General features: G+C 39.9%; 3 protein-coding genes and 1 long non-coding RNA gene across 4 annotated transcripts; all 4 read right to left on the reverse strand.

Moving 5' to 3' along the window:
* Nucleotides 1-24,057: 24,057 nt before the first annotated feature.
* ndufv1 (NADH:ubiquinone oxidoreductase core subunit V1) lies at nucleotides 24,058-30,012 on the reverse strand. The gene is made up of 11 exons (XM_021571552.3): nucleotides 29,874-30,012; nucleotides 29,055-29,173; nucleotides 28,860-28,942; nucleotides 28,487-28,657; nucleotides 28,064-28,247; nucleotides 27,453-27,642; nucleotides 27,047-27,259; nucleotides 26,532-26,698; nucleotides 26,187-26,268; nucleotides 25,900-26,045; nucleotides 24,058-24,337 (listed from the first exon to the last, which is right to left on the reverse strand). The coding sequence occupies exons 2-11, from the start codon at nucleotides 29,163-29,165 to the stop codon at nucleotides 24,260-24,262; spliced, it is 1,425 nt and encodes a 474-aa protein (XP_021427227.1). The 5' UTR covers nucleotides 29,166-29,173; nucleotides 29,874-30,012; the 3' UTR covers nucleotides 24,058-24,259.
* A 5,923-nt stretch (nucleotides 30,013-35,935) lies between these two features.
* Nucleotides 35,936-54,863, reverse strand: hcn3 (hyperpolarization activated cyclic nucleotide gated potassium channel 3). Its single transcript, XM_021571553.3, has 8 exons — nucleotides 53,727-54,863; nucleotides 44,073-44,277; nucleotides 42,878-43,102; nucleotides 42,050-42,211; nucleotides 41,588-41,806; nucleotides 41,110-41,256; nucleotides 39,188-39,428; nucleotides 35,936-38,836 (listed from the first exon to the last, which is right to left on the reverse strand). The coding sequence occupies exons 1-8, from the start codon at nucleotides 54,251-54,253 to the stop codon at nucleotides 38,634-38,636; spliced, it is 1,929 nt and encodes a 642-aa protein (XP_021427228.1). The 5' UTR covers nucleotides 54,254-54,863; the 3' UTR covers nucleotides 35,936-38,633.
* A 6,848-nt stretch (nucleotides 54,864-61,711) lies between these two features.
* Nucleotides 61,712-91,575, reverse strand: LOC110496794 (IgGFc-binding protein). The gene is made up of 17 exons (XM_090206649.1): nucleotides 91,530-91,575; nucleotides 82,500-83,753; nucleotides 82,108-82,370; nucleotides 81,479-81,823; nucleotides 80,716-81,283; nucleotides 80,294-80,493; nucleotides 79,656-80,033; nucleotides 79,251-79,528; nucleotides 66,080-66,509; nucleotides 65,267-65,990; nucleotides 64,875-65,137; nucleotides 64,246-64,590; nucleotides 63,483-64,050; nucleotides 63,061-63,260; nucleotides 62,423-62,800; nucleotides 62,018-62,295; nucleotides 61,712-61,890 (listed from the first exon to the last, which is right to left on the reverse strand). Exons 1-17 carry the CDS (start codon nucleotides 91,570-91,572, stop codon nucleotides 61,878-61,880), a joined length of 6,528 nt encoding a protein of 2,175 aa, XP_090062775.1. The 5' UTR covers nucleotides 91,573-91,575; the 3' UTR covers nucleotides 61,712-61,877.
* Nucleotides 91,576-114,597: 23,022 nt separating this feature from the next.
* LOC149975498 (uncharacterized) lies at nucleotides 114,598-118,944 on the reverse strand. The gene is made up of 2 exons (XR_016488453.1): nucleotides 117,882-118,944; nucleotides 114,598-115,708 (listed from the first exon to the last, which is right to left on the reverse strand). It is a non-coding gene; the product is annotated as an uncharacterized LOC149975498 (long non-coding RNA).
* Between the last annotated feature and the right edge of the window lie 2,952 nt (nucleotides 118,945-121,896).

Here is a 121,896-nt window from a genome sequence, read left to right on the forward strand (position 1 = left end):
AAAAATCGGAAAAAAAATCGGAAAAAAATCTGGAAAAAATCTGAAAAAAAACGAAGAAATCGGGAAAAAAATCGGAAAAAATCCGAAAAAAATCGGAAAAAATCGGAAAAAATCGGAAAAAAATCGGAAAAAATCGGAAAAAATTTGAAAAAAAATCGGGAAAAAAATCGGAAAAAATCGGCAAAAAAATCGGAAAAAAAATCGGAAAAAATCGGAAAAGAAATCGGGAAAAAAATCGGGAAAAATCGGGAAAAAAATCGGGAAAAATCGGGAAAATTTCGGAAAAAAATCGGGAAAAATCGGGAAAAAATCGGGAAAAAATCGGAAAAAATCGGAAAAAATCGGAAAAAAATCGGAAAAAATTCGGAAAAAAAATCGGAAAAAATTGGAAAAAATCGGAATAAATCGGGAAAAATCGGAAAAAAATCGGAAAAATTCGGAAAAAAAATCGGGAAAAAAAATCGGAAATAATCGGAAAAAAATCGGGGAAAATCGGAAAAAAATCGGAAGAAAAAATCGGAAAAAAATTGAAAAAAATCGGGAAAGATCGGACAAAAATCGGAAAAAAATCGGAAAAAAATCGGAAAAAAAATCTGGAAAAAATCGGAAAAAAAACGAAAAAACCGGAAAAAAAATCGGGAAAAAATCGGAAAAAAATCGGAAAAAATCGGAAAAAATCGGAAAAAATCGGAAAAAAAATCGGAAAAAATTCGGAAAAAAATTCGGAAAAAATTCGGAAAAAAATTCGGAAAAAAAATCGGAAAAAAAATCGGAAAAAAAAATCGGAAAAAAAATCGGAAAAAATCTGAAAAAAACCCGAAAAAATCGGGAAAAAAATCCGAAAAAATCGGAAAAAAATCGGAAAAAATCGGAAAAAATCGGAAAAAAAATCGGAAAAAATCGGAAAAAATTTGAAAAAAAATCGGGAAAAATCGGAAAAAATCGGGAAAAAATCGGGAAAAATCGGAAAAAAAATCGGAAAATAATCGGAAAAAAATCGGAAAAAAAATCGGGAAAAAAATCAGAAAAAAATCGGGAAAAATCGGAAACAAAATCGGAAAAAAATCGGAAAACATCGGAAAAAAATTCGGAAAAAAATCGGGAAAAATAGGAAAAAAAAATCGGAAGAAAAAATCGGAAAAAAAATCGGAAAAATCGGAAAAAATCGGGAAAAATAGGAAAAAAAAATCGGAAAAAATCGGAAAAAATCGGAAAAAAATTCGGAAAAAATCGGAATAAAAATTCGGAAAAAAAATTCGGTAAAAATCGGGAAAAAATCTGAAAAAAATCCGAAAAAATCCGAAAAAAATCGGAAAAAATCGGAAAAATCGGAAAAAATCGGAAAAAATCGGAAAAAAATTCGGGAAAAAATCGGGAAAAATAGGAAAAAAAAATCGGAAAAAATCGGAAAAAATCGGAAAAAAATTCGGAAAAAATCGGAAAAAAAATTCGGAAAAAAAATTCGGTAAAAATCGGGAAAAAATCTGAAAAAAATCCGAAAAAATCCGAAAAAAATCCGAAAAAATCGGAAAAAATCGGGAAAAAAATCGGAAAAAATCGGAATAAAATTCAGAAAATAATCGGGAAAAATCGGAAAAAAAATCGGAAAAAAAATCGGAAAACATCGGAAAAAATCGGAAAAAATCGGAAAAAAATTGAAAAAAAATCGGGAACAATCGGAAAAAATCGGGAAAAAATCGGGAAAAATCGGAAAAAAAATCGGAAAATAATCGGAAAAAAATCGGAAAAAAAATCGGGAAAAAAATCAGAAAAAAATCGGGAAAAATCGGAAACAAAATCGGAAAAAAATCGGAAAACATCGGAAAAAAATTCGGAAAAAAATCGGGAAAAATAGGAAAAAAAAATCGGAAGAAAAAATCGGAAAAAAAATCGGAAAAATCGGAAAAAATCGGAAAAAATCGGAAAAAAATTCGGGAAAAAAATCGGGAAAAATAGGAAAAAAAAATCGGAAAAAATCGGAAAAAATCGGAAAAAAATTCGGAAAAAAACGGAAAAAAAATTCGGAAAAAAAATTCGGTAAAAATCGGGAAAAAATCTGAAAAAAATCCGAAAAAATCCGAAAAAAATCGGAAAAAATCGGAAAAATCGGAAAAAATCGGAAAAAATCGGAAAAAAATTCGGGAAAAAATCGGGAAAAATAGGAAAAAAAAATCGGAAAAAATCGGAAAAAATCGGAAAAAAAATCGGAAAAAATCGGAAAAAAAATTCGGTAAAAATCGGGAAAAAATCTGAAAAAAATCCGAAAAAATCCGAAAAAAATCGGAAAAAATCGGAAAAAATCGGGAAAAAAATCGGAAAAAATCGGAAAAAAATTCAGAAAATAATCGGGAAAAATCGGAAAAAAAATCGGAAAAAAAATCGGAAAACATCGGAAAAAATCGGAAAAAATCGGAAAAAAAATCGGGAAAAATCGGAAAAAAAATCGGAAAAAAATTGAAAAAAATCGGGAAAGATCGGAAAAAAATCGGAAAAAAATTGGAAAAAATCGGAAAAAATCGGAATAAATCGGGAAAAATCGGAAAAAAATCGGAAAAATTCGGAAAAAAAATCGGGAAAAAAATTCGGAAATAATCGGAAAAAAATCGGGGAAAATCGGAAAAAAATCGGAAGAAAAAATCGGAAAAAAATTGAAAAAAATCGGGAAAGATCGGAAAAAAATTGGAAAAAATTGGAAAAAATCGGAAAAAATCGGAAAAAAATCGGAAAAAAATCGGAAAAATTCGGAAAAAAATCGGGAAAAATAGGGAAAAAAATTCGGAAAAAATCGGAAAAAAAATCTGGAAAAAATCGGAAAAAAATCGGAAAAAAAATCGGAAAAAAAATCTGGAAAAAATCGGAAAAAAAACGAAAAAATCGGAAAAAAAATCGGGAAAAAATCGGAAAAAAATCTATAAAAAAATCGGAAAAAATCGGAAAAAATCGGAAAAAAAATCGGAAAAAATTCGGAAAACAATTCGGAAAAAAATCGGAAAAAATCGGAAAAAACGGAAAAAATCGGAATAAAATCGGAAAAAAATTCGGAAAAAAAATCGAAAAAAAAATCGGAAAAAAAATCAGAAAAAAAATCGGAAAAAATCGGAAAAAAAATCGAAAAAAATCGGGAAAAATCGGGAAAAAAATCGGGAAAAATCGGGAAAATTTCGGAAAAAAATCGGGAAAAATCGGGAAAAAATCGGGAAAAAATCGGAAAAAATCGGAAAAAATCGGGAAAAATCGGGAAAAAATCGGGAAAAAATCGGAATAAAATCGGAAAAAAAATCGGAAAAAAAATCGGAAAAAAAATCGGAAAAAAAATCAGAAAAAAAATCGGAAAAAATCTGAAAAAAAATCGAAAAAAATCGGGAAAAATCGGGAAAAAAATCGGGAAAAATCGGGAAAATTTCGGAAAAAAATCGGGAAAAATCGGGAAAAAATCGGGAAAAAATCGGAAAAAATCGGAAAAAATCGGAAAAAATCGGAAACAAATCGGAAAAAATCGGAAAAAATCGGAAAAAAATCGGAAAAAAAATCGGAAAAAAATCGGAAAAAAATCGGAAAAAATCGGAATAAATCGGGAAAAATCGGAAAAAAATCGGAAAAATTCGGAAAAAAAATCGGGAAAAAAATTCGGAAATAATCGGAAAAAAATCGGGGAAAATCGGAAAAAAATCCGAAGAAAAAATCGGAAAAAAATTGAAAAAAATCGGGAAAGATCGGAAAAAAATCGGAAAAAATTGGAAAAAATCTGAAAAAATCGGAAAAAATCGGAAAAAAATCGGAAAAATTCGGAAAAAAATCGGGAAAAATAGGGAAAATAATTCGGAAAAAATCGAAAAAAATCGGACAAAAATCGGAAAAAAATCGGAAAAAAAATCGGGAAAAAAATCTGGAAAAAATCGGAAAAAAAACGAAAAAATCGGAAAAAAAATCGGGAAAAAATCGGAAAAAAATCTATAAAAAAATCGGAAAAAATCGGAAAAAATCGGAAAAAATCGGAAAAAAAATCGGAAAAAATTCGGAAAAAAATCGGAAAAAATCGGAAAAAAACGGAAAAAATCGGAATAAAATCGGAAAAAAAATCGGAAAAAAATTCGGGAAAAAATCGGGAAAAATAGGAAAAAAAAATCGGAAAAAATCGGAAAAAATCGGAAAAAAATTCGGAAAAATTCGGAAAAAAAATTCGGAAAAAAAATTCGGTAAAAATCGGGAAAAAATCTGAAAAAAATCCGAAAAAAAACGGAAAAAATCGGAATAAAATCGGAAAAAAATTCGGAAAAAAAATCGGAAAAAAAATCGGAAAAAAAATCAGAAAAAAAATCTGAAAAAATCTGAAAAAAAATCGAAAAAAATCGGGAAAAATCGGGAAAAAAATCGGGAAAAATCGGGAAAATTTCGGAAAAAAATCGGGAAAAATCGGGAAAAAATCGGGAAAAAATCTGAAAAAATCGGAAAAAATCGAAAAAAATCGGAAAAAATTCGGAAAAAAAATCGGAAAAAAATCGGAAAAAATCGGAAAAAATCGGAATAAATCGGGAAAAATCGGAAAAAAATCGGAAAAATTCGGAAAAAAAATCGGGAAAAAAATTCGGAAATAATCGGAAAAAAATCGGGGAAAATCGGAAAAAAATCCGAAGAAAAAATCGGAAAAAAATTGAAAAAAATCGGGAAAGATCGGAAAAAAATCGGAAAAAATTGGAAAAAATCTGAAAAAATCGGAAAAAATCGGAAAAAAATCGGAAAAATTCGGAAAAAAATCGGGAAAAATAGGGAAAAAAATTCGGAAAAAATCGAAAAAAATCGGACAAAAATCGGAAAAAAATCGGAAAAAAAATCGGGAAAAAAATCTGGAAAAAATCGGAAAAAAAACGAAAAAATCGGAAAAAAAATCGGGAAAAAATCGGAAAAAAATCTATAAAAAAATCGGAAAAAAAATCGGAAAAAAATTCGGGAAAAAATCGGGAAAAATCGGAAAAAAAATCTGGAAAAAATCGGAAAAAAAACGAAAAAAACGGAAAAAAAATCGGGAAAAAATCGGAAAAAAATCTATAAAAAAATCGGAAAAAATCGGAAAAAATTTGAAAAAAAATCGGGAAAAATCGGAAAAAATCGGGAAAAAATCGGGAAAAATCGGAAAAAAAATCGGAAAATAATCGGAAAAAAATCGGAAAAAAAATCGGGAAAAAAATCAGAAAAAAATCGGGAAAAATCGGAAAAAAATCGGAAAAAATCGGAAAACATCGGAAAAAAATTCGGAAAAAAATCGCGAAAAATAGGAAAAAAAATTCGGAAAAAAAATCGGAAAAAATCTGAAAAAATCGGGAAAAATCGGAAAAAAATCGGAAAAATTCGGAAAAAAATTCGGAAAAAAAATTCGGATATAATCGGAAAAAAATCGGAAAAAAAACGAAAAAATCGGAAAAAAAATCGGGAAAAAATCGGAAAAAAATCTATAAAAAAATCGGAAAAAATCGGAAAAAATCGGAAAAAAAATCGGAAAAAATTCGGAAAACAATTCGGAAAAAAATCGGAAAAAATCGGAAAAAACGGAAAAAATCGGAATAAAATCGGAAAAAAATTCGGAAAAAAAATCGGAAAAAAAATCGGAAAAAAAATCAGAAAAAAAATCGGAAAAAATCGGAAAAAAAATCGAAAAAAATCGGGAAAAATCGGGAAAAAAATCGGGAAAAATCGGGAAAATTTCGGAAAAAAATCGGGGAAAATCGGGAAAAAATCGGGAAAAAATCGGAAAAAATCGGAAAAAATCGGGAAAAATCGGGAAAAAATCGGGAAAAAATCGGAATAAAATCGGAAAAAAAATCGGAAAAAAAATCGGAAAAAAAATCGGAAAAAAAATCAGAAAAAAAATCGGAAAAAATCTGAAAAAAAATCGAAAAAAATCGGGAAAAATCGGGAAAAAAATCGGGAAAAATCGGGAAAATTTCGGAAAAAAATCGGGAAAAATCGGGAAAAAATCGGGAAAAAATCGGAAAAAATCGGAAAAAATCGGAAAAAATCGGAAACAAATCGGAAAAAATCGGAAAAAATCGGAAAAAAATCGGAAAAAAAATCGGAAAAAAATCGGAAAAAAATCGGAAAAAATCGGAATAAATCGGGAAAAATCGGAAAAAAATCGGAAAAATTCGGAAAAAAAATCGGGAAAAAAATTCGGAAATAATCGGAAAAAAATCGGGGAAAATCGGAAAAAAATCCGAAGAAAAAATCGGAAAAAAATTGAAAAAAATCGGGAAAGATCGGAAAAAAATCGGAAAAAATTGGAAAAAATCTGAAAAAATCGGAAAAAATCGGAAAAAAATCGGAAAAATTCGGAAAAAAATCGGGAAAAATAGGGAAAATAATTCGGAAAAAATCGAAAAAAATCGGACAAAAATCGGAAAAAAATCGGAAAAAAAATCGGGAAAAAAATCTGGAAAAAATCGGAAAAAAAACGAAAAAATCGGAAAAAAAATCGGGAAAAAATCGGAAAAAAATCTATAAAAAAATCGGAAAAAATCGGAAAAAATCGGAAAAAATCGGAAAAAAAATCGGAAAAAATTCGGAAAAAAATCGGAAAAAATCGGAAAAAAACGGAAAAAATCGGAATAAAATCGGAAAAAAAATCGGAAAAAAATTCGGGAAAAAATCGGGAAAAATAGGAAAAAAAAATCGGAAAAAATCGGAAAAAATCGGAAAAAAATTCGGAAAAATTCGGAAAAAAAATTCGGAAAAAAAATTCGGTAAAAATCGGGAAAAAATCTGAAAAAAATCCGAAAAAAACGGAAAAAATCGGAATAAAATCGGAAAAAAATTCGGAAAAAAAATCGGAAAAAAAATCGGAAAAAAAATCAGAAAAAAAATCTGAAAAAATCTGAAAAAAAATCGAAAAAAATCGGGAAAAATCGGGAAAAAAATCGGGAAAAATCGGGAAAATTTCGGAAAAAAATCGGGAAAAATCGGGAAAAAATCGGGAAAAAATCTGAAAAAATCGGAAAAAATCGAAAAAAATCGGAAAAAATTCGGAAAAAAAATCGGAAAAAAATCGGAAAAAATCGGAAAAAATCGGAATAAATCGGGAAAAATCGGAAAAAAATCGGAAAAATTCGGAAAAAAAATCGGGAAAAAAATTCGGAAATAATCGGAAAAAAATCGGGGAAAATCGGAAAAAAATCCGAAGAAAAAATCGGAAAAAAATTGAAAAAAATCGGGAAAGATCGGAAAAAAATCGGAAAAAATTGGAAAAAATCTGAAAAAATCGGAAAAAATCGGAAAAAAATCGGAAAAATTCGGAAAAAAATCGGGAAAAATAGGGAAAAAAATTCGGAAAAAATCGAAAAAAATCGGACAAAAATCGGAAAAAAATCGGAAAAAAAATCGGGAAAAAAATCTGGAAAAAATCGGAAAAAAAACGAAAAAATCGGAAAAAAAATCGGGAAAAAATCGGAAAAAAATCTATAAAAAAATCGGAAAAAATCGGAAAAAATCGGAAAAAATCGGAAAAAAAATCGGAAAAAATTCGGAAAAAAATCGGAAAAAATCGGAAAAAAACGGAAAAAATCGGAATAAATCGGAAAAAAAATCGGAAAAAAATTCGGGAAAAAATCGGGAAAAATAGGAAAAAAAAATCGGAAAAAATCGGAAAAAATCGGAAAAAAATTCGGAAAAAATCGGAAAAAAAAATCGGGAAAAAAATTCGGTAAAAATCGGGAAAAAATCTGAAAAAAATCCGAAAAAATCCGAAAAAAATCGGAAAAAATCGGAAAAAATCGGGAAAAAAATCGGAAAAAATCGGAAAAAAATTCAGAAAAAAATCGGGAAAAATCGGAATAAAAATCGGAAAAAAATTCGGAAATAATCGGAAAAAAATCGGGAAAAATCGGGAAAAATCGGAAAAAAAATCGGAAGAAAAAATCGGAAAAAAAATCGGAAAAAAATCGGAAAAATCGGAAAAAATCGGAAACAATCGGAAAAAAATTCGGGAAAAAATCGGGAAAAATAGGAAAAAAAAATCGGAAAAAATCGGAAAAAATCGGAAAAAAATTCGGAAAAAATCGGAAAAAAAATTCGGAAAAAAAATTCGGTAAAAATCGGGAAAAAATCTGAAAAAAATCCGAAAAAATCCGAAAAAAATCGGAAAAAATCGGAAAAAATCGGGAAAAAAATCGGAAAAAAAATCGGAAAACATCGGAAAAAATCGGAAAAAATCGGAAAAAAAATCGGGAAAAATCGGAAAAAAAATCGGAAAAAAATTGAAAAAAATCGGGAAAGATCGGAAAAAAATCGGAAAAAAATTGGAAAAAATCGGAAAAAATCGGAATAAATCGGGAAAAATCGGAAAAAAATCGGAAAAATTCGGAAAAAAAATCGGGAAAAAAATTCGGAAATAATCGGAAAAAAATCGGGGAAAATCGGAAAAAAATCGGAAGAAAAAATCGGAAAAAAATTGAAAAAAATCGGGAAAGATCGGAAAAAAATCAGAAAAAATTGGAAAAAATCGGAAAAAATCGGAAAAAAATCGGAAAAAAATCGGAAAAATTCGGAAAAAAATCGGGAAAAATAGGGAAAAAAATTCGGAAAAAATCGGAAAAAAAATCTGGAAAAAATCGGAAAAAAATCGGAAAAAAAATCGGAAAAAAAATCTGGAAAAAATCGGAAAAAAAACGAAAAAATCGGAAAAAAAATCGGGAAAAAATCGGAAAAAAATCTATAAAAAAATCGGAAAAAATCGGAAAAAATCGGAAAAAAAATCGGAAAAAATTCGGAAAACAATTCGGAAAAAAATCGGAAAAAATCGGAAAAAAACGGAAAAAATCGGAATAAAATCGGAAAAAAATTCGGAAAAAAAATCGGAAAAAAAATCTGAAAAAAAATCAGAAAAAAAATCGGAAAAAATCTGAAAAAAAATCGAAAAAAATCGGGAAAAATCGGGAAAAAAATCGGGAAAAATCGGGAAAATTTCGGAAAAAAATCGGGAAAAATCGGGAAAAAATCGGGAAAAAATCGGAAAAAATCGGAAAAAATCGGAAAAAATCTGAAAAAATTCGGAAAAAAAATCGGAAAAAAATCGGAAAAAATCTGAAAAAATTCGGAAAAAAAATCGGAAAAAAATCGGAAAAAATCGGAAAAAATCGGAATAAATCGGGAAAAATTCGGAAAAAAAATCGGGAAAAAAATTCGGAAAAAATCGAAAAAAATCGGACAAAAATCGGAAAAAAATCGGAAAAAAAATCGGGAAAAAATCGGAAAAAAATCTATAAAAAATCGGAAAAAATCGGAAAAAATCGGAAAAAAATCGGAAAAAATTCGGAAAAAATCGGAAAAAAACGGAAAAAATCGGAATAAAATCGGAAAAAAATCCGGAAAAAAAATCGGAAAAAAAATCGGAAAAAAAATCGGAAAAAAAATCGGAAAAAATCTGAAAAAAAATCGAAAAAAATCGGAAAAAAAATCGGAAAAAAATCTGGAAAAAATCTGAAAAAAACCGAAGAAATCGGGAAAAAAATCCGAAAAAATCCGAAAAAAATCGGAAAAAATCCGAAAAAATCGGAAAAAAATCGGAAAAAATCGGAAAAAATTTGAAAAAAAATCGGGAAAAAAATCGGAAAAAATCGGCAAAAAAATCGTAAAAAAAATCGGAATAAATCGGGAAAAATCGGAAAAAAATCGGAAATAATCGGAAAAAAATCGGGGAAAATCGGAAAAAAATCCGAAGAAAAAATCGGAAAAAAATTGAAAAAAATCGGGAAAGATCGGAAAAAAATCGGGAAAAATAGGGAAAAAAATTCGGAAAAAATCGAAAAAAATCGGACAAAAATCGGAAAAAAATCGGAAAAAAAATCGGAAAAAAAATCTGGAAAAAATCGGAAAAAAAACGAAAAAATCGGAAAAAAAATCGGGAAAAAATCGGAAAAAAATCTATAAAAAAATCAAAAAAAATCGGAAAAAATCGGAAAAAAAAACGGAAAAAATCGGAAAAGAAATCGGGAAAAAAATCAAAAAAAATCGGAAAAAATCGGAAAAAAAAACGGAAAAAATCGGAAAAGAAATCGGGAAAAAAATCGGGAAAAATCGGGAAAAAAATCGGGAAAAATCGGGAAAATTTCGGAAAAAAATCGGGAAAAATCGGGAAAAAATCGGGAAAAAATCGGAAAAAATCGGAAAAAATCGGAAAAAAATCGGAAAAAAATCGGAAAAAAAATCGGAAAAAAATCGGAAAAAATTGGAAAAAATCGGAATAAATCGGGAAAAATCGGAAAAAAATCGGAAAAAATCGGAAAAAAAATCGGGAAAAAAATTCGGAAATAATCGGAAAAAAATCGGGGAAAATCGGAAAAAAATCGGAAGAAAAATCGGAAAAAAATTGACAAAAAATCGGGAAAGATCGGAAAAAAATCGGAAAAAATCGGAAAAAATCGGAAAAAATCGGAAAAAAATCGGAAAAATTCGGAAAAAAATCGGGAAAAATAGGGAAAAAAATTCGGAAAAAATCGAAAAAAATCGGACAAAAATCGGAAAAAAATCGGAAAAAAAATCGGAAAAAAAATCTGGAAAAAATCGGAAAAAAAATCGGAAAAAATTCGGAAAAAATCGGAAAAAATCGGAAAAAAATCGGAAAAATTCGGAAAAAAATCGGGAAAAATAGGGAAAAAAATTCGGAAAAAATCGAAAAAAATCGGACAAAAATCGGAAAAAAATCGGAAAAAAAATCGGAAAAAAAATCTGGAAAAAATCGGAAAAAAAATCGGAAAAAATTCGGAAAAAAATTCGGAAAAAAATCGGAAAAAATCGGAAAAAAACGGAAAAAATCGGAATAAAATCGGAAAAAAATCCGGAAAAAAAATCGGAAAAAAAATCGGAAAAAAAATCGGAAAAAAAATCGGAAAAAATCTGAAAAAAAATCGAAAAAAATCGGAAAAAAAATCGGAAAAAAATCTGGAAAAAATGTGAAAAAAACCGAAGAAATCGGGAAAAAAATCGGAAAAAATCCGAAAAAAATCGGAAAAAATCGGAAAAAATCGGAAAAAAATCGGGAAAAAAATTCGGAAATAATCGGAAAAAAATCGGGGAAAATCGGAAAAAAATCGGAAGAAAAAATCGGAAAAAAATTGAAAAAAATCGGGAAAGATCGGAAAAAAATCGGAAAAAATTGGAAAAAATCGGAAAAAATCGGAAAAAATCGGAAAAAAATCGGAAAAATTCGGAAAAAAATCGGGAAAAATAGGGAAAAAAATTCGGAAAAAATCGAAAAAAATCGGACAAAAATCGGAAAAAAATCGGAAAAAAATCGGAAAAAAAATCTGGAAAAAATCGGAAAAAAAACGAAAAAAACGGAAAAAAAATCGGGAAAAAATCGGAAAAAAATCTATAAAAAAATCGGAAAAAATCGGAAAAAATTTGAAAAAAAATCGGGAAAAATCGGAAAAAATCGGGAAAAAATCGGGAAAAATCGGAAAAAAAATCGGAAAATAATCGGAAAAAAATCGGAAAAAAAATCGGGAAAAAAATCAGAAAAAAATCGGGAAAAATCGGAAAAAAATCGGAAAAAAATCGGAAAACATCGGAAAAAAATTCGGAAAAAAATCGCGAAAAATAGGAAAAAAAAATCGGAAAAAAAATCGGAAAAAATCTGAAAAAATCGGGAAAAATCGGAAAAAAATCGGAAAAATTCGGAAAAAAATTCGGAAAAAAAATTCGGATATAATCGGAAAAAAATCGGGAAAAATCGGAAAAAAAATCGGAAGAAAAAATCGGAAAAAAAATCGGAAAAAAATCGGAAAAATCGGAAAAAATCGGAAAAAATCGGAAAAAAATTCGGAAAAAAATCGGGAAAAATAGGAAAAAAAAATCGGAAAAAATCGGAAAAAATCGGAAAAAAATTCGGAAAAAATCGGAAAAAAAATTCGGAAAAAAAATTCGGTAAAAATCGGGAAAAAATCTGAAAAAAATCCGAAAAAATCCGAAAAAAATCGGAAAAAATCGGAAAAAATCGGGAAAAAAATCGGAAAAAATCGGAAAAAAATTCAGAAAATAATCGGGAAAAATCGGAAAAAAAATCGGAAAAAAAATCGGAAAACATCGGAAAAAATCGGAAAAAATCGGAAAAAAAATCGGGAAAAATCGGAAAAAAAATCGGAAAAAAATTGAAAAAAATCGGGAAAGATCGGAAAAAAATCGGAAAAAAATTGGAAAAAATCGGAAAAAATCGGAATAAATCGGGAAAAATCGGAAAAAAATCGGAAAAATTCGGAAAAAAAATCGGGAAAAAAATTCGGAAATAATCGGAAAAAAATCGGGGAAAATCGGAAAAAAATCGGAAAAAATCGGAAAAAATCGGAAAAAAAATCGGAAAAAATTTGAAAAAAAATCGGGAAAAAAATCGGAAAAAAACGGAAAAAATTGGAAAAAAAATCGGGAAAAAAATCCGAAAAAATCTGAAAAAAATCCGAAAAAATCCGAAAAAAAATCGGAAAAAATCGGAAAAAATCGGGGAAAAATCGGGAAAAAATCGGGAAAAAATCGGAAAAAAATCTGGAAAAAATAAAAAAAAATCGGAAAAAATCGGAAAAAATTGGAAAAAAATCGGGAAAAAAATCGGAAAAAATCGGAAAAAATTGGAAAAAAAATCGGGAAAAAAATCCGAAAAAATCTGAAAAAAATCGAAATAAATCGGGAAAAAAATCGGCAAAATCGGGAAAAAATCGGGAAAAATCGGAAAAAAAATCGGAAAAAAAATCGGAAAAAAATCCGATTTTTCCGATTTGTTTCCAAATTTTTTCGGATTTTTTTTCGGATTTTTTCCCGATTTTTTCAGATTTTTTCGGATTTTTTCCGATTTTTTTCGATTTTTTTCCCCGATTTTTTCGGATTTTTTTAGGATTTTTTCCAATTTTTTTCCGATTTTTTTCCCCGTTTTTTTCCGATTTTTTCTAATTTTTTCCGATTTTTTTCCGATTTTTTCGGATTTTTTCGGATTTTTTTTCCCGATTTTTTCCGATGTTGTCCGATTTTTTTTCCCGTTTTTTTCCGATTTTTTTCCGATTTTTTCCGATTTTTTTCCGATTTTTTTTTCGATTTTTTTCGGATTTTTTCCGATTTTTTCCGAATTTTTTTCCCGATTTTTCCCGATTCTTTTTTTCCGATTTTTCCCGATTTTTTTTCCGATTTTTCCTATTTGTTTCCAATTTTTTTCGGATTTTTTTCGGATTTTTTTCCCGATTTTTTCCGATTGTTTACGGATTTTTTCAGATTTTTTCAGATTTTTTCCGATTTTTTTCCGAATTTTTTCGAATTTTTTTTCCAATTTTTTCCGATTTTTTTCGGATTTTTTTTCAGATTTTTTCCGATTTTTTTCGGATTTTTTTTTCCGATTTTTTTTCGGATTTTATTCCAATTTTTTTCGGATTTTTTTTCGGATTTTTTCCCGATTTTTTCCGATTTTTTTCGGATTTTTACCGATTTTTTTTGATTTTTTTTCCCGATTTTTTCGGATTTTTTTTTCGGATTTTTTCCGATTTTTTTCCGATTTTTTTTTCGTTTTTTTTCCGATTTTTTTTTCGATTTTTCCGATTTGTTTCCAATTTTTTTCGGATTTTTTTCGGATTTTTTTCCCGAAAAATTCGGAAAAAAAATCGGGAAAAAAATTCGGAAATAATCGGAAAAAAATCGGGGAAAATCGGAAAAAAATCGGAAAAAATCGGAAAAAATCGGAAAAAAAATCGGAAAAAATCGGAAAAAATTTGAAAAAAAATCGGGAAAAAAATCGGAAAAAAACGGAAAAAATTGGAAAAAAAATCGGGAAAAAAATCCGAAAAAATCTGAAAAAAATCCGAAAAAATCCGAAAAAATATCGGAAAAAATCGGAAAAAATCGGGGAAAAATCGGGAAAAAATCGGGAAAAAATCGGAAAAAAATCTGGAAAAAATAAAAAAAAATCGGAAAAAATCGGAAAAAATTGGAAAAAAATCGGGAAAAAAATCGGAAAAAATCGGAAAAAATTGGAAAAAAATCGGGGAAAAAATCCGAAAAAATCTGAAAAAAATCGAAATAAATCGGGAAAAAAATCGGCAAAATCGGGAAAAAATCGGGAAAAATCGGAAAAAAAATCGGAAAAAAAATCGGAAAAAAATCCGATTTTTCCGATTTGTTTCCAAATTTTTTCGGATTTTTTTTCGGATTTTTTCCCGATTTTTTCAGATTTTTTCGGATTTTTTCCGATTTTTTTCGATTTTTTTCCCCGATTTTTTCGGATTTTTTTAGGATTTTTTCCAATTTTTTTCCGATTTTTTTCCCCGTTTTTTTCAGATTTTTTTCTAATTTTTTCCGATTTTTTTCCGATTTTTTCGGATTTTTTCGGATTTTTTTTCCCGATTTTTTCCGATGTTGTCCGATTTTTTTTCCCGTTTTTTTCCGATTTTTTTCCGATTTTTTCCGATTTTTTTCCGATTTTTTTTTCGATTTTTTTCGGATTTTTTCCGATTTTTTCCGAATTTTTTTCCCGATTTTTCCCGATTCTTTTTTTCCGATTTTTCCCGATTTTTTTTCCGATTTTTCCTATTTGTTTCCAATTTTTTTCGGATTTTTTTCGGATTTTTTTCCCGATTTTTTCCGATTGTTTACGGATTTTTTCAGATTTTTTCAGATTTTTTCCGATTTTTTTCCGAATTTTTTCGAATTTTTTTTCCAATTTTTTCCGATTTTTTTCGGATTTTTTTTCAGATTTTTTCCGATTTTTTTCGGATTTTTTTTTCCGATTTTTTTTCGGATTTTATTCCAATTTTTTTCGGATTTTTTTTCGGATTTTTTCCCGATTTTTTCCGATTTTTTTCGGATTTTTACCGATTTTTTTTGATTTTTTTTCCCGATTTTTTCGGATTTTTTTTCGGATTTTTTCCGATTTTTTTCCGATTTTTTTTTCGTTTTTTTTCCGATTTTTTTTTCGATTTTTCCGATTTGTTTCCAATTTTTTTCGGATTTTTTTCGGATTTTTTTCCCGATTTTTTCCGATTTTTTTCCGATTTCTTTTCCGATTTTTTCCGATTTTTTTCGAATTTTTTTCCGATTTTTTTCGGATTTTTTTTCCCGATTTTGTCCGATTTTTTCCGATTTCTTTCCGATTTTTTTCGGATTTTTTTCCGATTTTTTTCCGATTTTTTTTCCGTTTTTTTTTCGATTTTTTTCCGATTTTTTCGGATTTTTTCCGAATTTTTTTTCCGATTTTTCCCGATTCTTTTTTTCCGATTTTTTTCCGATTTTTTTTCTGTTTTTTTCAGATTTTTTCCGATTTTTTCCGATTTTTTCCGATTTTTTTCCGATTTTTTTTCCGTTTTTTTCCGATTTTTTCCGATTTTTTTCCGATTTTTTTCGAATTTTTTTTCCGATTTTTTCCAATTTTTTCCATTTTTTTTCGGATTTTTTCCCGATTTTTTCCGATTTTTTTCGGATTTTTTTCCCGATTTTTTCCGATTTTTTCCCAATTTTTTCCGATTTTTTCGGATTTTTTTCCCGATTTTTTCCGATTTTTTCCCAATTTTTTCCGATTTTTTCGGATATTTTTCCCGATTTTTTCCGATTTTTTTCGGATTTTCTCCGATTTTTTTCGATTTTTTTTCCCGATTTTTTCGGATTTTTTTCGGATTTTTTCCGATTTTTTTCCGATTTTTTTCCGATTTTTTTCGGATTTTTTCCGATTTTTTCGGATTTTTTTCGGATTTTTTCCGATTTTTTTCGATTTTTTTTCCCGATTTTTTAGGATTTTTTTAGGATTTTTTCCAATTTTTTTCCGATTTTTTTCCCCGTTTTTTTCCGATTTTTTTCTAATTTTTTCCGATTTTTTTCCGATTTTTTCGGATTTTTTCTGATTTTTTTCCCCGATTTTTTCCGATGTTGTCCGATTTTTTTTCCCGTTTTTTCCGATTTTTTTCCGATTTTTTCCGATTTTTTTCGGATTTTTTTTCGATTTTTTTCGGATTTTTTTTCGGATTTTTTCCAATTTTTTTCGGATTTTTTTTTCGATTTTTTCCCGAAAAAAAAATGCCATCCGAGGACACCCCCGGACAGGGCCAAACAGGAAGGATAAACCCCACCCACTTTGCCAAAGCACAGCCCCCACACCACTAGAGGGATATCTTCAACCACCAACTTACCATCCTGAGACAAGGCTGAGTATAGCCCACAAAGATCTCCGCCATGGCACAACCCAAGGGGGGGGCGCCAACCCAGACAGGATGACCACATCAGTGAATCAACCCACTCAGGTGACGCACCCCTTCCAGGGACGGCATTAGAGAGCCCCAGAAAGCCAGTGACCCAGCCCCTGTAATAGGGTTAGAGGCAGAGAATCCCAGTGGAAAGAGGGGAACCGGCCAGGCAGAGACAGCAAGGGCGGTTCGTTGCTCCAGAGCCTTTCCGTTCACCTTCCCACTCCTTGGCCAGACTACACTCAATCATATGACCCACTGAAGAGATGAGTCTTCAGTAGAGACTTAAAGGTTGAGACCGAGTTTGCGTCTCTGACATGTTTAGGCAGACCGTTCCATAAAAATTGAGCTCTATAGGAGAAAGCCCTGCCTCCAGCTGTTTGCTTAGAAATTATAGCGACAATTAGGAGGCCTGCGTCTTGTGACCGTAGCGTACGTGTAGGTATGTACGGCAGGACCAAATCAGAGAGATAGGTAGGAGCAAGCCCATGTAATGCTTTGTAGGTTAGCAGTAAAAACCTCGAAAGCCCTTGCTTTGACAGGAAGCCAGTGTAGGGAGGCTAGCACTGGAGTAATATGATCAATTTTTTTGGTTCTAGTCAGGATTCTAGCAGCCGTATTTAGCACTAACTGAAGTTTATTTAGTGCTTTATCCGGGTAGACGGAAAGTAGAGCATTGCAGTAGTCTAACCTAGAAGTGACAAAAGCATTGATTAATTTCTCTGCATCAATTTTGGACAGAAAGTTTCTGATTTTTGCAATGTTACGTAGATGGAAAAAAGCTGTCCTTGAAATGGTCTTGATATGTTCTTCAAAAGAGAGATCAGGGTCCAGAGTAACGCTGAGGTCCTTCACAGTTTTATTTGAGATGACTGTACAACCATTAAGATTAATTGTCAGATTCAACAGAAGATCTCTTGTTTCTTGGGACCTAGAACAAGCATCTCTGTTTTGTCCGAATTTAAAAGTAGAACGTTTGCAGCCATCCACTTCCTTATGTCTGAAACACATGCTTCTAGCAAGGGCAATTTTGGGACTTCACCATGTTTCATTGAAATGTACAGCTGTGTGTCATCCGCATAGCAGTGAAAGTTAACATTATGTTTTCGAATAACATCCCCAAAAGGTAAAATATATAGTGAAAACAGTAGTGGTCCTAAAACGGAACCTTGAGGAACACCGACATTTACAGTTGATTTGTCAGAGGACAAATCATTCACAGAGACAAACTGATATCTTTCCGACAGATAAGATCTAAGCAGGCCAGAACTTGTCCGTGTAGACCAATTAGGCTTTCCAATCTCTCCAAAAGAATGTGGTGATCGATGGTATCAAAAGCAGCACTAAGGTGTAGGAGCACAAGGACAGATGCAGAGCCTCGGTCCGATGCCATTAAAATGTAATTTACCACCTTCACAAGTGCAGTCTCAGTGCTATGATGGGGTCTAAAACCAGACTGAAGCATTTCGTATACATTGTTTGTCTTCAGGAAGGCAGTGAGTTGCTGCGCAACAGCCTTTTCTAAAATTTTTGAGAGGAATGGAAGATTCGATATAGGCCGATAGTTTTTTATTTTTTCTGGGTCAAGGTTTGGTTTTTTCAAGAGAGGCTTTATTACTGCCACTTTTAGTGAGTTTGGTACACATCCGGTGGATAGAGAGCCATTTATTATGTTCAACATAGGAGGGCCAAGCACAGGAAGCAGCTCTTTCAGTAGATTAGTTGGAATAGGGTCCAGTATGCAGCTTGAAGGTTTAGAGTAACTAACCTCCAGATGAGCTTCAATATCTACAACTCTCCTTCCGTGGTCTCCAACTGCTCTTAAATGTAAGTAAAACTAAATGCATTCAATTGATCACTGCCTGCACCTGCCCACCCGTCCTACTCTGGACGGTTCTGATTTAGAATACGTGGACAACTACAAATACCTAGGTGTCTGGTTAGACTGTAAACTCTCCTTCCAGACTCACATTAAGCATCTCCAATCCAAAATTAAACCTAGAATCGGCTTCCTTTATCGCAACAAAGCATCCTTCACTCATGCTGCCAAACATACCCTCGTAAGACTGACCATCCTACTTTGGCAATGTCATTTATAAACACTCTACTCAACAAATTGGATGCAGTCTATCACAGTACCATCCGTTTTGTCACCAAAGCCCCATACACTGCCCACCACTGCGACCTGTACGCTCTCGTGTTGGTTGGCCCTCGCTTCATACTCGTCGCCAAACCCACTGGCTACAGGTTATCTACAAGTCTCTGCAAGGTAAAGCCCCACCTTATCTCAGCTCACTGGTCACCATAGCAGCACCCACTCGTAGCACGCGTTCCAGCAGGTATATCTCACTGGTCACCCCCAAAGCCAATTCCTCCTTTGGTCGCGTTTCCTTCCAGTTCTCTGCTGCCAATGACTGGAAAGAATTGCAAAAATCACTGAAGCTGGAGACTCATATCTCCCTCACTAGCTTTAAGCACCAGCTGTTAGAGCAGCTCACAGATCACTCCACCTGGACATAGCCCATATGTAAACAGCCCATCTATCTACCTCATTCCCATACTGTATTTATTTATCTTGCACCTTTGCACCCCAATATCTCTACTTGCACATTCATCTTCTGCGCATCTACCATTCCAGTGTTTAATTGCTATATTGTAATTACCTCGCCACCATGGCCTATTTATTTCCTTAACTCCCTTATCTTACCTAATTTGCAGTCAGTGTATATAGACTTTTGTTTTCTTTTGTTTCTACTGTATTCTTGACTGTATGTTTTGTTTATTCCATGTGTAACTCTGTGTTGTTGTATGTGCCAAATTGCTACGCTTTATCTTGGCTAGGTTGCAGTTGCAAATGAGAACTTGTTCTCAAATAGCCTAACTGGTTAAATAAAAGTGAAATATATATATTTTTTAAAGCCTGCCACCATTGTTCCTGTTCCCAAGAAAGCTAAGGTAACTGAACTAACTATATTACTCACTTCTGTCATCATGAAGTACTTTGAGAGACTAGTCAAGGATCATATCACCTACACCCTACCTGTCACCCTAGACCCACTTCAATTTGCTTACTGACCCAATAGGTCCACAGACGATGCAATCGCCATCACACTGCACGCTGCCCTAACCCATCTGGACAAGAGGAATACCTACATTAGAATGCTGCTAATGGACTATAGCTCAGCATTCAACACCATAGTACCCTCCAAGCTCATCATTAAGCTCGAGGCCTCGGGGTTCTGGACTTCCTGATGGGCTGCCCCCAGGTGGTGAACGACATCTCCACTACCCTGATCCTCAACGCAAGGGTGCATTCTCAGCCCCCTCCTGTACTCCCTGTTCACCCACGAGTTTGTGGCCATGCACGCCTTCCAACTCAATCATCAAGGTTGCAGACGACACTACAGTGGTAGGCTTGATTACCAACGACGACGAGACAGCCTACAGGGAGGAGGTGAGGGCCTTCGGAGTGTGGTGTCAGGAAAAAAAACTCTCACTCAATGTCAGCAAAACAAAAGAGATGATCGTGGACTTCAGGAAACAGCAAAGGCAGCACCCCCCTATCCACATCGATGGGACAGCAGTGGAGAAGGTGGAAAGTTTTAAGTTCCTCAGTGTACATACAGTGCCTTGCGAAAGTATTCGGCCCCCTTGAACTTTGCGACCTTTTGCCACATTTCAGGCTTCAAACATTAAGATATAAAACTGTATTTTTTTGTGAAGAATCAACAACAAGTGGGACACAATCATGAAGTGGAACGACATTTATTGGATATTTCAAACTTTTTTAACAAATCAAAAACTGAAAAATTGGGCGTGCAAAATTATTCAGCCCCCTTAAGTTAATACTTTGTAGCGCCACCTTTTGCTGCGATTACAGCTGTAAGTCGCTTGGGGTATGTCTCGATCAGTTTTGCACATCGAGAGACTGAATTTTTTTCCCATTCCTCCTTGCAAAACAGCTCGAGCTCAGTGAGGTTGGATGGAGAGCATTTGTGAACAGCAGTTTTCAGTTCTTTCCACAGATTCTCGATTGGATTCAGGTGTGGACTTTGACTTGGCCATTCTAACACCTGGATATGTTTATTTTTTAACCATTCCATTGTAGATTTTGCTTTATGTTTTGGATCATTGTCTTGTTGGAAGACAAATCTCCGTCCCAGTCTCAGGTCTTTTGCAGACTCCATCAGGTTTTCTTCCAGAATGGTCCTGTATTTGGCTCCCTCCATCTTCCCATCAATTTTAACCATCTTCCCTGTCCCTGCTGAAGAAAAGCAGGCCCAAACCATGATGCTGCCACCACCATGTTTGACAGTGGGGATGGTGTGTTCAGCTGTGTTGCTTTTACGCTAAACATAACGTTTTGCATTGTTGCCAAAAAGTTCAATTTTGGTTTCATCTGACCAGAGCACCTTCTTCCACATGTTTGGTGTGTCTCCCAGGTGGCTTGTGGCAAACTTTAAACTACACTTTTTATGGATATCTTTAAGAAATGGCTTTCTTCTTGCCACTCTTCCATAAAGGCCAGATTTGTGCAATATACGACTGATTGTTGTCCTATGGACAGAGTCTCCCACCTCAGCTGTAGATCTCTGCAGTTCATCCAGAGTGATCATGGGCCTCTTGGCTGCATCTCTGATCAGTCTTCTCCTTGTATGAGCTGAAAGTTTAGAGGGACGGCCAGGTCTTGGTAGATTTGCAGTGGTCTGATACTCCTTCCATTTCAATATTATCGCTTGCACAGTGCTCCTTGGGATGTTTAAAGCTTGGGAAATCTTTTTGTATCCAAATCCGGCTTTAAACTTCTTCACAACAGTATCTCGGACCTGCCTGGAGTGTTCCTTGTTCTTCATGATGCTCTCTGCGCTTTTAACGGACCTCTGAGACTATCACAGTGCAGGTGCATTTATACGGAGACTTGATTACACACAGGTGGATTGTATTTATCATCATTAGTCATTTAGGTCAACATTGGATCATTCAGAGATCCTCACTGAACTTCTGGAGAGAGTTTGCTGCACTGAAGGTAAAGGGGCTGAATAATTTTGCACGCCCAATTTTTCAGTTTTTGATTTGTTAAAATAGTTTGAAATATCCAATAAATGTTGTTTGACTTTCATGATTGTGTCCCACTTGTTGTTGATTCTTCACAAAAAAATACAGTTTTATATCTTTATGTTTGAAGCCTGAAATGTGGCAAAAGGTCGCAAAGTTCAAGGGGGCCGAATACTTTCGCAAGGCACTGTATCACTGACAAACTGAAATGGTCCACACACACAGACAGTATGGGGAAGAAGGCACAACAGCACCTCTTCAACCTCAGGAGGCGGAAAAACGTGGCTTGCCACCAAAAACCTTCACTACCTTTTACACAATTGAGAGCATTCTGTCCGCCCACAACCGCAGGGCTCTCCAGAGGGTGGTGTGGTCTGCACAACGCATCGCTGGGGGCAAACTACCTGCTCTCCAGGACACCTACAACACCCAATGTCACAGGAAGGCAAAAAAGATCATCAAGGACAATAACCACCTGAGCCACTACCTGTTCACCCAGTTTCCATCCAGAAGGTGAAGTCAGTACAGGTGCATCAAGGCTGGGACAGAGATTGAAAAACAGCTTCAATCTCAAGGTCACCAGATTGTTAAACAGCCACCACTAGCACAGAGAGGCCTAACCTACCTACACAGACTTGATATCATTGGCCACTTAAATAAATGGAATACTAGTAACTTTAATAATGCCACTTATTTTATTTTTTTTTTACATATCTCGCATTACTTATCTCATATGTATATACTGTATCCTTCACTATCTATTACATCTTGCCGTTCTGTCACTGCTCATCCATATATTTTATACTTATTCTTATCCCTTTTCTTTACTAGATTGTGTGTATTTGGTTTTGTTGTGGAATTGTTAGATATTATCTCTTAGATACTGCTGCACTGTCAGCTCTAGAAGCATAAGCATTTCTCTACACTCGCAATAACATCTGCTGTGACCAATAAAATTTGATTTGATTTCCACCGGTCCAATGTGCATTGCTCATGTTTCTTGGCCCAAGCAAGTATTTTCTTCTTATTGGTGTCCTTTAGTAGTGATTTCTTCACAGCAATTCGACCACGAAGGACTGATTCACTATCTCCTCTGAACAGTTGATGTTGAGATGTCTGTTACTTGATCTCTTTGAAGCATTTATTTGGGCTGCAATCCGAGATCGCAAAAGCAGGTTGCCCAGCCCAGCAGAGATAGAATCTTCGGCAAAATCATTCACAAGGAGATTCCTGCAAAAAAATATTATCCTTTGCAGCAGAGGTAACTCTGGGTCTTCCTTTCCTGTGGCGGTCCTCATAAGAGGACGCTTGGTTTTTGCAGCTGCACTTGAAGAAACTTTAAAAGTTCTTGAAATTTTCCGCATTGACTGACCTTCATGTCTTAAAGTAATGATGGACTGTCAATTCTCTTTGCTTATTTGAGCTGTTCTTGCCATAATATGGACTTGTTATTTTACCAAATAGAGCCATCTTCTGTATACCACCCCTACCTTGTCACAAAACAACTGATTGGCTCAAACGCATTAAGGAAAGAAATTCCACAAATTAACTTTTAACAAGACAAACCTGTTGAAATGAAGCTGGTTAAGAGAATGCCAAGAGTGTGCAAAGCTGTCATCAAGGCAAAGGGTGGCTACTTTGAAGAATCTCAAATATATTTTGATTCAAGACTTTTTTGGTTACAACATGTCATATGTGTTATTTCATAGTTTCGATGTCTTCACTATTATTCCACACTGTAGAAAATAGTAAACAAAGAAAAACCCTGGAAGGAGTAGATCTGTCCAAACCTTTGACTGGTACTGTAGGTAGCTAGCAATATAGCTTCTTTGCAAAAAAGACTTAGCCTAGTATTCATGGCACACTATAAATATCTGACTGCTACTAGGAAAGTATTCTGTACAAGACTAAATAGACAAATAAGACATTAGTTAATATGGAACAGTAAATTAAAATGTTCAATATATCTTTCGTTTTGGATCAAGGTAGCTAGTAACGACTGCCGGAGTATGCAGGGATTTGTAGTCTTGCACGATGTCTACTTCTAATGCTAAACAGCATTTTCGAATCAGAGGAAAGCCGAATATATTTATGTCACCTTGCCCGAGAGATTTACACGATTATCAAAAGGTCACATTAGGGCAAGCCTACAGAAAACACAACCCTTATTTTAAGTGTTTCTAAAATGTAATGGTGAAAAAAAAACTATTGTAACCATTTTCCTGTTTGACCGCTAGGTTTTATGGGTATTATGAATCATACTGTGGCATTGTAAGTGCTTAATAGACCATGCGGTCCTAACAGTGTCGTACCTCCGTTTCGCGGGTCCAGCAAAGTCAACGGGGCAGAGAAACATTTGCAGTTTTATAGCTGAACTCATGCTATTTTACACATTTGCCATGAGGCTGAGAGAACATGTTGCATTTTTAAAACACATTTTCTGTAATATTTTTTATTTTTTTAATGCTTATGAAATGTTCATATACTATCTGAAGAGCCCAATCAAAAATTATATAAAACATTTTTTTTTTTAAATTGGGGGTGGGTCCTAATTCAGTCAGATCACATGCCAGACTGTTCTTGGTCTGTTTCACTCTGACATGGTGGACTGGATTCATCTATTTCTGCTGTGAGAAATTTAAATAACCTCATAAGGCAATTGCAGGATACTGATATTCATACAGTAGTTCATTTGTATCATCAACAGCTGCAATTGCATGTACCATGCTCCTCAACAATGTTCCTTCTGTTAAACGACAGGAGAGACAAACACAGATTCATCAAAATGAAGAAACAAATACCAATTCCAAGATTGAATTTTGTAAGTCTTAAATGAACAATACATATACAGCACAACTGTTAAATTGTTTAACTATTTTAGTTACATACAGCTTTATTGGCGACTTCAGACAAAGGCAAAAACGGGAAGGCAATTATTCACAATGAATGAGGCAATGCATTTCTATTTAAATAATTTGTGAATGAAGGGTAGAGGAAGGGAACGAAGGAGTGATTTAAGCTCTGGCTTGGTCCTTCTGCTGGAACTCTGCAATTCGGGTCTCCATGATAGGCCTGAAGTGTCTGATTAATCCCTATAGAGAGAAAGAAGAGAATGAGGCAGTGAGTTAAGAAAAGGGCAAGTCAGCCAACTACACTATTACCAAATCAAATACAATCTGTTTAAATAGCAGTCTCTATGGACAGATGCAGGCAGTCCATAGAACCCTGTATTACGTACCACCAATACACAATAATTGCTCATTCTATAGGACTGACCCGAACCATACTGTGCTGGCTTGGATATTTTCACTATGAGGCATTATTGTGTAACCAGGCCAGCCCAGTATAGTTTAGTTTGGCACTATAATGTGAATCAGGCATTTCACTGAAATAATAAACGTTTTGTTTTAGAAATGATAGTTTCCGGATACGACCATATCAATGACCAAAGGCTCGTACTTCTGTGTGTTATTGATGTTATAATTAAGTCTGATTTGATAGAGCAGTCTGACTGAGCGGTGGTAGGCAGCAGCAGGCTCGTAAGCATTCATTCAAACAGCACTTTTGTGCGTTTGCCAGCAGCTCTTTGCAATAATCTCGGGAGTTGATAGGCTTGAAGTCATAAACAGCGCAATGCTTGAAGAATTGCGAAGAGCTGCTGGCAAACGCACGAAAATGCTGTTTGAATGAATGCTTACGAGCCTGCTGCTGCCTACCACCGCTCAGTCAGACTGCTCTATCAAATCATAGACTTAATTATAACATAATAACACACAGAAATACGAGCCTTTGATCATTAATATGGTCGTATCCGGAAACAAAACATTTATTCTGGTGTAACCGATGTGAAATGGCTAGCTAGTTAGCGGGGTGCGCGCTAATAGCGTTTCAAACGTCACTCGCTCTGAGACTTGGAGACTTTGTTTTTGCATTATTTCAACCACATTGAACATGTTTCATTATTTATTTGAGGCTAAATTGATATTATTGATGTATTATATTAAGTTAAAATAAGTGTTCATTCAGTATTGTTGTAATTGTCATGATTACAAATAAATAAAACAATATCATCCAATTAATCGGTATCAGCTTTTTTTGGTCCTCCAATAATCGGTATCAGCGTTGAAAAATCATAAATCAGTCGATCTCTAGCCCAGATAACACAGTAGTGGCTTCGGGACACGTCTCTGAATGTCCTTGAGTGGCCCAGCCACAGCCAGGACTTGAACCCGATCGAACATCTCTGGAGAGACCTGAAAATAGCTGTGCAGCAATACTCCCCATCCAACCTTACAGAGCTTGAGAGGATCTGCAGAGAATAGGAGAAACTCCCCAAATACAGGTGTGCCAAGCTTGTAGTGTCATACCCAAGAAGACTTGAGTCTGTAATCGCTGCCAAAGGTGCTTCAACAAAGTACTGAGTAAAGGGTCTGAATACTTCTGTAAATGTGATTTCAGTTTTTTTTTTTTATACATTTGCAAAAATTTCAAAACCTGTTATTGCTTTCATTATGGGGTATTGTGTGTAGATTGAGGGGAGGGGGGAGGGACTATTTAATTCATTTTAGAATAAGGCTGTAACATGACAACGTGAAAAAAGGGGTCTGAATATTTTCTGAATGCACTTTGTATACAGTATCTCATGTATTTTTACCTGTACGGGCCACGCGGCTCCATCACCCAGGGCACAGATGGTGTGCCCCTCAATCTGCTTGCTGATTTCCCAGATCATGTCGATCTCAGCCGCCCGCGCATCACCCTTCACAAAGCGCCACATCATCTTGTTCATCCAGTCCACTCCTTCACAGAGGGAAAGAGAGATGGAGAAAATAAGTAAGATAAATATGGGAATAGGGTAGAAAGAGAGACAAACATACTTGTAGTAGTCTTTAAAAGGCACAACGTATGGATCAAAATAGTTAAGTAAGTAGCTTTCCTTACCCTCTCTGCAGGGGGTGCACTGGCCACAGCTCTCATGTTTGTAGAACTCAATCAAGCGGGCGATGGCTCTGATGACGTCAGTCTGCAATGAGAGTACATCTCTCAACAACATATCTCAATGTGTCAGATCTAATTTCAATTACCCTATATGTAAGAATCACTTTCTCATCAGTGTTATACTGATACTTATACATACAGGGCCAGTTTCCCGGACACAGATTAACCCTAGACCTGTCCAAAATATCCTTTTCAATGGAGATTTTCTATTGAAAGTGTTTCTTATTCCAGGACTAGGCTTGATCACTGTCTGGGAAACCAGCCCATACAGTGTGGATGAGAGTTTACAGATTTGTCCATGACGATGAGAGCGGCAGTGCCAAGGCCAGTCTGAGCCTGGACCAGGCCGTCAAAGTCCATCAGCACGGTGTCACACACTGAACGGGGGATGAGGGGTGTGGAAGAGCCTCCAGGGATCACACACAACAGATTGTCCCAGCCACCGCGCACACCACCTGGGAGAGAGAGAGACATTCACTTTGGTCAGTTGAATTGAGGCTGCACGTGTGTTAATGAGCAAGTACGATATATATACTATACCTTAATACTGAGAAAGGTCTGTTGTGGCATTAGTGTTTACTAGGAAACCTGATTGAGGGCTTTGATACAAAACCACCTGATAATGTTAAAATCCTCTGGATTGCTTTATTACTAATTTAAGACAACATACAGTACATATAATGGATATCTTTGAACTGACATGTTTGCTAACTGTAGCAACAATGGTGAGGTGGTTATTATAAATTGGGAAGAGAGATGCAGCTCAGTTTTAAATGCTTGCGTGGTGTACGGTAAGGACGTACCTGCGTGTCTCTCGATGAGGTCCTTGAGAGGAATAGACATCTCCTCCTCCACTGTGCAGGGGGTGTTGACATGACCTGAGATGTTGAAGAGCTTTGTGCCTGAATTCCTCTCTCTGCCAAAGCCTAGGAACCATGTGCCACCACGGCGACAAATAGTGGGCGCCACGGCTACCGTTTCAACGTTGGCGACAGTTGTTGGGCAACCAAACACACCTTGGAGGGAACAAGGAGAAGAGAAAAATTAAAGGATATTTGGATGTTATTGATGCAGAGGGTGTTCTGTTGAACCTCTAAATTGACCTATTATCATCAAAAAGATATCATTGCCATGCCATGATTAGTTCCATATTCTGGTATTACTACATCATGGGGGGACTCCATCTTCCTCTCCACCTCAGAAACTCACCAACGTCAGCAGGGAATGGGGGCTTCAGGCGGGGCTTCCCCTGCTTGCCCTCAAGGGACTCGATGAGTGCCGTCTCCTCTCCACAGATGTAGGCACCAGCCCCACGCATCACAAACACGTCAAAGTCGTAGCCAGAGCCGCAGGAGTTCTTCCCAATCAGACCAGCTGCATAGGCCTCGTTGATGGCCACCTGAGGTCAAAACCAGGATCAAATCAAATGTATTTATAAAGCCCTTCTTACATCAGCTGATATCTCAAAGTGCTGTACAGAAACCCAGCCTAAAACCCAAACAGCAAGCAATGCAGGTGTAGAAACATGGTGGCTAGGAAAAACTCCCTAGAAAGGCCAGAACCTAGGAAGAAACCGAGAGAGGCCAGTCCTCTTCTGGCTGTGCCGGGTGGAGATGGCCAAGATCAAAGAAGACATCATTCAAAATCTAAATCAATTACCTTAAAAGGAACCATATATGTGTTGAACGTACTAGGAACATTGGAAAAGGTGAAAAAGTGTGCCACATCTAAGAAGAGTAAGCATAACTGTTTAGAGATCAACCTGTAAACCATTGTAGTTATGAATTTGTTTTCCCTTTTCATGCAGTCCACGCTCTCACCTGCAGGTTGGAGGACTCATTGTAGAACTCTCCCCTGATGTAAATGTAGGCAGCGCGGGCTCCCATGGCCCTCCCGGCCACCAGGCAGCCCTCCACCAGCTTGTGGGGGTCGTTACGCATGATCTCCCTGTCCTTACAGGTGCCAGGCTCTCCTTCATCAGCATTCACCACCAGGTACTTTGGTCTAAGGATCAGATGAAGGGGGGATAGGAGTTTTAGATTCCTTTCTCAGGTCAAAGTTGGCAGTGTCAAATGGGGGTGTAGGGTAAAGTTGCACCTGGATTCTGATTTTGGGTAAGCTTAGCATTCTCCCCACTAATGGTTAAGATTAGTATTGGGGGAGGGAAAGCTGATCCTAGATCAGTACCTAGGGGAAACATCACAACGGAGCATCACATGAGCAACATAGGCAGTACCACTGACCTGCCATCACTGGGCTTGTTCATGAAGCCCCACTTCATGCCGGTGGGGAACCCTGCTCCACCTCTCCCCCGCAGCCCTGAAACTTTGATCTCGTTGAGGATCCAGTCCACTCCCTTCAGCAGGATCTCCTTGGTCTTGTACCAGTCACCACGACTTTGAGCTCCCTTTAGCCTGGAGCGACATAGGGAGAGAGAAATAATATGACACCTAATTCCTAAGAATACTATACGATTGATTGATTAAGTAATATGCATGAATGTTATATAATTGTACAGATGAAAAATTATGGTCCAAGCTCTCATACGCCAAAGGCCAGCATTTCTGACATTGTGTAGAGTGTTAATTGTGTATAGAGAACAGTTCGTAATGGTACCTCCAGTCATGTCGGCCATACAGGTTGGTGAAAATTCTATCCTGGTCAGCCAGGGGTCCAAATGTTGTCTTCTTTGGTGGTGCCTAAAGAGATTGCAAAACATTAGGCCTAATAGTCTAAACACAATACAGAATATTTGCTACCAATAGTCTGGAACTGTCAAATTTGCACTTTACACAGCTTGTGGAAGGATACCTCAACAGTTGTGCTGTTAAATCGTGTGATGGACGTCACTCTGCCTTGACAGACAGCAACTGGGCCCCGAGCCGCAGCACAGACCAAAGCCAACCGGGACAGGGACAGCATCCTGATACCTGGTTGCAGGACAGGAAGCAGTCAAGTCGATAGTTCAAATCATTTCAAATGTAGCCACAATACAATTATATTCATTGGTCAACATCCAGGGCAGGCTTCAGTTCCATCCCCATTACAAAAGCTCAAGCAACAACATTACAAAACCCAATGGCAATGTGACACGACCCAAATACAACACAAAAACATTAGGCGCCGTTACATGAATAGCATCAATGTCCATCATAAAATCCATGCCAAGGAAGCATACCGATTGCTTATGTCAGGCAACTCTTTTCGTCGCCACTGAACAAAGAATACTGTTGTCATTGTCAACTCAATACATTAACTTAGCTAGCTAATCAGATGTGTTAGTTAGATAAGGATGCATAGCACTGAAATTGTAACATTTCACAGGCCAAATGTTCAAAGGTGTGTAAGGAGACATCGTCAAATATCTAGCTAAAAGCCAAACACATTTCCCCTGGCACAGCAGTACCAGGACCTGCAAACGTCCCACCATGACCTCCACTTTGTGATAGCTAACGTTACAGTAGCTAGCTAGCATGCTAAACAGGCTACGACAATCGACTTCTGATGCATAAAACTGCTCCAAGTCTCATAATAATCGTATTATTTTTGTTACGTTTTGCATGATATATTAATGTAGCTATGAAAACAACAAAATCCCCAATGTTTTTGTTGCAAAAGTGGTCTTCGTACCTTGGTGTTGAATCCCGAACCTGTGTTACAAAATTACGTTCTTCTTCTTCTATGAGGTTTCTATGAGGCATCCAATTTGTTGCATTACTGCCACCTACTAGACTGGAGTACAACTCCCTAATTTACACTTCGCTTGATAGATAAAATGTAACAAATAAATACCATACCCTCTAACACTACGCTCACAAATTTCAAAATTATATCAAATACAATTTACACCACCCTACTGCACTAATTAAATGCATGTATTCCTACCTCATCATCCTGAATTTAAATTTAATTTGTTTTCAATTTAATCAGGCAAGTCGGTTAGGAATAAATTATTTTTTACAATTACAGCCTAGGAACAGTGGGTTAACTGCCTTGTTCAGGGGTAGAACAACATATTTTTACCTTGTCAGTTCAGGGATTTGATCAAGCAACTTTTCCATGCCATGAAAAGTGTGTTGGCCCAACACTCTAACCACTAGCCTACCTGCAGCCCCAAGGAAAGGATGGGACATCACCACTTAACACACACCCTGTAACTCTTGATGTCAAATCTCGTACACCCAAATACCTCTCTGCAACTACCATCACAACTTAAATGTTCTGTGACTTACATTCCATCACTGCAGTACAATTGATAACCATAACTATAAATGCTAAAAATCCAATCTTACTGAAACACATTCACTTGATGGCCTATCCCTCTGTACTGGTACAGATCTACTACTCACACCACTCCTCTCAGGATCCCTCCCCCTTGACCCATCTTCCTCTACTGTCTTCACTGCCTCAGCATATGACAACTTCTGCTCTACTCTGACCCTGGAAACCTCAACCTGTCTCTCTCGCACGGGACATTTCTGAACCCCAGCCCCATGGGCACCCCTACAATTAACACATTCCACTACTTTCCCCAATGCTACACATTCCTTTGTCTCATGCCCTTCTGCACACTTCTCACACCTAGGAACGTCCCTCCTACACACTGCTGCCACATCCCCATAAGCTTGACACCTGTAACAACGTAATGTATTTGGTACAAAAGCTCATACATGATAATACTGCACTTCTCCTGACATACATCTTGTTCTTGCCTTCTCAAGGTACGCCATTTAACAGGCTGTCACAATCTCCATACAATCAGCACAAACCCCTTGGGATGTGGCGCTCAACAGTGCATCCCACTCATAAAGCAGCTTCGTCTTGATGTGCTTCTTTACCTCCCTACAAAATAATGAGCAGAAGCAGCAGCAGCAGCAGATTCTTCTTCTGTAATAGCTTGGCGGTCCGCAAACAATCGTTTAAGTGCATGCCGCCACCTACGATCACTCATGATCTGTACGATCACTCAGGATCTGTCCAATTCTGTACTACCATGAAAAAAATGTTTAAAAAAAAAAAATCCCTACTAACTTCTACCACACCATACCACCCCCCACATTTACAACACGTAACCTTCACATTGCTCCCACATTCACCGTAATCATGTTCGCCTCCAACACTTGGCACATATTTTCCTTCCTTTACATTGAACAGCTACATTTCCCATTCTTTAGCTTTTTATTATTCTTTAAGGTTTCATGGCAGTCTACACCTATTGGTGTACTGCTACCACCTACTCTATGGGAGGTGAACGAAATATAAAAATAAACATCTTATACAATACAAAAATCAAATAAATCCAAAACATCCCCACCCCACTCCTTCAGTGATAATACAAATCACATCCCTACACATTCCCAGGTGCCTGTATGGACACAACATTCATCGACGGGATTCCTTGTAATGCCTCTGCTGTAAAATCCCTGAGTCCCAAAAAACCTTCAGCTGCACTAACAATGATGCCTATTTTCTCCGATTTCATCGTTGTTTGCGCTGTGCACTTTATAACCAATGCAATAAATAATACAAAGTCCACCCTTTTATGTCAGGATCCTGTTGGCGAGTGATATTTAGTGATGTCTCTAATCCAACTACCATTGTTTCTTCAATGTTACTCCCTTCTTCCACTCTTCTCACCACCTCCAGATAGGCGACATGCCCTTATTCTTGCCACCTCGGTCTCCATCACCCTAACAGAGCACTTCATGAATTCTGGCGCATGCTCGCCACCACAATTGTAGCATTTCGCCTCATGAGCGGAAGCTAATACCTCTCGCCCGGAAACAGTCTGCCTCGGAAATGGTCCGGGTGCCGCAATTGCAAGGTATTTGAAACTTTTCTAACATCCAAAAATGAGTTACCTCAGGTTCATTCAGCCGTTCCTATAGGGAAAATGAATGAGGAAAGAACAGGGTTTTGGGATGAATGCAGAAAATTCACTTTAGCGGTATTAGCGGACCAGCACTTGTGATCCTTAAACCCCACCCACACAAAATGTATGATAGGAAGATGACATGTTGGGCCTATGGGATTGGGTGATCAGCACTAACCAGACTATTGATGGTTGTAGGAATGCATGGGAAATGGCAGATGTCAAGATTGAGTCTGATGCATCTACCAGTGAGAGGAGTGAAGAGAATGAGAATTCTGGATGGACGACTGTCGCTAAACGTCGGAGTAAGATAGCCAAAGTGTCAGTTGAAATGCAGTTTAGTAAGCAGGCTCACGCTCCAACTTCTCAGTTTGTAGTGGGAGTAGGGTTTAGGGATAAGGAGATGTATGTTGGGAATCCGTTCTATGTTTACAAAATGGTGAAGAATGCATTGTGTGCTGTGGAGTCTGTGAGAGTGACCAGAGGTGGAATTGTATTGCTCTGTTGTGCATCGGAAAGCAAAATCAGCGAGCATTGAACCTCAGGAGTAAGGTATGGTGGCCATGCATGGACAAGGCTGCAAAGAGACACTTCAAGTCATGCCATGGTTGTCAGATTGTACCACGACCAGATGTGCCAAAACCGCTGAGACCCACAGCGCTACCTGATGGGCCGTGGCAGGACGTTGCCACTAACCTATTGGGTCCACTACCAACAGTACACTCAATACTAGTAGTTGTAGACTACTACAGCAGATATTATGAATATAATATCATGCAACTATCACAGAAAAGGTGATTGGAGACTATTTTCAGTCGTCATGGTCTACCACTAACAATCCGGTCTGATTGTGGCCCACAGTACATATAATCGCAGTTCCAGAACTTCAGCCAGGAAAATAGGATACAGCAGGTAAAAACAATGCAAAAATGGGCACAGGCAATGGTGAAGTGGAGTGGCAAAATGGATTCCCTCATGAAATGGATTCGCATTGCACAAGCTGAGGGGCTGGACTGAAAGCGGGAGCTACGCAAGTACGTGACAGTATATGGATCCATTGATCACTCTACCACGGGCAGGAGCCCAGCTGAGCTCCTTTTCAAAAGGAAAATGAGGGGAAAGCTCCCAGATATAGCTACACCACGGAGTTACCTGGACACACGGGAGTATGATGCCGAGCAGAAAGGAAAATCCAAAATCTATGCAGACAACCGTCGCAGAACCAAACACTCTGATGTGGACGTCAGAGATCAGGTTCTCCTACAACAGGACAAAACAGACAAGTTCACAACAACTTTCAACAAGATACCACACACGGTGATCAATAAAGAGGGAAACAATGTGGTTGTTCAATCTCAAACTGGAGCCAGGTATTTAAGGAATACAACATTCGTGAAGAGGTATATAATTGAGGAGCCGGATCCACAATCTAAGGACAACTAATCTGAGACAGTACATAGAATCCAAACCAGAGACCATCTGTGAGGGACCACTACAAAGACCAGACACCCATGCCAGTCAGGCCTCACAGACAAATTCAACTGCCACAGAAGTTAACAGACTTTGTCATTAAATAATTATCCTGATGCAAAGACTCTGAATATTTTAGTTATGTTTTGAAAAAGAAAATGTGAAAAATGTTTTGTCACAAAAGAAAGGGAAGTCCATTAGGAGACAGAAATAATAAGACATTGAACAGATTTCAGTTGTTTATTGATAAGATAAAGGTTGCTATACAGATAAAGAATAAGTGCTGTTGTGTATGTCAGGGTGACATTGACGTTCATATCCATGTAAAGGAGGGATGTCGTGTATTGACATGACATACTGAGATAGGACGTCACCACGTCAGTAAAGGAATGTAAATTACACAGATAGTGATGGAGTAAAGACATGAAGTTTACCTCTGAGTCTGGTTAATTTCATTCAGTATAATATCTTAACTTAATACGAGTTGTAAGTATTAGATTGAACACACACCACTGTTATACTGTGCCATTATTTGCCTGTTTATGCCCCGCCTGTTAGCTTGTAAGATTCTTTTCATTCTCCTTTGACCTCTCTAAGGCAGTTTCTGAGATACTGAAACTGGTGCGCCTGGCACTGACGATCAAATCATGCTCAAAGTTGCTTAGGTCACTATTTTTGTTCAATCAAACAGTAACTGAATGCCTCAATGCCCGTCTGCCTGCTTTATATAGCAAGCCACGACCATGTGACTCACTGTCTGTAGGAGTGAACCATTTTCGTGAACGGCAAACCTAATAAACTGGCCTCTGAGTGTATACCACCCCCTCATGTTTTATTCAACGAGGCACCTTCATTTTGTGTCTATCTGTCTCTGTCTGTCTGTCAACATATCGGTCATTAGCAATGTCCTTTTTCAATTCATAAGTGCAATTTTTCCCCCATAAGATCTAAATAAATTGTATTTACATGTGCCATAATACACATAATATACAATCAAATAAAGCATCATCTCCTTCAGCTAATGAGAAATAAATTGATAATCTCAGCCTCCAGTATTTATGCTGCAGTAGTTTATGTGTCGGGGGGCTAGGGTCAGTTTGTTATATCTGGAGTACTTCTCCTGTCCTATTCGGTGTCCTGTGGGAATTTAAGTGTGCTCTCTCTAATTCTCTCTTTCTCTCTTTCTTGCTCTCTCTCGGAGGACCTGAGCCCTAGGACCATGCCTCAGGACTACCTGACATGATGACTCCTTGCTGTCCCCAGTCCACCTGGCCGTGCTGCTGCTTCAATTTCAACTGTTCTGCCTTATTATTATTGGACCATGCTGGTCATTTATGAACATTTGAACATCTTGGGCATGTTCTGTTATAATCTCCACCCGGCACAGCCAGAAGAGGACTGGCCACCCCACATAGCCTGGTTCCTCTCTAGGTTTCTTCCTAGGTTTTGGCCTTTCTAGGGAGTTTTTCCTAGCCACCGTGCTTCTACACCTGCATTGCTCGCTGTTTGGGGTTTTAGGCTGGGTTTCTGTACTGCACTTTGAGATATCAGCTGATGTACGAAGGGCTATATAAATAAATTTGATTTGATAAGACAGACTATGTCAATAGAACCTAAACGTAACTTAGAGGATAGATAAATAGGTAAGTTACATTTTGGGCAACAGAAGTAAATAGAAATAAACTATACTGAACAAAAATATAAACGCAACATGCAACAATTTCAAAGATTTTACTGAGTTACAGTTCATATGAGGAAATCAGTCAATTGAAATGAATAAATTATGCCCTAATCTATATATTTCAAATGACTGGGAATACAGATATGCATCTGTTGGTCACAGATACCTCAAATTCCCATCGATAAAATGCAGTTGTGTCCGTTGTCCATTTGTTATGCCTGCACATACAGTGCCATAACCCCACCACCACCATGGGGTACTCTGTTCACAACGTTGACATCAGAAAACCGCTCGCCCATATGACGCCATACACATGTTCTGTGGTTGTGAGGCCGGTTGGACGTACTGCCAAATTCTCTAAAACGACATTGGAGGCAGTTTATGGTAGAGAAATTAACAATAAATTCTCTGGCAACAGCTTTGGTGGACATTCCTGCTGTCAGTATACCAATACACACTCAAAACTTGAGACATCTGTGGCATTGTGTTGTGTTATAAAACTGCACATTTTAGAGTGTCCTTTTATTGTCCACAGCACAAGGTGAACCTGTGTAATGCTCATGCTGTTTAATCAGCATCTTGATATGCAACACCTGTCAGGTGGATGGATAATTTTGGCAAAGAAGAAATACTCCATAAACAAGGATATACATACATTTGTGCACAACATTTTTGATAAATAATATTTTTGTTTTTTATTTCAGCTCACGAAACATGGGACCAACACTTTACATGTTGCATTTATATTTATGTTGAGCATTGGTAAATCCTAATTTAAGGGGTTACAAAAGGTAAAATATTAAACAGCATTATCGCAAATGTCCTCACTAACCTAATGCCGAAAACTACTAGCCAGTGAAGCCAATGCAAACTATCTCTGGCATCGTGAGATTTAGTAACATCACATGTACAGTGACTTCAGAAAGTATTCACACTACTTGACTTTTTCCACATTTTGTTGTGTTACAGACTATATTTAAAATGGATTAAATTGCAATTTTGTGTCACTGGCCTACACACAATACCCCATAATGTCAAAGTTGAATTACATTTTATGATTTCTTTTCTCTAAATTCATTAAAAAAGAAAAGCTGAAATGTCTTGTGTCAATAAGTATTCAACCCCTTTGTTATGGCAAGCCTAAATACGTTCAGTAGTAACAATTTGCTTAACAAGTCACATAATAAGTTGCATGGACTCACTCTGTGTGATTTTTGAACGACTACCACATCTCTGTACCCCACACATAAGGTCCCTGAGTCAAGCAATGAATTTCAAACACAGATTCCACCAGAAAGACCATTGAGGTTTTCCAATGTCTTGCAAAGAAGGGCACCTATTGGTAGATGGGTAAAAATTAAAAGGCAGACAGAAGTTATTAATTACACTTTAGATGGTGTATCAATACACAGAGTCACTGCAAAGATACATGCATCCTTCCTAACTCAGTTGCTGGAGAAGAAGGAAACCGCTCAGGGATTTCACCATGAGGCCAATGGGGACTTTAAAACAGTTAGAGTTTAATGGCTATGATTGGGCTGAAAACTGGGGATGGATCAAAAACATTGTAGTTACTCCACAATACTAACCTAAATGACAGAGTGAAAAGAAAGAAGCCCGTATAGAATACACATATTCCAAAACACGCATCCCGTTGCAATAAGGCAATAAAGTAAAACTGCAAAAAACGTGGGAAAGAAATGAACTTCATGTCCTGAATACAAAGTGTTATGTTTGGGGCAAATCTAACACAACACATCACTGAGTATCACTCTTCATATTTTCAAGCATGGTGGTGGCTGAATCATGCTATGGGTATGCTTGTCATCGGCAAGGACTAGGGAGTTTTTTAGGAAAAACATTTACGAAATAGACCTAAGCACATGCAAAATCCTAGAGGAACACCTGGTTCAGTCTGCTTTTCAAGAGACACTGGGAGACAAATTCACCTTTCACAAGGACAATTACCTAAAATACAAGGCCAAATATACACTGGAATTGCTTACCAAGATGACTTTGAATGTTCTTGAGTGGCCTAGTTACAGTTTTGACTTAAATCGGCTTGAAAATCTATGGCTACAACCAGCTTGACAGAGCTTGAAGAGGGGGAGAAGGGCCTTGGTCAGGGAGGTAACCAAGAACCCAATGATTACTCTGACAGAGCTCCAGAGTTCCTCTGTGGAGATGGGAGAACCTTCCAGAAGGACAACCATCTCTGCATCACTACACCAATCAGGCCTTTATGGTAGAGTGTTCAGACAGACGTCACTCCTCAGTAAATGGCACATGACAGCCCGCTTGGAGTTTGCCAAAAGGCACCTAAAGACTCCCAGACAATGAGAAACAAGATTCTCTGGTCTGATGAAACCAAAATTGAACTCTTTGGCCTGAATGCCAAGCATCACATCTGGAGGAAATCTGGCACCATCCCTACAGTGAAGCATGGTGGTGGCAGCATCATGCTGTGGGGATGTTTTTCAGCGGCAGGGACTGGGAGTCTAGTCAGGATCGAGGGGAAGATGAATGGAGCAAAGTACAGAGAGATCCTGCTCCAGAACGCTGAGGACTTCAGACTGGGGCAAAGCTTCACCTTCCAACAGGACAACAACCCTAAGCACACAGCCAAGACAATGCAGGAGTGGCTTTGGGAAAAGTCTCTGAATTTCGTTGAATGGCCCAGCCAGAGCCCGGACTTGAATCCGATTGAAGATATTTCGAGAGACCTGAAAATAGCTGTGCAGAGATGGTCCCCATCCATCCTGACAGAGCTTGAGAGGATCTGCAGAGAAGAACGGTAGAAATTCCCCAAATTCTAGTGTGCCAAGCTTATAGCGTCATACCCAAGAAGACTTGAGGCTGTAATCGCTGCCAAAGGTGCTTCAACAAATTTCTGAGTATATGGACTGAATACCCTGTTTTTTATTTGTCATTATGCGGTATTGTGTGTAGATTGATGAGGAAAACACCTATTTAATCAATTTTAGAATAAGGCTGTAACGTAACAAAATGTGGAAAAATTCAAGAGGTCTAAATACTTTCCAAATGCACTGTATGTGGGGGACTGGGTGTGAAGAGGGGGGTACTATTAATTTTTATTTAATATTTTGTTTTGATGTACATTACTGTTATTTTATCTGTTAAAAAGGGAAGCTCATTGATATGTTTATACACTTGTTTCCATTGTAATATGCTTCTTAATAAACATATTTAAAGCATAACTTTCTATAAGTAGGTTCCCAAACTAAAAACAAAAGCAACATGTCCATTGACTGTCAGATTTTTATCAGTTGAATGCCCTCCATCTTGTCATATAGGTTTCCACTGTGCTGCCTGTGTCAGCTCTCCTCTATGAGCCCATAAGTGTCAGTCAGTCTGCGGAGAAGCTCATGAAGGGTTCTCGCCCCTGTACCCGGTCCAGACGGTCCACAGCCACGCTCTCAAAGGCCCTCCTCATCAGGGGGTGCTCCTCCAGGACCTCGTTGAAGCTGTCCACACTCAGGGAGTAGAGGCGGCAGTACGTATCAGCCCTCACGCTTGCCGTCCGACGTCCACGGGTCAGCAGGCAGATCTCTAAGGGAGGAGAGGAGATTTAATTCAGTTTATCCCCATGTACTCAACATACATGTGATGTTTAAGGTAAATAATATTTCCCAATAAAGTTGTCTGTATAAAACAGTTACATTGATTGTTTCGCAGTGTTAGGATGCTAGGGTATTAAACAGAATTGAGTAAAGAGTAGTGAAGAAGAGTAGCGATATAGAGAAAGGCAAGGATAGAAGAAAGAGAAAGGGGAGAGTAGAAACATGACTTGCGGACAAAGGAAGAGAGTTGAGAGAAGTGTAAATCAAAGGGGTGAATGAGAAAAGAGGGTGTAACACATTGGTGAAGAGCGCTTTGAAACCAAAATCGCAAACAGCTCACCCCCAAAGTAGGCTCCATCGCTAAGCTGTATCTCTTTTTTTCCACGGGGGAGCACGGTAACACAGCCGTGTTGGACAAAGTACATCTTCCGCCCTAGTGTTCCCTCCCGTATGATGAAGTCATTAGGCTGAAAGACCTCAAAGCGCAGCTTGGTCAAAATCACTGTTACAAAATGAGGATCTGTATTGGCAAACAGTGGCATGTTGGCTACCAACCCACGGCAGTTGAAGCTCACAATTTCCTAATGGAGAAAAGAAGAGAAGAGAGGAATCATTAAGAACAGAATGTCTGTACAGTACAAGAGTACTGTAGATAGTCTGTGACAGTGAAACAGAGATAGACCACATCTTGGGCAAATATAAATAGTTTTCTTTGTCTTTCTACACTACCGGTCAAAAGTTTTAGAACACCTACTCATTCAAGGGTTTTTCTTTATTTTGACTATTTTCTACATTGTAGAATAATAGTGAAGACATCAAACTATGAAATAACACATATGGAATAATGTAGTGTCCAAAAAAGTGTTAAACAAATCAAAATATATGTTATATTTCAAATAGCCACCCTTTGCCTTGATGACAGCTTTGCACACATTCATAAGGTAGTCCCTGGAATGCATTTCAATTAACAGGTATGCCTTCTTTAAAAGTTCATTTGGAAAGAACAGCTCAAATAAGCAAAGAGAAATGACAGTCCATCATTGCTTTAAGACATTAGTCATCTGTCAATACGGAAAATGTCAAGAACTTGAAAGTTTCTTCAAGTGCTGTCGCAAAAACCATCAAGCGCTATGAAAGAAACTTGCTCTCATGAGGACCGCCACAGGAATGGAAGACCCAGAGTTACCTTTGCTGCAGAGGATAAGTTCATTAGAGTTATCAACATCAGGAATTGCAGCCCAAGTAACAAACACATCTCAACATCTACTGTTCAGAGGAGTGAATCAGGCCTTCATGGTCGAATTGTTGCAGAGAAACCACCACTAAAGGACACCAATAAGAAGAAGAGGCTTGCTTCGGCCAAGAAACACGAGCAATGGACATTAGACCGGTGGAAATCTGTCCTTTGGTCTGGAGTCCAAATTAGAGATTTTTGGTTCCAACTGCCATATCTTTAAGAGATGCGGTGTGGGTGAACGGATGATCTCGGCATGTGTAATTCCCACTGTAAAAGCATGGAGGAGGAGGTGCTACGGTGTGGGGGTGCTTTGCAGGTGACACTATCTGTGATTTATTTGGAATTCAAGGCACACTTAACCAGCATGGCTACCACAGCATTCTGCAGCGATATGCCATCCCATCTGGTTGAGGATTAGTGGGACTTTCATTTGTTATTCAACAGGACAATGACCCAACACACCTCCAGGCTGTGTAAGGGCTATTTGACCAAGAAGGAGAGTGATGGAGTGCTGCATCAGATGACCTAGCCTACACAATCCCCCGACCTCAAACAAATTTACATGGTTTGGGATGAGTTGGACCGCAGAGTGAAGGAAAAGCAGCTAACAAGTGCTCAGCATATGTGGGAACTCCTTCAAGATTGTTGTAAAAGCATTCCAGGTGAATCTGGTTGAGAGAATGCCGAGAGTGTGCAAAGCTGTCATCAAGGCAAAGGGTGGCAATTTTGAAGAATCTAAAATCTAAAATATATTTTGATTTGTTTAACACTTTTTTGGTTATTACATGATTCCATATGTGTTATTTAATATTTTTGATGTCTTCACTATTTTTCTACAATGTTGAAAATAGTAAAAATAAAGAAAAACCCTTGAATGAGTAAGTGTTTTAAAACTTTTGTCCGTTAGTGTATGTTTGCTCCAACTGTTTTGAAAGGGGAAATGGCAAGTAATGTAAGGGTATAGACAGAGAGAGAGTGAAAGAGAGAGAGAGACAGAGAAGAGATTGAGGTGTAATGGAAGAGACCTCCTTGAGCGGGTCGCTGAGTTCTCCCAGAATACTGTCTTCGTCAAACATCTTGCCTTGGAAGCGAATCTCATAGTACTCATGGATCCTCTGCCTCACGTCCGCCGGCAGCTTATGGAACGACATGTACTGCTCCACCTGCTTATACTGAAAACATGGGTTCCAGACAGAGAACATTGTGAGTGGGTGTGTTTAATTTGTTTGAACCTTATCCAGTAAGTCCTGTTGAGGTCAGAATAACTCTTTTACAAGGGAGACCTGGCTAAGAGGCCGTCATTGTAAATAAGAATGTGTTCTTAACTGACTTACCTAGTTAAATAAAGGTTAATTAAAACAATATTTAAAAAAGAGGGCAGCAAACTGTACATATTTGATGTAAAATGTAGATTTATGTAAACAACAAGAAAGAACAACAATGTACTAGAGTATATTTTTCTCATCTATTTGTAAAAGTACTCTGCTCATGTGAGTCAAAGACCTTATCTTGATACTGTCGTCGGGAGGCGTCTATGGACTGAACCAGGTTGGCGGCATGGCCCAGAAACATGGCATAGCAGGTGGCACCCACAATCATACTCATGATAGTCAGCCATACGTCCGTCATGCCCTCGGGAGCCTGGGCACCATATCCTATACACAACATGTGGCTCATTGCCATGAACAGGGCATATGAGTACTGTAAATGCCATGTGGAATTCTGTGAAAGAGAGAAACAAGGGGTGAGGAGGCAAGACTGAAGTAGCAAAGGGGTGTCATATTGAATAGGATGAATTCAATGTGCAGGATAATTTGATTGCTTTCTTACCTGGCTGATTATCTTGCTAACTATGTAAAGTAACTTTGGGTGTTTTGAAAGGTGCTTAAAATAAAATGTATTATGATTATTTATTGTTATAAACCACAATGGGAATTTGCCACCTTCCAGTCCTCACTCACTCACCACCATGTTGTTCTTGGTAACCCAGCAATCTGGTGGGAAATCCTGCAACATGGGCACCATGAATTGCATGCAGCCGTCCCAATGGCACAGCAGTAGCATCATACCAATCAGGTTTACTATACGCACAACAGCACTGGCCAGGTCATAGGTCATGTGGAATATCTGAGAGGGAGAAAATTTGTTATAGAGTTATAGAGAGGAATGTCAACACTGGCAAGGACTTACAATGGTTGTCTCCAAAATGGCACCCTACTCCCTTATTAGTGCAATACTTTTGACCAGGTCCCATAGGGCTCTGGTCAAAAGTAGTGCATTTAATAGGTGACAGGGTGCCATTTGGGACACAGAATAATTGGTATACACACTCACATTGCAAAATCACTCAGTCAAAGATTCACTCATACTCATACTGTCTAGAAATTGATCCAATAGCCATACCTCTCTATTAGCATGAATACAGTGAGCTCCAAAAGTATTGGGACAGTGACATTTTTTTGTGTATTTTATACAATACCTTTTCTCCCCTAAAATGGGGGGACTATGTACAACAAGTGCTGTTATTTCACCTGATATGAATTAAAATACCCTTAAGTTAAATAATTTCAACTGCAGTTGCTGGAGTACAGAGTGTAATGAACAAATATGTGTCACTGTCCCAATACTTTTGGAGCTCATGCTAATAGAGAGGTATGGCTATTGGATCAATTTCTAGACAGTATGAGTATGAGTGAATCTTTGACTGAGTGATTTTACAATGTGAGTGTGTAAGTACACAGCGTTTAAGTATATAGCCTTATCCTACATGAAATATGCTCCCCTCTCCCTCACCTCCTCCCACTGATGGATGTAGCGGATGAAGCGGGACAGTCTCAGGAGGCGCAGCAGGCTGAGGATCTTGGTGAAGCGGACGATACGGAGAGCACGGGCCGTGCGATACACATCCGAAGCCTCCATCTGGGCCTCCAGGTCCACTATCAGGAAGATGTAGTCCATTGGGATGGAGGAGATGAAGTCCACCACGAACCAAGTCTTCAGGTAACGCATACGGATCACCTATGATTAAATTATTGATTGACTGATTGATTTGACCTTCATTAAATCACTGACTCAAACTGTATTTGTTAAGCACATTTCATACAATAAAATGCATCGGTGCAAAGGGTTTCACCTAGCTACAAAATGAATAACAAATAAAACATATATAATAATAATTTCTAGACAAGGTGTAAATAGATATTGGTAGTAAAATAACAGTGGACTTGAGAGGCTAATGCAGCAAAGCCTGTCACTAGCAATAACACTCCCGGCCACGCACATATACTCCCCACCGGAGACTGGGGTTCAGATGCACCATTGAGAGCATCTTGACTGGCTGCATCACCGCTTGGTATGGCAACTGCTCGGCATCTGACTGTAAGGAGCTAAAGAGGGTAGTGCATACGGCCCAGTACATCACTGGGGCCGAACTCCTTACCATCCAGGACCTATATACCAGGCAGTGTCAGAGGAAGGCCCTAAAAATTGTCAAAGACTCCAGCCACCCAAGTCATAGACTGTTCTCTCTGCTACCGCACAGCAAGCGGTACCGGAGTGCCAAGTCTGAGACCAAAAGGCACCTGAACAGCTTCTACCCTCAAGCCATAAGACGAATGAACAGTTAGTAACATGGCTACCTGGACAATTTACATGATATATCCTGATTGCCTAGCCACTTTTATCCTTACCCACATGTACATACTGTATTATCTCAACTACTTTTTACCCCTGCACATTGACTCGGCACTGGTACTCCTTGTATATAGCCTCTTTATTGTTTTAATTGTGTTACTATGTTTTTAACTCTGCATTGTTGGGAATGGGCTCATAAGTAAGCATTTCAAAGTAAAATCTACATCTGTTGTATTCTCAACATGTGACCAATAAAATTTGATTTCAAATACCTGTGTCCACCCTTCTTACTGTTCTCCCATTTGCCAATATCCCCCTTTGTTTCCAGCTGTTTTGAAAATGAGTGAAATGTAACCTTGGGGTCCAGGATGATCTGGTCGTCTCCCTCTAGGACGCCCGTGCGGAAGTTGAGGACCAGGTCGACCAGGAAGCAGGTGTCAGAGATGACGTTGAATGAGATCCAGGGCAAAGTTTTCTGGTCTTCAAAGAAGGTGATGCCCCAGGGGAGGATGACCAGGTTGCACATCATCAGGAGTAGCATCACAATGTCCCAATAGAACCTGGATAGGACGGGGGGTTGAGGTCAGGGAGTTGGGAAGAGCACAAATAGATCTGGGAACAGGCTGAGAGAGAAGTCCATTGTTACATCTTGTATTTCCACATCAAATTAAAGTATTGTGTTTCCACAGTATGTACTGTAAAGTTACTGTCAAACTTCAGGATCCAGAATAGTGAAATTGACTATGGCTCTTTCTATAAACGTAGGTACCAGAGAGGCTTAACTACACCGAGCAACTTGTTATATCTGTGTCAAAAAACATTACTGTTCTGTCAATGCATTTATGGCAATGTAAATTGTTGTTATATCATATATTAAGCATTAATCACTGAAATCACACATCTAACTTGAACCCTGTAAGAATCCTGGATATAGTTGTTGGACAATTTTTTTGCATAGAGGTCTCAAAAATGCAGTGTAACTCCATAACATTTCATAATAATAAATAATAATAATAATAATAAAATAATATGTTGTTTTGTTTTTTTGTTATTTTTTTACTTAACCTTTAACCTTAACTAGGCAAGTCAGTTAGGAACAAATTCTTATTTACAATGACGGCCGGTTATGGGGTAAAAGAGTTTTCATTGGCACACAACTCCCCCCAAAATCAGTTGGACAGGCATTTATTTGATTTTCATAGACGGGCCCATTTTTTCACGGGACCTCCTATGTGCGCACTTGCACACATTTGTTAAATGGGTGTAATAGTAAAGACCATAGGCAACTCGTGAGTTTCAGGTTTGGGGAAGTTTACAATTTATCCTACCATTTCTACCGCTCTGCGTGCCAGTTATGAATATTAATATATGCACATTTTCGTGGAACAGTTTAATTTCCATTTTCGTTTCTCAAAATCATTGTCACGTGGTTACTCATACAAATCTGAAGTAAAATGATAAAAAAAAAAAAAATCCAACTATGGCTATAGCCTAGCCTCTGCCATATGGACAAATTGATACACTGTGATCTAGCCTCTGCAATATGGACAAATTGATACACTGTGATCTGCTAGTCGATTACCTATCAACTAGACTCCGTAACATCATCCTTTTCAATAGAAAGTGCAAACATAACGGCATAACATTAAGTTCTTAACAGTCAAGTCATAACATTTGAAAAAGCATGACATTTTATTTTTACTTCAGTTGTCATCTTCCTTTTTTTATACAAACAGAGGACAAGTTAACACAGTCTCTTGCTTACAGAGTAAGCCTGTCCGGTGGCTTGCACAGCCGACCCACCCGTGAGTAACTACTGGGCAGGGGCCACGAGCTGAAGAGCTTGGTGGGGTAGAAGCCTCACCTTCAGTTGGCTCATGTCTCAATTCTGCGCCCCTTACCCTTAGGCCTGGACTGTGATCCAGCTCATCTAGGTGAGTGTATGGCGTGTTCTGGTTTGTCTGCTGGCGGCTAAATAAATGAGAGCATATACTGTAACTCAGAGATGGAAATTCTAGGCCTATACTCTATCATTCATTAAGTAAAATACATAGGACTAAAGCCGACAAAATAAAAACAGTAGAAAATATCCTGATGAAAATGTTGGTTCTTTCAATCAAATGAATCTCTTCTCCGTCTGTCTGTCCCTTTCTATCTGTCTTGACTTGCGCTATGGCTTGTGAAGTTCAACATTGTATCAAGAGCTCACGCTGTAGTTAACACCTCTTGAGTGCAGGGGGCAGTATTTTGATTTTTGGATGAAAAACATACCCAAATTAAACTGTTTATTTCTCAGAATCAGAATCTAGAAAATGCATATAATTGTCAGATTAGGATAGAAAACACTCTAAAGTTTCCAAAACTGTCAAAATATTGTCTGTGAGTCTAACAAAACTGATATTGCAGGCAAAAACCTGAGTAAAATCAAACCAGGAAGTGGCCTCTATTTTGAAAGCTCCATGTTCCATTGCCTGCCTTTGCTCCATTTAAAGGGATATCAACCAGATTCCCTTTCCTATGGCTTCCCCATGGAGTGAACAGTCTTTAGACATAGTTTCAGGCTTTTATTTTTAAAAATTAGCTAGAAAGATCACATGGCTGGGTGCAAGCAGCGTTTTGTATGCGCAACAGCTTGGAGCAGCCATTTTCTCTCTCTCCTATTGAAGAAGCTACATTCCCGGTTGATATATTATCGATTATATATTGTAAAAACAACCTGAGGATTGATTATAAAAAAACTTTTGAAATGTTTCTACGAACATTACAGATACTATTTGGAATTTTCGTCTGTGATGTCGTGACCGCTCGAGCCTGTTGATTTCTGAACATAACGCGATAACCAAATTGAGGTATTATTGATATTTTTGAGTGCAAACATCCGAAGATCATCAAAGGTAAGCGATTTAATTTATTTATTTTCTGACTTTCGTGATCAATCTTATTGGCTGCTAGATGTTTGTAATATTTTGCATACTGAGAGAGATGTGCTTACATAAACGCTTGGTATACTTTCGCCGAAAAGCTTTATTGAAATCTGACACGCCAGGTGGATTAACAACAAGCTAAACTAAAAAACTAGAAAATTAAATATTTTTAGTGATTTAATTTGAATTTGGTGCTCTGCAATTCAACGATGGTTGACGAAAATGATCCCGCTAACGGGATGGGTGCATCAAGAAGTTTTTTAACGAACTTGCAACATTGTATCAACTAGCCTATTCAGCCGTGACCTCAAACTTTCCTGCGCCGGTGAACTCCGGACAGAAAGCTGTTTTTTAATGACGTTTCCACTGGATATATGGGGTCATCAGATCATGATATATTGCTCTTTCACATCGAGGCTTGGTGATTATCGAGGCAGGGAGTGATTTTTCAAATACTGAGGAACTATCATTCCCAATGGATGTTAAAAAAATCAGACTTTGTTGACTTGTTTGAGGCGAAGAAAAAATTTGTGGTGAGCTAAAACAATCAGGAATAATACATTGCCAAATGGGCACTTTCTTACATACAGTACTGTATGCATGCATTCTGGAGACGCACCATCTTCGCCACAGTTCCATCCTCTTCTTGAGGCAACCTTTTTTATTATACTCAATACACATTACCTTCACACATATTTTAGACGCGTTTCACTGACAGGTGCAACTCAATCAGCTAGACCTATTGTCACGTGCACTACCCACATTTCGGGCTTCCCAAACACACTTGTGATTTGAAACAATCCACCACAAAAAGCGAATGATCCTCTGAGGCTAAGTCATGCTCCCTGGGGAAGTATTTTGAAGGATTTTATTTAGACAGAAGTAATTGTAGAATTTTGGCGAATCATCTATTAACTTTAGGGCAATCCAGCATCCTAACATTGCACTGTGCTCCCGCCAACTTTCCTTTCCAATTCGCAAGAGGTTGAAACCAGAGATCAATATATAATGACGAGATGCTCATGTCTCCGCCCAAACAATGGAATATTTGTCCAAGCGACAAGCTTGCAATATAAAGTCAAGAGAAGAAAAAGCCTGGAAGGAAGAGAGATGACTAGAAACAATTTGGTTGACAGTTTTATGCTTGGATTAATTGGTGGAGTAGAGGACCTTGTGCATTTCAGGTAAAATAACAACTTAATGTTTATATCCCAGGACAAATTAGCTAGCAACAGCAAGCTAGCTAAATAGCCTAATTAGCTAGCAAGTGCAAGCTAACTAGCTAAATTGCCATAAATGTTTAATGCTTTTCGACCTGTCCCAAAATTAATATAATTTGTTCAGAGTTTGTTTTGATATTTTAACCTGCATGTCATGATCGCGTTTGGTGTGGGGGGACAAAATAAATGTATGCACGATGGCGCACGCGCGCAGCCGGTTTGGGTTCCGTGTAAGGCCCATAACGCCGGCCCTGGCTGTTGTCATAGTCATAGCGCATGTGATGCAACAAAAGCCAAAGTGCAGGAAAAAAAGGTGTTCTGGAGGAATGTCCAGAATACTTTGGTGTCTTATTCGTTACACCGGTGAAGACAGTTGTGCCTGGATCCACGTTGGATCTAATATCCCTAGCGAATTGATGCTGATCATCTGTTGTTGTCTGCTTGATTTACAGTATGGTCTCGTTAGATTTAACAGAAAAAGCATCAAGGTAATGTTTTTGTGCCTCGGATTGGACACCGAGTCATACTGTGCAGTGTGCGCAATTGTGTAATGCGCAAAATCCTACGGTATCCCAAATTAATTATATTTCCAACAAATTACCATGGCCGTGGGCTTCTTCAAAATATGATCTAGTAAATGAAATGGTTTCACCCCAACAGAATAAGTTAACCTGCTATTTTAAACAATACAAGGGGCTTGAAGTAGTCTACATTTCCTCAATGTGGTATTTGAAAAGGCCTTGTAATTAGCGTAGCCAATGTATAAGTTCTCCTGGTCCCTTATACGTTTCCGTGAATCAGTTTTTGTTGGAGATGTGCCTGGCCATTTTTGTTTTTTTCCCGCCACTTCAATTGAGTGGTGTTGCGCTACTCTGTTGCCGTAAAACCATGTGCGGTTATGACGAGGACAACAACATCCAATGCTGGCTTCAACTTGGCCTTCCATAAAAATCCTTCCATTACAAAAGGAACCTGTTTTTTTGGTAGCTTGTGGTTAGAGCATTGAGCCAGTAACCGAAAGGTTGCTGAATTGAATCCCCGAGCCGACAAGATAAAAATCTGGCGTTCTGCCCGTTCCCCGGTAGACTGTCATTGTAAATAAGAATTTGTTCTTAACTGACTTGCCTAGTTAAATTCATCATAGGTACCCTTCAACTATGACAGACAAAATGAGAAAGAAAATCCAGAAATCACATTGTAGGATTTTTTATGAATTTATTTGCAAATTATGGTGGAAAATAAGTATTTTGTCACCTACAAACAAGCAAGATTTCTGGCTCTCACAGACCTGTAACTTCTTCTTTAAGAGGCTCCTCTGTCCTCCACTCGTTACCTGTATTAATGGCACCTGTTTGAACTTGTTATCAGTATAAAAGACACCTGTCCACAACCTCAAACAGTCCAAACCAAACTCCATTATGGCCAAGACCAAAGAGCTGTCAAAGGACACCAGAAACAAAATTGTAGACCTGCACCAGGCTGGGAAGACTGAATCTGCAATAGGTAAGCAGCTTGGTTTGAAGAAATCAACTATGGGAGCAATTATTAGGAAATGGAAGACTTACAAGGCCACTGATAATCTCCCTCGATCTGGGGCTCCACACAAGATCTCACCCCGTGGGGTCAAAACGATCACAAGAACGGAGAGCAAAAATCCCAGAACCACACGGGGGGACCTAATGAATGACCTGCAGAGAGCTGGGACCAAAGTAACAAAGCCTACCATCAGTAACACACTACGCCGCCAGGGACTCAAATCCTGCAGTGCCAGACGTGTCCCCCCTGCTTAAGCCAGTACATGTCCAGGCCCGTCTGAAGTTTGCTAGAGAGCATTTGGATGATCCAGAAGAAGATTGGGAGAATGTCATATGGTCAGATGAAACCAAAATATAACTTTTTGGTAAAAACTCAACTCGTCGTGTTTGGAGGACAAAGAATGCTGAGTTGCATCCAAAGAACACCATACCTACTGTGAAGCATGGGGGTGGAAACATCATGCTTTGGGACTGTTTTTCTGCAAAGGGACCAGGACGAATGAATGGGGCCATGTATCGTGAGATTTTGAGTGAAAACCTCCTTCCATCAGCAAGGGCATTGAAGATAAAAAGTGGCTGGGTCTTTCAGCATGACAATGATCCCAAACACACCACCCGGGCAACGAAGGAGTGGCTTCGTAAGAAGCATTTCAAGGTCCTGGAGTGGCCTAGCCAGTCTCCAGATCTCAACCCCATAGAAAATCTTTGGAGGGAGTTGAAAGTCTGTGTTGCCCAGCAACAGCCCCAAAACATCACTGCTCTAGAGGAGATCTGCATGGAGGAATGGGCCAAAATACCAGCAACAATGTGTGAAAACCTTGTGAAGACTTACAGAAAACGTTTGACCTCTGTCATTGCCAACAAAGGGTATATAACAAAGTATTGAGATAAACTTTTGTTATTGACCAAATAATTATTTTCCACCATAATTTGCAAATAAATTCATAAAACATCCTACAATGTGATTTTCTGGATTTTTTTTTCCTAATTTTGTCTTTCATAGTTGAAATGTACCTATGATGAAAATTACAGGCCTCTCTCATCTTTTTAAGTGGGAGAACTTTCACAATTGGTGGCTGACTAAATACTTTTTTGCCCCACTATATATATATATATATATATATATATATATATATATATATATATATATATATATATACACACACACACACACACATAGGCTACAGAAAAATGAATCCAATTTATTTAGTCAGGCAAGTCCACATTATTCTTACATCTTTTAGAATGTAATAATAATTTGAATATCAATGCAAGTAATCATTCTTAAAGTGGCGATGGCCTACTTCTTGTACAATTTTTACATGCTTTTTTTGGGGGGTGGGGGGGTTCTATATTAGGCCTTTATGTACAATTAAATAAATTATACAATTGTATAATATTGAGGTCCTTAAATTACAATTAAGTGTTTGAAAAAGTCACCGAAAGTCCTTGAATTTGACTTGCCAATGTCCGTATGAACCCTGCTTGAAGGATGTATGTTGTTGTATAGGTGGAGTTATGGGTCAATTTACATATATTCCTTGAAATACTCATGTGGAACTGCATACATTTTTTTTTTTTTTATTCTACCCATTTTGAAATGTTGATCCCAATGTCACACATTGGCCCCATTATTTATAGAAAGACCCATATCTATTGTATGACATCAGCATTTCCCCTGTTCTAAATGCTCTCGTAACTGTCAGACACTTGTTGCCACTAAATTTAAATGTATGTTGAGTGAAATTTGAACTCAAGTGACAGGAGTACCCCTTGACATAATAGTGTCACAAAGATAAAGGCCAAGCAAGCCCATCCACTCAGAACAGTGATAGATGTCCAATGAGTTGTTTCTGAGTGCTACTGAGCCTAACACAGACACTCCCTGCTGTAAAAGGAAAGCCATTCATTAAAAATGTACATTACACCAAGTAGGCCTACAGCATCCTCAGCAAACTTCCATGAAGAGAAACAGAGGGTCTGCTACAGTACAATATAAATTGGTTTAATAATGCACTAGTTAGTACACTAAAGCTCGGAACACTCCAAGACTTCTACAGTACATACAGAGATGACTGCATGTCGTCACATAAGCTCTCATTGTCTCATGTCTAGGTTTGCAATGTGTACTTGGTTTGGGTGTAATTGCTGTCCAATGTGGTCTCAGTCACTCAGTGGATCTCTTTGCCACTGAATGCCTGCGTCCAATGGCACCCTATAGTGCACTACTTCTGACAAGGGCCCTTTGAGCTACGGTCAAAAGAAGTGCACTATAAAAGGTAATAGAGTGCCAGAATAGAGTGCCACTTGGGCCCGGGTATGGGCGAGGGGACGGTCTAAATTTGTACTGTTACATTGATGCTGTTGACCCGGATTACTGGTTGCTGCGAAAAAAAGGAGGAAGGTCAAAAGGGGGGTGAGTGTAACGGATGTGAAACGGCTAGCTTAGTTAGCGTGGGCGCTAAATAGCGTTTCAATCAGTGACGTCACTTGCTCTGAGACCTTGAAGTAGTAGTTCCCCTTGCTCTGCAAGGGCCGCGGCTTTTGTGGCGCGATGGGTAACGATGCTTCGAGGGTGACTGTTGATGTGTGCAGAAGGTCCCTGGTTCGCGCCCGGGTATGGGCGAGGGGACGGTCTAAATTTGTACTGTTACATAAGCAGTGGTGAAAGTAGATTTAATTTCTTCCTGGTACTGGACCTCATATGTGTGCACACACTTGTGTGTGTACAAACATTTTCTATTGGCTTAAAAGCAGTGCTGGGGAAGCTGCTCTGAAAATATAGTTTACCAAGCTACCAATTACATCACACTGGAAGAAGTTGATCTACACCAAAGCTAGTAGAATATAGTTTTCTTAATTGAAGTTACTTTGGAAAAAGTTTTCATGCGGCTGACAGGCAGTAATGATAAATTATAGTGTAATAGCCTAATAGTTTTCTTGACATCTTTGTTTTAATTATTGTAATAGGCTCATGTCTTACCGGTACGTTACCCTGTACGGACACTATTTATTTTTTTATTTTGCCGTTACTCCATACCGTACCATACCAGACCTTACCGGCTTACTTTCCCCTGGCCTCCCTTCCTCTAAGTTTTTTTTACCTGCACTCAAGTAATGGCAGTTTAAAAGTAGCTGTTTGTAGTTGTACTGTAAATCCACAACAAGACAGTATATTCTCACTTGCCCTTATTTGAGCACGTGTGCTCAAATACTGTTTCAGAACAGTATTTCCTTTTTAGATTGATAACATTGGTAAAGCAATCAATTGGATGTGTAGATGTATGTTTTCAAAACCCACCCCCATTAAAGTGAAGGTTGAACATAAGGTTGCAGAGGGCAGACCTACAGTAATCTTCCTCTCATCTGTCTCAGTATTTATGACATAATACAGGGCAAGATTGAAATTATGGAGTTTCTTCTTGTTGGCAATAATCCCTTAGCATGGATTTAACCTCACTGTCTGGCATTGACCTATATAGTGTTGAGTATGTGTGGAAAATGTATGACGTGTATATATAGACATTAACCCCAAAGCCACAGCCTTTGACTGGCTTTACTATATGTTCCATGAAAAGTGTTTGGATAAAAATTTTAAAAGCTGAACCCGCTCCAATTGAAAACGATAAGATTCTTCAATTGATTGCAACTTTTGTGGGAGTTTGGATTAGTAAATTGCATGGGATTTTAACATTTCCTTTAGGGTTAGGTTTACAGACAGGGCGAGACAAAGGTATGCAGGGTTCTGCTCTAATCCAGATGATCTCATTCAATATACTGTATCACTAATCAAATCCCTTTATCTTCTTATCGACAGTGCAGGCTGACCTTGAAAAATAAATCATAGCAGATTTTTACCCTCTAACATCTGTCTACTTACTGTACACTTGGGGACAGTTTCCAGTACAGAAGTCAAGCCAACTCCTGGACTAAAAAGCTTTTTCAATGGAGATTCTCCATTGATCTGGCTTTTTCTAGACTAAAAAGCATTTTCTTGCTTTTGACTCCAGGACTAGGTGTAATCTGTGTCCAGAACACTGCCCTTGATGTAACTAGTTTGTGATAGGCCTAAATAATAAAGCATTTTTGAGTTGCTATGAAATGTTTAGAAGTTATGGACAAGAAATAGGATGTTATCATGGATGGTTCTATCTATTCTGAACCAAAATTGCATGATGGATGGTTTAATTTGAACTGGATTATTAATCTGAGTCATTGAAAAATCTGTTTGGCCTCCCCCATTGGTCTTGCCAGTCTAGGCTTATTTTTATTTTTCCAATCCTCTGTGCTCTCTATGTAGCCCTGTTTCACTCCCACTTCTCTGAGTTACCTGAAGTCACTGTAGGGGTGGATGATCCACACTCCAAAGGATTTGACCCTGGCCTGCTCCGCTGCCACGCCCTTGTGACTACCAAACATGCGCAGGGAGAACTTGTTGACCCCTGGCTGGAGCAGCGCCCCAAACTGCCTCTGAAAGTAGGTGGACTGGTCCACATGGTCATTCTCCTCCGTCTCTAAGGCCTGAGTAGAAGTGATGACTTCTGCTCCTTTGGAGAATGTGGTAGTGGCGGTATTGGTGGTGGTTGTGTCAGGTTCTGCTGACACCCACAGTTGGCCCTTGGGATCTGCTGTGGTGCTGTGATGGTCATTGTATTGGGAGTTGACAATAGAATTAAGTCTCTTACTAACATTGCTCCCTAGATCTTCCTTTTGGGAGGACTGGGAGGATGAGCTCCATGTGGCAACTGCGTGGAAGCTGCCCCTGGTGCTGCCTCGGTGCCTGGACTCCCCATTGCGGGCAGGGCTCTCCCCCATACCTGTCTGTCCATCAATACTTCTTGTAGGACTAGTATCCATCTTTACACCATGTAGGTTACCTTCATCAGCCCCTGAATGACAGAGGATGAGCACAGTCTCTTTTTCTTCCAATATAAAAAACAGAAACTAGATTTCTATATATGTTTTTCAGAACTTTCCTCAAGGAACAAGACGACAGTAAAAAAATCGGCCTATGCCTATTTTGGTCAGCCTATTCTGCAGCCCGTCGAAACGCGCGAATGCACGCTAAAACCCAACATAAATTTAGCCTGATGCGTACATTTGACATGATTACTGTTCAAAAGAAAACTTCGAATCAACAATATGCATTTGATTAAATCCTTAACATTTGGCAACCTTTTCTTGCGCGTAGTGTCCTCCACTTGATAGCCTAAATGTCCACAGATAATTCCTCCATACATAGGTAGGCTAGCTCAAAGAAAAGTTGCAATGTTGCTCAATAAATACTTTCTCTTTAGTTCTATTACAATTAGTATAAAAATACAAATAAATACCCCTTGTTCAGTGCATGCGACGGTTCTTCTAAGTGGGTCTTGCTCCTAAGCACTGCTGGTATGCGCATAAATAGCCTGCACAGATAAGTGTCTCAATGTAATCGGATTGTTGTCATGACGGCGGAGTTCCTGTCACCTTTCTCATCCTTCTACTACGGAATGTCCCGCTCCCACAGAGACTCGCGAGTCTCGAAGGCGCACGTGTCGGATTTGCAAAGTTTACCTGTTGCTGCAGGAGCAACAAATGATAGGGGGACAACACCAACATTGCACAAGGAGATGGAGATCTTAGAGGGGTAATCTTCCTTTAAAAAAATGAAGTACCGCCTGAAGTTACTAACAAAGAGTAAGCTAAACTAAACTAACAGTAACTGAAGATTTATTGCAACACCCCTATTGCTGATTATTCAAGGTGAATGTAATAAATTACATTACAAGCAAAAATATTGTAATCAGATTAGATACTTTAGAAAACTTTACATATTTTTTTAGGGGGTAGATCAGCTTTAATATTGCAGATTGTAGCTTTATTTCCAATCCCCCAGATGTTTTTTGTAAATATATACAGTACCAGTCAAAAGTGTCGACACCTACTCATTCAAGGGTTTCTTTATTTTTACTATTTTGTAGAATAATGAAATCATCAAAACTATGAAATAACACATATGGAATCATGTAATAACCAAAAAAAGGTTAAAAACATCAAAATATATTTTAGATTCTTCAAAGTAGTGACGCTTTGCCTTGATGACAGTTTTGCACTCTCAACCAGCTTCATGAGGTAGTCACCTGGAATGTATTTCAATTAACAGTGCCTTTTTAAAAGTTCAATTGTGGAATTTCTTTCCTTCTTAATATGTTTGAGACAATCAGTTGTGTTGTGACAAGGTTAGTGTGGTATACAGATTGCCCTACTTGGTAAAATATCAAGTCCATATGTGACCGACCACCTTGATTCGGTCTTATGTAGCAACATTGGAAATTGTGTTTTTTTTTTTTACTTTGAATGAAAGCAGAGAAAGAGCTACAAAATGGTATATTATACACTGCATTTGAGGAACAATGGGAAAGTAATTTGGCTTTGAAAGTTGATAAACTTGTAACCTCAATTTTGAGAAAATGGCCTTTGAATGTTTTGGTACTACTGCTGGAGAGCTCTCCTTTGTCTACATCAATTCAGCATTATTCACACCCTCTTAAGCCAGCCCCACCCATTTCTTTAACCTCTTACAGCTACCCCCCTACTTTTTTCAATTTCCGCCTGAAGACATACCCAAATCTAACTGCTCAGGCTCAGAACCAAGGATATGCATATTCTTGATTTAATTTGAAAGAAAAATTGTGTAAATGTGAATTTAATGTTGGAGAATATAACACAATAGATCTGGTTTAGATACAACAATAAAATGTTTTTTTTCATTGTATTATCATCTTTAAAATGAACAAGACAAAACAAACATTCAGATAGAGGATGGGGACAATTTCGGTGAAAAACATAAGAGGGCAACAGTACTTCAGAATGATAACTTCCAAAATGAGTGTGCTACGTGACATCTATCATGAAGTCACCCAGGTGTCCCACACAAGTAGCCCAAATGTACCCAAGTGGCCAAATTGGTGAAGTTATACATTGAATGGAATAACTATATACAAAATACCAAAATGGTATTCTAACACCCCCCCCCCCCCCCCCCCAAAAAAAAAAAAAAAATTGAGAAAAAACATTAAGAAAAAATATCTAAATTTACAAAATTAACACTTTCAATATTTGGAAGACCCTCAGTCCTCTACACAATATTGTGCTGCTGATGCCAGGTGCCATAGCAGTCTCTTTTTGTTGTAAAGCAGAGAGTCACCAAGCATGTGGTGCAGGTGATGTGGGACTTCATTTTGCAAAGAACACGTCGACGCCTCCATGCTGTGCCCTTTTGGCCCTGAGGCACATCCATGCCTGCAGAAATACATTTGGGCAAATGAACACCACTTGTGGCAGGCACTGGATGAACCAGCTTCAGTGGGGGATGGACACCTTGACACTGGGGGCTCCCATTCGGAGTCAGTGTCACTGTGAAAGAAAATGTTCAGTTAGAATAGTTTCACATATGAGCCCTGTATCAACAGGTATAATAAACATATATATAGAGTACAGGGAACATAAGGTTCAATATATTATTATAGACCTGCTAGATCTACTGTCTTTATTATATTACAACAGACCAGCTGTATCTACTGTCTCCATTTCACTTTGGCCATTGTTGTGGACCTGCCCTCCCCTCAACAGCCTCAAATAAGCTACAGTGCCTTGCGAAAGTATTCGGCCCCCTTGAACTTTGCGACCTTTTGCCACATTTCAGGCTTCAAACATAAAGATATAAAACTGTATTTTTTTGTGAAGAATCAACAACAAGTGGGACACAATCATGAAGTGGAACGACATTTATTGGATATTTCAAGCTTTTTTAACAAATCAAAAACTGAAAAATTGGGTGTGCAAAATTATTCAGCCCCTTTACTTTCAGTGCAGCAAACTCTCTCCAGAAGTTCAGTGAGGATCTCTGAATGATCCAATGTTGACCTAAATGACTAATGATGATAAATACAATCCACCTGTGTGTAATCAAGTCTCCGTATAAATGCACCTGCACTGTGATAGTCTCAGAGGTCCGTTAAAAGCGCAGAGAGCATCATGAAGAACAAGGAACACACCAGGCAGGTCCCAGATACTGTTGTGAAGAAGTTTAAAGCCGGATTTAGATACAAAAAGATTTCCCAAGCTTTAAACATCCCAAGGAGCACTGTGCAAGCGATAATATTGAAATGGAAGGAGTATAAGACCACTGCAAATCTACCAAGACCTGGTCGTCCCTCTAAACTTTCAGCTCATACAAGGAGAAGACTGATCAGAGATGCAGCCAAGAGGCCCATGATAACTCTGGATGAACTGCAGAGATCTACAGCTGAGGTGGGAGACTCTGTCCATAGGACAACAATCAGTCGTATATTGCACAAATCTGGCCTTTATGGAAGAGTGGCAAGAAGAAAGCCATTTCTTAAAGATATCCATAAAAAGTGTTGTTTAAAGTTTGCCACAAGCCACCTGGGAGACACACCAAACATGTGGAAGAAGGTGCTCTGGCCAGATGAAACCAAAGTTGAACTTTTTGTCAACAATGCAAAACGTTATGTTTGGCGTAAAAGCAACACAGCTCATCACCCTGAACACACCATCCCCACTGTCAAACATGGTGGTGGCAGCATCATGGTTTGGGCCTGCTTTTCTTCAGCAGGGACAGGGAAGATGGTTAAAATTGATGGGAAGATGGATGGAGCCAAATACAGGACCATTCTGGAAGAAAACCTGATGGAGTCTGCAAAAGACCTGAGACTGGGACGGAGATTTGTCTTCCAACAAGACAATGATCCAAAACATAAAGCAAAATCTACAATGGAATGGTTCAAAAATAAACATATCCAGGTGTTAGAATGGCCAAGTCAAAGTCCAGACCTGAATCCAATCGAGAATCTGTGGAAAGAACTGAAAACTGCTGTTCACAAATGCTCTCCATCCAACCTCACTGAGCTCAAGCTGTTTTGCAAGGAGGAATGGGAAAAAATGTCAGTCTCTCGATGTGCAAAACTGATAGAGACATACCCCAAGCGACTTACAGCTGTAATCGCAGCAAAAGGTGGCGCTACAAAGTATTAACTTAAGGGGGCTGAATAATTTTGCACGCCCAATTTTTCAGTTTTTGATTTGTTAAAAAAGTTTGAAATATCCAATAAATGTCGTTCCACTTCATGATTGTGTCCCACTTGTTGTTGATTCTTCACAAAAAATACAGTTTTATATCTTTATGTTTGAAGCCTGAAATGTGGCAAAAGGTCGCAAAGTTCAAGGGGGCCGAATACTTTCGCAAGGCACTGTATTTCATGTGGGGTTGGGTTGGGGCGGCAGACACACGCATCACACATTTCATTACATTACCTTACATTTTTATATATTGCTACTAAAATTAAAATAAAATAAAAATAAAATAATATTTTATTAATTTCAAACAACGGCATTAGCATGAGAAGAACTTACCAGTCCAAAAACAATGTCCTCTCCATTCCAAAAAATATTCCTCCATTTGGCAATTGCTAAATGAATCATCCTCCAACAATCTGTGTGTACATCTACAGCTGAACAGCTGAAAATGCGCTTTACCAAAACAACTCTGTGCGTAACATGCGTTGCTCCTTCCAGTATGAAACTTCAATGGCGAATGACCCTCTTTACGCCGGAGTTTACTACATGGGTTGGTCTTCCAACACATAAACATTACATATTGCCGTTTACCTCAGCTCATTGGCTATCTACCCAGCTAGATTTCAAGACGATCAGTGGTCATTGTGTTAAAATACAGTCAATCAACGAAACAGCGGTCATATCATTGGTGCACAATGATGTCATTACTTGTTGTCTTCAAATCGGTTTCTTTCAGTCAATATACACGAAACGACCCATCATGTTTGGTTGTGTTCCAAACAAACCAGTTGATTGCAATGAAACCAAACATGACTGGAAAAGTCACGTTTAGTGTGTGTATTTACATCGAATGTGTCATCGAAAATGGAATAAGACGGAATTCACGACACAAGCGGTTCACAAAATGTTTCGTGTTAGGCTATAAAAATGGATTTTATCAAACAAAAGACCATTCATTGTGTAACAATGAGCATTGGGATTGCAAACAGAGGAAGATCGTCAAAGGTACATTTATTTTATTGCAGTTTGTGATTTTGTTACGCCTGTGCTGGTTGAAAGAGTTGTTTTTTTATGGGGATCTATCCTCAGATAATCGCATCGTATTCTTTCGCAGTAAATCCTTTTTTAAATCTGACAACGCAGTTGGATTAGCAAGATTCTAGGATTTCGATGCGCAGGGTTCGGTGCGCAGAGAGGTTAATGCAGGGATACATGGTCAAATAAGTAGCCTCCAACTTTCCCCAATGGTGAGCCACTTCACTAATGTTATATGATTATGAAACTAACCTTCAATATATGCGACTGAAGGACTGTTATTCAGGCTAAGGAATCAAAATATAGAACCTTAGCTTACCATCACGGTGTCAAACAATTGTGTTTGTGGGATTATGGACTTGAAACTTGTGATTTTAACTTCCATAATGAAGGTTTGAAAGTTAGTACACACCGTCTTTTGAAAACAGGTGTTAGCATTCATGCTTACATGACCGATTCCAGTTGGAAATTATATGCACTCACAAGAACTCTCCCCTTCCCTTGTACAGTGACATGAGAGAACTGACTATGCTATAACTGAAGAACAATCTGCTATTGGAGAATCCCACCAAGAATACATATTGCCTCACTGACCATTTCTCAATGATTCGTACAAACAGTAATTCAAATATTTGTAGAATCACATTTTCTGCCAAAACCTCACCTCCGATTTGGAATGGTCAAATCATTACAATGGTAATCAAGTCGATTTAAATATTTACTATATAATAGAAAGAACTAAGCTGGATTTGCTGGATTCATTATCTCTAGATGTAATTTGATATCTAAATTATACTGAATTATAAATTAGTGTTCTGAGAGAAGTATCCTTTCGAATACACATTCTTGTAATAAAAAACACAATTCAATCTCAGTTCATAAACTTGTATATTACATCAAGGAAATAGTGCTGTGGTGACCAGTCAAATACAAGCTTGTTCCTTGATCATGTGAAACATTCCCCATGCCCAGAAAACACTAGTCACCAGTGAAAGTCTACACACCCCTTGCACAGACTTCACGTTTTGCTGCCTTAAAATGAAATCTAAAATGTTTCAGGATCAAAAAGACATGAAAGGAGCAAAGCCCAGGTAAAAAGTTAGAGGAAAACCTGGTTCAGTCTTCTGAAAACAGTCAGAGGGACAATTTCACAAGGTTTAATGCCAATGACACACCAGAACGGCTTTCCAAAAGGTGTTGAGTGTTCCTGAGTAGTCCAGTCTCAGTCCTTATTTTAAATTAGCTTGAAAATCAGACAAAGTTTGAATATTGCTGTCCAATGATTCCCAACAAAATGTAATGAGCAATTTTTACAAAAACAATGGATAAATGTTGCCATAAGAGTTTGGCAAGGCTGGTGGAATATTATTTAAAATTATTTACAGCTGTAATGGCTGCCAAAGGTGCTTCCATCAAGTATTAACTCTGGTGTGTGAAGACATTCTCTTAGTACATTTTTTTTCTGTCTACCTGTTTCAAAGTAGAACCTTTTCGGGAACACAATGGGGACAGCCGAATAACCCTATTGGAGCCTTTATTCTTACACATTCCAGGCTTTTTCTTCTCTTCCCTTTCTGCTCTGCGATTGGCAACTTTCATAAATTAGGTGCATTACCACCACTGACCTCATTCGTCTTTCAGTCACCCACATGGGTATAACCAATGAGGATATGGCACGTGGGTACCTTTCTATAAACCAATGAGGAGATGGGAGAGGCAGGACTTGCAGTGCGATATGCATCAGAAATAGAACTGATTTCTATTTTAGCCCTTGGCAACACAGATGCTCGTTGGCACGCAGTGTGGGTGCAATAATTGAATAACAGATTTCTACATTTATTTTACAACGCGAGCGGTGTGGTTAGCCTGTACACGATCAAAACATCTTTGCTCATTAGGAAAATGTTCTAATTTTCTTTCACTTTAAAAATGTGGAGGAGATTGTGGAGATCTGTAGGCAGAAAAACATTCTAATTGAATCCCTTTTAAAATAAAATTTTAAAACAGGAAAATTTGAAGATTGTGCAAGGGGTGTATAGACTTCCACTATGCACTGTATGTCCTGCCATCACAAGGAAGCCATATTTTTGTGTACATAATCAACTATTTTCTATAACCTGTCCCTAATGTAATCCCCATTGCAGAACATGGAATGAATTATCTGGAGAAGTACAATAGAGATAATACATCAGTTCTTGATGTCAACATTTTATTGTTTGGTTTTTACAGAATAATTTCTAAATGTAATTGTTCGGTAAGAATATAATTAAAGTTATCAAACATTTATTGAAGATTGATTCTCTATCAGAGGTGATTAATCTGGATAGTTGAATTGTCTTGTGGATCAAAGAATATTACAAGGTGTTCAAAGGCCGCCACTGTAAGGGGTCAAAGAGCCTACAACTGAGGTAGCTTTAACCCTAATTAAGTATACATTTTCACAACTTGAATGTTATTAATTGCTTTTCAGATTTGAATCAGTTCCAGATTTATACAGTTACTCACCTGCAGGCTGGGAAGTCTGGTGCATTCCAGCCATCCATGTATTCCTGCATAGTCCGGTTGAGACTAGGGCCCGGGATGTCTCCTGAAGGATTCAGTCTTCCACAAGCTCCACACACCTTGTCAGCCATGTGGGCACTCACTGTCACTATGATCTCCTGAGAGAGGCTATATGACACCTGAAGGCCTGACATCCTCTCAATCATCACTGTCTTGTCATTAACCTTCACCGAGACCTCATTACTCATCAGGCGTGGTAGAGTCACCTTCTTACCGTTTATCTGTGAACAACATTGAAAGAGAAAGTAACACTGATGGAATAGTAAACCATCTGACAATCCTAGATACTGAAGGCAATTGGTGTTATCCATAAACAATATTTAATAATAAATATACGAGGTGACTCACCCATGTTTCATGCTTGCTGTTGACAGTGACGATCAGGTCATTAAAGTAGACGTACACAGCAACAACGCTCTTGAGGCCAGTCTTCCCACAGTCCTGCAAGGTCACCACCACTCTGAACCACTCTTCCACAAGAGCATTGTCACAAACTTTGATGATCTCATAGGCCCCCATGGCTGTGATTGCGCCACTTCTTTCATTGAAAAGGGTGAAGGCACCATTAGTCTCCAACAAACACTTTTTGAGATAGCAGCCACGTTGACCATCCTTGACCTGGCAGCTCTCATCAGCCTTGCACTTGGTGGCCTCACACTTCACATCACCAGAGGTAGAGCAGGTGCAGAGCTCCTGGCAATCCTCTGACAACACAGACTCACCAATCTGAGGGAGAAAAATAGGTACAGTACATTGTTATTGTGGCAGCGTTATAAGGATGCAGTTCTTATCATATAGATACATACATTTTATCTTTGAATTTACATTGAATAATACCTTCTTGGACTATCCACTACAATACATTACAGTATACACATATTTACTGAAATATATCCATCTGACAATAATGTGTATTTGTGGTACATATTCTTCTACTGTAATGTAAACACTACACATTGTTGGTGTATATTCTAGGTAAACTCCACCTTGTAGGTGTGTCCTTTGTGGTAACAGCTGCACATGTCACACTTAACACAGCCTGTCCCATTGAAGTAGTAGTCTACATTGCAGGCACAGCCCTCAGCACAGGTGGTGGGGCAGGTGATAATGTCAGAGAGGCCGGGACATGGGGTGGCACAGATCTCAGAGCAGCTCTGGTAATGGCTGTTGGCAGGACAGTCCAGGGCTACACAGGAATAGACTAAGTGATTAGACATGCAATATTGTGTCCAGCCACAACACTCAATAATCAAAATCACCTTTATTCGCCAAATACATTTACATGTACCAGGAATTTGACCTGATGAAATGGTGCTGAAAACAATCATCAGAATATACAGACCGAATATATATACAAAAGAAAGCCAAAGCCAAATGTGTCCCAATCCACAGACTACTAAATACTTACGACAGAAGGTTGCTGTTCTCCAGTTACTGATGTTCACCCCAAAGTCCTGGCAGTCAATCATGTACGCTGATATGCTTTGACAGAGAACCTTACGGTCTCCCTCAGACAAGCAGACATCATAGACACAATCTCTGAAATAAGAGGTGGGGTCTATCACATTGTGGCAGGCGACGAAGGGACCTTGAGGGTTTGTGATGATGCTACAGTCAGCCTCAAATATGAGTTTCTTCTTTGCCTCACACTTGGGGCAGAATTCTCCGCTGCAGCCATCCTCACAAACCACATGTGGCACACTGATCTTCCAGGCTGCCCCAAAGGTCAGGAGGTCCTTGGTTACTTTCCCATCAGGCAATTGAAACTCATCATTCTTGTTATCGTTGAAATTGCCACACAGACCACAGGTCTTGCCCCGGTAGTTGCCAGGGACGGTGACAATGATGTGGTACACAAGGTCATAGGTGACTCTCAGGCCGAAGTCTGTTGTGATGACATCATAGGTGCCCTCTTGGTAGGCCTGCACTGCTCCATTGTTAAGATTCACAGGGAGGCTCATCATAATTCCATTTACCTGGATGAATGGCATATCAAATATGACCATAACAAATGGCTAGTATCAAGCCTCTTCTAATTATATGCACTAGGTTAGTTGTATACTTTATGACCTTTTATTTTCTTAAAGTGATTACGGAATTGTCTCATGTTAATTAATCAAACACAAAAAGAGTATGTGTGCATTTGTCATACAGTCAAATGAAATACTAACTATTATCATTCCTGCTTGATTCTTCCTTAGAACCAGGGTATTACCATAGACTTCTACAGCCACAAGCTTGGCAACAGATACCTTTGGATTATTTGACATGGCGTACCACTTCTCATTCTCCACCACAACAGAGAAGGGGTTGAGGCGTGTGCCCTCTAGATAGCAGCCTTGAGCTGCAGTGTAGGTGCAGGTACCTTGGAAGTCATATAAGCTGTTGTCAAAGGTCTTGTAATGTGGGTCACCTGAGATGGTGCAGACTCCCTTTCCAACAGCCTGGCAATGCCTGACCCCATTCTTCACCTCACACGTCTCATGGGGGCCACAGCTGAACTTCACACAATTCACCTGGTAAATAACATAACACATACATAATTAAGCCATGAAAATATCCTTCACATCAAAACTTTTATTGTTTAGATGTATAGATTAACACTTGATTAGATCAAGGGCAAATATGTTTCTTTGCTCAAATATTAAGATGTTCAACTAAACCATGCATCGTTCCAAAATGTTAATATACATACAGCTACATTTGAAGTATTTACAGAATTTAAACAAAATACAGAAAATGGACCAAAAGGCAAATACATGACATTAGGCATACCTTACTAAGACCAATGTAAACATACCTTGCCATTGCATGTGCACTCCTCCTGACAGAGCCCATTGGGATGGAACACTTGGCCATTTTTGTAGTATTTATCATTGTAAAGACAACCACATTGCGAGAGGGGCACACACTTTTTTCCATTAAGCACATAGCCCTTGTCACACATACAGCTCTTCACACAACTGGTATTGCACATGGAGGGACCTTCTGGGTCTTCACAGGTGGCAGGACAGCCCCTTCCACACACCTCATAGTGGCTGTTCTCTGGGCATTCAGGGGCATCTTTTGGGGGGATTAAGGGCAGAAATTATAAGAAAAGTATGGTTACCCTGTCACAGCTAGTGTTCACCAGTCACCCTTGGGAGAATCCCTGTTGCTTGAAACACAATAGGACACATTTGATTGACATACCTGGGTTACCAGAGGCAGGCGATCCATAGCCATTGGCATAAGCTCCACCAATGCTGTAGATAGCGAATGGGGAGTTAGCGTGGGCTATCTGGTGAAAGCTAGCTCCAGTACCATACAAGACCTCAGCCAATGAGTACTCAGTTCCGTCCACTTTGTGCCACTCAATTTTTAAGGGCATTGGGAGCTTGTCTACCGTGAACCCACCCAGGTCCTTGGTAAGAGCCACCATTACGAACATGTTGTGGAAGCCAGCTTGCCCTTCTAGAGAGTATGAAGTGCTGAATTGATCAGTTGGTAGAATGGTGAACAGAAAAGGGTCGTAGTATTGCTTCTTTCCTATGTCACCTCCGTTGAACTCATAAAGGACCTGAATGCCTTTGTCAGCACTCAAGTAATAGGAATTTGGCCAGGTGACAATGAGCTCCAACGATTGTCCTGGGAACATTGGTAGTGTAAGGAAATCGATACCAGTTTGAATTACTTTGACTTGAGTGAACTGAGATGTTTGGATATAAAGACTATCATATCTGTTGATGTCTTTATGGAAAGGCAGTGGTGCAACAATGAATTCCTTCCCCCAACTCTTAACGGGCTGGAGCTGCTCATAGACGTGGTTGCAGCCAGTATATTTCTTAGTACAGCTGTGTCCTGAGAGAACTCCTACTGGAAACTTAGAGATCACGTTGGTGCCACTCAGATCAAACTGGCTCTGAATCTGTACACTCTGAAAGGGCAAAAGATTGATTGTCAGCTGTCGCCTGCAAAATACTTTTGCCTTTGGAATGTCACCGGGGCAGTCAGATAGACCTTAACCCCAAAGTTCTTCTCTTTGTAGTTGATGATGGAAAACTCTTTGGAGAACCTATCACCAGCGGTCGACATGGGGGTGAAGATGAAGTACTCTGTTCCCCAGTCTTTCACGGGGTAGACAACAGAGGTGTCAGCAGTTTCCTTTTTGTAGTTGAGTGACAACACTGTGACCTCCTGGGAAGCTTCGATTAGGACAGTGGGAAAGTTCTTTTTACTGCCAATCATCTCTACTCCTTTGGGTAGGTCAAAGGACACGCTTTTACCAGGGTCAACTGTCTTCTCATAGACCTTCCCAAGGGCAGTTACCTTGACCTTAGTGGGTTGGAGGGAGGTGGGGGGAGATGCCACTTCAATCTTAAAGCTTGAGCCTTTATAGTCTTCAATATAATTTTGCATGAAGGCTGTGGTAAACTCTTTCCCTCCCTGCAAAGTCCTAGAAAACAATGTTTAAAAAATTCAAAAAAAATTCAAGTTCACTAAGGATAATAATTATGCAAGCCACCAACATCACACTATCTATTTTTGAAGCAACATAAATTCTGAAGGTAAAGTTAATAGTGCAGATAGAATAGTGCGAGATAATGATACTATTATGATTTAGTAAGGGAAAAACTTTTGTTATCTGACTCAGTTTAGCTTGAAGACAAAGACAACCTTGGTCATTTTCAGGAGAGAAATAACACCCCACATGAAAAAATGCTACAGTTTACAATCAAATTCCGTAGTAAAGTGTAGTACAGTATATTGTAGAATACTATGCTCCACACTGTAGTATTCCTAGATCATGTGTAGAACTTGGGGATAGATCAAAATGTACTGGGGGGAGAGGCAGGCCCAACTCAAGTTGTCATCCCCCCAAAAATACACCCCCTCCCAAACATAAAAGACATTTGCCACATGACCCTCCCCTTGTACTGTAAATTAAATTGAACATGCTCCCTCCTCATGTAATTAACTCAAAATAATGTTGACAAGAACAAATAACAATAACTGTAGCGATCCTGTGTTTATGAATGTTTATGTGACTTCATGCTTTTGTGGCACAGTAGACAGGGCTACGGGCAAGAAGGTTGAGGGTTCGCCAACCACTACAGACGAGCTCAGTCTTCCTGTCTGTTTCTGTAAGTATAGACGCTGGGAGATGAGAAGAAAATACAGGGAGGGAATATTTAATGATTAAACAGACAGGAAACAAAACACGAGCAGCGTCTGGACAAGGGACACATAAAGACATTAATGCTGACTCAGGAAAGAATCTGAGTAAGTGACAGATATAGGGGAGGTAATTAATAACGTGATGGAGTCTAGGTGAGTCCAGTGAAGCGCTGATGCGCGTAACGATGGTGACAGGTGTGCGTAATGATGAACAGCCTGGCGGCCTCGAGCACCAGAGAGCAGGAAAGGGGGCAGACATGACAGTTTCATTCCACTATGATCAACTATGGGGAAATCAGATTTCCTACATTTTGATGCCATATTTATAATTATATAAAATATATGCAACGAATTTTCCCCCAACAGGTTTCTGTGCCACAACCAATTAACAAAACAAACCGACTTTGGGCACTTCAATATAATTGTTTGCTGGTTTAACACCAAAATAGTAGACTCTCAATCTGGATAAATAGAAAATGCATCCCTCCCTACTAGAGCTGGCCCCATTTTGGTCGACTGAGATTTCTTAATTAAAGCAGTCTCAAATATGTTTTTTTTTCATAGCGCACAAGACACCAATCTGATTTGCGCCTGACTCAGTGGACTAATCCATTGTGGAGACTGTAGGGATGGCACAGTCCATCACTCTAAGACATGTGCTACTGAAATTGTATATGGTTATATTATGTAAGAACAATGGTGCAACTAGGGTTGCAAAATTACTGGAACTTTCAGTAAATTCCCTGGTTTTCCCAAAATACAGGATGGAGGTGTATTGGAATCGGGATGGAATAAACAGGAAATCCGGAATCCTCCAACCACGATTTTTGGAAAATCAGTGAATTTATAGAACATTACTGGAATTTTGCAACCCTAGGTGCAACACTAATAAAAAAAACATTATTTTATGACCAATGTGATTTCACCCGCATTGGAGAGCGGTTGCGGTCTGCAGTTCAGAAACGTAGCTTAATCTTCTATGCGCAGTTGAATTGGCGCCTTTTCCTAGACCATGTTGCTATGTGCATAATGGAAAAGTTAACCACGGAGGCAGCAGCGGAGTGTGAAGAGAAAACAGCCCTTGCCTTGTCTAAGAAAAGTGAGGAGAGATAATTAGGTCTGTAATCAATAGCCTAACAGTTAAATGTGCCTGGCTTTATTAACAATCCATATATATCTACAGAAATAAGACAGATCCGACTTATGTTGCCTTTTGAGTAGTGAGTTCTAAGCCTCACGCAATTTGACAATTTCGGCTGTTTTGAAAAAGTTAACCAGAGCGATGGTGACTGCAACTGTGCTGCTGGCAACAATTTATGTTTTCTTACCAACGTTTACTGACACAGGCCATATTCAACGGGTGTTGAGCATTCGTAATTTTATCAGTTATTCTGCGCTCTGGCACACTCAGACGAGAGTGCTCTAAAGTCTGAATAGATAGCCAGAGCAAATTTGCCATCTACAGCTTTCAACAGTTGTCACAGTGACATCATTAACATTCTAAAATGTAGCTAGCTAGACTATCTTACCAATATACATGGATGGACGCTTCTCCCTCTCTGTCACGGATGCCATGGTTGCCCGTAGTTTGAAGATGTAATCTGGAGACAGGTGTTTTCTGCATCTCCTTAGCTACAGTTGAAGTCAGAAGTTTACGTACACTTAGGAGTCATTAAAACGAGTTTCTCAACCACTTCACAAATTTCTTGTTAACAAACTATAGTTTTGGAAAGTCGGTTAGGACATCTACTTAGTAATTTTTAAAACAATTGTTTACAGACAGATTATTTATAATGATAATTTATTGTATAATAATTAGCTGTATCACAATTCCAGTGGGTCAGAAGTTTATATACACTAAATTGACTGTGCCTTTAAAAAGCTTGGAATATTCAAAAAAATTATGTCATGGCTTTAGAAGCTTCTGATAGGCTAATTGACATCATGTGAGTCAGTTGGAGGTATACCTGTGGATGTATTTCAAGCCCCACCATCAAACTCAGTACCTCTTTTCTTGACATCATGGGAAAATCAAAAGAAATCAGCCAAGACATCAGAAAAATAATTGTAGACCTCCACAAGTCTGTTTCATCCTTGGGAGCAATTTCCAAATGCCTGAAGGTACCACATTCATCTGTACAAACAATAGCACGCAAATATAAACACCATGGGACCACGCAGCCGTCATACCCCTCAGAAAGGAGACGCGTTCTGTCTCCTAGAGATGAACGTGCTTTAATGCGAAATGTGCAAATCAATCCCAGAACAACAGCAAAGGACCTTGTGAAGATGCTAGAGGAAACAGCTACAAAAGTATCTAAATCCACAGTAAAATGAGTCCTATATCGATATTACCTGAAATGCCACTGCTCCAAAACCAGCACAAAAGAGCCAGACTATGGTTTGCAACTGCACATGGGGACAAAGATCATACTTTTTGGAGAAATGTCCTCTGGTCTGATGAAATAAAAATAGAACTGTTTGGCTATAATGACCATCTTTATTTTTTGGAGGAAAAAGGGGGAGGCTTGCAAGACGAAGTACACCATCCCAAACGTGGTGCATGGGGGTGGCAGCATCATGTTGTGGGGGTGCTTTGCTGCAGGAGGGACTGGTGCACTTCACAAAATAGATGGCATAATGTGGCAGGAAAATTAGAACATATGTGGGCAGAACTGAAAAAGTGTGTGCGAGCAAGGAGGCCTACAAACTTGACTCAGTTACACCAGCTCTGTCAGGAGGAATGGGCCAAAATTCACCCAACTTATTGTGTGAAGCATGTAGATAGCTACCCAAAACGTTTGACCCAAGTAGAACAATGTAAAGGCAATACTACCAAATACTAATTCAGTGTATGTAAACCCACTGGGTTCTGTGGCTAAACCAACTAGGTTCATAATTTAACTATTTTAGTCACATTTATAGATGGCATACAAGTTGTTTTATTAAGGCTTATCATGAAAGTTCAAATGTTCCAGAAGGCATTTATGCCTAAAGACGTATAAATAAAATGTAAAAAAACTTTACGTTCAAATGGATCTCCTGCAACATATACCTATTTTCCCGGAACAAGTCACAAATGCTTTATTTGTATATAGGCCTACAGTGGCTCTGATTTGCTATGGCGCACCAGTCTGTGTAGACGCTGGTCCTGGATGAGACAGATGTTTTATTAGGTTTAATTCACTGCAGTGTCTATTAATTGTCCAAATGCATGGCTGCTTTCCCACTCTATATTGCTATTGACTTTTCACAAATGCCTTACTATACATCATTCCCAAACATTGTATGAATTTGTGAAAAACATAATCTAGAATGCTTGCTTGTCATATTCTTCATGGGGTGTATGTGGAAGGGATTTCAATAACATTTCATGTTGCTAAAAAGCTGTCAGTTCCACTTTAATGATAATAAAAATACAAAATAAATTGTCATGAATGCTACATCCATATCGATGAAAGACACATCCATAAAAAATTTGGTGAGTTTAAATGCAGACCAGAAGTGAGTGAGAATGAGGTGAAAATCTGTTTTGAACGATAATCTCTCTTTAACCTTTCTGGGAAGGGGGTTTCGCTAGCGGAACACCTGGCCTTCAGCCAGTGAAATTGCAGGCCGCCAAATTCAAACAACAGAAATCTCATAATTACAATTCCTCAAACATACAAGTATTATACACCATTTTAAAGATAACTGATGACTTCTTGTTAATCCAACCACAGTGTCCGATTTCAAAAAGGCTTTACGGCGAAAGCACACCATGCGATTATGTTAGGACAGCGCCTAGCCACAAAAAAACATACAGACATTTTCCAGCCAAGGAGAGGTATCACAAAAGTCAGAAATAGCGTTATAATGAATCACTAACCATTGATGATCTTCATCTGGTGGCACTTCAATAAATGTTACACAATAAATGTTTGTTTAGTTCGATAAAGTTCATCTTTATGTCCAAAAACCTCCTTTTGTTTGCGCGTTTAGTTCAGTAATCCATATGCACAAAGCGCGGGCACACATCCAGATGAAAAGTCCAAAAAGTTCCATTAAAGTTCGTAGAAACATGTCAAACGATGTCTATAATCAATCATTAGGATCTTTTTAGCATAAATATTCAATATTATTTCAACCGGACAACAGCGTTGACAATAGAAAAGAAAGATAAGCAACGATATGCCCACGGCCATGAGTGACAAACTTTCAGCTGAGCCACTTGCTCTGAGTGGTCTTATTCTCTCCCCTTTCACAATAGAAGCCTGAAACAACTTCTAAAGACTGTTGACATCTACTGGAAGCCTTAGGAAGTGCAATCTGACCACACAGACACTGGATATTGGATAGGCATTCACTTGAAAACTACAAACCTCAGAATTCTTACTTCATGGTTGGATTTTTCTCAGGTTTTTGCCTGCCATATGAGTTCTGTTATACTCACATACATTATTTTAACAGTTTTGGAAACTGTACAGTGTTTTCTATCCAAATCTTCTAATTATATGCATATTCTAGCTTCTGGGCCTGAGTAACAGAGTTTACTCTGGGCATGCTTTTCATCCAAACTTCTCAATGCTGCCCCCTTTCCCAAACAGGTTTAATTCAAACATGTCTTCCCCAGGTGAACGTCATCTTGACTAACTGAGCCGATACAATTGTGCAGTTTTATTCGGACAGCACGAATGATGTCATATTGACAGACTTTGTGTACGCCACCGCCACCATCCCTGACAATTACAGAGACAAGAACTTTATTGGTAACAAGAATAATGAGTTCCTGCTTACTGGTGAAAAGATGTCCAAAGACGTCAACTCCTTTGGGGCTACCTGGAAGGTCAGCATGCTTGGGGTGGTTTGTGAAGACTGCTGCAGCGGAGACTTCTGCCCCAAGTGTAACACTAAGAAGAAAGGAGTGTTTGGTGCTGACTGTGGTATCATCACGGATCCTTAAAGGACCCTTTTCCGCCTGCACCATAAGATAGACCCCCCTCTTACTTCAGAGACTTCCACTGTGACATCTGTATGGCTGAGGGAGAGGTAATATGCTTTGCCACAATGTCGCTCCTTACCACAGTGTTGCTCGTTACATGTTAGACTGTCAGTACTTTGGTGTAAAGATCAAAAGCTGGAAATCCCTAACCTTTTGCCTTAAGTAGTTTAGGGTTTGTACTGATGCTAGACCAAACTCTCTCAGGCTGGTCTCATAGAATAGACATACATGTAACTTACTCAAATAAATTCCGGGATGCTCAAATTAGTATTATATGTTACGTTTGGTATGGCTAATTACTACTTTTGAGCTACTTTGAAACTACTTAGCATGTTAGCTAACCCATCCCCTAACCTTAACCCCTAAACCCTAGCCTAGCTAACTTTAGAAACCTAGCTAACATTAGACACCTAGCTAACTTTAGCCCTAACAAATTGTAATTTGGAACATGTCATACATATTGCAAATTCGTAACATATTGTACGAATTGCAATTCGTAACGTGATGTGAATTGTAATTTGTAACATATCATACTAAATGGATGATGATCAAATCAAATTTGTATTTGTCACATGCGCCAAATACAACAGTTGTAGACCTTACAGTGAAATGCTTACTTACAAGCCCTTAAACAACAATAATTTAACAGTTAAGAAATAATGTGTGAAGTAAAAATGTTTAAATAGAAGTAACAAATAATTAAAAAGAAGCAGTAAAATGATAATAGCGAGGCTATATACAGGGGGTACAAGTACAGAGTCAATGTCAATGCACCGGTTAGTCGATGTCACACCCTGGTCGAAGTATTTTGTGTTTATCTTTATTTATTTGGTCAGGCCAGGGTGTGGCATGGGTTTTTGTATGTGGTGTGTATGTATGGGGATTGTAGCTAGTGGGGTGTTCTAGCTAAGTCTATGGCTGTCTGAAGTGGTTCTCAATCAGAGGCAGGTGTTTATCGTTGTCTCTGATTGGGAACCATATTTAGGCAGCCATATTCTTTGAGTTTGTCGTGGGTGATTGTCCTTAGTGTCCTGATGTCATTGTTCTGTGTTAGGTTACACAAGTATAGGCTGTTTCGGTTTTCGTTAAGTTTATTGTTTTGGTAGTGTTTGTGTTTAGTGTGTTACTTCATTAAACATGGATTGCAATAGACACGCCGCATTTTGGTCCGACTCTCCTTCTCATCAAGAAAACCGTTACAGAATCACCCACCACAAAGGGACCAAGCAGCGTGTCAACAGGCAGGAACAGCCCAAAGTGGAGTACAGTATGGACTATACTTCTTGGGAGGAGATAGACAGGTGGGCGGTCGACCCAGGGAGAGTGCCGGAGCCCGCCTGGGATTCGATGGAGCAGTGCGCGGAAGGATATAGGAGAATGGAGTTTGCGAAGCAAGCAAGGCGGCGCGGACGGAGGCCCCATAGTCAGCCCCAAAAATTTCTTGGGGGGGGGCTCAGGGAGAGTGTGGCAGAGTCAGGAGCCAGACCTGAGCCAACTCTCCCTGTTTATCGTGAGGAGCCAAGGAGGAGACCAGAGCCGGTGTTGGAGGTGAGCGAAACAGAGACTGTGAAGGAGTTAATGGGGAAATTGGAGGAGAGAGAAATGAGGGAGTTGCTGTGTTGGTGTTTTAAACATGGAATTCGCCCGACGGAGCGTGTCGGGGATTTGATGGCACCTGGGTCAGCGCTCCATACTCGTCCTGAGGTGCGTGTTAGTCGGCTGGTGAAGATGGTGCCAGTCTCACGTACCAGGCCTCCTGTGCACCTCCCTAGCCTTGCACGTCCTGTGCCAGCACCGCTCTCAAGAGCTCCAGTGCGCCTGCACGGTCCGGTTTTTCCAGTACCACCTCCACACCCCAGCCCTCCGGTAGCAGCTCCCCGCACCAGGCTTCCTGTGCGTGTCCTCGGCCCAGTACCACCAGTGCCAGCACCACGCATCAGGCCTACAGTGCGCCTCGCCTGTCCAGCGCTGTCGGAGCCCTCCTCCTCTCCAGCGCTGTCGGAGTCTCCCGCCTGTTTAGCGCTGTTAGAGCCTTCCTTCTCTACAGCGCTGCCGGAGTCTCCCGCCTGTTCAGAACTGCCAGTTAGCATAGAGCTGCCAGTTAGCATAGAGCTGCCAGTTAGCATAGAGCTGCCAGTTAGCATAGAGCTGCCAGTTAGCAAGGAGCTGCCAGTTAGCAAGGAGCTGCCAGTCTGCAAGGAGCTGCCAGTCTGCAAGGAGCTGCCAGTCTGCAAGGAGCTGCCAGTCTGCATGGAGCTGCCAGTCTGCAAGGAGCTGCCTGTCTGCAAGGAGCCGCCAGAGCTGCCTGTCTGCAAGGAGCCGCCAGTCTGCAAGGAGCCGCCAGAGCTGCCAGTCTGCAAGAAGCCGCCAGAGCTGCCAGTCTGCAAGGAGCCGCCAGAGCTGCCAGTTAGCATGGAGCAGCCAGGGCCGCCAGTCAGCGTGGAGCAGCCAGGGCCGCCAGTCAGCGTGGAGCAGCCAGGGCCGCCAGTCAGCGTGGAGCAGCCAGGGCCGCCAGTCAGCATGGAGCAGCCAGGGCCGCCAGTCAGCATGGAGCAGCCAGTCAGCATGGAGCAGCCAGTCAGCATGGAGCAGCCAGTCAGCATGGAGCAGCCAGAGCTGCCAGTCAGCATGGAGCTGCCAGTCAGCATGGAGCAGCCAGTCAGCATGGAGCAGCCAGAGCTGCCAGTCATCATAGAGCAGCCAGTCAGCATGGAGCAGCCAGAGCTGTCAGTCAGCATGGAGCAGCCAGAGCTGTCAGTCAGCATGGAGCAGCCAGAGCTGCCAGTCAGCATGGAGCAGCCAGTCAGCATGGAGCAGCCAGTCAGCATGGAGCAGCCAGAGCAGCCAGTCAGCATGGAGCAGCCAGAGCTGCCAGTCGACCAGACTCTTCCAGATCTGCCAGTCGACCAGACTCTTCCAGATCTGCCAGTCGACCAGACTCTTCCAGATCTGCCAGTCGACCAGACTCTTCCAGATCTGCCAGTCGACCAGACTCTTCCAGATCTGCCAGTCGACCAGACTCTTCCAGATCTGCCTGTCAGCCAGGATCTGCCAGTCAGCCAGGATCTGCCGAAACCACCAGCCAGCCAGGATCTGGTAGATTCATCAACCTGCCTGAGCTTCCTCTCACTCCTGAGCTTCCTCTCACTCCTGAGCTTCCCCTCAGTCCCGAGCTTCCCCTCAGTCCCGAGCTTCCCCTCAGTCCCGAGCTGCCCCTCAGTCCCGAGCTGCCCCTCAGTCCCGAGCTGCTCCTCAGTCCAGTGGGGTTCTGGGTGAGGACTACTAGGCCATGGTCGGCGGTGAGGGTGGACTATCCAGGGACGCGAGGAGAAGGGACTAAGACATTGATTGAGTGGGGTCCACGTCCCGCGCCGGAGCCGCCACAATGGACAGACGCCCACCCGGACCCTCCCTATTGTTTTGAGGTGCGTTCGGGAGTCCGCACCTTAGGTTCTGTCACACCCTGGTCGACGTATTTTGTGTTTATCTTTATTTATTTGGTCAGGCCAGGGTGTGGCATGGGTTTTTGTATGTGGTGTGTATGTATGGGGATTGTAGCTAGTGGGGTGTTCTAGCTAAGTCTATGGCTGTCTGAAGTGGTTCTCAATCAGAGGCAGGTGTTTATCGTTGTCTCTGATTGGGAACCATATTTAGGCAGCCATATTCTTTGAGTTTGTCGTGGGTGATTGTCCTTAGTGTCCTGATGTCATTGTTCTGTGTTAGGTTACACAAGTATAGGCTGTTTCGGTTTTCGTTAAGTTTATTGTTTTGGTAGTGTTTGTGTTTAGTGTGTTACTTCATTAAACATGGATTGCAATAGACACGCCGCATTTTGGTCCGACTCTCCTTCTCATCAAGAAAACCGTTACAGTCGAGGTAATTAAGGTAACATGTACATGTAGGTAGAGTTAAAGTGACTATGCATAGATAATAAACAAAGACTAGCAGCAGCGTAAAAGAGGAGTCTAGGTAGCCCTTTGATGGCCCTAGTGACGTACTGGGTTGTACGCACTTCCCTCTGTAGTGCCTTGCAGACTAAGGCTGAGCAGTTGCCATACCAGGCAGTGATGCAACCAGTCAGGATGCTCTCGATGGAGCAGCTGTAGAACCTTTTGAGGTTCTGAGGACCAATGCCAAACCTCAGTCTCCTGAGGGGGAATAGGCTTTGTCTTGCCCTTTTCACAAATGAATACATGACATACCAAAATTAACATATCATACTGTTATGAGAATTATGTTCTCAGTGTTCATAAACCAATTCAATTAATTAAACTACTCAGTCTGCTAATCAGGATTTGTAAGATACTGATTGAAATTAAACAGAGGGAGGCCCAGCTAAAATAGTCAAGGTTTATTCACCAGAGCGCTGGTTAGTTGTACAAAACCATTAATTTTAAACTGGCTTCTTACGCACACACTTCCACACACAAACATTAGGTATCCTACGCACACAGTGTCCTGCTACCCAGCCGACAATGATTATGGGAGTCCGTGAAAATCACTCCCTGTCCTCCCTCAAGATAGGGAAACCCTGGGAAGTACTCTCAGTGGCCCACCGCCAAGGTCGGCACCAAATCTTGGTCAGACAGACTGTTTTTAAGATACTATAATAGATATATCGTACAGATATATTGTTATACTCTAATTCTGACTAAAAACTACACTCGCGGACATATAATTCTACTAACTAAAACCACACATCATTAGAATAATCTCATGATTCTAATCAATTTCATCATGATTCTAATCAATTTCATACAATCATATGGTTTCAGGGTAGAAATTCTAATCATTCATATGAACATATAAATCCCATTAACACATACTAATTTGAGTATCCCGGATTTTCATTTGCTATGTTACTTTTACACCAGAGTCCAGGTTGACACTCAATCCAACATAACTTTCTGTTTTCACATTCGGATAACCTATTATTCAAGTGTTATGTGAAAAGAAAGTCTCACTGATATGTGTCTGTGATCTTTTTAGATAGGGCAATCTGTGATGTCAGACAACTGCTTTGAGGTCCACATCTGCCAGAAATCTGGAGCTGTTCTGTCACAGTCCATGGCATGCTAGAGTGAAGGGAGCTGCCAGGTCAAGGATGGTATACGGGAATTCTATCCCATCCGCCCCCTTAATGCAGGGGTACATGGTTGAGTATGTAGCCTCTGACTTCCTCTAATGGTGAGCCACTTCACCATAGTGTTATATGATTATGAACCTAACCTTCAATATATGAGACTGTAATTCAGTCTAAAGGAATCAAAATATAGAGCCTTACTAGCATGGTGTCAAACAATGACGTTTGTGGGATTATGGACTTGAAACTTGTTTTAACTTCCATAATGAAGGTTTGAACGTCTTTTGAAAACATAGCAGCAGGTGTTACACGACAGATTTCAGTGGGAAATGATATGCACTCACAACAACTCTCCCTTTCTCTTTTACAGTGATATGAGAGAACTGACTGTGCTACAACTGAAGAACAATTTGCTATTGAATAATCCCACCAAGAATACATTTTGCCTAAATCACTGTGACCATTTGTCAAATATTTGTAACAAACAGTATTTCAAATATGTTTAGAAGGAATGACATTTTCTGCCAAACCCTCGCCTCAGATTTTCAAAACAATTTCAGAAAGTGACTTGGAATGGTAAAATCATTACAATGGTAATTAAGTCAATTCAAAATATGTACTATGTAATAGAAAGTACTAAACTGGATTTGCTGGATTAATTATCTCTAGATGTAATTTGATATCTAAATTATACTGAATTATAAATTAGTGTTGTGATAAAAGTATCCTTCCGAATGCACATTCTTGGAATAAAAAATAAAATCTCCCTTCATAAATGTGTATGATACTTCAAGGAAATAATGCTGTGGTGACCAGTCAAATACAAGCTTGTTCCTTGTTCATATAAAACATTCCCCATGCCCAGAAAACACTAGTCACCAGTGAAAGTCTACACACCCCTTGCACAGTCTTCACATTTTGCTGCCTTAAAATAACATTTAAAAAAGGATGAAATCTCTAGATGAAAATGATAGAATATTCTAATTAATACAAATTTATAAAATTAAGATGTCTTCACACCCCAAAGTTGATACTTGGTGTAGGCACCTTTAGAAGCCATTACATTAATAAGGTCTGCAAAAAAGCAGTACTCACTGTAGTGTTTTTGAGGACTAATGCAGTATTTACTGTAGTGTTGCGGACATGACTGTAGTGTTTACATTTTACTATAGTGTAAACATACTTTTACTATAATATAGTAACTACTGTATTAATGTCCAGCATCATGTTATGGGCATGCTTGTCACCTGCAGGGACTAGAGAGTTTTTCAGGATCAAAATACATATGAAAGGAGCAAATCCCAGGTAAAAAGTTAGTTTCCCAACCAAATGTAATGAGCTTGAGGAATTTTGACAAAAACAATGGATAAATGTTGCCATAAGAGTTTGACAATGTTGAAAGAATCTTATCCAAAATTATTCACAGCTGTAATCCCTTTTTAAATGTAATTTTAAAACAGTGAAATATGAAGATAGTGGAGGTCTATATACCTATATACACTCTATGTCCTCCCATGACATCTGAAGGAGGCCATATACTTCTGTGTACATAATCAACTATTTTCTATAGTCTGTCCCTAATGTAATCCCCTATGCAGAACATAGTAAAAGACCAATGAATTATCATCTGGAGAAGTACAATAGAGACAATACATCAGTTTTTGATGCTTTTCTTGTCGACATTTTATTGTTTGGTTTTTACAGAATAATTTCACAAAATGTAATTGTTCGGTAAGAATAGAATTAAAGTTATCACAAACATTTATTGAAGACTGATTCTCTATCAGAGGTGATTAATCTGAGTAGTTAAAATGTCTTGTGGATGAAATAATGTTCCATGGTGTTCAAAGGCCGCCACTGTAAGGGGTCAAAGAGCATGTATACATTTTCACAACTTGAATGTTATTGATTGCTTTTCAGATTTGAATCAGTTCCAGATTTATACAGTTACTCACCTGCAGGCTGGGAAGTCTGGTGCATTCCAGCCATCCATGTATTCCTGCATAGTCCGGTTGAGACTAGGGCCCGGGATGTCTCCTGAAGGATTCAGTCTTCCACAAGCTCCACACACCTTGTCAGCCATGTGGGCACTCACTGTCACTATGATCTCCTGAGAGAGGCTATATGACACCTGAAGGCCTGACATCCTCTCAATCATCACTGTCTTGTCATTAACCTTCACCGAGACCTCATTACTCATCAGGCGTGGTAGAGTCACCTTCTTACCGTTTATCTGTGAACAACATTGAAAGAGAAAGTAACACTGATGGAATAGTAAACCATCTGACAATCCTAGATACTGAAGGCAATTGGTGTTATCCATAAACAATATTTAATAATAAATATACGAGGTGACTCACCCATGTTTCATGCTTGCTGTTGACAGTGACGATCAGGTCATTAAAGTAGACGTACACAGCAACAACGCTCTTGAGGCCAGTCTTCCCACAGTCCTGCAAGGTCACCACCACTCTGAACCACTCTTCCACAAGAGCATTGTCACAAACTTTGATGATCTCATAGGCCCCCATGGCTGTGATTGCGCCACTTCTTTCATTGAAAAGGGTGAAGGCACCATTAGTCTCCAACAAACACTTTTTGAGATAGCAGCCACGTTGACCATCCTTGACCTGGCAGCTCTCATCAGCCTTGCACTTGGTGGCCTCACACTTCACATCACCAGAGGTAGAGCAGGTGCAGAGCTCCTGGCAATCCTCTGACAACACAGACTCACCAATCTGAGGGAGAAAAATAGGTACAGTACATTGTTATTGTGGCAGCGTTATAAGGATGCAGTTCTTATCATATAGATACATACATTTTATCTTTGAATTTACATTGAATAATACCTTCTTGGACTATCCACTAAAATACATTACAGTATACACATATTTACTGAAATATATCCATCTGACAATAATGTGTATTTGTGGTACATATTCTTCTACTGTATTGTAAACACTACACATTGTTGGTGTATATTCTAGGTAAACTCCACCTTGTAGGTGTGTCCTTTGTGGTAACAGCTGCACATGTCCCACTTAACACAGCCTGTCCCATTGAAGTAGTAGTCTACATTGCAGGCACAGCCCTCAGCACAGGTGGTGGGGCAGGTGATAATGTCAGAGAGGCCGGGACATGGGGTGGCACAGATCTCAGAGCAGCTCTGGTAATGGCTGTTGGCAGGACAGTCCAGGGCTACACAGGAATAGACTAAGTGATTAGACATGCAATATTGTGTCCAGCCACAACACTCAATAATCAAAATCACCTTTATTCGCCAAATACATTTACATGTACCAGGAATTTGACCTGATGAAATGGTGCTGAAAACAATCATCAGAATATACAGACCGAATATATATACAAAAGAAAGCCAAAGCCAAATGTGTCCCAATCCACAGACTACTAAATACTTACGACAGAAGGTTGCTGTTCTCCAGTTACTGATGTTCACCCCAAAGTCCTGGCAGTCAATCATGTACGCTGATATGCTTTGACAGAGAACCTTACGGTCTCCCTCAGACAAGCAGACATCATAGACACAATCTCTGAAATAAGAGGTGGGGTCTATCACATTGTGGCAGGCGACGAAGGGACCTTGAGGGTTTGTGATGATGCTACAGTCAGCCTCAAATATGAGTTTCTTCTTTGCCTCACACTTGGGGCAGAATTCTCCACTGCAGCCATCCTCACAAACCACATGTGGCACACTGATCTTCCAGGCTGCCCCAAAGGTCAGGAGGTCCTTGGTTACTTTCCCATCAGGCAGTTGAAACTCATCATTCTTGTTATCGTTGAAATTGCCACACAGACCACAGGTCTTGCCCCGGTAGTTGCCAGGGACGGTGACAATGATGTGGTACACAAGGTCATAGGTGACTCTCAGGCCGAAGTCTGTTGTGATGACATCATAGGTGCCCTCTTGGTAGGCCTGCACTGCTCCATTGTTAAGATTCACAGGGAGGCTCATCATAATTCCATTTACCTGGATGAATGGCATATCAAATATGACCATAACAAATGGCTAGTATCAAGCCTCTTCTAATTATATGCACTAGGTTAGTTGTATACTTTATGACCTTTTATTTTCTTAAAGTGATTACGGAATTGTCTCATGTTAATTAATCAAACACAAAAAGAGTATGTGTGCATTTGTCATACAGTCAAATGAAATACTAACCATTATCATTCCTGCTTGATTCTTTCTTAGAACCAGGGTATTACCATAGACTTCTACAGCCACAAGCTTGGCAACAGATACCTTTGGATTATTTGACATGGCGTACCACTTCTCATTCTCCACCACAACAGAGAAGGGGTTGAGGCGTGTGCCCTCTAGATAGCAGCCTTGAGCTGCAGTGTAGGTGCAGGTACCTTGGAAGTCATATAAGCTGTTGTCAAAGGTCTTGTAATGTGGGTCACCTGAGATGGTGCAGACTCCCTTTCCAACAGCCTGGCAATGCCTGACCCCATTCTTCACCTCACACGTCTCATGGGGGCCACAGCTGAACTTCACACAATTCACCTGGTAAATAACATAACACATACATAATTAAGCCATGAAAATATCCTTCACATCAAAACTTTTATTGTTTAGATGTATAGATTAACACTTGATTAGATCAAGGGCAAATATGTTTCTTTGCTCAAATATTAAGATGTTCAACTAAACCATGCATCGTTCCAAAATGTTAATATACATACAGCTACATTTGAAGTATTTACAGAATTTAAACAAAATACAGAAAATGGACCAAAAGGCAAATACATGACATTAGGCATACCTTACTAAGACCAATGTAAACATACCTTGCCATTGCATGTGCACTCCTCCTGACAGAGCCCATTGGGATGGAACACTTGGCCATTTTTGTAGTATTTATCATTGTAAAGACAACCACATTGCGAGAGGGGCACACACTTTTTTCCATTAAGCACATAGCCCTTGTCACACATACAGCTCTTCACACAACTGGTATTGCACATGGAGGGACCTTCTGGGTCTTCACAGGTGGCAGGACAGCCCCTTCCACACACCTCATAGTGGCTGTTCTCTGGGCATTCAGGGGCATCTTTTGGGGGGATTAAGGGCAGAAATTATAAGAAAAGTATGGTTACCCTGTCACAGCTAGTGTTCACCAGTCACCCTTGGGAGAATCCCTGTTGCTTGAAACACAATAGGACACATTTGATTGACATACCTGGGTTACCAGAGGCAGGCGATCCATAGCCATTGGCATAAGCTCCACCAATGCTGTAGATAGCGAATGGGGAGTTAGCGTGGGCTATCTGGTGAAAGCTAGCTCCAGTACCATACAAGACCTCAGCCCATGAGTACTCAGTTCCGTCCACTTTGTGCCACTCAATTTTTAAGGGCATTGGGAGCTTGTCTACCGTGAACCCACCCAGGTCCTTGGTAAGAGCCACCATTACGAACATGTTGTGGAAGCCAGCTTGCCCTTCTAGAGAGTATGAAGTGCTGAATTGATCAGTTGGTAGAATGGTGAACAGAAAAGGGTCGTAGTATTGCTTCTTTCCTATGTCACCTCCGTTGAACTCATACAGGACCTGAATGCCTTTGTCAGCACTCAAGTAATAGGAATTTGGCCAGGTGACAATGAGCTCCAACGATTGTCCTGGGAACATTGGTAGTGTAAGGAAATCGATACCAGTTTGAATGACTTTGACTTGAGTGAACTGAGATGTTTGGATATAAAGACTATCATATCTGTTGATGTCTTTATGGAAAGGCAGTGGTGCAACAATGAATTCCTTCCCCCAACTCTTAACGGGCTGGAGCTGCTCATAGACGTGGTTGCAGCCAGTATATTTCTTAGTACAGCTGTGTCCTGAGAGAACTCCTACTGGAAACTTAGAGATCACGTTGGTGCCACTCAGATCAAACTGGCTCTGAATCTGTACACTCTCAAAGGGCAAAAGATCGATTGTCAGCTTGCTGCCTGCAAAATACTTTTGCCTTTGGAATGTCACCGGGGCAGTCAGATAGACCTCAACCCCAAAGTTCTTCTCTTTGTAGTTGATGATGGAAAACTCTTTGGAGAACCTATCACCAGCGGTCGACATGGGGGTGAAGATGAAGTACTCTGTTCCCCAGTCTTTCACGGGGTAGACAACAGAGGTGTCAGCAGTTTCCTTTTTGTAGTTGAGTGACAACACTGTGACCTCCTGGGAAGCTTCGATTAGGACAGTGGGAAAGTTCTTTTTACTGCCAATCATCTCTACTCCTTTGGGTAGGTCAAAGGACACGCTTTTACCAGGGTCAACTGTCTTCTCATAGACCTTCCCAAGGGCAGTTACCTTGACCTTAGTGGGTTGGAGGGAGGTGGGGGGAGATGCCACTTCAATCTTAAAGCTTGAGCCTTTATAGTCTTCAATATAATTTTGCATGAAGGCTGTGGCAAACTCTTTCCCTGCCGGCCCAGCAGAGCAAAGTCCTAGAAAAAAATGTTTCAAAAATGTTCATAAAATCTATGGGAAAAAAATTCAAGTTCACTAAGGATAATAATTATGCAAGCCACAAACATCACACTATCTATTTTTGAAGCAACATAAATTCTGAAGGTAAAGTTAATAGTGCAGATAGAATAGTGCGAGATAATGATACTATTATGATTTAGTAAGGGAAAAACTTTTGTTATCTGACTCAGTTTAGCTTGAAGACAAAGACAACCTTGGTCATTTTCAGGAGAGAAATAACACCCCACATGAAAAAATGCTACAGTTTACAATCAAATTCCGTAGTAAAGTGTAGTACAGTATATTGTAGAATACTATGCTCCACACTGTAGTATTCCTAGATCATGTGTAGAACTTGGGGATAGATCAAAATGTACTGGGGGGAGAGGCAGGCCCAACTCAAGTTGTCATCCCCCCAAAAATACACCCCCTCCCAAACATAAAAGACATTTGCCACATGACCCTCCCCTTGTACTGTAAAATAAATTGAACATGCTCCCTCCTCATGTAATTAACTCAAAATAGTGTTGACAAGAACAAATAACAATAACTGTAGCGATCCTGTGTTTATGAATGTTTATGTGACTTCATGCTTTTGTGGCACAGTAGACACCACACAGGGCTACGGGCAAGAAGGTTGAGGGTTCGCCAACCACTACAGACGAGCTCAGTCTTCCTGTCTGTTTCTGTAAGTATATACGCTGGGAGATGAGAAGAAAATACAGGGAGTGAATATTTAATGATTAAACAGACAGGAAACAAAACACGAGCAGCGTCTGGACAAGGGACACATAAAGACATTAATGCTGACTCAGGAAAGAATCTGAGTAAGTGACAGATATAGGGGAGGTAATTAATAACGTGATGGAGTCTAGGTGAGTCCAGTGAAGTGCTGATGCGCGTAACGATGGTGACAGGTGTGCGTAATGATGAACAGCCTGGCGGCCTCGAGCACCAGAGAGCAGGAAAGGGGGCAGACATGACAGTTTCATTCCACTATGATCAACTATGGGGAAATCAGATTTCCTACATTTTGATGCCATATTTATAATTATATAAAATATATGCAACGAATTTTCCCCCAACAGGTTTCTGTGCCACAACCAATTAACAAAACAAACCGACTTTGGGCACTTCAATATAATTGTTTGCTGGTTTAACACCAAAATAGTAGACTCTCAATCTGGATAAATAGAAAATGCATCCCTCCCTACTAGAGCTGGCCCCATTTTGGTCGACTGAGATTTCTTAATTAAAGCAGTCTCAAATATGTTTTTTTTTCATAGCGCACAAGACACCAATCTGATTTGCGCCTGACTCAGTGGACTAATCCATTGTGGAGACTGTAGGGATGGCACAGTCCATCACTCTAAGACATGTGCTACTGAAATTGTATATGGTTATATTATGTAAGAACAATGGTGCAACTAGGGTTGCAAAATTACTGGAACTTTCAGTAAATTCCCTGGTTTTCCCAAAATACAGGATGGAGGTGTATTGGAATCGGGATGGAATAAACAGGAAATCCGGAATCCTCCAACCACGATTTTTGGAAAATCAGTGAATTTATAGAACATTACTGGAATTTTGCAACCCTAGGTGCAACACTAATAAAAAAAACATTATTTTATGACCAATGTGATTTCACCCGCATTGGAGAGCGGTTGCGGTCTGCAGTTCAGAAACGTAGCTTAATCTTCTATGCGCAGTTGAATTGGCGCCTTTTCCTAGACCATGTTGCTATGTGCATAATGGAAAAGTTAACCACGGAGGCAGCAGCGGAGTGTGAAGAGAAAACAGCCCTTGCCTTGTCTAAGAAAAGTGAGGAGAGATAATTAGGTCTGTAATCAATAGCCTAACAGTTAAATGTGCCTGGCTTTATTAACAATCCATATATATCTACAGAAATAAGACAGATCCGACTTATGTTGCCTTTTGAGCAGTGAGTTCTAAGCCTCACGCAATTTGACAATTTCGGCTGTTTTGAATCTTTGCTATGCTATAAGAAATATATATATTTTTCATGGACAGCCTCACTCCCTACCTTGTAAAATTACCCAGTATCTAAGGCTTGACAATATCGCAATGTCATTAAACTTTTTGGTGTTTTGTAACAGATGTTTCTGTCCATTCATCAAATTGCTGCTGCACAGTTTTTGGATTAACTGATAAAACCAATCCAAAAAATACATATATAGGCAAAGATTTTTAAAAGTGACTGTGATTGCACAAAAAAAGTCAGGGATTTATTACCATTGTGGGTCACATTTTTTACATTAATATACACTACCGTTCAAAAGCTTGGGGTCACTTAGAAATGGCCATTATCAGCAACCATCACTCCTGTGGTCCAATGACAGGTTGCGTTAGCTAATCTAAGTTTATCATTTGAAAATGCTAATTGATCATTAGAAAACCCTTTTGCAATTATGTTAGCATAGCTGAAAATTGTTTCAGAAGAAAATAATTTGCTTCTGGCTATTTTGAGCCTGTAATCGAACACACAAATGCTGATGATACAGATACTCAACTAGTCTAAAGAAGGCCAGTTTTACTGCTTCCTTAAATCAGCACAACAGTTTTCAGGTCTGCTAACATAATTGCAAAAGGGTTTTCTAATGATCAATTAGCATTTTAAAATGATAAACTTGGATTAGCTAACACAACGTGCCATTGGAACATAGGAGTGATGGTTGCTGATAATGGGCCTCTGTACGCCTATGTAGATATTCCATGAAATATCAGCCGCTTCCAGCTACAAGTCATTTTCAACATTAACAATGCTATACTGTATATCTGATCAATTTGATGTTATTTTAATGGACTTTTTAAAAAATGTTTCTTTCAAAAACAAGGATATTTCTAAGCGACCCAAAACTGTTGAACGGTAGTGTATACAAGGCTACGTAGATACAGACACGTTACAGATATACAGACAAAAATATGCTCAACCTCCAGATAAGAATGGGGGGGAGTTTAAGTACAATTCTTTCAAGCTTGTTTGTCTGGTCTGTAGATATTGGCCAGTCTTTAGATGCTTGGGGCTGCTGGTGAACCATGATGTGCATGCATAATCAAATTGATACTGGACTAGCGCACTTGCCATAGTCTTTAGGGTGTCTATAGCTAGGTTCCATCATATTGGAGACACATTTTCATGCGAATATTCTAAAATCGGTATAAAAACAATATATGTATTCCAGTGTTTCTGCTGAACAATGTGACCGTGAAGATTTTAATTTACTGGATATTTGAGAAATTTATCAGACATCCTTTCAGATCTGACCTGGCACAGCCAGTGCCGCCTATAACCAAGGGATATTGGCCAAATGAGGCACATTTAAATGTCTTTCATCAGGATCGGACTCCTTTTTTCAATTTTCACCTAAAATGACATACCCAAATCTAACTGCCTGTAACTCAGGCCCTGAAGCAAGGATATGCATACTGTTGATAGCATTTGAAAGGAAACGCATTGAAGTTTGTGGAAATGTGAAATGAATGTAGGAGAATATAACACAAAAGATCTGGTGAAAGATAATACAAAGAAAAAAAACAATGTTATTTTGTATTTCTTTTGTACCATCATCTTTGAAATGCAAGAGAAAGGTCATCACGTATTATTCCAGCCCAGCTGAAATTTAGATTTTGTCCACTAGATGGCAGCAGTGTATGTGAAAAGTTGTAGACTGATCCAATGAACCATTGCATTTCTGTTCAAAATGTTGTATCAAGAATGCCCAAATGTGCCTAATTGGTTCATTAATAACTTGTCTTGTTCAAAACTGTGCACTCTCCTCCAACAATAGCATGGTATACTTTCACTGTATTAGCTACTGTAAATTAGACAGTGCATTTAGATGAACAATAATTTAAGCTTTCTGCCAATATCAGATATGTCTTTGTCCTGGGAAATGTTCTTGTTACTTACAACCTCATGCTAATCGCATTAGGGCACCCACCGATCCTGAAGAAGTTATTTAAACCAGCCTATAACAACATCAAAAACACTATTCATTGGGTTTTGATGTGTAGCATATGCAAAACCTTATAGCCTATGCATGCATAGGCCTATCGGCTTACAGTGGATTCTGAAAATATTCAGACGCCTTCAATTTTTCCACATTTTGTTACATTCCAGATTTATTATAAAATGGATTAAATAATAAAAATCCTCAACATTTTACCCACAATACCCAATAACGACAAAGTGAAGAGAGGTTTTCAGAAATTTTTGCAAAAGTATTAAAAGTTAAAACCCAAAATACATGATTTACATAAGTATTCAGACCCTTTGCTATGAGACTCGAAATTGAGCTCAAGTGCATTCTGTTTCTATAGATCATCCTTTAGATGTTTCTGCAATATGGTTGGAATCCATCTGTGCTAAATTCAATTGATTGGACATGATTTGGAAAGGCACACACGTCTATCTATATAAGTTTCCACAGTTGATAGTGCAGTAAAAGGCACATGACAGCCCGCTTGGAGTTTTCCAAAAAGCACCTAAAAGACTCTCAGACCATGAGAATAAGATTCTCTGGTTTGATGAAACCAAGATTGAACACTTTGGCCTGAGTGCCAAGCGTCACATCTGGAGGAAACCTGGCACCATCCCTACGTTGAAGCATGGTGGTGGCAGAATCATGCTGTGAGGATGTTATTAGCGGCATGGACTGGGAGACTAGTCGGGATCGAGGGAAATATGAATATCTCTGGAGAGACCTGAAAATAGCTGTGCAGCGACGCTCCCCGGCAAACCGGACAGCACTTGAGAGGATCTGCAGAGAAGAATGGGAGAAACTCCCAAAATACAGGTGTACCACGCGTGTAGCGTTATACCCAAGAAGTCTCAAGGCTGTAATCGCTGCCAGAGGTGCTTCAACAAAGTACTGAGTAAAGGGTCTGAATACTTATATTGAACATGAAAAACTGAAATATCACATTTACACATTTGCAAAAATGTCTAAAAACCATTACGGGGTATTGTGTGTAGATTGATGAGGGGGGGGGGGGGGGGGGGGTGAATTAATACATTTGTAGAATATGGCTGTAACGTAAAAAAATGTGGAAAAAGTCAAGGGGTCTGAATGCTTTCTGAAAGCACTGTAGGTTTTCTACTGTATGATATTCATCTAAAAAAGAGAAGCTTAGGCCTAGCCCCAGAGAGAGAGATATGCTGGCGATAAGCATTATATTGTTATCAGCTTTGTATTTTTCTGTAGGTAAAAAGCCTGCAATTAGGTCTATCGGCTACGGGAAACCCTGGCTCCTTTTCAGAGTTGAGTTTCCATCAAATTGACTTGTTGCAGAAAAAAGTATGTGCGTGAATATGTAGTCCGCATAAACATTTATTTTGAGGTTAAATTCCCACATACCGAATAAAAAATACAAGTTAAATGGGTTTCTATCGCATTATCACCTCTGTGCCTACTGATGGTTTTGTCACAAAAAAAATTTCATTATAGGTAGTCTATACTGAATGTGCCCACTCTGGTATTGGTATGTGCACTAGCCAACAGTTAGCAGATACAGTGGATAATAAGACCTTAGATAATTATTGGAAAGGAGCATCAACCTCATCACTGTGCACTTTCACCACCCTGTGAAGCTTAATAAACTGCATGCTTTCTCATGATGTTGTGACATTTTTCTTTATCCGACGTGTAGGCTACTTTACGCTCATTAAAATTTTGGATGGAAACCTAATCAATGTCAAGCCATTTTGAAGAGGATGAAATTATATTTGGGAGGAATGCGCAGGCCTTCAAGAGACTTTTGAAGTAGCCTAATCAGATTAAAACATTGTGACTGGTTGTGCTGTGCCACATATAAAAAGTAATATAATTTCTAAGTGAAATTATAAATATTTAGGATATATTGTGCAAAGAATAACCGCTCAGATTGGAGAGGAGGCAGGGCATGTGTTAAGCTTTCCTGAATAACTGGGCCTGCTGGAGGCATATGTGGCCACATTGCTATAGGACAACTTGGGAAAATTATGATCTGCAACAGACAGTGCATCCAGTAACAGAAGTAAAAAATACAGCTACTGCTACTGTGCAGTGCCTTATCTACAGTCGTGCCTGCTACTGTGCCTTATCTACAGTCGAGAGTATACTCACAACTGATCTAAATGGAAATAAACATTCAGATAACAGTTTTTTTTGTTGCAGTTATTCAAATGACATTTTCACTGTTGTACTTGCTTGAAAACAATAATGCTATCATTCATTGCATTGTAGTGTTGTAGGCTAGTCTAGGTAGGAAAATTGTATTGTCCCTAAACAATAGGAGATATTTTTCAGCTGTGTGTCACATCTTGACTGTTCTTTCATGCGCAATGATGCACATGGCCTCTCCGTTGCCTATCAGCTTTTCCTATTGGTTCTTATGGAGTCATATTACAATGGATGCAGTTTTGAATGCTTTTATGTGCGGTATGATTGCTAGTTAGTCTATTGCAGATCTGGACAAACGATCCACCTACCGCTATTGTTACTATGAATGGTGGATAGAGTGCAGCATAGACCATTAGACAGGTAGACTATAGTGACCTGTGGTATAGTAAAAGTTAGCACATGAAAAAGCGTAGTGCGTAGTAAGGAAAGTACTAAACACCTTGATAAAGGGGAGGAACATGCAAGTAAAACCTGCTAACCTGCTATTTGGAAATAGCAATCTGTCCCTTACTATCTAATTTGTAGTATACTATACAACACACTGTAGTATCCCTCGATCATCTAGTGCTGTAGGGCAGCCCCCGAAGTGACTCTTCTTCTCAACACTCTTTGCAAAGGTTTTTATTGTCTTCTCAGGAATTCTCAGGTAGCAGAGGTTCTCCCCGTGTTGATGATCCATTTTACATCATGGCTATAATTTACCACATTTGCCAGTAGGAATGTGTTCAACATCTACTGAAGTAGCTAGCAAGTGTACTACCTACAGTAGTTGCCAAGGTAACCAACCAAACAGACTTCCTAGTTTAGTTAACCAAAACCATCAGACCTAGCGTGCTATTATGAAAATCAATTCAACAATACCAATACTGTTTTCAATTCAACTTTTGCTTTCAAAAGCAGCTCAAACATAACTTGTAAAAATGAACTATGGCCATTGAATTCTACCGTGCAAATATACAGGTAAATAATACATTCTCTAGAATGCCCTTCAAGCCAATCAGAAAAAAGTATGCCACAACTCCATGGTATAATTAAGTGATAAGTCCCGAGAGGGTGTGGTATATGACCATTAAACCACAGATAGTTCAAAAATATATTTGATTATTACCATGGCATTGTTGAATACTTATTTCTGATTGGCTTGAAGGGCATTCTAGAGCATGCAATATTTCCCTATAACGTACTGTATATTTGCACGGTAAACAATCTGGAAAATAATGCAATTCCTTGGAACGTTGTTCATTATTTTTCGTAGAACGCATAGCCCCTCGTTGATTATGCCACGGCTAAGGGCTGTTGTTATGCAAAACGCAAAAAGGAGTGCCTGGGTAAAGTAATTAGCCATGGTATATTGGCCAAATACCACACACCCCCGAGGTGGCTTATTGCTATTATAAACTGGTTGCCAACGTAATTAGAACAGTAAATAGTATATTTTGTCATTTGTGTATACGGTCTGCTATACCACGGCTTTCAGCCAATCAGCATTCAGGGCTTGAACCTCCCAGTTTATAATACAGTATCCTACAGTCATGTCCACAAAAAATAGCTTGCTTACTATCGAGTACTTACCACTAAGCAGCAGAACCGCGAAACATTGCAGCGACCCCTTCATCCTTACGGCCAAAAACAAATACAAATGGTTATCCCCTGACACCACATAACAACCTTTGTGAGATTGACAGGAATGTATAAGCAGTAAAACATCTAAAGGGCATGCCAAATGGATTCTACATATGGTAGAATACATAACTTCAGAAACATCCCAAACATAGTATTGTCAAGGGAAATGAGTAATACAATGATTTTTTTTAGACCTACTAGTCAAAAAACTTTAAAAAATCTGAAATCTCTTACCTGGATGACTGGCTTGATGGGCTCCTGGGTGCATGCCTTATATTTGGTTGGTCTTCCAGATTACAGCCAATCAGTACAGAGCAGTATCTTTATCAGGTGCCACCTGCCAAGACAGGGGTCACCTCTGTACATGACAAACCCTTCTGTCCAGATGTTATCACTGATCAGATCTTATATAGACATACACCCACACAATCCGGATGCTTGGTTGCTGTTAATGTGTATTCTATTAGCAACTCAAAACCATTTGCTGTATCCACAACAATGCGGAGTTTAACTTTCCAATGCAGCTATTTTTATCTCAATATCAAATCATTTCTGGGTACCAATTAAGTACTTTACTGTCATTGTTTTCAATTAAATTGGTCAGAAATACAATTTCTTATTGGACTAATAACTAATTTATTGCCTGGTGATGACACCAGGCTGGCAAAAAATGCCATAGGCTGAAATTTCAGACGGTCTTTTCAAGCAGCATTATCAACATTTTCACGATTTATATTCCAATCTCAAAGTGTGGAAGTATACACTCAGTTTATTTGGTACACCCATCTAGTACCTTTGCCTCCGGAACAGCCTGAATTCTTCAGGGCATGGAAACATTACTCAATTGGTATCAAGGGACCTAACATGTGTCAGGAAAAAATTCCCCACACCATTACAACACCGGCAGCAGCCTGTACAGTTGATACCAGGCAGAATGGGCCCGTGGACTCTTGCTGATTATGCCAAATTCTGGCTCTGCCATCAGCATGATGCAACAGGAACCGGGATTTGTCGGACCGTGCAATATTTTTCCATTCCTCAAATTGTCCAGTGTTGGTGATGGCTTGCCTACTGGAGCTAATGCTTCTTGTTTTTAGCTGATTGGAGTGGAACCTGTTGTGGTCGTCTGCTGCAATAGCCCATCTGTGAAAAGGACCGACGAGTTGTGCTTTCCGAGATGCCGTTCTGCACACCACTGTTGTGCTGTGCTGTTATTTGCCTGTTTGTGGCCCGCTTGTTAGCTTGCACGATTCTTGCCATCTCATCAACAAGCTGTTTTCGCCCACAGGACTGTCCCTGGCTGGATGTTTTTTGGTTGTCGCATCATTCTCGGTAAACTCTAGACACCTTAGCTTGTGAAAAGCTCAGGAGGCCGGCTGTTTCTGAGATACCAGCACGCCTGGCACCGACGATCACACCACGCTCAAAATCGCTTAGGTCACTCCTTTTTCCCATTCTAATGTTCAATCGAACAGTAACTGAATGCCTTGATGCCTTTCTGACTGCTTTATATAGCAAGCCACGGCCACATGAGCAAACCATTTTCGTGAATTGGGTGGTGTACCTAATAAACTGGCCATTATATAAGACACAGGAAAATCGCGTTTTTGACTGCATTGGGCGTTTAAGTAAAACATACTGATAAATATGAAAAATAGATAAATTGATGACATTTGGTAGCTTCTGTGAAATGTTATTGTAATATTCAGTAGATGTAATATCTAATGGCATATCATCCCCAACAAATAGATTGCAGTTGAGTTGGTCATCCAGCATCCTTATGACATCAGGTGAAATTGATTATTGTAAAGTGTAGACCTATGTATTACCATCATCAAACTGCTGAAAGTGGCCTGTCTTCACAAATTTATTGGGTTAGCCTAGTGGTTAGAGTGACAAGGTGAAAAATCTGTCTATGTGCACTTTAGCAAGACACTTAACCGTAACCCTAATTTCACCATCCACAATGGCAGACCCTGGCTGTGACCCCACTCTCTGAGGGTGTCTCAGGGAGTGGGAAATGAAAAAAACAAACATATAAATTACACACTAGTACATGTGAAATAGAAGAAAAAAAATATAGCACCCACCAAATGAACCTCTAGCTCTAGTTAGATACCTGTAGGCCTACTCTGTAAAAGGGTTCTAGCGTAGGATGGGTTATGGATGGGGGAACACTTTCAGCCCACCTTTACTTCGAGATACATCCTTTCATTCTAGATTTGGAAGGCACCGGCATGTTTCCAGTTGCAGATGGAACGACGACAACTAGGAAATAATCAGAAAGACATTAAATCCACTTTTTGTACCGAGTGAGAAATGCCTCTTGTATGTGTGTATATCTTTCTTAAGGCCGCGCTGTGTGACTGAAGTGCTGTCATCTTCTTCTATATGTGGCCGCATTGCTTAGAAATGACTATTTCTTTCAAAGATTTTTGGACATGCAAGATGTCCAGCAGCTAATATGACAGTTTAAAAACATAGCTTGTCCAAAGAAAGTGGTCTCTTGGTGCAACTTACCTTGGGCATGAGGTAAATTGAGCATAGGGACAGGGTAAGCATGATTAGCCATTGGCTCAACTTGCCCCTAGCCAAATGGCACAATTTACCCCAAAGCAACCTTTTTGACTATATTAGCCCACACAGCTACAAGGATTCACTTTCATGCTAGGTTCAGGACCTCATATTGCAGCTTATAGAGACCCCAACTGATGTATAAAACAGTCTTAAAACGATCTACTTTGGTTGAGTTACACTACTAGACCAAAAGTATGTGAACACCTGCTCGTTGCACATCTCATTCCAAAATCATGGGCATCAATATGGAGTTGGTCCCTCCATCGCTGCTATAACAGCCTCCACTCTTCTGGGAAGGCTTTCCACTAGATGTTGGAACTTTGCTGCGGGGACTTTCTTCCATTCAGCCACAAAAGCATTAGTGAGGTCGGGCACTGATGATGGGCGATTAGGCCTGGCTCACAGTCGGCATTCCAAATCATCCCAAAGGTGTTTGATGGGGTTGCGGTCAGGGCTCTGTGCAGGCCAGTCAAGTTCTTCCACACCGATCTCCACAAACCATTTCTGTATGGACCTCGCTTTGTGCATGGCGACTTTGTCATGCTGAAACAGGAAAGGACCTTCCCAAAGTTGGAAGCACAGAATCGTCCTGATTGTCATTATATGCTGTAGCATTAAGATTTCCCTTCACACAAAACATGACAAACAGCCACAGACCATTATTCCTCCTCCACCAAACTTTACAGTTGGCACTATGCATTTGGACAGGTAGCGTTCTTCTGGCATCCGCCAAACCTGTATTCATCTGTCGGACTGCCAGATGGTGAAGTGGGATTCATCACTGCAGAGAACGCATTTCCATTACTCCAAAGTCCAATGAAGGCGTGCTTAACACGACTCCAGCCAAAGCTTGGCAATGTGCATGGTGATCTGAGGCTTGCGTGCGGCTGCTCAGCCATGAAAACTTATTTCATGAAGTTCCCGACTAATGGTTATTGTGCTGACGTTGCTTCCGGAGGGAGTTTGGAACTCAGTAGTGAGTGTTGCAACCGCTACGCACTTCAGCACTTAGCGGTCATGTTCTGTGAGCTTGTGTGGCCTACCACTTAGTGGCTGAGCCGTTGTAGCTCCTAGACTTTTCCACTTCACAATAACAGCACTTACAGTTGACCAGGGCAGCTCTAGCAGGGCAGAAATCTGACAAACTGACTTATTGGAAATTTGGCATCCTATGATGGTGCCACATTGAAAGTCACTGACCTCTTCAGAACGGGTTGTTCTACTGCCAATATTTGTCTATGGAGATTGCATGGCTGTGTGCTCGATATTATACACAACAGGTGTGGCTGAAGTAGCCGAATCCACTCATTTTAAGGTGTGTCCACATGCTTGTATACTAAATATTTTGGACCTAACTTGCTTACCACAATTTCCACAATGCATCTGCTCACAAATGTGTTGTTAAACATAATAATGTAATGGTTACATCTCTTACTGTAATATGCATTCATTTCAAAGGATGTGGAACAAATGTTTGGTTCTATTTTTCTGCAATGTTTCCTGACTATTTTCACCTTAAACCTATTGGTTTTCTGAGCTGGTCTTCATAGACAGATGTGACTCATGGTTTTTAGCTCATTAGCTGCTGAGTAAATTGTATGTGATGCTATTGAATAACAATTACAGTATTTATATTCAGGGTGGTGAATGAAAACATTGTTTCAGTCACACCCTACAGGAACTTTAAACCCAACACACACAAATTATCAAATGGATGGAGATTATTTGACATTGTTAAAAGGAAAGATTAACATTGTGCAGAACACACATTTCATTGTTTCACAGATATTAGGTTGATAACAGAGAAAGTTACTGCAATCATGATCTACTTTCTCAGGTTGCAAGTTCAACATAGACAGGTAAAACTTTTAAAACAACACATTTCACTACACCTAGTGGTTAGAGTGACAAGGTGAAAAATCTGTCTATGTGCACTTTAGCAAGACACTTAACCGTAACCCTAATTTCACCATCCACAATGGCAGACCCTGGCTGTGAGCCCACTCTCTGAGGGTGTCTCAGGGAGTGGGAAATGAAGAAAAAAACACATATAAATTACACACTTGTACATGTGAAATAGAAGGAAAAAAATATAGCACCCACCAAATGAACCTCTAGCTCTAGTTAGATCCCTGTAGGCCTACTCTGTAAAGGGTTCTAGCGTAGGATGGGTTATGGATGGGGGAACACTTTCAGCCTACCTTTACTTGGAGATACATCCTTTCATTCTAGATTTGGAAGGCACCGGCATCTTATAAATAAACGTTTCCACTTGCAGATGGAACAACGATAACTAGGAAATTCAACATGGACAGGTAAAACATTTAAAACAACACATTTCACTACACCTCTCCGGTGTATGTGACAATAAAACATATGTAATTTATTCATTTATTTGTATTTTGATTCAAAGTTCTAACAAGTAGGCTAAATCACAATGTGCTTTCATAATACAGTTCAGCATTAATATTTGGGTTTGCAATAACTTTTTTTTTAAATGAAACATTTACTGATGCCATTATGTGTTCTTGCCAGGATGTCAGTTTCTGAATAAGGCCTGTTGGATACTGCCTGCATGGAGACCATGTGAGTGTGCGAGTATGCTAGTGCTTGTTTAAGCTAAAGCCTGTATGCTTACCAAAGTTGTCATGGTACAATAGAAAACTGGGCATTTTGGCACAAAGTGCACATTTTGTTTTGTTCTATGCGTATAATGACTGAATATTCTTGGAATGAAGTCAAGGAATGCTCGACTGACTAACGCTATAGGTGGGCTATAGAGCGTGTAATTCTGTGCTGTGCACAGCAACCTCCCCCAGTGTAATGGCTCTCGTTGGTGGTAGGAAGAGTGGACCAAGGCGCTGCGTGGTAGGCGTACATCATCTTTTTATTGATGACACCAAAAGCAAAATAACAACGATAAAAAACAAAAGCGTACAGTTCTGTAAGACTAAGAAACTATACAGAAAACAAGATCCCACAATCTAATGGTGGGAAAAAGGGCTGCCTAAGTATGATTCCCAATCAGAGACAACGATAGACAGCTGCCTCTGATTGGGAACCACACTCGGCCAAAAACAAAGAAATAGAAAACATAGAATTTTCCACCCGAGTCACACCCTGACCTAACCAAACATAGAGAATAATAAGGATCTCTAAGGTCAGGGCGTGACACATAAGGGGCTATTATTCACCCACAGCTGACTTTGCACTTCATTCATGGAGTTATTGGCAGACTTGATTCTTGCTACTTCACCTCATAAAGCCCTGAGTGACACACCATTTTAATATTATTGGTGGCCCCAAACATGAGTAAATGGTCTGGACATAAGATATGTTTTTCCTTCTGTTAATTAACTGAAACGATAGAACTCATCATGGCAGCTTTAATGTAAACACAGGCTTTACCCTAAACAGATGCATAAAATGTTCAAACACATTCCACAGTTCAACAAGGTCACTACCCATCAATCACCTTGACAGCTTTAATGTAAACACAGGCTTTAACATGAACAGTTGCACTATCAGGTTACATAAACACTCAATCGATACCGTGAGAACTTCCGGACAGGATGTACAGATACGGGCATAACCACATGACCCATAAAATACCTCAATCACTTTTGGACCCGTGCCGAATACTGTATTCTCTCTTCCATAGAGTCGGGGCTGATGAATTCATTTAAATTGACAGATTTCCTTATACGAACTGTGGCTCGTATAACTGTGGTTCAGTTTTAGGATTCAGAAAGTATTCCGACCCCTTCCCTTTTTCCACATTTTGGATCATTATAGCCTTATTCTAAAATAGATTAAATTTAAAAAATGGCCTCAATCTACACACACTATTACACACACTATTATTACACTACTATTTGTCACCATTATGACAAATTGAAAACAGGTTTTTAGAAATGTTTGCTAATTTCTTAAAAATGTAAAATAGAAATACCTTATTTACATAAGAATTTAGACCCTTTGCTATGAGACTCGATATTGAGCTCAGGTGCGTCCTTTTTCCATTGATCATCCTTGAGATGATTCTACAACTTGATTGCAGCCCACCTGTGGTAAATTAAATTAATCGGACATGATTTGGAAAGGCTATATAAATCTGTCTATATAAAAAGGTCCCACAGTTGACAGTGCATGTCAGAGCAAAAACCAAACCATGGGGGTCGAAGGAATTGTCCGTAGAGCTCCAAGACATGATTGTGTCGAGGCACAGATCTGGGGAACGGTACCAAAATATTTATGCAGTATGGAAGTTCCCCAAGAACACAGTGGCCTCCATCATTCAAAAATTGAATAAGTTTGGAACCAACAAGACTCTTCCTAGAGCTGGCTGCCGAGCCAAACTGAGCAATCGGGGGAGAAGGGCCTTGGGCAGTGAGGTGGCCAAAACCCAATGGTCACTCTGATAGAGCTCCCGAATTCCTCTGTGGAGATGGGAGAACCTTCCAGAAGGACAACCATCTCTACAACACTCTACCAATTAGGCCTTTATGGTAGAGTGGCAGATGGAAGCCACTCCTCAGTAAAAGGCACATGGCAGCCAGCTTGGAGTTTGCCAACAAAGGACACAATACACCAACAATTGGTCTAGGATTCTCTTGTCTGATGAAAGCAAGATTGAACTCTGTGACCTGAATGCCAAGAGTCACGTCTGGAGGAAACCTGGCACGATCCCTACGGTGAAGCATGGCGGTGGCAGCATCATGCTGTGGGGATGTTTTTCAGCAACAGCAACTGGGAAACTAGTCCGAATTGAGGGAGACATGAACGGCGCAAAGAACAGAGAGATCCTTGTTGAAAACCTTCTCCAGAGCACTCAGGACCTCAGACTGGGGTGAAGGTTCACCTTCCAAGAGGACAACAACCCTAAGCACACAGCCAAGACAATGCAAGAGTGGCTTCGGGACAAGTCTCTGAATGTCCTTGACTGGCCCAGCCAGAGCCCGGACTTGAACCCGATTGAACATCTCTGGAGAGACCTGAAAATAGCTGTACAGCAACACTCTCCATCCCACCTGACAGAGCTTGAGAGGATCTGCAGAGAAGAATGGGAGAAACTCCTCAAATACAGGTGTGCCAAGCATCATACCCAAGAAGACTCAAGGCTGTAATCACTGCCAAAAGGTGCTTCAACAAAGTACTGAGTAAAAGGTCTGAATACTACTGTATGTTTTTCTTTTTATTTGTAATAAATTTGCAAACATTTCTAAACCTGTTTTTTTTTTCATCGTTGTTGTAACGCTCGAAGAGTGATGGGTGTGGAGTCTGGCACAGACAGCAGAGGATTCGGGAAAAAAAAGTTTTAATGTCCAACAGAATATCGTACAACGGGTGACGCCGAACATAGGCGTAATACACTCTACCCAAGTACAAACTGGTACCTCACCGGACAGCGAAAAAACCCAACAATAATCAGGAACACCTCTTCACATAACAGCAACAAGCCCGCACAAACACAGGCGGGCTAACCGAACTTAAATAACCCCAACCCAAAAACCCCAACAAGGAACAGTTGAAACCAATTAGACAAAACCAAACGAAAAGGGGAAAAAGGGATTGGTGGCAGCTAGTAGACCGGCGACGATGACCGCCGAGCGCCACAAGAACGGAAAGGGGAGTCACCTTCGGTGATATTCGTGACAGTTGCTATGGGGTATTGTGTGGTTTTTTAAATCCATTTTAGAATAAGGCTGTAACATAACAAAATGTGGAAAAAGTCAAGGGGTCTGAATCCTTTCAAAGGCACTATATTAATGTTGAAATAACTGCATCTAGCATTTGGATCAGTTATGGGTCTTTTCTTGTCATGTATTGTCATGTTGTGTCTTGTTTCTGTCCTTTCCTTTCACCCTGTCTCCCTCTGCTGGTCGTACTAGGTTACCGTTTCTGTCCCTCTTTCCCCCAGCTGTTCCTTGTCTTCTCTGACTACCTCATTCACCCCTTTTCCCACCTGTTCCCTTTTTCCCTCTGATTAGGTCCCTATATCTCTCTCTGTTTCTGCTCCTGTCTTTGTCGGATTCTTGTTTGTGTGTCTCATGCCTGAACCAGACTATCATCGTGTTTGCTGCAACCTTGTCCTGTCCTGTCGGAACCTATCTGTCCATCTGAGCCCACGTGTGTTCATCATTAAAGAAACTCTGTTTGTTAATTCGCTTTTGGGTCCTCATTCACGCACCTGACATTTCTAGTGAGTTTAGCCATCGAGGCACATTAGCAGGCCAGTAATATGGTGTATTTTGTCAGGATATATCGGCTAACAGAAACATGCTAATGCTGGGATTTCTAGTGGCGCACATATGAATTATTATAATGCACAAACACGGAGGAAATTGCATCCAAAGTTTTCCCATTTGGCTTCCGTGTTTTAAAAGCATTCCAAAATGAGGTGGATTTGTAAGAAAGGTAACACACACACTCCTTTAGGAACAAATGTAAAAAGAAAATACACATTTTTAGAGTGTAGTCCTGAATGCCCAGCAGGTATGAATGATTGGCTAACTGGCTTCAGCTGATCATCATATGGCAAAAGGCCTACATGTTATTTATGAAGTCAAGCCCAAAAGAGGATTTGACATGATGGAAGAAAGCAAACATTTAAAATGTAATCCAAGAGATCTATTTGGCAATTGGCCCATTTTACAATTTTGAGGAAAGACCTTGCAGCACTCATTTGATTAATGGTACTCATCTGTGATGTACTCGGTACATGCTCTCCTTCCTTTTCCAGTATCTACACCCTGCTCGCATCATTTCACATTCATGAGCCTGGCACGCCCCGGGAGATCTGTTGGATAAAAGCAAGTCAAAGATGAGGACAGTACATCTTGGACAAACTTGAAGGAAAGCAGAATATTAGGCAGAACCTCCTAGGCAGAACCTCACAGAAGAGGAGAACTGAGATTATTTTTGACCAATAACAACATCACAAAACAAAACATGATTTCGGCTAGATTATTTACACGTTCATGGTTACTTGCACTACTGACTCTAGATTATGCAAAACTTGGAGGTATTGTGTAATGTTTTTATACATTTTAAATTTAGCAGGTGTGTGTGTAGGCTACTCATATCTATTATTTGTCTGCTATAAAACAGATTGTCTGAATGTATTATGTATTTTTTTCAAGGTCCCCCTCTTTTTTTCCCCACACAATCTTGCTGCTATAAATCACTATGGGCCGTGTCACACGCGGTATCCACCTAGCTTCTTTAATCGCTCTGGTCTCAGGTTTTTCAGGCACTGTGGAAACGCCATCAATCGTTTAGTCTTTGTACAGCATGTGCTGCAGTGGAGAAGTCACCAAACAAAACGACCAGATCCTGTGCTGTTCTCAGTAAGCTGTGGGTCTATGATGTGTGTGTGCGTGTTTATTTTATATGAATATTGGAATTATTTATTTTAAGTTATTCGGTACTTTTTCTCTCTGTCTCTGTCCTTGCAGTGTCAGAATGCACTCTCCAGGTTCTGAATCGATGAGTTTGCCTTAATTACCAGGGCATACTCGTGCAGCATGAAGAGTGGAGAGGCCAGATGGAGCTGCTTTGACAATGAACTCCCAAACCCCTTTCATGAGGCCACTGCAGGCTACGTGGCCTGACAGGTGCCTCAGGAACAAGAGTTCACATGTTAGAGGCAACATGACCACAATAGTTTTTATAAACTGAGCTTTAATGTAATAACAGTTAATGTTTCATCTAATGCAGTGGTTGGAACAGAACCAGAACTGAGAACGAAAGGGATTTATACTGTTCCGGAACAGAATTGTTATTTTAAAGCACGGGAACCGGTTCATCGATATTTTACCAGTCCCACAAAAGAAAATGCAACAAAGCACCTATGCAAAGCCCTCACTGTCACTCAAACTTATTCCAGTGTCTGCCTGCCAGCTGAAAATCTTTACCAGTGTGTGTGTGTGTAGGCTACATGCCCCTACCCTCCCTCCAAAGCATGCATAGTCTACTGTAGCTACTAACATTACAGGGCTGATTCAATTAGAGTGAGAGATTATTTTATTATTGAACAATGGATTCACTTTTTCAATACTAGTTAAGGATACTATAGTTATCACGTTTCAAATTGGATTTATTAACTACAAAAAGGTAAGGTGTTTTTATTTTAATGCCGCTCTGCACACACAAGGTTGTTAGCTAGCTAGCTTGTTAGCTAGCTCTGGTCTAGCTCTCGAAAACTGTAGGCAGCATTATGTGTAATGTAATAGAAATAGTCAGTTAAAATGGATCTGACAGCATTTTAGCAACATTAAATCTTATTAAAATCTGTTCATATACACCCCCAGGAAGAATCTTACTTTTTTTCTGTCAAGTGAGCACTTCACACTTTCATAACTTCCTAGAAATTTTGGGAATTACGTATACTAAGGAATTTGTGAAAATTCTCTAGCAATATAGAGTGGGAAAACAGCCGTATGTTCGAAAAATGAATAGACAGTAAATAAAACCTCATAAAAACATCTGTATTGTCCAGGACCGAAGTTTACACAGACCAGTGCGTCATAGCCAATCAGAGCTACAGTAGGCCTATATGCAATTTGCCACATGGGACTGCCATCATTCACATTAAACTGAACTGTGGGTTTACAGGCAGTAGCAACAGCGCGACTTTAGATCATTAGAGCGCATTCGCCAAAAACACCGAATGGATTCCTGCAAATATGTAAATAGAACAGGAGTTCTCTTACATTTGGGAACTTCAGTTCTATTGATCAAACAACCATGAAAAGATAGGCAACTGGGGGAGGGAGCATATGCACAAACAACAACAAGATCAACAACTAATGAGAGCGAGATGAGCTAAATTCTTATATTAACCCTCTCAGACTTTTTCAGCTAGTTGGCTGTCAAAAATCACGCTGATAAACGATGGGGAAAAGTAGCCTGCTCATCATTCTGCAGCTTGCCTGCCAATACATGCTTGTACCAACCCACGTTTTGACAACTGAATGGGAACTTGCCTGCCTGTCAAATACATTTGATTGACAACTAGATATGCCAACTGTGGATAAGTCATTCAAGTTCAGTATAGCTAGCTAGCAAAGCAATTCACATTTCCTCTTAGCTCACCAAATGACACCTGCATCTCTAGCTGTAGCCACCAAAAAACGAAGAGGGTAAAAAGTTGGTCACTCACCCAATCCTCCAATGACATGACATCCTCCCAGCAGCTAGCTAGCTAACGTTAGGCTCCATGTTTTTAGCTCGCTAAATAGCTAGCTACATAAATAGATACACTAGCCCTGTGGTGTCAAACTCAATCAGCCAGGGGCCACATTGAGAAAAAAAAAATCCCAGGCCAGACATAACCTATTTGTTTTACAAAGAATCGTGCAACTGTGACCCAAACTGGCTATTGTTTTATTAGAGCCGTATATACGAAATCCGCATTTACCACTTATTGCTTAGCTAATAAAAAGTACATAGTATACAATCGGTGACTCAGTGTCATACTTGTTCTGATACCAGATTCGAATTGACGCAACCCTTAACACTAGCCAGCCTAGGCTACTGCTAAAATAGTGCTGTAATAGGCCTACATGTTTCTCCTTTGTATTGTGTTTTGATGCAGGTTTCTTTTTCTTGGTTAGTCATTGTCAAGTTTTCAAAACTGAAGCCAGACTGCAACATTTTAGTAGCCTAGTAGACATGCCAGTGGACGGTGGCATGTGTCTGTATACTTAAACAGGACAAATGAAAGCAATTGAAGTTTAATTCAGAGATGCAAGCTCATCAGGCTGTAATTTCATAAAGTAGATGACTCAACTCGCGTGTGTCTCCTATTTGACACAGATGCTAGCCTATTAGCCACGTTATGACACCCTAATACAACAGCAATCAGTCGATATAATCCAGAACTATCATCAGAAATCACGCGATATGAATCAGACAGTGGGGCGCCGCCTGCCCCACTAGTTGGTCAGAAGGTTCAAGTCAACGTTTCATATCATGGTGTAGATGTACTGTATAGCTCAGCTATCACCATTGAGACCGTGTCTGTGCCTCGACCTGGGTTGGGCAAAACTAAACATGGCGGTGTTCGCCTTAGTAATCTCACTAGGATAAAGACCACCTCCATTCCTGTCATTATTGAAAGAGATCATGATACCTCACATCTCAAAATAGGGCTACTTAATGTTAGATCCCTTACTTCAAAGGCAATTATAGTCAATGAACTAATCACTGATCATAATCTTGATGTGATTGGCCTGACTGAAACATGGCTTAAGCCTGATGAATTTACTGTGTTAAATGAGGCCTCACCTCCTGGCTACACTAGTGACCATATCCCCCGTGCATCCCGCAAAGGCGGAGGTGTTGCTAACATTTACGATAGCAAATTTCAATTTACAAAAAAAAAAAATGACGTTTTCGTCTTTCGAGCTTCTAGTCATGAAATCTATGCAGCCTACTCAATCACTTTTTATAGCTACTGTTTACAGGCCTCCTGGGCCATATACAGCGTTCCTCACTGAGTTCCCTGAATTCCTATCGGACCTTGTAGTCATAGCGGATAATATTCTAATCTTTGGTGACTTTAATATTCACATGGAAAAGTCCACAGACCCACTCCAAAAGGCTTTCGGAGCCATCATCGACTCAGTGGGTTTTGTCCAACATGTCTCTGGACCCACTCACTGTCACAGTCATACGCTGGACCTAGTTTTGTCCCATGGAATAAATGTTGTGGATCTTAATGTTTTTCCTCATAATCCTGGACTATCGGACCACCATTTTATTACGTTTGCAATTGCAACAAATAATCTGCTCAGACCCCAACCAAGGATCATCAAAAGTCGTGCTATAAATTCACAGACAACACAAAGATTCCTTGATGTCCTTCCAGAATCCCTCTGTCTACCCAAGGACGCCAGAGGACAAAAATCAGTTAACCACCTAACTGAGGAACTCAACTTAACCTTGCGCAATACCCTAGATGCAGTTGCACCCCTAAAAACTAAAAACATTTCTCATAAGAAACTAGCTCCCTGGTACACAGAAAATACCCGAGCTCTGAAGCAAGCTTCCAGAAAATTGGAACGGAAATGGCGCCACACCAAACTGGAAGTCTTCCGACTAGCTTGGAAAGACAGTACTGTGCAGTACCGAAGAGCCCTTACTGCTGCTCGATCATCCTATTTTTCTAACTTAATTGAGGAAAATAAGAACAATCCAAAATTCCTTTTTGATACTGTCGCAAAGCTAACTAAAAAGCAGCATTCCCCAAGAGAGGATGACTTTCACTTTAGCAGTGATAAATTCGTGAACTTCTTTGAGGAAAAGATTATGATTATTAGAAAGCAAATTACGGACTCCTCCTTAAATCTGCGTATTCCTTCAAAGCTCAGTTGTCCTGAGTCTGCACAACTCTGCCAGGACCTAGGATCAAGAGAGACGCTCAAGTGTTTTAGCACTATATCTCTTGACACAATGATGAAAATAATCATGGCCTCTAAACCTTCAAGCTGCATACTGGACCCTATTCCAACTAAACTACTGAAAGAGCTGCTTCCTGTGCTTGGCCCTCCTATGTTGAACATAATAAACGGCTCTCTATCCACCGGATGTGTACCAAACTCACTAAAAGTGGCAGTAATAAAGCCTCTCTTGAAAAAGCCAAACCTTGACCCAGAAAATATAAAAAACTATCGGCCTATATCGAATCTTCCATTCCTCTCAAAAATTTTAGAAAAGGCTGTTGCGCAACAACTCACTGCCTTCCTGAAGACAAACAATGTATACGAAATGCTTCAGTCTGGTTTTAGACCCCATCATAGCACTGAGACGGCACTTGTGAAGGTGGTAAATGACATTCTAATGGCATCGGACCGAGGCTCTGCATCTGTCCTCGTGCTCCTAGACCTTAGTGCTGCTTTTGATACCATCGATCACCACATTCTTTTGGAGAGATTGGAAACCCAAATTGGTCTACACGGACAAGTTCTGGCCTGGTTTAGATCTTATCTGTCGGAAAGATATCAGTTTGTCTCTGTGAATGGTTTGTCCTCTGACAAATCAACTGTAAATTTCGGTGTTCCTCAAGGTTCCGTTTTAGGACCACTATTGTTTTCACTATATATTTTACCTCTTGGGGATGTCATTCGAAAATATAATGTTAACTTTCACTGCTATGCGGATGACACACAGCTGTACATTTCAATTAAACATGGTGAAGCCCCAAAATTGCCCTTGCTAGAAGAATGTGTTTCAGACATAAGGAAGTGGATGGCTGCAAACTTTCTACTTTTAAACTCGGACAAAACAGAGATGCTTGTTCTAGGTCCCAAGAAACAAAGAGATCTTCTGTTGAATCTGACAATTAATCTTAATGGTTGTACAGTCGTCTCAAATAAAACTGTGAAGGACCTCGGCGTTACTCTGGACCCTGATCTCTCTTTTGAAGAACATATCAAGACCATTTCAAGGACAGCTTTTTTCCATCTACGTAACATTGCAAAAATCAGAAACTTTCTGTCCAAAAATGATGCAGAAAAATTTATCCATGCTTTTGTCACTTCCAGGTTAGACTACTGCAATGCACTACTTTCCGGCTACCCGGATAAAGCACTAAATAAACTTCAGTTAGTGCTAAATACGGCTGCTAGAATCCTGACTAGAACCAAAAAATTTGATCATATTACTCCAGTGCTAGCCTCTCTACACTGGCTTCCTGTCAAAGCAAGGGCTGATTTCAAGGTTTTACTGCTAACCTACAAAGCATTACATGGGCTTGCTCCTACCTATCTCTCTGATTTGGTCCTGCCGTACATACCTACACGTACGCTACGGTCACAAGACGCAGGCCTCCTAATTGTCCCTAGAATTTTTAAGCAAACAGCTGGAGGCAGGGCTTTCTCCTATAGAGCTCCATTTTTATGGAACGGTCTGCCTACCCATGTCAGAGACGCAAACTCGGTCTCAACCTTTAAGTCTCTACTGAAGACTCATCTCTTCAGTGGGTCATATGATTGAGTGTAGTCTGGCCCAGGAGTGGGAGGGTGAACGGAAAGGCTCTGGAGCAACGAACCGCCCTTGCTGTCTCTGCCTGGCCGGTTCCCCTCTTTCCACTGGGATTCTCTGCCTCTAACCCTATTACAGGGGCTGAGTCACTGGCTTTACTGGGGCTCTCTCATGCCGTCCCTGGAGGGGGTGCGTCACCTGAGTGGGTTGAGTCACTGATGTGGTCATCCTGTCTGGGTTGGCGCCCCCCCCCCCCCCCCCCCCTTGGGTTGTGCCGTGGCGGAGGTCTTTGTGGGCTATACTCAGCCTTGTCTCAGGATGGTAAGTTGGTGGTTGAAGATATCCCTCTAGTGTTGTGCTTTGGCAAAGTGGGTGGGGTTATATCCTTCCTGTTTGGCCCTGTCCGGGGGTGTCCTCGGATGGGGCCACAGTGTCTCCTGACCCCTCCTGTCTCAGCCTCCAGTATTTATGCTGCAGTAGTTTATGTGTCGGGGGGATAGGGTCAGTTTGTTATATCTGGAGTACTTCTCCTGTCCTATTCGGTGTCCTGTGTGAATCTAAGTGTGCGTTCTCTAATTCTCTCCTTCTCTCTTTCTCTCTCTCGGAGGACCTGAGCCCTAGGACCATGCCCCAGGACTACCTGACATGATGACTCCTTGCTGTCCCCAGTCCACCTGGCTGTGCTGCTGCTCCAGTTTCAACTGACCTGAGCCATAGGACCATGCCCCAGGAATACCTGACATGATGACTCCTTGCTGTCCCCAGTCCACCTGACTGTGCTGCTGCTCCAGTTTCAACTATTCTGCCTTATTATTATTCGACCATGCTGGTCATTTATGAACATTTGAACATCTTGACCATGTTTTGTTATAATCTCCACCCGGCACAGCCAGAAGAGGACTGGCCACCCCACATAGCCTGGTTCCTCTCTAGGTTTCTTCCTAGGTTTTGGCCTTTCTAGGGAGTTTTTCCTAGCCGCCGTGCTTCTACACCTGCATTGCTTGCTGTTTGGGGTTTTAGGCTGGGTTTCTGTACAGCACTTTGAGATATCAGCCGATGTACGAAGGGCTATATAAAATGAATTTGATTGATTGATTGATTGACAATGATACAATAGCGCAAGGTCACATTTCAAGCATAGCCGACAACCAGACCTCCCTTGTTCGCAATATGAAGCAAAATTATAATTAATAAATAATAAATAAACATTGAATTTGCAGCTCCTAAATTAATAAAAACATTTAAAACATAGTTTTAAACATCACCTCTGAACATTGGTAGCCTGTGGGCGCGTTGCAGGTCAACACGGGTGCATTTATTGCTAGGCTGTGGTTGCGTTGCTATTCCGCTGGCACATGGCAGGTCAACTTCATTGCTTCTTAATTGATGGGTGTATTACAATGCTTGGATATTTAACATAACAGATTAGCATAATTTGGTTTAGACTATTTGATGATTTATTGGCCTCTACTTGTATTTACTTATTACAAATCCCAAATCACTATTGCAGGGCTGACGAACTCTGTTCCTGGAGAGCTACCATCCTGTAGGTTTTCGCTCCAAACCCAGTAGTAATTAATGTGATTCAGCTTATCAACCAATTAGTTAGGTGAGCAAGATAAGGGCTTGAACAAAAATATACACTTCCATTCAAACCCAGAATCCTTTACTGGATTTCTCCAGACCGCCAACACTTGTATTATGCCTTAGTGATTTCTTAGCTGATTATGGCCCACTTCTCATATGAAGTCTGTGATATGTATACTGATCCTTATATAACACTAGATTAAGGTATGTCTTAAGAAGTGTCATTCTGTTCTTAGGACAAAGAAGATCGTACATTTTTCCCGATCAAAGAGAGGTTTGAAAGCCTTATTTGACCAGTGAATGATCAGGAGAGGGTCGCCTCTGCTGGCTGAGGCAGCCATCAGAACTGGACTGTCGGAGAGTGTGGTGGAGGTGAAGGTCATTCATGTTCTGTTTTGCAATCTATGAACAGAAGAAAGTGTTTTGGCTTTTTGTAATATCTCCCTGAGTTCTGGGAAAAACATTTGGCTTAGGACTACTTAGGAAACTCCCTGATGATTCACCTTTTATTTAAGACATTGAATTGAAAACATCCTAACCTTCTGCTCCCTTGGGTGGTATGGTTCGGCAGAGTCAAGTCTCAAAGCATCCCATCACTCTACAAATCAAGAACCATCCATTAATCCAGACAATTGTACTAAGACACACCCACTATAGGACCAGTATCAACTGCTGCTGTCAGGTCAAAGGCTCAAAACCCCACTCTGTGGAACAGTGGAGGTATACCAAACCATTTTTGATATACTCCGAGGACTGTTATTAGCATGTTTTAACCACTCTTATAAAAATAGAAGATTAGCATACATTCAACAATAAGGTCTGATTTCATTATTAATGAAACAAGATCCAAGTGGTAAATATAAAGATCCAGTTGTCACGACTCCGACCGAAGGTGGCTCCCCTTCCCGTCCGGGTGGCGCTCGGCGGTCGTCGTCGCCGGCCTACTAGCTGCCACTGATTATTTCCTCCCCCTCCCTTATGTGTTCATTGAGTGCACCTGTTTTGAATTATGTATAATTAGTGAGGCTTTATTTAGTCAGCCGGCCCGCCTGGTTCCTTGTGCGGGATTAATTATTGTGACCTTCTGTGTTGTGTAAACTTGTGTGCACGTCTGTGAGTTACGTGCTTTCCCATTTCGTGGGTCTTTTCTGGACAGTTTAAGTCCCCCTGTTTGGGGCGTTTGTTTTGTATTACGCCCTGTGTTTTCGTGGGGTTGGCTTATGTTCGCCGTTGTGGTGCATTAAAATAGCACTCCCCTGAACTCTCTGCTTCCTGCGCCTGACTTCTCACCCACTACACTCAGAACGTTACACCAGTCCATAAAAAATTGGAGCCTTCTTACACTTCAAAATGCATAGCTCATAGAATTAAAAAGGTATTGTCGGATATTGTAAATCCTAATCAGACATGGACGATACATTGGAGATAATATAAGACAAGTACTGGAAACAATTGAACACTATGAACTATCTGGGAAAACAGGCCTGTTATTCATAGTTGACTTTGAAAAGCCATTTTATGAAGTATGACCGGACTGGAATATTTCAATTTTGGAGAATCTCTTCTAAAATGGGTAAAAGTTATGTATATTAACCATAGCTGTAAAATAATCAATAATGCCTAGAAAGTTTTAAACTTGGAAGAGGAGTAAAACAGGGTTGTCCACTATCGGCATATAGTATCTATTTATATTTCCATCGAAATGTTAGCTGTGAAAATCAGATCCAACATTAATATCAACAGGTTAGAAATCCAGGGCTTAAAACAAAGGTGTCATTGTACGCTTTTAAATCCATAATTTGGATCCCCCCACAGTCTCTAGATAATTTTTGTAACCTCTCTGGATTACATTTAAACTCAGTTTTTCACAATTCCTGACATTTAATCCTAGTAAAAGTTTACTGTCTTAGGTCAGTTAGGATCACCACTTTATTTTAAGAATGTGAAATGTCAGAATAATAGTAGAGAGAATGATGTATTTCAGCATGTATTTCTTTCATCACATTCCCAGTTGGTCAGAAGTTTACATACACTCAATTAGTATTTGGTAGCATTGCTTTTACATTGTTTAACTTGGGTCAAATGTTTCGGGTAGCCTTCCACAAGCTTCCACAATAAGTTGGGTGAATTTTGGCCCATTCCTCCTGACAGAGCTGGTGTAACGAGTCAGGTATGTAGGCCTCCTTGCTCACACACACTTTTTCAGTTTTGACTACACATTTTCTATATGATTGAGGTCAGGGCTTTGTGAGGGCCACTCCAATACCTTGACTTTGTTGTCCTTAAGCCATTTTGCCACAACTTTGGAAGTGTGCTTGGGGTCATTGTCTATTTGAAAGACCCATTTGCGACCAAGATTTAACTTGATGTCTTGAGATGTTGCTTCAATATATCCACATAATTTTCCCCCCTCATGATGTCATGTATTTTGTGAAGTGCGCCAGTCCCTCCTGAAGCAAACCACCCCACAACATGATACTGCAACCCTCGTGCTTCACGGTTGGGATGGTGGTCTTCGGCTTGCAAGTCTCCCCCTTTTCCCTCCAAACATAAATATGGTCATTATGGCCAAAAAGTTATATTTTTGTTTCATCAGATCAGAGGACATTTCTCCAAAAAGTATGATATTTGTCCCCATGTGCAGTTGCAAACCGTAGTCTAGCTTTTTTATGGCGGTTTTTGAGCAGTGGCTTCTTCCTTGCTGAGCATCCTTTCAGGTTATGTTGATATAGAACTCATTTTACACTGGATATAGATACTTATGTACCTGTTTCCTCCAGCATCTTCACAATGTCCTTTGCTGTTGTTTGGGGATTGATTTGCACTTTCGCACAAAAGTATGTTCATCTCTAGGAGACAGAACGCTTCTCCTTTCTGTGGTATGACGGCTGCGTGGTCCCATGGTGTTTATACTTGCGCACTACTGTTTGTACAGATGCACATGGTACATTCAGGCTTTTGGAAATTGCTCCCAAGAATGAACCAGACTTGTGGAGGTTTACAATTTTTTTTTCTGAGGTCTTGGCTGATTTCTTTTGATTTTCCCATGATGTCAAGCAAAGAGGCACTGAGTTTGAAGGTGGGCCTTTAAATACATCCACAGGTACACCTCCAATTGACTCCAGTGATGTCAATTAGCCTATCAGAAGCTGCTAAAGCCATGACATAATTTTCTGGAATTTTCCAAGCTGTTTAAAGGCACAGTCAACATAGTGTGTGTAAACTTCTGACCCACTGGAATTGTGATACAGTGAAATAATCTGTCTGTAAACAATTGTTGGAAAAATTATTTGTTTCATGCACAAAGTAGATGTCCTAACCGACTTGCCAAAACTATAGTTTGTTAACAAGAAATTTGTGGAGTGGTTGAAAAACTAGTTTTAATTTTTCCATCCTAAGTTTATGTAAACTTCTGACTTCGACTGTATATATATAAAAAATATATTTAAAAAATCTTTGAATGAGTAGGTGTGTCCAAACTTTTGACTGGTACTATATATATATTGTACCAGTCAAAAGTATATATATAGTACCAGTCAAAAGTTTGGACATACCTACTCATTCAACAGTTTTTCTTATTTTTTTTACTATTTTCTATTAACTATTAAATAATAAACTGAGCAAAAAAAGAAACGTCTTTTCACTGTCAACTATGTTTATTTTCAGCAAACTTAACATGTGTAAATATTTGTATGAACATAACAAGATTCCACAACTGAGACATAAACTGAACAAGTTCCACAAACATGTGACTAACAGAAATTGAATAATGTCTCCCTGAACAAATTGGGAGTCAAAATCAAAAGTAACAGTCAGTATCTGGTGTGGCCACTAGTTGCATTAAGTACTGCAGTGCATCTCCTCCTCATGGACAGCACCAGATTTGCCAGTTCTTGCTGTGAGATGTTACCCCACTCTTCCACCAAGGCACCTGCAAGTTCCCGGACATTTCTGAAGGGAGTGGCCCTAGCCCTCACCCTCCGATCCCAGACGTGCTCAATGGGATTGAGATATGGGCTTTTCACTGGCCATGGCAGAACACTTACATTCCTGTATTGCAGGAAATCCTGCACAGAACGAGCAGTATGGCTAGTGGCATTGTCATGCTGGAGGGTCATGTCAGGATGGGCCTGCAGGAAGGGTACCACATGTGGGAGGAGGATGTCTTCCCTGTAAAGCACAGCGTTGAGATTGCCAACAAGCTCAGTCCGATGATGCTGTGACATACCGCCCCAGACCATGACGGACCTTCCACCTCCAAATCGATTCTGCTCCAGAGTACAGGCCTCGGTGTAACGCTCATACTTTTGATGATAAACGCAAATCCGACCATCAACCTTTGTCAGTGAGCACTTTTTGCCAGTCCTGTCTGGTCCAGCGACGTTGGGTTTGTGCCCATATGTGATGTTGTTGCCTGTAGTGTCTGGTAAGGACCTGCCTTACAACAGGCCTACAAGCCCTCAGTCCAGCCTCTCTCAGCCTATTGCAGATAGTCTGAGCACTGATGGAGGGATTGTGTGTTCCTGGTGTAACTCTGGAAGTTGTTGTTGCCATACTGTACCTGTCCCGCAGGTGTGATGTTCAGATGTACTGATCCTGTGCAGGTGTTGTTACACGTGGTCTGCCTCTGCGAGGATGATCAGCTGTCGGTCCTGTCTCGCCAGTAGCGCTGTCTTAGGCGTCTCACAGTACAGACATTGCAATTTATTGCCCTGGCCACATCTGCAGTCCTCATGCCTCCTTGCAGCATGCCTAAGGCACGTTCACGCAGATGAGCAGGGACCCTGGACATCTTTTTTTTGTGGTGTTTTTCAGCGCCAGTAGAAAGGCCTCTTTAGTGTCCTAAGTTTTCATAACTGTGACCTTAATTGCCTACCATCTGTAAGCTGTTAGTGTCTTAACGACTGTTCCACAGGTGCATGTTCATTAATTGTTTATGGTTCATTGAACAAGCATGGGAACAGTGTTTAAACCCTTTACAATGAAGATTTTTTGATTTTTACGAATTATCTTTGAAAGACAGGGTCCTAAAAAGGGACGTTTCTTTAGTAACCAAAAAAAGTCTTAAACAAATCTAAATATATTTATATTTGATATTCTTCAAAGTAGCCACCGTTTGCCTTGATGACAGATTTGCACACTCTTGGCAAGTAAATGTTTTGTTGTTTGTTGTTTGATCTTTTACCTTTTATTTAACTAGGCAAGTCAGTTAAGAACAAATTCTTATTTACAATAACGGCCTACCAGAAGGCAAAAGATCAACTGCGGGGACGGGGCTGGGATAAAAAAATATATATATATAGCAGAAAACACACATCACAACAAGAGAAACACCACAACATTACAATAAAGAGAGATCTAAGACAACACATAACATGGCAGCAACACATGAAAACACAGCATGGTAGCAACACAACATGGTAGCGGTACAAAACATCGTACAAACATTATTGGGAACAGACAACAGCATAAAGGGCAAGAAGGTAGAGACAATACATAACACAAATATAAAGGGTCACAATAGTAAATAATGACATTTTTAAACTTTTACTTGAAAAAAAGTAATGGATTTGGATTTGATAGTTGGAGTTAGATTTGAGATACAGATTTAAAATACAGAGAACTCTGCCCTGTCCACCTGCGGAAGGTTTTCCTATACATTTTTTTAGGTGTTGTCTTTTTTTTTTTTACATTTAATTTAATGTATTATTTATCTTGTCTAATTCTACATTATTTTTTGTTAGGTTATCTAGATGTAAGGTATGGGGGTCGACACAGCATTTCTTGTTCACAGCATTCCTTGTTTGTAATTTCCACTTTGAAATATCAGACTTGATTTTCCCTTATGAGAAATGTATCAACCACCGACAAAAAAAGTATATTTATTATAATCCACATAACAATTCACATGTCCCGTAACCGCAGGATTATTTTCCTGCTGTAGCAAATTAACTCAAATGAAGATCCTACATCTGTACCTCTTATAATGCCTTTAAACATACAGTACAGTGCCTCTTTTATTGTTACATCTAGGCAAACCTGTAGCTTCACAGTCAAAGTTCAAGGGGTTCGACAAGGACAGGGTGCAAGGAGTACAAGCCTTATTCAACCAGAAGTATAGTACATCATTTTATTTGAAATAACTATTTAAAAAGGTATTGTATGTCCGTGATCCAGCAATTAAATAACGGTCCTGGTTTAAGCAAGCTTAAAACATGTAACCACTCAAATTCACAGTCAGAGTTCTAGGTACGGTAAGGGATGACATTTGATTCATAAAAACACATGTGGTAGCTGTGATCATTGAAATAGAGGGCATGCCTGGTGGGATAGAGTTAAAAAAAGCCGTCCCAATATGGTATGGACCAAGCATTTACCATTTTGGATGCCAGCCGTGGCATCAGGTTAACATTAAGTAAGACACAATGCTCTGTACAATGTATCAATGCAGAATTGTAATGTCTTGGTCATTGAGATGAACAACATTGACATGTAAAGTACAGGCAGTGACTTGACCATTTCTTTAGACAATCAGGGCTTTAAACAGATACCCATTGTGGCCATTGCTAAGGTCAATGGTGGGCTTTGATTTTAGAATATCTGTTTGCAGCTGGGAGTGGAGTGGAGCTGGGCCTGGAGCTGGAACAGGGCCAGTAGTTGGTGATGGGCCTGGGCCTTTAACTGGAGGTTGGGCGGAGGCTGGAGCTGGAGGTTGGGCTGAGGTGTACCCAATCCATGTCTCAATTGTCTCAAGGCTTAAAAATCCTTATTTAACCTGTCTTCACCCCTTCATCTACACGGATTGAAGTGGATTTAACAAGTGACATCAATAAGGGATCATAGCTTTCACCTGGATTCATCTGGTCAGTCTATGTCATGGAAAGAGCAGGTGTCCTTCTAAGGTAGGACCACAACCTCTCCATCTGTTCTCCGTCAGCAAACCCACTACCAGTCACATACCTGACACCATCAGTGACCTGAAATGTAAAGTACAAACAGAAACCATAATGAGTATTACAATGCTTGATGATGATTACTGTTAGGGCAACTGTCTGCAAATACAAATATGTGGTGTTAAACAGCATAAATGAAAAATAAATATTTTATTTATGACCTGACAGGGAACATCATGAGCATAGGCATGAAAGGCTGGCACTGCAAATGTGGTGTCCACCATCAAATCGGAACAGTTTTTCTAAATGTCAAAAATGTATTTAGGGTAGGAACAGTTCGGTTGTGCATTTTTGTGTAAAACATTACTTATGATTTCAAAGCTGGTATGGAGCAATAAGTTTCAAGCCATTCATAAAACTGTATCAAGCGATTCATGAATCATGGCTACATGGCTACGTGATTATTGTAGCTTAATGGGTGTAACTTCTGTTGACAATTTCGATCACTTTTGGAAACAAAACACGTTTTATAAGGAGGATGGGATCCACCCAAATCATTTGGGTTCCTGGATCCTTTCACAGCATTATAAGGCTGCGTTGAGACATTGACCCAAGCCCAGTTTAGCTAATTCCTACCATTATGACAGAGAGTTGTCATAATGCTTTAGCAAATGTACATTACACCGGGGTGTTGGTAGACACAATGTAAGTAACCTAACTTGTCCCTCTAACTGCCCTGAATGCCTCTGCTGATCCTATAGCTATTGTATGCTATTGTATGTGCCTATGAACCAGATTTATACTGTTAGCACTGAGGCGGCCTGCCCTAGGAGGAAGTCCACTGTGTGCAGCTCACCCTGCACTAAAATAAATATGAGCATATCTACTTCTGCTAAGCTTCCCAGTAAAGCAACGTAAACAAGTAAGCATCTCAGAGGAAAAGGGCTCAAAATAGCCCATGTTAACATATGTAGCTTAAGAAACAAGGCTCGTGAAATTAATAATTTGCTAGTAAGAGATATACCTCTATAAGAGGTAGAACAATATGTTTTGTAGTGATTCCTATATTGTTGATGTAAAGAATATTTGTTGGACCGTTGTGTTTAAAGAGGAGCAAACAGACGCAAACAGACTTGACACATTTATGAAATTGCTTATTCCAGTTACTAATAAGTATGCACCCATTAAGAAAATAACTGTAAAAACTGATGATAAAAATGATGTTTGACCAGATACAATGCTATTTTAAAGTAAACAAATTGACATCAAACATTCAGCATACTTATAGGGAAGGACATTCAACAAGAACAGCACTTACACAAATTACTGATGAGTGGCTGAGAGAAATTGCTGATAAAACGATTGTGGGCGCTGTTTTTTGTTAGAAGTATGTCGATAATAAAGCAAGGCTCTAAATGTTATTTTTTTGTACTTTTACCCCTTTTCTCCCCAATTTCATGGAATCCAATTGGTAGTTACAGTCCTGTCTCATCGCTGCAACTCTCATACGGATTCGGGAGATGCAAAGGTAGAGAGCCGTGCATCTTCTGAAACACAACCCAGCCAAGCCACACTGCTTCTTGATACAATGACCGCTTAACCCGGAAGCCAGTTGCACCAATGTATCTGAGGTAGCACCGTACACCTGGCGACCGTGTCAGCATGCACTGCGCCTGGACCACCACAGGAGTAGTTAGAGCGTGATGGGACAAGAACATCCCTGCCGGCCAAACCATCCCCTAATCCGGACAACGCTGGGCCAATTGTGCGCCGCCCCATGGTTCTCCCGGTCTCGGCCGGCTGCGACAGAGCCTGGACTCAAATCAGGATCTCTAGTTGCACAGCTAGCACTGCGATACAGTGCCTTAGACCACCGCGCCACTCGGGAGGCGGCTCTACCTTCTTAACAGAATTATCAACTAGGCAGGTCCTACAGGCCCTAGTTTTGTCACACCTGGACTACTGTTCAGTCGTGTGGTCAAGTTCCACATGCCAGAGTCTGTGGCAATTCAGGGAAAATTTCAGAGTGACAACTAAAAATACAATTTCGTAACATTAAACATTCTTGAAAATGCAAGTGTCTTACACCCTTCAAAAGATTAGAATATTGGTAATCAAACTACGTTTTCCAATTTAAAATAGCTATTACAGAGAACCAATACCATGCTTTTGTTTGAGAAGAGTAATCAAGAACAGAAACATTTTCCGCCATGACAGTTTTTAGACTTTCACATCTGAAGGTAAAATTATGACTTACATTCTGATATCTTGCTCTTATTTCTCTTCCTGAGTATCCAATTGATCAAATGAAGTGCCGTTTTCTTTGATAAAATCAATTTTTATAGCCTAAATCTAAACATTTTGTAAACTATTTGTGCCGGGAATTCCATCTCTATCATTTTTTTACGGAGCATTCGGCGTGAATCGCCCATGTAAACAATCGTTTATATAGTCATGGTGGGTTTCAGTGCATTCCTCTGGATGTTCGCAACACAGTCAAACAACGTTGTTTTTTTTGCTGGGAGAATTGACCGAAGTGAGCTGATTTGAAGACAACGATAAATGACTACCTGACGCACCAATAATTTTAGCGAAGCTTCATTGATTGACTATATTTCTGCCCAATGACAACGGATCTTCTTGAAATCTAGCTGGGTAGATCAAATCAAATCAAATTTTATTTGTCACATACACATGGTTAGCAGATGTTAATGCGAGTGTAGCGAAATGCTTGGGCTTCTAGTTCCAACAATGCAGTAACAACCAACAAGTAATCTAGCTAACAATTCCAAAATGACTACCTTATAGACACAAGTGTAAGGGGATAAAGAATATGTACATAAGATATATGAATGAGTGATGGTACAGAGCGGCATAGGCAAGATACAGTAGATGGTATTGAGTGCAGTATATACATATGAGATGAGTATGTAAACAAAGTGGCATAGTTAAAGTGGCTAGTGATACATGTATTACATAAAGATGCAGTAGATGATATAGAGTACAGTATATACATATACATATGAGATGAATAATGTAGGGTATGTAAACATTATATTAGGTAGCATTGTTTAAAGTGGCTAGTGATATATTTTACATCATTTCCCATCAATTCCCATTATTAAAGTGGCTGGAGTTGAGTCAGTGTGTTGGCAACAGCCACTCAATGTTAGTGGTGGATGTTTAAAAGTCTGATGGCCTTGAGATAGAAGCTGTTTTTCAGTCTCTCGGTCCCAGCTTTGATGCACCTGTACTGACCTCGCCTTCTGGATGATAGCGGGGTGAACAGGCAGTGGCTCGGGTGGTTGTTGTCCTTGATGATCTTTATGTGACATCGGGTGGTGTAGGTGTCCTGGAGGGCAGGTAGTTTGCCCCCGGTGATGCGTTGTGCAGACCTTAGTACCCTCTGGAGAGCCTTACGGTTGTGGGCGGAGCAGTTGCCGTACCAGGCGGTGATAGAGCCCGACAGGATGCTCTCGATTGTGCATCTGTAGAAGTTTGTGAGTGCTTTTGGTGACAAGCCAAATTCCTTCAGCCTCACGATGCTGTCTGTGTGGGTGGACCAATTCAGTTTGTCTGTGATGTGTACGCCGAGGAACTTAAAACTTACTACCCTCTCCACTACTGTTCCATCGATGTGGATAGGTGGGTGTTCCCTCTGCTGTTTCCTGAAGTCCACAATCATCTCCTTAGTTTTGTTGACGTTGAGTGTGAGGTTATTTTCCTGACACCACACTCCGAGGGCCCTCACCTCCTCCCTGTAGGCCGTCTCGTCGTTGTCTCGTCGTCGTTGTTGGTAATCAAGCCTACCACTGTTGTGTCGTCCGCAAACTTGATGATTGAGTTGGTGGCCACGCAGTCGTGGGTGAACAGGGAGTACAGGAGAGGGCTCAGAACGCACCCTTGTGGGGCCCCAGTGTTGAGGATCAGCGGGGTGGAAATGTTGTTGCCTACCCTAACCACTCGAGCTTGATGACGAGCTATGGTGTTAAATGCCGAGCTGTAGTCGATGAACAGCATTCTCACATAGGTATTCCTCTTGTCCAGATGGGTTAGGGCAGTGTGCAGTGTGGTTGAGATTGCATCGTCTGTGGACCTATTTGGGCGGTAAGCAAATTGGAGTGGGTCTAGGGTGTCAGGTAGGGTGGAGGTGATATGGTCCTTGACTAGTCTCTCAAAGCACTTCATGATGACGGAAGTGAGTGCTACGGGGCGGTAGTCGTTTAGCTCAGTTACCTTAGCTTTCTTGGGAACAGGAACAATGGTGGCCCTCTTGAAGCATGTGGGAACAACAGACTGGGATAGGGATTGATTGAATATGTCCGTAAACACACCAGCCAGCTGGTCTGCCCATGCTCTGAGGGCGCGGCTGGGGATGCCGTCTGGGCCTGCAGCCTTGCGAGGGTTGACACGTTTAAATGTTTTCCTCACGTCGGCTGCAGTGAAGGAGAGTCCGCATGTTTTAGTTGCGGGCCGTGTCAGTGGCACTGTATTGTCCTCAAAGCGGGCAAAAAAGTTATTTAGTTTGCCTGGGAGCAAGACATCCTGGTCCGTGACGGGGCTGGTTCTCTTCTTGTAATCCGTGATTGACTGTAGACCCTGCCACATACCTCTTGTGTCTGAGCCGTTGAATTGAGATTCTACTTTGTCTCTATACTGACGCTTAGCTTGTTTGATTGCCTTGCGGAGGGAATAGTTACACTGTTTGTATTCGGTCATGTTTCCGGTCACCTTATCCTGATTAAAAGCAATGGTTCGGGCTTTCAGTTTCACACGAATGCTGCCATCAATGCACGGTTTCTTGTTTGGGAATGTTTTAATCGTTGCTATGCGAACGACATCTTCAACGCACGTTCTAATGAACTCGCTCACCGAATCAGCGTATTCGTCAATGTTGTTGTCTGACGCAATACGAAACATATCCCAGTCCACGTGATGGAAGCAGTCTTCAGACTGCAGTCTTCAGACTGGAAGCAGTCTTCAGACTGGAAACAGACCTCAGCGCGGGAGCTTCTTGTTTTAGTTTCTGTCTGTAGGCAGGGATCAACAAAATGGAGTCGTGGTCAGCTTTTCCAAATGGGGGGCGGGGCAGGGCCTTATATGCGTTGCGGAAGTTGGAATAGCAGTGATCCAAGGTTTTTCCAGCCCTGGTTGCGCAATCATCAACCTAGATAGCCAATGAGCTGAGGTAAACGCCAGTATGTAATGGTTTGGGGTTGGACCACAATTACTTGGTTGTAATCGCACGCGCAGGGAACTCCATTTTCGCCTTGACGATCAGAGGGGTTGCTGTAAAGGCTTTTTACGTGCAGCTGTATTTCGGAAAGTTGTAGTTTCAACGATTTCATTGAAGATATCCTGGCGAATACTTCATGTAAAGCGAAGTCAAACTCTAAAGTGAAAGTGAGACAGATTTTTTGTTTGAGGAATCTTGGAGTGTTATGATTCAAACGAACTGAGGAGCTGTTTCTGCAAGGACAGGACGTACTTCTGGACGGGTAAGTGCTAATGCCGTTTTATGAAATATAAAAATATATATATATTATATATAAAAAATAAAATATATATTTATATATTTTTGCAATGAAATGTGTAGTTTGTTTTTGTGTGTGTTGGTTTGTTTGGGTGTGTGTGTGTGTGTGTGTGTGTGTGTGTGTGTGTGTGTGTGTGTGTGTATATATATATATATATATACACACACAACAATGGCCGGAGTTGAATGGAACACCTTAGTGACTGTTCCCTCTGCTCTATACAATCAATACATATCTGTTTATTTTATGTGATGATAAAAGGCTCATACAATACAAATATTTTTTAAATGTTTTCTTTCACAGTGATAGCGACTCCGACTGGGAGGCCCCGGTGCCAAGCTGCCCGCTCTACCTGTGCCTTCAGTGGTGTTCATATGCATCAGTTCATTACTGCAGGCATGACTGTGCCTCAGAGCCAAAAGGGCACAGCATGGAGGCGTCGTTGTGTTCTGTGTCGCATGAAAGGCACCACTTGTTCAGTTTGCCTCTGCTTTACATCAGAAAGAGACTGCTATGGGACATGGCACAGGCAGCAAAATATTATGACGAGGACTTCCAAGGGGTGTGTACTGTTTTTTTTTAAATGTTTATTTTCTAATATTAAAAAAAAAAATGTTTTGTGTGTGTGTGTGTTAGAATTGCTTTTTGATATGTTGTATATAGTTATTTGCACTGCTGTATATAGTTATAGGTTATTTCACCAATTCGGCCACTTGGGTACATTTGGGCAACTTGTGT

Source organism: Oncorhynchus mykiss, chromosome 18, assembly GCF_057628025.1.
Source record: "Oncorhynchus mykiss isolate SJ-2025 chromosome 18, ASM5762802v1, whole genome shotgun sequence".
In the NCBI taxonomy this organism is placed as follows: domain Eukaryota; kingdom Metazoa; phylum Chordata; class Actinopteri; order Salmoniformes; family Salmonidae; genus Oncorhynchus; species Oncorhynchus mykiss.

Coding starts and splice junctions, on each gene's coding strand:
- ndufv1 (XM_021571552.3), bottom strand. CDS start 29,165: ATGCTGTCCCTGTCCCGGTTGGCTTTGGTCTGTGCTGCGGCTCGGGGC. Junction 28,658..28,859: donor TATGGCCGACATGACTGGAG/GTACCATTACGA, acceptor ATGTCGCTCCAG/GCTAAAGGGAGCTCAAAGTC. Junction 27,260..27,452: donor CCCATTCCCTGCTGACGTTG/GTGAGTTTCTGA, acceptor GTTCCCTCCAAG/GTGTGTTTGGTTGCCCAACA.
- hcn3 (XM_021571553.3), bottom strand. CDS start 54,253: ATGGATACTAGTCCTACAAGAAGTATTGATGGACAGACAGGTATGGGG. Junction 44,278..53,726: donor CACCCCTACAGTGACTTCAG/GTAACTCAGAGA, acceptor CGTCCTATCCAG/GTTCTATTGGGACATTGTGA. Junction 39,429..41,109: donor TCAGCGACCCGCTCAAGGAG/GTCTCTTCCATT, acceptor TTTCTCCATTAG/GAAATTGTGAGCTTCAACTG.
- LOC110496794 (XM_090206649.1), bottom strand. CDS start 91,572: ATGAAGGGGTCGCTGCAATGTTTCGCGGTTCTGCTGCTTAGTG. Junction 80,494..80,715: donor GAGAACAGCAACCTTCTGTC/GTAAGTATTTAG, acceptor ATTCCTGTGTAG/CCCTGGACTGTCCTGCCAAC. Junction 62,296..62,422: donor ACAGCAAGCATGAAACATGG/GTGAGTCACCTC, acceptor TGTTGTTCACAG/ATAAACGGTAAGAAGGTGAC.